Raw genomic sequence first — 144,179 nt, 5'->3', positions numbered from 1 at the left:
CCATAACACCCAACCGCGTAAGGAACGCAAAATCAAGGAACATAACACCGGTATGACAGAAACTAGGGCGGCAAGAGTGGAACAAAACAGCAGGCATAAGGCCGAGCCTTCCACCCTTTACCAAGTATATAGATGCATTAAAGTAAACAAGATATAATAATGATATCCCAGAAATAAACATGTTCCAACAAGGAACAAACTCCATCTTCACCTGCAACTAGCAACGCTATAAGAGGGGCTGAGCAAAGCGGTAACATAGCCAAACAACGGTTTGCTAGGAAAGGTGGGTTAGAGGCTTGGCATGGCAATATGGGAGGCATGATATAGCAAGTGGTAGGTATCGCGGCATGGCAAAAGAGCGAACAACTAGCAAGCAAAGATAGAAGTGATTTCGAGGGTATGGTCATCTTGCCTGCAAAGTTCTCCGAGTTGACGAAAGCTTAATCCTCGTAAGCGTACTCAACGGGTTCCTCGATCACGCACTCGTCTCCTGGCTCTACCCAAGGCAAGAACACAAGCAAAGGAAAACACAATCAACCACGGTGCAATGCGCAAGCACCATGATGCAAAACATGACATGACATGCGGGATGTGATATGCAATGCATATGCATGCTTCGGAAGGGAAAGATTGAACCAGGCCTCTACTTGGCAAACCAAGTGTGTCGCTAGAAAGATGAGTTGATTTCGGTCAAAATCGATATAAAGATCACTGGAATCGGATGCACGGTTTGCAAATGGCAAGCAAAACAAGAATGGCACAATTCTGCGATTAACAGCATGATGCCATCTAGAATGCAACAATAAACCAAGCTACTGCACTCCAACATAGCAACAAAGCACATGGCAGTGATCTACTCAAGATGCTTGACAAAAGATGAACACTGAGCTACGGCTAAATCACATAATAGCAGGTTCAAACAAGCATGGCAAAAGTGCAAAAGATATCAGCATCACAGACTTAGTGAAAATAACAACATGCCAGGAATTAACATCAGGAAGCAATGTTTAGAGCAAGATAACAACATGCTACAGGAACAGAACATAGCAAAACAAGGCATGGCATGAATCTACTCAAAGCATAGAACAAAAGTCCCTTACTGACCATAAGCCAAAAGGACACAGAAAATATGATGGCACCCATGTAAACATAGCAAGTTTCGTTAACAGATTCAGACTTAGCAGAAAACTGGACATGGCAAAAAACAGAATTATGAAGGCCCCTTTGCGAGCTCTATTCACTCATCACAAAACATTGCATGACAATATAAGCATAGTATCAGCAATATGGCATGTTCAAGAAGCTAACAAAGGCAAGAACAAGTTTATAGCATGCATGGATCAACTACAACATCCTTGGCAAAATTGATTAACACGTAAACAATCTGCCAGGAACATTTTATAGCAAAAGTAGAGCAAGATTTAAACATGCTAGGGCACTCCATAATTGCAAACAGGGGTGTGGGAGTCCTGGATTAGGGGGTCTCCGGACAGCCGGACTATCTCCATTGGCCGGACTGTTAGACTATGAAGATACAGGATTGAAGACTTCATCTCGTGTCCGGATGGGACTCTACTTGGCGTGGAAGGCAAGCTAGGCAATACGGATATGTATATCTCATCCTTTGTAACCGACCTTGTGTAACCCTAGCCCCTCCAGTGTCTATATAAACCGGAGGGTTTTAGTCCGTAGGACAACATACAATCATACCATAGGCTAGCTTCTAGGGTTTAGCCTCTCCGATCTCGTGGTAGATCTACTCTTGTACTACCCATATCATAAATATTAATCAAGCATGACGTAGGGTTTTACCTCCATCAAGAGGGCCCGAACCTGGGTAAAACATTGTGTCCCCTGCCTCCTGTTACCATCCGCCTTAGACGCACAGTTCGGGACCCCCTACTCAAGATCCGCCGGTTTTGACACCGACAAGGGGCATGGATGGATAGAGCATAACCATATGTAAAAAACATATTTACTGAAGATACTCAAAACAAGCATGGATCACTCTGTAGCATCATGAACACATGGCATAAAAATATCAGCAGAGCAATGACTTGGTGAAAATTCTAAGTCCCTGAAATCAGCAATATCACGAGAGCTACTTTGCATGCTTGTTCTAGTCACCACATTGATCACAAAAATAGATGGCATACACCCATGTAAATATGGCATGACATAGCCCGAAATACATGTAGAGCTCATGCCCATATGCAGCACACAACAAATGTAGCAAAAATGACAAAAGCTCATACTCTGCTAAGAATCAGCACCTAACATTTTATAGCACTCTTGCATCAACGATTTGGGCATCAAGATGGACTCAAACAAGCATGGCACAATGGAACAAAATGAAGAGCCCAACCTGATGAACATTTTGATATATTGCATGCACAAAACGGAGCATCACACAAGAAGTTATGGCATGATGAAGAGGGGCTAAAAATATAGCAGAAAAGGACTTAGTGGGAAAATGAGGACAACTCTAGGGTTTCCAGATCTGGGGTGGCGCGGTTCCCGAGGATCGCCGGAGTTTGACACCGCGGTGGCCGGAGTTGCGCCAGAGGAGAGGAAGATGTCGGGGCAACGAGGGAGGAGGCGGATCCAGGCGAAGGCGGCGATGGAGCTTGCCGGAGATGCTGCGGTCCTTGGGGGCGGCCTCCGGTGCTCGCCGGCGAGGGCGGCGCGGTCGGCGGCCAGAGTCGCGGTGGGGCGGCCGCGACCGGTGTGAGTCCGGGCGGCGGCGGGCGCCAAGCACCAGGCGACGGGGTTGGTCGATGCGGCCGGCGAGGGGACGGGCCGCGGGGGCCGGCTGCGGGCTCGTGGGCCGCGCGGCGACCGGGCAGGTGCGGTGCCACGTGGCGCAGGCTGAGTGGCTCGAGGCGGCGGCGCGATTTCGTCCGGTGGCGGTCGGACGTGTCCGGTGACGGCGGGGGCAAAAATTAGGGTTTGGACCCAAAATTTGGAGAGGGGGTCACATATATATACATAGGAGGAGTTTGGAGTGTCCAAATGGAGTGCGGTTTTCGGCCACGCGATCGTGATTGAACGGCCGAGAGGATGGAGGGGTTATTGGGCCACTTTGGAGGGGTGTTGGGCTGCAACACACATGAGGCCTTTACGGTTCCCCGGTTAACTGTTGGAGTATCAAACGGACTCCAAATGGCACGAAACTTGACAGGCAGTCTACTGGTGGTGTACTAAGGCCGCTTGGCAAATCTCGGTCCATTCCGAGAATGTTTAACACCCACAGATGAAAAGAGACAAAAGGGGGCGTCGGAGGACGTAGGAGTGTCGGATTACAAAACGGACAATGGGGAAAATGCTCGGATGCATGAGACGAACACGTATGCAAATGAGGTGCACATAATGACATGATATGAAATGCATGACATGAACAAAATACAAAACGAAGACAAAACCCAACCATAGGGAAATCTCATAACTTAGAGTTGGAAATGGCAAGAGTTGGAGTACAAATATGGCAAGTTACATTCGGGGTGTTACACCTGCGGTGTCCCTCCCCACCAGATCAACATCCCCTGCTACAGAATGTCGCAGCCTAAGCTCGACCACGTATCTCGGGGAGCCCGACAAGTGTTCATCCAAGAAGAGGTTTATCATGGCCTCTCCAGCGGATGTTGGCGAGGTGGCCATCGTTCACCCCGACATGTCGATCCTGGAGCAACACGTCGCCGTGGGAAGTCGGCGAAGACGTTGACTACGTTGCCATGTCGAAGGCTTCATGTCAGCGGGCTAGCGTATTATTGTATCTCGGGAAAGCTGGCTACGACATCAAGCTTGTCCACAGGGACGGCTTCACGCGGGCCATGTCACAGGTTAAGTGGTCCATCCCCAACCCCTCTGGTTCAACCATCGTCGATCTCTTCGACGGCCCTTTCGCTGATCTCCTCCGCCAAGCGGTCAAGGATTTGCGAGCTTTATACGCCATCGAGCCCATTTTGTCATTTTTGAAGGACACGTTCTACGACGGCGGCTTGGGATCCTCAATTGCCAAGTCAGATCTCATCGACCACGACCACGAGGAGGGCATTGATACGTCTCCATCGTATCTACTTTTTCAAACACTTTTGACCTTGTTTTAGACTCTCACTTGCATAATTTGAATGGAACTAACCCTGACACTGTTTTCAGCAGAATTGCCATGGTATTATTTTTGTGCAGAAATAAAAGTTCTCGGAATGACCTGAAACTTCATGGAGAATATTTTTGGAATTTATAAAAAATACTGGCGAAAGAATCAAGACCAGGGGGCACACCCTGTCCACAAGGGTGTGGGGTGCGCCCACCCCCTGGGGCGCGCCCCCTATATCGTGGGCCCCCTGAGGCTCCACCGACCTCAACTCCAACTCTATATATTCACGTTCAGGGAGAAACAAAATCAGAGAGAAGGATTCATCGCGTTTTATGATACGGAGCCGCTGCTAAGCCCTAATCTCTCTCGGGAGGGCTGATTTGGAGTCCGTTCGGGGCTCGGGAGAGGGGAATCCACCGCCATCGTCATCATCAACCTTTCTCCATCACCAATTTCATGATGCTCACTCTTGATAACCCACAAGTATAGGGGATCAATTGTAGCCTCTTTCGATAAGTAAGAGTGTCGAACCCAACGAGGAGCTAAAGGTAGAACAAATATTCCCTCAAGTTCTATCGACCACCGATACAACTCTACACACACTTAACGTTCGCTTTACCTAGAACAAGTACGAAAGTAGAAGTACTTTGTAGGTGTGATAGGATAGGTTTGCAAGATAATAAAGAGCATGTAATAAAAGCTAGGGGATGTTTAGATAAAGACACAACTAAGTTAGTTTTAGTAGAGAGCTTGTTGTCATGAGAAAGTTATTTGTCCCTAGGCAATCTATAACTAGACCGGTAATCATTATTGCAATTTTATTTGAGGGAGAGGCATAAGCTAACATACTTTCTCTTCTTGGATCATATGCACTTATGATTGGAACTCTAGCAAGCATCCGCAACTACTAAAGATCATTAATGTAAAACCCAACCATAGCATTATAAGGTGTCAAGTCCTCTTTACTCCCATACGCAAACAACATCCTTACTCGGGTCTGTGCTTCTGTCACTCACGCCACCCACCATAAGCAAATCATGAACATATTGCAAACCCTACAGCAGGGATCCCTCACACTTGCGCGACACAGAGAGCACCATAGGACATCACCAATAATAAAACATGCAACTCAAACCAATCACGATCATCAATTAACCCATAGGACAAAACTGATCTACTCAAACATCATAGGATAGCCATACATCATTGGGAAATAATATATAGCATTGAGCACCATGTTTAAGTAGATATTACAGCGGGTAAAAGAGGGGTTACACCGCTGCATAGAGGGGGAAGAGTTGATGATGACGGTGGTGAAGTTGTTGGTGTAGATCGTTGTCGCGGTCATGGCCCCGGCGGCGTTCCGGTGCCACCGGGAGAGAGGGGGAGAGAGCCCCCCTTCTTCTTCTTATTCTTCCTTGACCTTCCCCCTAGATGGGAGAAGGGTTTCCCCTCTGGTCCATGGCCTCCATGGCGGCAGAGGGGTGATAGCCCCTCCGAGATTGGATCTGTTTCTGCACTCCCAGATCTGGCCTTTCACCATTTCCTATATTCCTGGAGATCCGTAACTCCGATTGGATTGAAATTTGAACATGATTTTTATCCAGATATTAGCTTTCTTGCAGCGAAAGAAGGGCAACAACCACCTTACAGGGTGTCCACGAGGGTCAGGGGCACGCCTGCCCCCCTAGGGCGCGCCCCCTGCCTCGTGGGCCCCTCGAGCATCGTCTCGCATTGATTCCACTTCCCAAAATTCACATATATTCCAAAAAAATCTCTATCAGTTTTTATCCTGTTTGGACTCCGTTTGATATGGATTTTCTGCGAAACAACAAACATGCAACAAACAGGAACTGGCACTGGGCACTGGATCAATATGTTAGTCCCAAAAATAGTATAAAAAGTTGCCAAAAGTATATGAAAGTTGTATAATATTGGCATGGAACAATAAAAAACTACAGATACGACGAAGACGTATCAGCATTCCCAAGCTTAATTTCTGCTCGTCCTCGAGTAGGTAAATGATTAAAAAGATAATTTTTGATGTGGAATGCTACCTAGCATAATCTTAATCATGTAATCTAATCATGGCATGAATATTAAGACACGAGTGATTCAAAGCAATAGTCTATCATTTGACATTAAGACAATAATACTTCAAGCATAATAATAAAGCAATCATGTCTTTTCAAAATAACATAGATAGTTGGAGACGTATCAAGCATCCCCAAGCTTAATTCCTGCTCGTCCTCGAGTAGGTAAATGATAAAAACAGAATTTTTGATGTGGAATGCTACCTAACATAATTATCAACGTAATTTTCTTTATTGTGGCATGAATGTTCATATCCGAAAGATTCGAGACAAAAGTTTAATATTGACATAAAAATAATATTATTTCAAGCATACTAACAAAGTAATTATGTCTTCTCAAAATAACATGGCCAAAGAAAGTCCATCCCTACAAAATCATATAGTTTGGTTATGCTGCATCTTCGTCACACAAAATATTCAAATCGTGCACAACCCCGATGACAAGCCAAGCAATTGTTTCATACTTTAGTATTCTCAAACTTTTTCATCTTTCACGCAATACATGAGCATGAGCCATGGACATAGCACTATAGGTGGAATAGAGTGGTGGTTGTGGAGAAGACAAAAAGGAGGAAGGTGGTCTCACATCAACTAGGCGTATCAATGGGCTATGGAGATGCCCATCAATAGATATCAATGCGAGTGAGTAGGGATTGCCATGCAACGGATGCACTAGAGCTATAAATGTATGAAAGCTCAACAAAAGGAACTAAGTGGGTGTGCATCTAACTTGCTTGCTCACGAAGACCTAGGGTACTTGAGGAAGCCCATCGTTGGAATATACAAGCCAAGTTCTATAATGAAAATTTCCCACTAGTATATGAAAGTGACAAAATAAGAGACTCTCTATTATGAAGATCATGGTGCTACTTTGAAGCACAAGTGTGGAAAAAGGATAGTAGCATTGTCCCTTCTCTGTTTTTCTCTCTCTCTCTCTATTGTTTGGCTTCTTTGGCCTCTCTCTTTTTTGTTTCTTCACATGGGATAATGCTCTAATAATGATGATCATCACACTTCTATTTATTTACAACTCGATACTTAGAACAAAAATATGACTCTATATGCATGCCTCCGGTGGTGTACCAGGATATGCAATGAATCAAGAGTGGCATGTATGAAAAAATTATGAATGGTGGCTTTGCCACAAATACGATGTCAACTACATGATCATGCAAGGCAATATGACAATGATGGAGCATGTCATAATAAACGGAACAGTGGAAGGTTGCATGGCAATATATCTCGGAATGGCTATGGAAATGCCATAATAGGTAGGTATGGTGGCTGTTTTGAGGAAGGTAAATGGTGGGTTTATGGTATCGGCGAAAGTTGTGCGGTACTAGAGAGGCCAGCAACGGCGGAAGGGTGAGAGTGCGTATAATTCATGGACTCAAATTAGTCATAAAGAACTCACATACTTATTGTAAAAATATACAAGTCATCAAAAACCAAGCACTACGTGCATGCTCCTAGGGGGATAGATTGTCAGGAAAAGACCATCGCTCGTCCCCGACTGCCACTCACAAGGAAGACCATCAAATAAATACCTCATGCTTCAAATTTGTTACACAATGGTTACCATACGTGCATGTTATGAGACTTGCAAACCTCAACACAAGTATTTCTCAAATTCACAACTACTCAACTAGCATGATTCTAATATCACCATCCTCATGTTTCAAAACAATCATCAAGCATCAAACTTCTCGTAGTATTCAACGCACTTTATATGAAAGTTTTTATTATACCCATCTTGGATGCCCATCATATTAGGACTAATTTTATAGCCAAAGCAAATTACCATGCTGTTATAAAAGACTCTCAAAATAATATAAGTGAAGCACGAGAGATCAATAATTTCTATAAAATAAAACCACAACCGTGCTCTAAAAAGATATAAGTGAAGCACTAGAGAAAAATTATCTAGCTCGAAAGATATAAGTGAAGCACATAGAGTATTCTAATAAATTCCAATTCATGCATGTCTCACCCAAAAGGTGTGTACATCAATGATGATTGTGGTAAACTGAAAAGAAAAGACTCAAATCATACAAGACGCTCCAAGCAAAACACATATCATGTGGTGAATAAAAATATAGCCTCAAGTAAAGTTACCGATAGACGAAGAAGAAAGAGGGGATGCCTTCCGGGGCATCCCCAAGCTTAGGCTTTTGGCTGTCCTTGAATTTTACGTTGGGGTGCCTTGGGAATCCCCAAGCTTAGGCTATTTCCACTCCTTGTTCCAAAATCCATCAAATCTTTACCCAAAAACATGAAAACTTCACAACACAAAACTCAACAGAAAATCTCATGAGCCCTGTTAGAATAAGAAAATAAACCACCACTTTAAGGTACTATAATGAACTCATTCTTTATTTATATTGGTGTTAAACCTACTATATTCCAACTTCTCTATGGTTCATACCCCCCGATACTAGCCATGGATGCATCAAAATAAGCAAACAACACGCAAAAAACAGAATCTGTCAAAAACAGAACAGTCTGTAGCAATCTGGATGTTTCGAATACTTCTGTAACTCCAAAAATTCTTAAACATCAGGAAGACCAGGAAAATTTGTATATTGATCTACTGCAGTTGGAATTGGTATTTTATTGCTCTCTGGTAAAAAATTGAAAATTATTTTCATGAGGGCATACTTTTTGTTTTTATCAGCAAGATCGAACAATAATCACCCAAGAAGATCCTAAAGGCTTTACTTGTCACAAACACTAATTAAAACATAAAAAACAATCATAATAGAGGCTATATAAATTATTTATTACTAAACAGGAACCAAAAGTAAAGAACAAAAATAAAATTGGGTTGCCTCCCAACAAGCGCTATCGTTTAACGCCCCTAGCTAGGCATAAAAGCAAGAATAGATCTAGGTATTGTCATCTTTGGTATGCAATCCATAAGTTACTCTCATAATAGATTCATAAGGCAATTTAATTTTCTTCCTAGGAAAGTGTTACATGCCTTTTCTTAACGGGAATTGGAATCTAATATTTCCTTCTTTCATGTCAATAATTGCACCAATCGTTCTAAGGAAAGGTCTACCAAGAATAATAGGACATGTAGGATTGCAATCTATATCAATAACAATGAAATCTACGGGCACATAATTCCTATCAGCAACAATAAGAACATCATTAATCCTTCCCATAGGTTTCTTAATGGTGGAATCCGCAAGATGCAAATTTAAAGAACAATCATCAAATTCACGGAAACCTAGCACATCACACAAAGTTTTTGGAATCATGGAAACACTAGCACCCAAATCACATAAAGCATAGCATTCATAATATTTAATCTTAATTTTAATAGTAGGTTCCCACTCATCATAAAGTTTTCTAGGGATACAAACTTCTAGTTCAAGCTTTTCTTCATGGGATTGCATTAAAGCATCAACGATATGTTTAGTAAAAGCTTTATTTTGATTATAAGCATGAGGAGAATTTAACACAGATTGCAACAGGGAAATACAATCTATCAAGGAGCAATTGTCATAATTAAATTCCTTGAAATCCAAAATAGTGGGTTCATTGCTATGTAAAGTTTTGACCTCTTCAATCCCACTTTTATTAATATTTGCATCAAGATCTAAAAACTCCGAATCATTGGGACTCCTTTTAACTAAAGCTAACTCATCTCCAGTCCCATCTTTATCAATATTCATATTGGAAAACAAGAATTTAATAGGATTCACATCAATCACTTTTAGATCTTCATCATTATTATCATGAAAATTAGAAGAACACGCTTTTACAAAGCAATCTTTTCTAGCACGCATCCTAGCGGTTCTTCCTTTGCACTCATCAATGGAAATTATCATGGCTTTGAGAGACTCATTGATGTCATGCTTAGGTGGAATAGATATAAGTTTCAAAGAATCAACATCAAGAGAAATTATATCCACGTTCCTAGCCAATTCATCAACCTTAAGCAATTTCTCTTCAACCAAAGCATTGAAATTCTTTTGCAAACTCATAAATTCTTTAACACTAGTCTCAAAATCAGAGGGCATCTTATTAAAATTTCCATAAGAGTTGTTGTAGGAATTACCATAATTATTAGAGGAATTACTAGGGAACGGCCTAGAATTAAAATTTCCTCTATACGCGTTGTTACCAAAATTGTTCCTACCAACAAAATTCACATCCATAGATTCATTATTATTATCAATCAAAGTGGACAAAGGCATATCAATAGGATCTGAAGAAACACTTTTATTAGCAAACAATTTCATAAGTTCATCTGTCTTTCCACTCAAAACATTAATCTCTTCAATCGCATGAACTTTTTTACTAGTGGATCTTTCGGTGTGCCATTTCTAGGAGTTTAGTAGCTTCTCCTAAAGTGATTTCCATAAAAGTGCCTCCCGCGGCCGAATCTAAAAGATTTCTAGAAGAAAAATTCAATCCGGCAATTTTTTTTGTATAATCATCCACGAATTCAAACCATGCGTAGGGCAATTACGTATCATTAATTTCATCCTCTCCCAAGCTTGTGCAACATGCTCATGATCAAGTTTATTAAAATTCATAATATCATTCCTAAGAGAGATGATCTTAGCGGGAGGAAAATACTTAGAGATAAAAGCATCTTTGCACTTATTCCATGAATCAATACTATTTTTAGGCAAAGAAGAGAACCAAGTTTTAGCACGATCTCTAAGCGAAAATGGAAATAGCTTAAATTTAACAATATCATTATCCACATAATTTTTCTTTTGCATATAACACAAATCAACAAAGTTGTTTAGATGGGTAGCGACATCTTCACTAGGAAGGCCAGGAAATTGATCTTTCATAAGAAGATTCAACAAAGTGGTATTAATTTCACAAGATTCAGCATCGGTAGTAGGAGCAATTGGAGTGCTAATAAAATCATTGTTGTTGGTATTGGAAAAGTCACACAATTTAGTATTATCTTGAGCCATCGTGACAAACAATCAATCCAACACACAAACACCCAAGAAGCAAGCAAAAAGAGACGAACAGAAAAGGGGCGAATAAAAGGCAAAGGTTTTCGAAAATCGTTTTAGAAATGGGGAGAGGAAAACGAGAGGCGAATGGCAAATAATGTAATGCGAGGGAGAAGAGTTTATGATGGGTACTTGGTATGTCTTGACTTGGCGTAGATCTCCCCGCCAATGGCGCCAGAAATCCTTCTTGCTACCTCTTGAGCATGCGTTGGTTTTCCCTTGAAGAGGAAAGGGTGATTGTCGGTGTCAAAACCGGCGGATCTCGGGTAGGGGGTCCCGAACTGTGCGTCTAGGCCGGATGGTAACAGGAGACAGGGGACACTTTGTTTTACCCAGGTTCGGGCCCTCTCGATGGAGGTAATACGCTACTCCTGCTTGATTAATATTGATGATATGGGTAGTACAAGAGTATATCTACCACGAGATCAAGGAGGCTAAACCCTAGAATCTAGCCTATGGTATGATTGTTGTGTATGGAGTTGGTTGCCTACGGACTACAACCCTCCGGTTTATATAGACACCGGATAGGGTTAGGGTTACACAGAGTCGCTTACAATGGCAGGAGATCTCGAATATCCGCATCACCAAGCTTGCCTTCCACGCCAAGGAAAGTCCCATCCGGACACGGGACGAAGTCTTCAATCTTGTATCTTCATAGTCCAGGAGTCCGGCCGAAGGTATAGTCCGGCTACCTGAACACCCCCTAATCCAGGACTCCCTCAGTAGCCCCTGAACCAGGCTTCAATGACGACGAGTCTGGTGCGCAGATTGTCTTCGGCATTGCAAGGCGGGTTCCTCCTCCAAGTCCTTCGTAGAAGATTGTAAACACCAAGAGTAGTGTCTGGCTCTGTAAAATAAGTTTCCACATATTGCCATAGAGAGAATAATAATATTAACACAAATCGAATCTGCTGACGTATTCTGCAATGCGCTATCACACTACAGCCAAGTCTTTTACTCGAATCGTTTTTACTTTTCCACCTCAGCATGTTTTGTGAGGCGGTTTCCTTGGCACGTCTTGTCAAAGCAGAGATCGTGTCCCCCTTACTTACGGGATTCTCATCAATACGTACGTGGGTAACCCAATCATGCCCGTTAGCATGTTTTCTCGATTAAAGGCGAGTGCCAAACGGTTACGGGGAGGGCTCCTGGTATTCAACCTCTTATAAAGAGACCAAGGCCTCACTCTTTTTTTTCAATCTCAAACGAGTTCGCCCGTCGCCTCGAGTTCCAGCACCCTAGGCTTTAGATTCCAGGCGCTTCGGACCTTCGACAATGTCCGGTTCCGATCTTCAAGGCCGATGGATGCCACGGAGGATGATGTGCTAAAGTTGAGAGAGGCTAAGTTCTTGACCGCTGAAATTCCGCATAGGTTGCCTGCTCAAGGGCAGGCTATTCCCAATCCCTAGCCCGGTGAGAGCGTAGTGTTCATGTCTCACTTCCTTCGGGGGTTAGGCTTCCCGATGGATCCCTTCGTGAGGGGGCTGCTGTTTTACTACGGGCTGGAATTTCATGACTTAGCTCCGGAGTCCATCCTCCACATTTTCTCATTCATCATTGTGTGCGAAGCATTCCTCCGTGTTACTCCTCACTTCGGATTATGGCTCAAGACTGTTGGATTGGAGCCGAAGATGATCGAGGGGCGGCACGCAGAGTGCGGAGGCGCTGTCATAAGTAAGAATGTTGATGCTCCATGGCCCGAGGGCTCCTTTCAAGAAGAGCTCGGCTTGTGGCAACGAGAATGGTTCTATATCACTGCTCCCAGGAGCGCCAAGTGGGCGGCGCCTCCCTGTAACGCCTCGAGACCGATATGCCAGGTGTCATCCAGTTATTCGCTGTTGTTGCCATGTCATTGCTTGCATGTCATGCATTGCATATCATGTCATCATGTGCATTTCATTTGCATACATGTTCGTCTCATGCATCCGAGCATTTTCCCCGTTGTCCGTTTTGCATTCCGGCGCTTCGTTCTCCTCCGGTGGTCATCTCTACCTTTCTCTCGTGCGGGGGTATTAAACATTTCCGGATTGGACCGAGACTTGCCAAGCGGCCTTGGTTTACTACCGGTAGACCGCCTGTCAATGTTCGTACCATTTGGACTTCGTTTGATGCTCCAACGGTTAACCGAGGGACCGAAAAGGCCTCGTGTGTGTTGCAGCCCAACACCCTTCCATTTTGGCCCAAAACCCACCCAAACCTGCTCCATCATCTCGGTCGTTCGATCACGATCGCGTGGCCAAAAACCGCACCTCATTTGGACTCTCCTAGCTCCCTCTACCTATAAATATGTGGCCTCCCCGAAAATTTCTCGGATGAAACCCTAAAACTCCTCCTCTCGCGCCGCCGGACGCGTCCACGCCGCGCCGGACATATCCACCACCCGCCGCCACGTCGCCCGGCCAATGGGAGCGTGCCACCTCAGCACCGCCGCCTCCCTCCACCTATCCTGCGCCGCCACGTCACGCGCCCCGCCTCCTCTCTCTCCCCGCACCGCTGCGGCCCTGCGGGCCTGAGGCAGGCCCGCCGGGCCCGATCTTCTCCGCCGCCGCCTGCGCGAGCCCCGCGCCCGCTGCTCCCCGCCGCCAGGCAACGCCGCCGCGCCGCCCTGGCTCCGGTCGCCGAACCTCGCCGCGCCCGAGGCGCTCGCCCCGGAATCCGCGCTCCACCGCCGCCCTGTCCGCCGGCGCGACCCGCGCCGCCCCGAACCTCGCCGGCCCCGGATGCGCTGCCCCGCCCCTCTCCGGCCATCTTCTTCCACTCCGGCCGCCGTCCCCGCCGTCTCCGGCGAGATCCGCCGTCCTCGTCATCCGCGCCAATCGGGACCAGATCCACCACTCCCTCCATCCAAACACAGCCCCGCGCCGCCTGGATCTCCTCGTCCCGGATATCCTCATCCGCCCGTTGACTTTTCCGGAGGTATAAATTCCACTAAGTCCCCGAAATTCCCAGATCCATATGCCCTTGTTCATCGTGCCGTAACTTTGCATCCGTTACTCCGATTTGAGCATATAGCATATCAAAATGTTCGTCTCAGAGAGTACATCATTTCATCTCTTTGCATCATTTTCATTTGAGTTCATCTTGATGCCCGAAATACTGTTAGAAGAGGGCTACTTGAGTTAATTGTCAGATCTGCTACTCCATTTAGGTTTTTGTCATTTTTTGCCATGATTATTGTGTGCATGTTATGCCCTGATGCTCTACATATGTTTTGTTAAGAGTTTTGTCATCTTTCCAGAGGTCCAACCCATGTATTTTTGTGATGTGTGTGGTGACTAGTGCAAGCTTGCAAAGTGGTGCACTTGCTAATTTTGTTTTCAGGGACTTAGCATTTCCACTAAGTCCTTGAGCTGTTTATCTCATGATGCCATATGTTCATGTTGTTTCCTAGTGATCCGTGCCTCTTTTGAGGATGATCAGTAAGGATGTTTTGTTAATTTTGTAGTGCTCTATCCATCCACGTCTTTGTTTGCAATTATGGAGTACCCTAGCTTGAGTCAATCGAGCTCTACTTTTGCTACTTTGTGAATCTGGGCAGATTGTCAACTTGTTTGCAATTTTGCCGATGATGTTGTAGTTGATCCGTGTATGCTATGCTATTGTTCTTGCCATGCCTAGCTTGCATTTTGTGCCTTCTTGATGGGTGTATGCTTGTCTTGCCATGACTTTCACCGTAGTGAGTGCATCGAGCTCGTTAACATGCCTACTTGAGTTATGTTTCAGCATGTGTCAGTTTTCACCAAGTCTGAGAACTGATTATGTTTTTGCTATGTTCACATGCTTGCAATTGTATTTTCTGATCCCTTTTGGCTCAAGGTCACTAAGGGACTTTTGTTAAGCTCTTTGAGTAGCTCCATGCCATGCTTTACTTTCCCATGTTTAGGTCCTATAGCATGTAGTTTTGTTGCTCCGAAGAGTGCTATCTGATCTGAAATTCCAGACAAGTGTTAATTTCACTAAGTCTGAGATTTGTTTACCATATGCATTTTTGCCATGCTTGTTTGAACCTGTTAATGGATGAATTGGCCGTAGCTCAGTGCTATACTTTTGTTAAGCATCATGAATGGATCCCTGCCATGTATTTTGTTGCCATGTTTGGGTGCTGTAGCATGTTCATCTCATTGCATTTAGATGGCTACTTGTTGTATATCGCCGACAGGTGCCATATTTGAATTGCTTGTCATTTCCAAACCGTAACTCCGATTCCGGTGATCTTTATATCGTTTTCAAGCGATTTCATCCCATATTTACAGTGGCACACTTGGATTTCCAAGTTGAGGCCAGGTTCAATCATTCCTTGTCAAATCATGCATATGCATCGCATACCGCATCCCGCATATCATATCATGTTCATGTGTTGGTTGTTTACTATGTTGTGTGCTTCTTTCCGGTGTTTGCTTCTTCGGGTTGGTTCCGGTAACGTCGCGTTTGTGAGGACCCGTTCGTCTACATCCATTTGTCTTCTTCATGGACTCATTCTTCTTCCTTGCGAGATTTCAGGCAAGATGATCATACCCTCGAAATCACTTCTATCTTTGCTTGCTAGATGCTCGCTCTTTTGCTATGCCTATGCCGCGATACCTACCACTTGCTTATCATGCCTCCTATATTGTTGAACCAAGCCTCTAACCCACCTTGTCCTAGCAAACTGTTGTTTGGCTATGTTACCGCTTTGCTCAGCCCCTCTTATAGCGTTGTTAGTTGCAGGTGAAGATTGAAGTTTGTTCCTTGTTGGAACATGGAGATGTTGTTCCTTGTTGGAACATGTTTACTTGTTGGGATATCACAATATATCTTATTTAATTAATGCATCTATATACTTGGTAAAGGGTGGAAGGATCGGCCTTATGCCTGGTGTTTTGTTCCACTCTTGCCGCCCTAGTTTCCGTCATATCGGTGTTATGTTCCCGGATTTTGCGTTCCTTACGAGGTTGGGTAATAATGGGAACCCCTTGACAGTTCGTCTTGAATAAAACTCCTCCAGCAATGTCCAACATTGGTTTTACCATTTGCACTAACAACCTACCACCTTCCCTTGGGTTCTGCAGACTCAAGGGTCATCTTTATTCTAACCCCCCCCCCCCGGGCCAGTGCTCCTCTGAGTGTTGGTCCGAACTGAGCTGCCTGCAGGGCCACCTCGGGGAAACTTGAGGGTTGGTTTTACTCGTAGCTAGTCTCATTTGAGTGTGCCCTGAGAACGAGATATGTGCAGCTCCTATCGGGATTTGTCGGCACATTCGGGCGGTGTTGCTGGTCTTGTTTTAACCTGTCAAAATGTCTTGAAGAACCGAGATACCGAGTCTGATCGGAACGTCTTGGGAGGAGGTCTATTCCTTCGTTGACTGTGAGAGCTTGTCATGGGCTAAGTTGGGACTCCCCTGCAGGGATTTGAACTTTCGAAAGTCGTGCCCGCGGTTATGGGCAGATGGGAATTTGTTAATGTCCAGTTGTAGATAACTTGAACCTTAACTTAATTAAAATGAATCAACCGCGTGTGTAACCATGATGGTCTCTTTCCGGCGGAGTCCGGGAAGTGAACACGGTTGTTGGAGTTATGCTTGACGTAGGTTGTTCTAGGATCACTTCTTGATCATAGTTTTCTCGATCGTGCTTTGCCTTCTCTTCTCGCTCTCTTTTGCGTATGTTTAGCCACCATATATGCTAGTCGCTTGCTGCAGCTCCACCTCATACCTTTACCTTACCCATAAGCTTAAATAGTCTTGATCGTGAGGGTGCGAGATTGCTGAGTCCCCGTGGCTCACAGATACTTCCAAACCAGTTTGCAGGTGCCGATGAGTCCTTGCTGATGACGCAACCAAGCTCAGGAGGAGCTCGATGAAGATCTTGTCCTTTATGTTGTCTGGTTCTAGTCGATCAGTAGTGGAGCCCAGTTGGGGTCGATCGGGGATCTTTGTAGCATTTGGGGTAGTCTTCTTTTATTTTGGTTCCGTAGTCGGACCCTGATTGTATATGGATGATGTAATGCTTTATTCATGTATTGTGTGAAGTGGCGATTGTAAGCCAACTATGTATCTTTTTCCCCTATTGTATTACATGGGTTGTGTGAAGATTACCTCACTTGCGACATTGCTTTCAATGCGGTTATGCCTCTAAGTCGTGCTTCGACACGTGGGAGATATAGCCGCATCGAGGGCGTTACATTCCCGCCTTTCGCTTGGGTCCCCCATCACGGCTAGCGTCATGGGTCAACAAAGGATTAGATTGGGGTTTGCCCAAAGACGTGCCCCCGTTACAGGGCCGAATTAAGGATCTCTTGGAAGGAGACCTCAGTTTGGTCAAGGTGACATAGGTTATGCTGATTCGCCGAATATTGCCCGGCAAACGTCGCCCCCTTCGCATGTGGGAGTTTAATCCAGAGGGACCGTGAGTTCTCCAGAATTTTATGGGCGCAACGCCCGCGGAGATGTATAGAATGTTCTTCGGATCACAAGAGATGTGTCCGTATTTAACCGAGGACGCAGGCCTAAGCTGCCATCGCCCGGATACTCAAGTAAGCAACCCTGTGCCCGGACCTTCTATCCGTATAATTGTCATAAACTTGCCCCTAAAAGAGCCTTCCTTTTAAATAGGAGTGGATAGCGAAGGCGAAGCTGATCAGGTGTCCGGCTCCCCTTCCTGAAACCAGGCCGGATCCCGTGTTGGTCAGGATGCTGGAGATAATGCCTTTGGAGGGGGAGGACAAGGAAGCTATGGCCTCCTTGAAGGAGGCTGCTCCGAAGGGAGGAACCGACAATTCCTCTCCTAAGGGGAAGAAGAGAGCCGCCTCTGACGACCCAGAAACCATGGCCTCAAAACGGGGGAGAAAATCCTCGTCAGAGGGTCCGACGCCAGGGAGTTCCTTGGCCGGACTACGCCCTCAAGGGGATCAGCCCTCCAGCGAGCCGTAAGTGGAGAAAAGATTTTCCTTTTGAGGGATGAGAGAAATCCTTGATTTTATATCTGAGAAGATTAACCGAAATTTTACCTTGTAGATCGGACCTCAGCCCTTCGCAGTAGAGCTCGTCTTCGGGAGATCTTCTTCCGGAGATGATGGAGAGCGGAACGCCTCCCCCTGCCATGCCGCCCAGCGAGGCGGGCGACCCTGAGGTGTCATCGCGGAGGGTTTCTCCGAATCCGGCAGGGGCGGAAGATAGCTATGTGGCCCCCCGAGGCTCTCCGTGTCTGGCCTTCAAAAGAGGCCATAGGACAAGTCCGGCACCGTCTGGTGCTCGGCCGGAGGAACTAAAGATTCTGCTGGGGCGAGCTTCTATCTCAGAAGAGCACCATGCATTGATGGACACGGTGATTGAAAGGATTTCATTCGCAGAAAGCGGATTGCATGAGGCCGTCAAAAGTTTACTGACGGGTTTTGAGGTACGTTAGATAATGTACACTTTTGTCAATTGCGCATAAGTAAGATGCGCCCTGTGTAGATAGTAGCCCCTGAGACTCTGCACGGTGTCAAGAAATGACGGCACGCAGAGGATCATAATCCCAGGTCTAAGATGTCGCCTTTGAATGTAGGTGGCGAGGTGTCCGGAATCAAGTCGAACTGATGATGTGGCCGAACTAAAGCGGCAACTAGACGTGGCAGATGCCGACATCGCGCTTGTCAACAAGCGGCTTGGTGAGGCTCAAGGTATTTAATTCTTCGGGCGGCATCAGGTAAGAGGAGCTTCATGCCAGTGTCTTACAATGTGTGTGCTTGACGCAGATGGTACGGCCGCCGTGGAGAATCTTAGGGCAGAACTTGCCCGAGCTAAGGAGCAAGCCAGAAAAAGCGATGCGGGTGCCGAGAAGGCCCTTGAAGAGTTGAGAGCCGAGCAGGCTGCTCACTCCCAAAACAAAGAAGAGATGGCCGAGATGGCCGAGAAGTTAAAGAGCGTTGAAGACCATTGCAAACTTCTTGAGAAAGAAGACCGGGCGAGACAGACAGATTTAGAGAAGGGTGTTGCCGATGCCAAGGATGCTCGCTCTGCGATGAGAGCTGCGAAGGAGGAGCTGCGTCAGGCTGAACAGATTGCGGCTGGAAAGCTCTTTATGCTGCGGAGGAAGTTTTGTGATCTGAAGTTTGCTCCGTTGGACCAGATGTGGAGTGTGGAGGACACCTATCTGGATTTGGCAGCAAGTGCTGCTGATGCGACCGAACACTTTCGAGATCTAAAAGATCGCGAAGTGGAAAAGCTTTTCTGGTCACAGTTCCACAATCCAGAGCATCCACTGGCAGTGGACGATCGCCTGGCTCAATGGGCTGAGCTGAATAGATTGTCCGGACTCGCCATGAAGTACGTCATGGGTCATCTGTGGCCTGGGAGATCGGAGCCGAAGAGTTATTTCAGCTTGGTGCAGCAATTCCTTGACGCGGTGTCGCGTATTAATGCAATGAAGAGGTCAGCATGCATAGAGGGCGCAAGTGTTGGGGAACGTAGCAGAAATTCAAAATTTTCCTACGTGTCACCAAGATCTATCTATGGAGAGACCAGCAACGAGTAGAAAGAGAATGCATCTACATACCCTTGTAGATCGCTAAGCGGAAGCGTTCAAGAGAACGGGGTTGAAGGAGTCGTACTCGTCGTGATCCAAATCACCGGAGATCCTAGTGCCGAACGGACGGCACCTCCGCGTTCAACACACGTACAGCCCGGTGACGTCTCCCATGCCTTGATCCAGCAAGGAGAGAGGGAGAGGTTGAGGAAGACTCCGTCCAGCAGCAGCACAACGGCGTGGTGGTGGTGGAGGAGCGTGGCAATCCTGCAGGGCTTCGCCAAGCACCGCGAGAGAGGAGGAGCACTTGGGAGAGGGAGGGCTGCGCCAGGGGCAAGGGTGAAGCTCCCATGCGCCTCCCCACTATATATAGGCGTGGAGGGGCTGGTTTCTTGCCCTCCAAGTCCATTGGGGCGTTGGCCAAGGTGGGAGGAAAGAAATCCCATCATTTCCTTCCCCACCGATTGTTATCCCCCCTTTTTAGGGATCTTGATCTTATCCCTTTGGGATATGATCTTATTCCTTCTAAGGGGGGATCTTGGTGCGCCTTGACCAGGGGTGTGGGGCCTTGCCCCCACTACCCACGTTCATGTGGGTCCCCCCATGCAGGTGGGCCCCACTCCGGAACCTTCTAGAACCTTCCCGGTACAATACCGAAAAATCCCGAACATTTTTCGGTGGCCAAAATAGGACTTCCCATATATAAATCTTTACCTCCGGACCATTCCGGAACTCCTCGTGACGTCTGGGATCTCATCCGGGACTCCGAACAACATTCGGTAACCACATACAAACTTCCTTTATAACCCTAGCGTCATCGAACCTTAAGTGTGTAGACCCTACGGGTTCGGGAGACATGCAGACATGACCGAGACGTTCTCCGGTCAATAACCAACAGCGGGATCTAGATACCCATGATGGCTCCCACATGTTCCACGATGATCTCATCGGATGAACCACGATGTCAAGGACTTAATCAATCCCGTATTCAATTCCCTTTGTCTATCGGTATGTTACTTGCCCGAGATTCGATCGTCGGTATCCAATACCTTGTTCAATCTCGTTACCGGCAAGTCACTTTACTCGTTCCGTAACACATCATCCCGTGATCAACTCCTTGGTCACATTGCGCATATGATGATGTCCTACCGAGTGGGCCCAGAGATACCTCTCCGTTTACACGGAGTGACAAATCCCAGTCTCGATCCGCATAAAACAATAGATACTTTCGGAGATACCTGTAGTGCACCTTTATAGTCACCCAGTTACGTTGTGACGTTTGATACACCCAAAGCACTCCTACGGTATCCAGGAGTTACACGCTCTCATGGTCGAAGGAAGAGATACTTGACATTGGCAAAGCTCTAGCAAATGAACTACACGATCTTTTGTGCTAGTCTTAGGATTGGGTCTTGTCCATCACATCATTCTCCTAATGATGTGATCCCGTTATCAACGACATCCAATGTCCATAGCCAGGAAACCATGACTATCTGTTGATCACAACGAGCTAGTCAACTAGAGGCTCACTAGGGACATATTGTGGTCTATGTATTCACACGTGTATTACGATTTCCGGATAATACAGTTATAGCATGAATAAAAGACAATTATCATGAACAAGGAAATATAATAATAATACTTTTATTATTGCCTCTAGGGCATATTTCCAACAGTCTCCCACTTGCACTAGAGTCAATAATCTAGTTCACATCGCCATGTGATTAACACTCACAGGTCACATCGCCATGTGACTAATACCCAAGAGTTTACTAGAGTCAGTAGTCTAGTTCACATCACTATGTGATTAACACTCAATGAGTTTTATGTTTGATCATGTTGCTTGTGAGAGAGGTTTTAGTCAACGGGTCTGAACCTTTCAGATCCGTGTGTGCTTTATAAATCTCTATGTCATCTCCTAGATGCAGCTACCACGCTCTATTTGGAGCTATTCCAAATATCTGTTCTACTTGGAGCTATTCTAAATTGTTGCTCCATTATATGTATCCGGTCTCTCTACTCAGAGCTATCCGGATAGGTGTCTAGCTTGTATCGACGTAACCCTTTACGACGAACTCTTTTACCACCTCCATAACCGAGAAAAATTCCTTAGTCCGCTAGTTACTAAGGATAACTTTGACCGCTGTCCTATGATCCATTTTTGGATCACTCTTGTACCCCTTGACTGACTCATGGCAAGGCACACTTCAGGTGCGGTACACAACATAGCATACTGTAGAGCCTATGTCTTAAGCATAGGGGACGACCTTCGTCCTTTCTCTCTTTTCTGCCGAGGTCGAGATTTAAGTCTTAACTTCGTACCTTACAACTCAGGCAAGAACTTCTTCTTTGACTGATCCATCTTGAACACCTTCAAGATCATGTCAAGGTATGTGCTCATTTGAAAGTATTATTAAGCATTTTGATCTATCCTTATAGATCTTGATGCTCAATGTTCAAGCAGGTTAATCCAGGTTTTCTATTGAAAAACACCTTTCAATTAACCCTATATGCTTTCTAGAAATTCTACATCATCTCTGATCATCAATATGTCAACAACATATACTCATCAGAAATTCTATAGTGCTCCCACTCACTTCTTTGGAAATACAAGTTTCTCATAAACTTTGTATAAATCCAAATCTTTGATCATCTCATCAAAGCGTACATTCCAACTCCGAGATGCTTACTCCAGTCCTTAGAAGGATCGCTGGAGCTAGCATACCTTTTAGCATCCTTAGGATCGACAAAACTTTTCTGATTGTATTGCATACAACCTTTCCTTACGAAAACTGGTAAGGAAACTTGTCTTGACATCCATCTGCCAGATTTCATAAATGCAGCTAATGCTAACATGATTCCGACGGACTTTAAGCATCGCTACGAGTGAGAAAATCTCATCGTAGTCAACTCCTTGAACTTGTCGGAAAACACTTCGCCACAAGTCGAGCTTCATAGATGGTGACATTACCATCCACGTCCGTCTTCTTCTTAAAAGATCCATTTATCTCAATGGATTGCCGATCATCGGGCAAGTCCATCAAAGTCCATGATTTGTTCTGATATATGGATACTATCTCGGATTTCATGGCTTCTAACCATTTGTCAGAATTCGGGCCCACCATCGCTTCTCCATAGCTCGTAGGTTCATTGTTGTCTAGCAACATGACCTTCAAGACAGGATTACGTACCACTCTGAAGTAGTATGCATCCTTGTCATCCCACGAGGTTTGGTAGTGACTTGATCCGAAGTTTCATGATCAATATCATAAGCTTCCACTTCAATTGGTGTAGGTGCCACAGGAACAACTTCCTGTGCCCTGCCACACACTAGTTGAAGAGACGGTTCAATAACCTCATCAAGTTTCCACCATCCTCCCACTCAATTCTTTCGAGAGAAACTTTTCCTCGAGAAAGGACCCGATTCAAGAAACAATCCATATTGCTTTTGGATCTGAATTAGGAGGTATACCCAACTGTTTTGGGTTTCCTATGAAGATGCATTTTATCCGCTTTGGGTTCGAGCTTATCAACCTGAAACTTTTTCATATAAGCGTCGCAGCCCCAAACTTTTAAGAAACGACAACTTAGGTTTCTCTAAACCATAATTCATACAGTGTCATCTCAACGGAATTACGTGGTGCCCTATTTAAAGTGAATGTGGTTGTCTCTAATGCCTAACCCATGGACAATAGTGGTAATTCGATAAGAGACATCATGGTACGCACCATATCCAATAGGGTGCAACTATGATGTTCGGACACACCATCACACTATGGTGTTCCAGGCGGTATTAATTGCGAAACAATTTCCACAATGTCTTAATTGTGTGCCAAAACTCGTAACTCAGATATTCATCTCTATGATCATATCATAGACATTTTATCCTCTTGTCACAATGATCTTCTACTTCACTCTGAAATTACTTGAACCATTCAATAATTCAGACTTGTGTTTCATCAAGTAAATATTCTCAACATCTACTCGAATCATCTGTGAAGTAAGATCATAACGATATTCACTGCATGCCTCAGCACTCATTGGATTGGACACATCAAAATGTGTTACTTCCAACAAGTTGCTATCTTGTTCCATCTTACTGAAAATGAGGCTTTTCAGTCATCTTGCCCATGTGATATGATTTGCATATCTCAAGTGATTCAAAATCAAGTGAGTCCAAACGGTCCATTTGCATGGAGTTTCTTCATGCATATACACCAATAGACATGGTTCGCATGTCTCAAACTTTTCAAAAACGAGTGAGTCCAAAGATCCATCAACATGGAGCTTCTTCATGCGTTTTATACCATTATGACTTACATGGCAGTGCCACAAGTAAGTGGTACTATCATTACTATCTTATATCTTTTGGCATGAAAATGTGTATCACTACGATCGAGATTCAATAAACCATTCCTATAGGTGCAAGACCATTGAAGGCATTATTCAAATAAATAGAGTAACCATTATTCTCTTTAAATGAATAACCATATTGCGATAGTCATAATCCAATCATGTCTATGCTCAACGCAAACACCAAATAACAATTATTCAGGTTTTAAAACCAATCTCGATGGTAGAGGGAGCGCGCGATGCTTGATCATATTAATATTGGAAACATTTCCAACACATATCGTCAGCTCACCTTTAGCTAGTCTCCGTTTATTCCGTAGCTTTTATTTTGAGTTACTAACACTTAGCAACCGAACCGGTATCTTAATACCCTGGTGCTACTAGGAGTACTAGTAAAGTACACATTAACATAATGTATATCCAATATACTTCTATCGACCTTGCCAGCCTTCTCATCTACCAAGTATCTAGGGTAATTCTGCTCCAGTGGCTGTTCCCTTTATTATAGAAGCACTTAGTCTCGGGTTTGGGTTCAATCTCGGGTTTCTTCACTGGTGCAGCAGCTGATTTGCCGTTTCATGAAGTATCCCTTCTTGCACTTGCCCTTCTTGAAACTAGTGGTTTCACCAACCATCAACAATTGATGCTCCTTATTGATTTCTACTTTCGCGGTGTCAAACATCGCGAATACCTCAAGGATCATCATATCTATCCCTGATATGTTATAGTTCATCACGAAGCTCTAGCAGCTTGGTGGCAATGACTTTGGGGAAACATCACTATCTCATCTGGAAGATTAACTCCCACTTAATTCAAGTGATTGTTGCACTCAAACAATCTGAGCACAAGCTCAACGATTGAGCTTTTCTCCCTTAGTTTGCAGGCTAAGAAAATCGCCGGAGGTCTCATACCTCTTGATGTGGGCACGAGCCCGAAATCCCAATTTCAGCCCTCAAAACATCTCATATGTTCCGCGATGTTTCGAAAACGTCTTTGGTGCCTCTACTTAAACCATTTAACTGAACTATCACGTAGTTATCAAAACGTGTATGTTCGATGTTCGAAACATCCACAAACGACGTTTGGGGTTCAGCACACTGAGCAGTGCATTAAGGACATAAGCTTTCTACTGTCCGCATAATCGCTACTGTCAACTTTCAACTATATTTTCTCTAGGAACATATCTAAACAGTGGAACTAAAGCGCGAGCTTACGACATAATTTGCAAAAAGGTCTTTTGACTATGTTCAAGATAATTAAGTTCATCTTATGAACTCCCACTCAGATAGACATCCCTCTAGTCATCTAAGTGATTACATGATCCGAGTCAACTAGGCCGTGTCCGATCATCACGTGAGACGGACTAGTCATCATCGGTGAACATCTTCATGTTGATCGTATCTACTATGCGACTCATGCTCGACCTTTCGGTCTCCGTGTTCTGAGGCCATGTCTGCACATGCTAGGCTCGTCAAGTTAACCCTAAGTGTTTTCGCTGTGTAAAACTGTCTTACACCCGTTGTATGTGAACGTAAGAATCCATCACACCCGATCATCACGTGGTGCTTAGAAGCGACGAACTGTAGCAACGGTGCACAGTTAGGGGAGAACACTTCTTGAAATTTTGTAAGGGATCATCTTATTTACTACCGTCGTCCTAAGTAAACAAGATGCATAAACATGATAAACATCACATGCAATCAAATAGTGACATGATATGGCCAATATCATTTTTGCTCCTTTTGATCTTCATCTTCGGGGCTCCATGATCATCATCGTCACCGGCATGACACCATGATCTCCATCATCATGATCTCCATCATCGTGTCTTCATGAAGTTGTCACGCCAACGACTACTTCTACTTCTATGGCTAATGCGTTTAGCAATAAAGTAAAGTAATTTACATGGCGTTGTTAAATGACACGCAGGTCATACAATAAATAAAGACAACTCCTATGGCTCCTGCCGGTTGTCATACTCATCGACATGCAAGTCGTGAATCCTATTACAAGAACATGATCAACCTCATACATCACATATCATTCATCACATTCTTCTTGGCCATATCACATCACAAAGCATACCCTGCAAAAACAAGTTAGACGTCCTCTAATTGTTGTTTGCATGTTTTACGTGGCTGCTATGGGTTTCTAGCAAGAACGTTTCTTACCTACGCAAAACCACAACGTGATATGCCAATTGCTATTTACCCTTCATAAGGACCCTTTTCATCGAATCCGTTCCGACTAAAGTGGGAGAGACTGGCACCCGCTAGCCACCTTATGCACCAAGTGCATGTCAATTGGTGGAACCTGTCTCACGTAAGAGTACGTGTAAGGTCGGTCCGGGCCGCTTCATCCCACAATACCGTCAAAACAAGATTGGACTAGTAACAGTAAGCATATTGTACAACATCAACGCCCACAACTACTTTGTCTTCTACTCGTGTAAAGAATCTACGCAATAGACCTAGCTCATGATGCCACTGTTGGAGAACGTAGCAGAAATTCAAAATTTTCCAACGTGTCACCAAGATCTATCTATGGAGAGACCAGCAACGAGTAGAAAGAGAATGCATCTACATACCCTTGTAGATCGCTAAGCGGAAGCGTTCAAGAGAACGGGGTTGAAGGAGTCGTACTCGTCGTGATCCAAATCACCGGAGATCCTAGTGCCGAACGGACGGCACCTCCGCGTTCAACACACGTACAGCCCGGTGACGTCTCCCATGCCTTGATCCAGCAAGGAGAGAGGGAGAGGTTGAGGAAGACTCCGTCCAGCAGCAGCACAACGGCGTGGTGGTGGTGGAGGAGCGTGGCAATCCTGCAGGGCTTCGCCAAGCACCGCGAGAGAGGAGGAGCACTTGGGAGAGGGAGGGCTGCGCCAGGGGCAAGGGTGAAGCTCCCATGCGCCTCCCCACTATATATAGGCGTGGAGGGGCTGGTTTCTTGCCCTCCAAGTCCATTGGGGCGTTGGCCAAGGTGGGAGGAAAGAAATCCCATCATTTCCTTCCCCACCGATTGTTATCCCCCCTTTTTAGGGATCTTGATCTTATCCCTTTGGGATATGATCTTATTCCTTCTAAGGGGGGATCTTGGTGCGCCTTGACCAGGGGTGTGGGGCCTTGCCCCCACTACCCACGTTCATGTGGGTCCCCCCATGCAGGTGGGCCCCACTCCGGAACCTTCTAGAACCTTCCCGGTACAATACCGAAAAATCCCGAACATTTTCCGGTGGCCAAAATAGGACTTCCCATATATAAATCTTTACCTCCGGACCATTCCGGAACTCCTCGTGACGTCCGGGATCTCATCCGGGACTCCGAACAACATTCGGTAACCACATACAAACTTCCTTTATAACCCTAGCGTCATCGAACCTTAAGTGTGTAGACCCTACGGGTTCGGGAGACATGCAGACATGACCGAGACGTTCTCCGGTCAATAACCAACAGCGGGATCTAGATACCCATGATGGCTCCCACATGTTCCACGATGATCTCATCGGATGAACCACGATGTCAAGGACTTAATCAATCCCGTATTCAATTCCCTTTGTCTATCGGTATGTTACTTGCCCGAGATTCGATCGTCGGTATCCAATACCTTGTTCAATCTCGTTACCGGCAAGTCACTTTACTCGTTCCGTAACACATCATCCCGTGATCAACTCCTTGGTCACATTGCGCATATGATGATGTCCTACCGAGTGGGCCCAGAGATACCTCTCCGTTTACACGGAGTGACAAATCCCAGTCTTGATCCGCATAAAACAATAGATACTTTCGGAGATACCTGTAGTGCACCTTTATAGTCACCCAGTTACGTTGTGACGTTTGATACACCCAAAGCACTCCTACGGTATCCAGGAGTTACACGCTCTCATGGTCGAAGGAAGAGATACTTGACATTGGCAAAGCTCTAGCAAATGAACTACACGATCTTTTGTGCTAGTCTTAGGATTGGGTCTTGTCCATCACATCATTCTCCTAATGATGTGATCCCGTTATCAACGACATCCAATGTCCATAGCCAGGAAACCATGAATATCTGTTGATCACAACGAGCTAGTCAACTAGAGGCTCACTAGGGACATATTGTGGTCTATGTATTCACACGTGTATTATGATTTCCGGATAATACAGTTATAGCATGAATAAAAGACAATTATCATGAACAAGGAAATATAATAATAATACTTTTATTATTGCCTCTAGGGCATATTTCCAACAGCAAGGATGGCTCTTGCCCATGTTAAGACATATTGGGCAGAGATGGAGACCATCGTTGTTGCGTCCCGAGATTCGGACAAAAGCCGAGTACCTTCCGAGCACTATTTTCAGGAAGTCCTTGAAGGCGCTCGTGTAATAGAGACGCAGTGCTCGAAAGATGCTATGTTATGATAGCATATGTAATTGAAAAGTAGTATTTTGATAAACTGTAGTGGCCTTTTTTATACTTGTGCCTTCAAGTATTGTGAACACCTTCTATGCGGCCGTTTTAAGATATATATATATATATATATATATATATATATATATATATATATATATATATATATATATACAGAATCTGAAAGATGGCAGTCGTTGGCTTCAGCCCCCACGCACATAGTGCGGGGTGCTCGCAGAAGATGCATTTTCACACTTAACCCAATGTCTTGGTCCTGCAAAGGAGGTGATAGCGCAGCAGGCCAGGCAACCGGACTATAATGCTTTAACACTTTCACTTAGCCATAGGTGTTTGACAATGAGACTCTTTAGGTAGCTCCTTGGTGGCAACTGCGCTCGTCCGAATTCGGGGCGCGTATGTGCCTGATCGGGAAGCGGCCCTTCATTAAAGCGGAGGAATCCGATAGATTCGGATAGGTCATCGAGTGGCTGACCAGTCTCACGCTACATCATGACAGTCAGTTTTCGGCTTTCTCTACTGAGGTGCTCGCCCTGGCCGAACCGGGGGCACAATCACAGTAGTTCTCCTGGTGCTACCTTAGCCGATAGAGCAGAACGTAAGGTAGCCGAACTCAGGAGCCGGGCAACCCAACATTTGACCAAAGACATGATTTGGAGCTGATGCATATAATGCCAAAACTCGCGACGCCGAACACTCCCTAAGGTGTTCGGTCTTTATGAGTGCGGGCGAAACAACACTCTTTATTAAAAAAGCCCCTAGTGTCCAGGTACGCACAACAATTCTGACGTGGCCACATGCCAAGACGCCAGCCTCCTCCTTGGTTATATTAGAAAGAAAAAACCGGGGGATGTGTAGCAACAAGAGACAGTAAGAAAGGTTTATGCAGGGTCTTAATCTAAAAAGAATCCTTTAGGACGGGTCCCTACTGCACGTCTGCGCCTGTGTCTCCGTTGTGCCGTATCCTGGACGGGCGCCGCACGACGTTCATCTGTAAAAGAGAGGAACTGAGTTGAAAATGGGTCGTGCCGAAAAAAGCTTAAAATAAACAAAGTATAAAGTAAGATATATTATTGTCTCTTATTGTATATGAGTGGAGCCCCTAGTGCGGGGGTGAAAGTGCAACTATCCCTAGGTGGTTTTGGTAATTCATAACAACATATAGCTCACTGAGCTAATACTATTCCAAGATAATTATTTCAGGAAAGCTCAATGATTGGCATGGCATGGATGTGAAAGTGGAACCCTCAAAATGCTAAGGACAATGGATTGGCTCAAGCTCAAAAGCTCAAGACTCTTCATTTTATATTTTAGTGATCCAAGATCACATTGAGTCCATAGGAAAAGCCAATACTATTAAGGAGGGATGAGGTGTTGCTTAATGAGCCTCTTGCTTCATGTGCTTAGTGATATGCTCCAAAAACCCTCAACTACTTTCCCATATCCACATATGACCTAAACTCTAAGCCAAACTCGGTCCTACCGATTCTTCCTATCCGGCCCCACCGAGTTTCACTTGTCATTAGCCACTGCCAAACCCCAGCAATTCGGTTCTACCGATAAGGATCTCGGTCCCACCGAGATGGGGTTGCAAACTCTCTGTTTCCCTTTCGTAACTTTTCGGTCCCACCGAAAGAGCGAATCGGTCCCACCGAGATTGCAATGTAAACTCAGTGTTTCCCCTTTGTAACTTTTCGGTCTCACCGAGTTCCACTCGGTCTCACCGAAAGAGCAAATCGGTCCCACCGAGTTTGCCTGACCAACTCTCTGGTTAGCTAATTACCAAATTCGCTCCCACCGAGTTTGTGTAATCGGTCTCACCGAGATTACGTTATGCCCAAACCATAACCGAATCGGTCCTACCGAGTTGCATGTCAGTCCCACTGAAATTCCTAACGGTCACTAGGTTTACTATTTCGGTCAGACCGAGTTTTCTGATTCGGTCCCACCGAGATTGGTAAATTGTGTGTAACGGTTGGATTTTGTGTGGAGGCTATATATACCCCTCCACCTCTTTCTCATTCCGTGAGAGAGCCATCAAAACACACACACCATTCCAACTCATATGTTCTGAGAGAGAACCACCTACTCATGTGTTGAGACCAAGACATTCCATTCCTACCATATGAATCTTGATCTCTAGCCTTCCCAAGTTGCTTTCCACTCAAATCTTCTTTCCACCAAATCCAAATCCTATGAGAGAGAGTTGAGTGTTGGGGAGACTATCATTTGAAGCACAAGAGCAAGGAGTTCATTACCTACACACCATTTGTTACTTCTTGGAGAGTGGTGTCTCCTAGATTGGCTAGGTGTCACTTGGGAACCTCCGACAAGATTGTGGAGTTAAACCAAGGAGTTTGTAAGGGCAAGGAGATCGCCTACTTCGTGAAGATCTACCGCTCATGAGGCAAGTCCTTCGTGGGCGATGGCCATGGTGGGATAGACAAGGTTGCTTCTTCGTGGACCCTTTGTGGGTGGTTGCTTCTTCGTGGACCCTTCGTGGGTGGAGCCCTTCATGGACTCGCGCAACCGTTGCCCTTGGGTGGAGCCCTGTGTGGACTCGCGCAACCGTTACCCTTCGTGGGTTGAAGTCTCCATCAACGTGGATGTAGGATAGCACCACCTATCCGAACCACGGGAAAAACATCCGTGTCTCCAATAGCGTTTGACTTCTCCAAACCCTTCCCTTTATACTCTTGCAAGTTGCATGCTTTACTTTCCGCTGCCCATAAACTCTTTGCATGCTTGCTTGAATTGTGTGATGATTGCTTGACTTGTCCTAAAATAGCTAAAATCTGCCAAGAACTAAAATTGGGAAAAGGTTAAGTTTTTAATTGGTCAAGTAGTCTAATCACCCCCCCCTCTAGACATACTTCGATCCTACAAGTGGTATCAGAGCCTTGGTCTCCATTTGCTTGATCTCCATAGCTTTTGGTGGTCATAGCCTTGGTTTCACAACCTAGGAGAGTATGGCGTCTAGCGAGGGAAATTATCACCGAAGAGGTCCTTACTTTGATGGTACTAATTTTGCTAGTTGGAAGCATAAAATGAAAATGCATATTCTTGGACATAACCCCGCTGTTTGGGCTATTGTGTGTGTTGGTTTGCAAGGTTACTTCTTTGATGAGAGAGAACCAAACCGTGAAGCTACCGCGGATGAGTTGAAGATGTTGCAATACAATGCTCAAGCTTGTGATATTCTCTTCAACGGATTATGCCCAGAAGAATTCAACAAAATCAGCGCCTTGAGAATGCAAAGGAAATTTGGGACACTTTGATTGATATGCACGAAGGTACCGACTCCGTCAAGGAATCCAAGTTGGATGTGCTTCAAAGCCAACTTGACAAGTTCAAGATGAAGGATGGTGAAGGTGTCGCTGAAATGTACTCTAGGCTTGCTCTCATCACAAATGAGATTGCCGGCTTAGGAAGTGAAGAGATGACCGATAGATTCATCATCAAGAAGATCCTAAGAGCCTTGGATGGAAAATATGATACCGTGTGCACATTGATCCAAATGATGCCCAATTACAAAGATCTCAAGCCAACGGAAGTGATTGGAAGAATTGTTGCTCATGAGATGTCACTTAAGGATAAAGAGGAACTTCACAACAAGTCAAGTGGTGCCTATAAAGCCTCATGTGAAGCCCCTACATCATCAAGTGAGAAACAAGACTTCAATGAAGAATTGAGCTTAATGGTGAAGAACTTCAACAAGTTCTACAAGAGTAGAAGCAAAGATAGAAGCTCCAAGTCAAGGTCCTACAATGACAAAAGATCTTCTAGTCGAGAGAGAAACTGTTACAATTGTGGAAGACCCGGACACTATTCCAACGAGTGTACGGCTCCCTACAAGAAAAGAGAAGATTCTCCAAAAAGAAGAAGCAAAGGATCACCACCAAGAGAGAGAAGGAGTAGAGATGATCGTTATGAACGAAGATACTCACGGAGAAGCAAGGATTCGGAAAGGAAGGAAAAATCATCAAGGAGCTACACAAGACGAAGACATCAAGCTCATGTTGGTGAATGGGTATCCGGCTCCGACTCCGACAGCCACTCTGAGAGAAGTTATCACTCCAACTCCGAAGATACTCAAGATGAAGGTGTTGCCGGTCTAGCACTTGTGTCAACCAACTCCTACGACATATTTGACTCACCAAATGAAGGAATTGGAAGATGCTTCATGGCCAAAGGTCCTAAGGTAACACACCCCGAGTATGTTGATTTCGATAGTGATGAAGATGACTTGTTAGGTGATGATTTGCTTGGTGACAACTCTAGTGATGAATACTATGATGAAAGACCAATTAATCATGCTAATCAAGATAAAACGAATGACAATGATAAGGAGAAGATTGAGGCTCTAACTAAAGAACTAAAAACTCTTAAGTTAGCTCATGACACTATCTTCGAAGATCATCGAGAACTTTTAAGAGCTCATGAGAAGCTACGCTTTGAAAAACTCAATCTTGAGCAAGAGCATGAGTTCTTAAAGGCAATCAATGATGATCTCCGCAAGAAAAGTTCTTCTTACATTGCCAAGCGTTTACTCTTATCCACTTACATGCCTCAAGTCAAATCTAACAAGAAAGATTCTTCCGCTAGTAGTAACAGTGATCATGCTAAATCCAATATTGTTGCTTCTAGTAGTTCTCTTGATTCCACTAATGATTCTCTTAGCCAAGTTACACTTGAGCAAGAAAATAGCTTATTGAAGGGAATTATAGAGAAAGGAGTGTACAAAAGCCTTGCCGGGAGTAAGCAATTCGAGGAAATTGTGCGCAAGCAAGGAATGCACCGGAAGAATCAAGGTATTGGTTTTGAACGAAAGTTCAATGCCAATGGAGTTGAATGGGAAGAAGATCAATACCCCAAGACAAAGTTTGTCCCTCAACAAGAGAAGTTTAAGGGGACACAAGCTCAAGATGATCTTCCACCACAAGACTACGAGCAAAAAGGCAAGAACAAGCTTCAAGAGGAAATTGATGCATTTGAAGAAGCTCCTAAGACCTTAGTCAAGTGGATTCCCAAGACTACTTCAAGTTCCACTTCATCAAGTACAACTACAACTCCAAGGATTCCCATCAAGATGATGTGGATCCAAAAGAAGAAGAACTAGAAAGTTCTTGAGGGTGACTCCGCCAACATACTTCACTCTTATCATTTTGGCAAGAACAAGTGCAATCAACTTCCACATCTTGCACTAGTTCAAGGAGTCACAAACCCTCTTGTTGGTAAGACAAGGGACAAGGTAACCTAAAAGTTTTCATGGACATCATCTTTTGTGTGCATCACTCTATATCTATGGATATCCTTGTTTGTTCCTTGTGGGACTAACCCATGTAGGTATTGAAAGTGCAATTCACTCAAATGGATAGCTCCAAGAGATCTACATCAACATTGAGCATCCACATCTTCAATGTCTACATGAAGTCATCGTCGACAAAACCCAAGGTTAGTTCATCCCTCTTAGGGGGGATATCACATCTAGGGGGAGCTTTACTCTAAGACTGAGCTAAAGCAACTCTAAAGATGTGAACAAAACAATGCTTTATGTAAAAGTGGTAACCCCACTTGAGCTTAAACGATGAGTATGACCTACAATCAAGTGTTCTCACTTGACTCCTAAGTCAATATACTCATATATAGATGACCTAGTCATCGCAAATTGCTTGATAGATGCTAGAATTGGTTGTGCATGCTTTGCCACATATTCCATTTGCTATCTTATTGTGTGAGCATGTTGATTGCATATTTTACTCATTCGAGGACATCCACTTGTTGCTTTGATTGTTCGGCTTTATCTTCTTTTGCCAAGTGGATGGACAAGAATGCCTAAGAACCTCCTCTAGCTATCTATGCTTTTCTCGTCTCAAACTCTATTCATGCTGCATCACAAAATTTGATCAAGTCAGATTCGAACCACTCTGTGTGAGGAGCGCTCTGTCACATCCCTAGCTTTACCCTGGCCATGGACTAGCTTGGTTGCTGCATCATGTTTAAATTCAAATGAAATTTGAACTGAGGAATTCAGAAGCCTCAAAACCCTAATTAAAAGATGGGCAAGCACCCTTTAAATTGCATTCTGTGAATCCAAAATGCCCTAAAAATAGTTTTGTGAATTTTGGCAAGAGTTATATATCAAACCAAAATTCTGGAATATTTTTAAGGAATTATTTTGTCTCTGAATTTAAATCAATAATCTATTTGAATTTGGGGATATATTCATAATATATAATGAATATATTTTCAAATGCTTTGAAATGTTTTATGTACTTTTGGAATAGTCCAGAGAGGTAACATAAAATATTTCAGAATGTTTTGGCACTGTATGAAATTATTTTGGAATTGAAAACAGTGGCAAAAGATATAAATAAAAAGGAAAACAGAACAGAAAAATTAAAAGGGACAGTACTTACCTGGCCTCACCCGTGCAGCCCACCAGAGCCGGCCCAGCTCCTGTGCTGGTCCAGCACTGTGCGGCCCAGCCCACCCCGGTCGCCACCGTCTTCAACCTCCTGCCAGTAGGCAGGAGGGCGTGTGCCCGACGCGCGCGCGCACGCTCCGGCCACCTCCTGCTTACCCGCTCGCCGCTGGAGGCACCCGAGGGCGCCACGCACTCCCCCTCGCCCCCTGCACCTCCCCTCTCTTCCCCTGGACCCCGTTCCCTCCTCTGCTTCCCTCCCGCGCACACCACCGAGCGGAGCTCGCCGTCATCGTCGCCGTACCCATGGCCACCGGCCACCCCTAGCCTCGCCGATGCACCCAGGAGCTCCGCCTCGACCCCCTCTTCCTCCCCACCGTTCCACAGCCCTCCGGAAGCCCTGCATCGCCGCCATCGCCGTCGTCTTCTACCTCGGACCCGCCGGCCATCTTCGTCAAATTCGTCGGCTCCGGTGCGTCTCCGAGCCCACTGAGCCACCCTGCTGCATCCCTGTGAGCTTGCCGTCGTTTCCCCTCACCTCTCTCTCTCTCGCGCACCCTGTAGCCGCCGCCCCACAAGCACCCGAAGCCGCCGTCCGCCATGGCCGGTGAGCTTCGTGCTCCCGGGGTCCTCCACCTGCGCTCGTTGCCTTCGAGTGCTCCTGACGACCCCAGTAATCCGTAGAGACCCTCAGCTGACCTCGCCGTGCCGTGTAACGCCGAACCCGAGCACGCCCGAGCTCCGGCCGCCGCTGCCAAGCTCGGGGCCGTCGTCTCCGGCCGCCCTAGCTGCTGCTGCTTGCTGAAACGGGCGCGGGTGAGCTCCAGCTCCCCGTAGCCGCTCTCCTCCGTCCATTTGGACGCCGGAGGAGCGAACCCGAGCCCTCCGCCGCGCCTGTTGCCACCGGCGACGAACCGCCGGCGTGTTAGGCCCTGTTGACCAGGGGTTTGACCCCCCCTGGGTCATTTACATGTGGGCCCGGGGCCCTGCTAATTTAGTTTAGATGCTAATTAAATTTTAGCTAACCCACTGACTCACTGACAGGTGGGCCCTACCCTTTAATTAACCCGGCTAACCATTTAGTTAAGTTAATTAAACTCTGTTAAATCACTGTGCAGCTGACATGTGGGTCCCATAGGTCAGATTTGACCTGGACAACGCCGTTGACCTTGCTGACGTCACTGTGAAGTCATGCTGACGCAGTAATTCATTTCTGGATTTAATTATTATTCAGAAATTTCAGAAAATAGCTAAAACTTCAATAAATCATAGAAAATTAACCGTAACTCCAAATTAAATAAATTATATATGAAAAATTATCAGAAAAATTCAAGGAATCCATCTGTACCATTTTCATGCATGTTAGAACAACTTATAGCTGCTGTTTAGCACAAATCAATTAAAGGGCATTTAAATAATCACATATGGAGTTTGAATTTGAATCTTGTATTCAAACCAACTTCATTTAATCTGTTGCTAGTTGCATTAGCCCAAAACACATTCATTTTGCCATGTCATGATCATGCATCATATTGTGCATTGCATTGATTGTGTTCCTTCTGTGTTGCCGGTATTTGTCCCCTCTCGATAGACGTGATACCGATGATGTGATCGTTGACACTGATGAAGACTCAATGTTATCTTCAGAAGTGCCAGGCAAGCAAAAACCCCTTGTTCATTCCGATACAATCCTACCCTCTCGCTCCTGCTCTCTTTTACTGCATTAGGACAACACCGATTCAACTGTTACATGCTGCGGTAGTTGAACCCCTTTATCCTTTGCATGACCTGTCATTGCCACAGTAAATAGATGAAACCCACTAGCATGAGTAGGAGTTGTTTGAGCCCTGTTGTGCCTACTCATTCATGCTTGTTTGTCATGCCTGCTACTGCTTAGAGTTGAGTCAGGTCTGATTCATCGGGGATGAATCAGAGGTGTGTGAACATGTCCTACTGTGTGTGAGCTAAGTGTGTGAACACGATTTGGTAAAGGTAGCGGTGAGAGGCCATGTAGGAGTACATGGTGGGTTGTCTCATTGAAGCCGTCCTCAGGAACTGAGTTCTGTGTTTGTGATCCATGATTCAGTTACTACCATACATTGGGCCCTGAAATATGACCCCGCTCGACTTCTTATTCACCCTTGTCCTCTGTCCAGGAGTTGCAAGTAGTTTCTGGTGTTTGTAGTATGCTGGAGGCCGTGGACAGCGCTGACCGTAGGGGTGGGCTGTGATGCGGTAGGCACGTGGCCGGGTATACCGGGCGCCCGTTTGGTGTCACGGAACCCTGTTCACATCGTTTGGGGCTGTGAGCGAAACTCCGGCCGGATCTCCTCATGGATGGAACCCGAATAGGCGATAAACCTGGACTAGAGACTTGAGTGTTTAGGTAGGTCGTGGTCTACACCCACGTCGGCTTTCGCTTGAAGTCTGCCGAGCACATGTCGTGTGCAGACGCTAAGTGGTGGAAACATGTATGAAGAAGTACACCCCTGCAGGGTTAACATCATCTATTCGAATAGCCGTGTCCGCGGAAAAGGACTTCTGGGTTGCTTATATCAGTTCATAGACAAGTGAAAGTGGATACTCTAAAATACGCAAGATAAGCGTGAGTGCTATGGATGGCGTTCTCGTAGGGAGACGGGAGCGGATCCATAGTGGTGTATTGATATGGTGAATATGTGGACTCGTGTGCGCCACCTCAAAAGAGTTACTTGCAGTCGTAGTTTAGGATAGCCACCGAGTCAAAGCTGGCTTGCTGCAGTTAAACCCCACCATCCCCTTTGTTGATAATGATGCATATGTAGATAGTTCTGATGTAAGTCTTGCTGGGTACATTTGTACTCACGTTTGCCTATTTTATGTTTTTGCAGAGAGACTTCAGTCTCACTAGTAGTTCCACGTGGACTTCGACGTTTAGCTTGATACCTCAGCTACGATCTTGTGCCCTCGGCAGGATCTGATAGATAGTCAGGCTTCTCAGCCTTTTTCATTTATAGATGTCTGTACTCAGACATGATAGCTTCCGCTTGTGCTTTGACTTGTATGCTCTGAGTGTTGGGTCATGAGACCCATGTTTGTAATATCTCGCTCCTCGGAGCCTATTGAATAAACTACTTGAGTCGTAGAGTCATTTTGTGATGCCATGTTGTATTGCACATATCGAGCATATTGTGTGTATGTTATTGAAATGCTTGGTATGTGTGGGATCTGACCATCTAGTTGTTTATCTTTAGTAGCCTCTCTTACCGGGAAATGTCTCCTAGTGTTTCCACTGAGCCATGGTAGCTTGCTACTGCTCCGGAACACTTAGGCTGGCCGGCATGTGTCCTTCTTCGTTCTTGTGTCTGTCCCTTCGGGGAAATGTCACGCGATGAATACCGGAGTCCTGTTAGCCCGCTACAGCCCGGTTCACCGGAGTCCTGCTAGCCCAGTGCTACAGCCTGGATTCACTCGCTGATGACCGACACGTTCGATGCTGGGTCATGGATGCCTGTCCCTGTAAGTCTGTGCCGCTTTGGGTTTACGACTAGCCATGTCAGCCCGGGCTCCTTATCATATGGATGCTAGCGACACTGTCATATACGTGTGCCAAAAGGCGCAAACGATCCCGGGCAAAGATAAGGCGACACCCGTGGGAATACCGTGCGTGAGGCCGCAAAGTGATATGAGGTGTTACATGCTAGATCGATGTGGCATTGAGTCGGGGTCCTGACAGCGTTGGTATCAGAGCTTGACTACCTGTAGGATTACCAAGCCAAACTGGTCGAAGTTGAGTCTAGAAATTCTTTAGTTATATAAGGGAATTGATTGTGGGATGGAACGTAAGGCTCTTTTTACTCCTTGTACCTTATGCCTTCTGATCTGAGTCATCTTATCTTTCCTGCGGGGATTAAGAGCTAGGCTATCTCTTCTTTCTATCAGGATCACGTGTTACTAATCCGTAGACTTATAGATTGTTGGATTTAAGTCTCAGTTCGGTTCTTACTACTTCTGTATGTTAACTGTTGATCTCCAAACCTTGATATTGTGCTTCTGAGTGGTTATGCCACCATTTTGTGATTGTCTCAAATCTTTTTGAGCATTTACAGCCGTTATGCTGTCCGAGTCATCCCAGGTCTCTAAACAGTCTGATGCATTTGCAAATCCTTTCCTTCCGTCTCCGATGTCCCTTTTGGTCGGAATAAGCACACTAATCGGTAGGTTGAGGTACTTTGTTACCTCGGCGTAGATGTTGGAGCTATTATTATGACCTTAGGTGTTTAGGAAGTCACCTAGCAATTTAGCAATGCTTTTGTATCCCCAGTGTGATGATTCTGGCCATTATTTTTGAAAGCATCCCGTGATGTTATTAGTTAGTAGGCATTCCATTCCTGGGTTCTTGAACCCGAGATTCACTCTACTTACTTCATGTTGATAGTAATTGCTAGCGCCTTTAGGATATTAGTAACCTTTGCAGTAGTTCTCGAGGTCTGTGGTATATCCTTCTTCCAAATACCATGAACCACTTACGGCAAAAGTTTGTTGGATCAAAAGATCACAACAGGAGTGCTCTCGATGGGTTCTCCATTCATAATTGTGACTCTGCCAGTTCTACCTTTCCGCATGGATTGTCCGAAAGAAATATGTTGAACTCGTTCGACATGCTAATCTATGCATTCACAACTCAGAAAATCATATGTTCCTTTGAGTTGTCCCTCTTTAGTTGTTTTCTGGCCCTCGTCTATCAATTGATAGTCAAGAGTATGTGTGCGTTCGTTTATCGATGCCTATTACTCTTGTGGTCCGTCAAGCCATTCTATCACAGAACGACTAGGAGAAACAAACTCCAGTAGCTCTTCCATATCTAGGATTGGGTCAAAGTAGTTGTATTCCGCAGATCAAATGCCAATCCAGCTTTTGGTTCTGTTCTACCTTGGAGTATTACATATTTTATATCGAGATTGTTATAGGAATTGCACACCATCCTATGAACTCTTGGTACAGTGATACTTCTTGCCATCATTGTTCATTCCTCGGTTCCTGTGTTATTGTAACCGGAATGCCGACAAATGAATCATGGCGTGTGAAATCAATATTGCTAGCAACTCTGTTGCTTGGTAGTTAAAGGACAATAATTTCATTCTTAGTGTGTTGGTTATTGAATCATCATTCTAAGATTGATCGTGCTACCTAGTCCATTCTCCTGGTTCCCTCCTCGAGCGATGAGTTAGGATTATTTCAAATCCTTGCTCTATTGATCATATCGTCTTGCCCTGAAAAGCAAGATTGTTCTCGAGCCTAGTAACATATCGGTGGTTCGTGATTTTCTGAATATCTTCTCAGAAGTATTACCAGGTTGTCACCTGACCGCTATGTTGAGCTCGTGATCAAGTTGGTTTCTTGTGAACCACCTTCTCTCCAAGAATCGGTGTTAGATATCCCTGAGCTAGTTGGTTAAGCTAAACAACAACTTGGAGGGTTGGAAGATAAAAGCTTGCCTGACTTAGTTCGTTCCAAAGGGATATTCTTGTGTAGTGTGTATTGAAGAAAGATGATATCTTCATCGATTGGTCCCTGTGATCAGTTGCTGGACCTATTGTCTTATCAATCCTTTGATTTGAGTGTGGGCTATCGTCAAATCAATCAGAACCAACGATGTTCGTAATGTTGTCTTACTCGTGGTTGATCCCTCGAGCATACACCATTATATCTTTGGGTCTGACCAATGCTATCACCGTGTTCACATGATGGTGGAAGTCCAGTGATATGGAAATTCCGATGAGTTGTTGTTGAGCCCATTGACAACATCCTTATCTCCTCCATGATGTTGTTGAACATTAAGTTAGTGTTGGAAACTTTTGAAAGCATTTTCTTCATGCTAGCTCATGAAGTACTTGTTTGATGAAAGGAGTGACTTCCTTTGATTCACGTGCATTTTGATGTAAGTTGCCGCCATGAATTTGAGAAGGCTTGTTTTGCCTCCTTTGGAATCATCCCAAGTCAGTCATGCACGTGCGAAGAATTCTGTGGTCTGTTAGACTGATCATCTTCATTCCATATGTGTATCCTAGCACACCAAGCCACTGACCGATTTGTTCAAGGAGAAGGAGTATCTTCATAAGAGCTAATCCGGACTTATGAAAGAACTTCGATATCCTCGCTGATGGTTCCCAACCAGAACTCGGTAGTGCTTTATTGTAAGACTACCATGTGATCATGTTTGTCTGAGGCAGCGTGTTCACACATGTGTAGCAGAACCAGCTCATGTTTTGGAGCTTGCTATCGTAGTTCATTTCCCAAGAATCTCGCAACGTCATCTCGTCGATTTGTGTTGCAAACTTTCATTTTCTTCCTAGACTCGATGAGTCTGGAATATCCTAACACCAACCAGAGCTGAATCTCAGGCAGATATGATGGTTGGAACATTTCCCTAAGAACTATAATATTGGTCTCTCGATAACCGGTAAGGTGGATGTCGTGGCCAACACACCCATCCGGTAGACCTATTATTATAGTATCTTGTTTGAGGAAGTTGGCCACCTCCCCATAAGGATTTCGTAGGATTTACCTCCGTAACCGTTCCTATGGATTTCTGTGTTCCGAAGTCCGACCTTTTACTTGATGTTCTAGATATCAAACCATATCTATGGGTGGATTACGCTAGCACATCAAGGAGAACATTAGAAGCGGAGTGCTAAATGTCTCTCGGTCGATCATCCAGATTTTATTTGCTTGGCCTCGCTAAGGTGAAATCTGAGAAAGTGTTATCCTCCTTCGCATCTGCATCGTCCATCGCTATTCATCATGGTAGCAAGTTGTGTTGCCAGGATCCTTGACACGGATGTTGGTAAAACTTTGATGAATGTGGAAATGCTTAAGTTCTTGAGAGCACGCACAAGCGCTACGTCTTATCATCGGCACTAGCTGGGATTGCCCCAGATTCTTCGGTTATGCTATAACCACTCCAACAGTGAATTCACTCTCTATTGTTGGGTTCTTCCCCAGTTACCAGAATCATTCCCAGCATTTGCATTTTGTTCCCAGCTTGCACCGCCAATGTGTCATTCTACCATGGGTCCCTTCCATTTCCGGTGATAAGCAAAAATCATCCATTACGTTGTCTTCAACAAGGTAATCCACATCATCCAAGTTTGAGTATGCCATTCTACCGACCCCCTCCAAACGATCGCTCGAGAATTGTCTTAGGCTGGTTTAAAGAGTTTCAATGATCTCTGAATCAAAAGTAATTCTTTTTGCCACTTAAGGGAATATCTCTACGAGTCACGGTTCCGAAGGTGTCTCGTTGTGGTATCATGGCAACTCAACTCCTCGCTACGTTGACAATTGTTTACCACCTTCTTAAGCGTGAAATTGTTGTCTACCTAGTGAACCCTCGTCATCTGCTTCACTCCTTTTCTTCGGATCTGTGCTTCATCTCTCAGCTCAAGAGATGTTGCTATGTCTCATCCCATGAGTTGATCCTAAGTTGTTCGGTCTTCTCGAAGATCGATTGTTCTAGAGTTTCCTTCCCTCTTCTTGTCATGATTAGCTGGAGTTCTCAGAGCAAGACATCAAGACAAAGATGGTGTTCAAATCAACGTTCAACTGAAGTGCACCCTGGATCGTGAAGGTTATACTAGTCCGTGTTACCCTTCACCTTACCCTACGCTTGAATCTCGAGACGAGATTCTTGTTTAGTGGGGGTGAGTTGTCACATCCCTAGCTTTACCATGGCCATGGACTAGCTTGGTTGCTGCATCATGTTTAAATTCAAATGAAATTTGAACTGAGGAATTCAGAAGCCTCAAAACCCTAATTAAAAGATGGGCAAGCACCCTTTAAATTGCATTCTGTGAATCCAAAATGCCCTAAAAATAGTTTTGTGAATTTTGGCAAGAGTTATATATCAAACCAAAATTCTGGAATATTTTTAAGGAATTATTTGGTCTCTGAATTTAAATCAATAATCTATTTGAATTTGGGGATATATTCATAATATATAATGAATATATTTTCAAATGCTTTGAAATGTTTTATGTACTTTTGGAATAGTCCAGAGAGGTAACATAAAATATTTCAGAATGTTTTGGCACTGTATGAAATTATTTTGGAATTGAAAACAGTGGCAAAAATAAAATAAAAAGGAAAACAGAACAGAAAAATTAAAAGGGACAGTACTTACCTGGCCTCACCCGTGCAGCCCACCAGAGCCGGCCCAGCTCCTGTGCTGGTCCAGCACTGTGCGGCCCAGCCCACCCCGGTCGCCACCGTCTTCAACCTCCTGCCAGTAGGCAGGAGGGCGTGTGCCCGACGCGCGCGCGCACGCTCCGGCCACCTCCTGCTTACCCGCTCGCCGCTGGAGGCACCCGAGGGCGCCACGCACTCCCCCTCGCCCCCTGCACCTCCCCTCTCTTCCCCTGGACCCCGTTCCCTCCTCTGCTTCCCTCCCGCGCACACCACCGAGCGGAGCTCGCCGTCATCGTCGCCGTACCCATGGCCACCGGCCACCCCTAGCCTCGCCGATGCACCCAGGAGCTCCGCCTCGACCCCCTCTTCCTCCCCACCGTTCCACAGCCCTCCGGAAGCCCTGCATCGCCGCCATCGCCGTCGTCTTCTACCTCGGACCCGCCGGCCATCTTCGTCAAATTCGTCGGCTCCGGTGCGTCTCCGAGCCCACTGAGCCACCCTGCTGCATCCCTGTGAGCTTGCCGTCGTTTCCCCTCACCTCTCTCTCTCTCGCGCACCCTGTAGCCGCCGCCCCACAAGCACCCGAAGCCGCCGTCCGCCATGGCCGGTGAGCTTCGTGCTCCCGGGGTCCTCCACCTGCGCTCGTTGCCTTCGAGTGCTCCTGACGACCCCAGTAATCCGTAGAGACCCTCAGCTGACCTCGCCGTGCCGTGTAACGCCGAACCCGAGCACGCCCGAGCTCCGGCCGCCGCTGCCAAGCTCGGGGCCGTCGTCTCCGGCCGCCCTAGCTGCTGCTGCTTGCTGAAACGGGCGCGGGTGAGCTCCAGCTCCCCGTAGCCGCTCTCCTCCGTCCATTTGGACGCCGGAGGAGCGAACCCGAGCCCTCCGCCGCGCCTGTTGCCACCGGCGACGAACCGCCGGCGTGTTAGGCCCTGTTGACCAGGGGTTTGACCCCCCCTGGGTCATTTACATGTGGGCCCGGGGCCCTGCTAATTTAGTTTAGATGCTAATTAAATTTTAGCTAACCCACTGACTCACTGACAGGTGGGCCCTACCCTTTAATTAACCCGGCTAACCATTTAGTTAAGTTAATTAAACTCTGTTAAATCACTGTGCAGCTGACATGTGGGTCCCATAGGTCAGATTTGACCTGGACAACGCCGTTGACTTGCTGACGTCACTGTGAAGTCATGCTGACGCAGTAATTCATTTCTGGATTTATTATTATTCAGAAATTTCAGAAAATAGCTAAAACTTCAATAAATCATAGAAAATTAACCGTAACTCCAAATTAAATAAATTATATATGAAAAATTATCAGAAAAATTCAAGGAATCCATCTGTACCATTTTCATGCATGTTAGAACAACTTATAGCTGCTGTTTAGCACAAATCAATAAAGGGCATTTAAATAATCACATATGGAGTTTGAATTTGAATCTTGTATTCAAACCAACTTCATTTAATCTGTTGCTAGTTGCATTAGCCCAAAACACATTCATTTTGCCATGTCATGATCATGCATCATATTGTGCATTGCATTGATTGTGTTCCTTCTGTGTTGCCGGTATTTGTCCCCTCTCGATAGACGTGATACCGATGATGTGATCGTTGACACTGATGAAGACTCAATGTTATCTTCAGAAGTGCCAGGCAAGCAAAACCCCCTTGTTCATTCCGATACAATCCTACCCTCTCGCTCCTGCTCTCTTTTACTGCATTAGGACAACACCGATTCAACTGTTACATGCTGCGGTAGTTGAACCCCTTTATCCTTTGCATGACCTGTCATTGCCACAGTAAATAGATGAAACCCACTAGCATGAGTAGGAGTTGTTTGAGCCCTGTTGTGCCTACTCATTCATGCTTGTTTGTCATGCCTGCTACTGCTTAGAGTTGAGTCAGGTCTGATTCATCGGGGATGAATCAGAGGCGTGTGAACATGTCCTACTGTGTGTGAGCTAAGTGTGTGAACACGATTTGGTAAAGGTAGCGGTGAGAGGCCATGTAGGAGTACATGGTGGGTTGTCTCATTGCAGCCGTCCTCAGGAACTGAGTTCTGTGTTTGTGATCCATGATTCAGTTACTACCATACATTGGGCCCTGAAATATGACCCCGCTCGACTTCTTATTCACCCTTGTCCTCTGTCCAGGAGTTGCAAGTAGTTTCTGGTGTTTGTAGTATGCTGGAGGCCGTGGACAGCGCTGACCGTAGGGGTGGGCTGTGATGCGGTAGGCACGTGGCCGGTGTACCGGATGCCCGTTTGGTATCTCGGGAACCCTGTTCACATCGTTTGGGGCTGTGAGCGAAACTCCGGCCGGATCTCCTCATGGATGGAACCCGAATAGGCGATAAACCTGGACTAGAGACTTGAGTGTTTAGGTAGGTCGTGGTCTACACCCACGTCGGCTTTCGCTTGAAGTCTGCCGAGCACATGTCGTGTGCAGACGCTAAGTGGTGGAAACATGTATGAAGAAGTACACCCCTGCAGGGTTAACATCATCTATTCGAATAGCCGTGTCCGCGGAAAAGGACTTCTGGGTTGCTTATATCAGTTCATAGACAAGTGAAAGTGGATACTCTAAAATACGCAAGATAAGCGTGAGTGCTATGGATGGCGTTCTCGTAGGGAGACGGGAGCGGATCCATAGTGGTGTATTGATATGGTGAATATGTGGACTCGTGTGCGCCACCTCAAAAGAGTTACTTGCAGTCGTAGTTCAGGATAGCCACCGAGTCAAAGCTGGCTTGCTGCAGTTAAACCCCACCATCCCTTTGTTGATAATGATGCATATGTAGATAGTTCTGATGTAAGTCTTGCTGGGTACATTTGTACTCACGTTTGCCTATTTTATGTTTTTGCAGAGAGACTTCGGTCTCGCTAGTAGTTTCCACGTGGACTTCGACGTTTAGCTTGATACCTCAGCTACGATCTTGTGCCCTCGGCAGGATCTGATAGATAGTCAGGCTTCTCAGCCTTTTTCATTTATAGATGTCTGTACTCAGACATGATAGCTTCCGCTTGTGCTTTGACTTGTATGCTCTGAGTGTTGGGTCATGAGACCCATGTTTGTAATATCTCGCTCCTCGGAGCCTATTGAATAAACTACTTGAGTCGTAGAGTCATTTTGTGATGCCATGTTGTATTGCACATATCGAGCATATTGTGTGTATGTTATTGAAATGCTTGGTATGTGTGGGATCTGACCATCTAGTTGTTTATCTTTAGTAGCCTCTCTTACCGGGAAATGTCTCCTAGTGTTTCCACTGAGCCATGGTAGCTTGCTACTGCTCCGGAACACTTAGGCTGGCCGGCATGTGTCCTTCTTCGTTCCTGTGTCTGTCCCTTCGGGGAAATGTCACGCGATGAATACCGGAGTCCTGTTAGCCCGCTACAGCCCGGTTCACCGGAGTCCTGCTAGCCCAGTGCTACAGCCTGGATTCACTCGCTGATGACCGACACGTTCGATGCTGGGTCATGGATGCCTGTCCCTGTAAGTCTGTGCCGCTTTGGGTTTACGACTAGCCATGTCAGCCCGGGCTCCTTATCATATGGATGCTAGCGACACTGTCATATACGTGTGCCAAAAGGCGCAAACGGTCCCGGGCAAAGGTAAGGCGACACCCGTGGGAATACCGTGCGTGAGGCCGCAAAGTGATATGAGGTGTTACATGCTAGATCGATGTGGCATTGAGTCGGGGTCCTGACACGCTCGGAGTCCCCGATTCGTCATAGACTTAAACTTCCAAAACCTCTTTATGATTCTCGGTCTGACCGATACTCCACTTTCGGTCCTACCGAGATCATTAAGTTGATCTAAGTTTTCAATCTCGGTGCAACCAATTTGAACCTTTCGGTCTCACCGAGTTTCAGTAACTGCACGTAGTTATGAATCTCGGTGCCACCGAGTTGTTCAACTCGGTCACACCGACAGGGTCGGGCTATATATAGTCACGGGCAAAATTTGGAAATTTCTCCGAACCCCTTCGCCCACGCGATAGCCTGCTCTGCCCTTGAGGTCTCCGGATCGTCTTCTCGCCGCCAGCAGCCTCCAGTCGCTGGTCTCCGTCGCCGTCAACGGGATTTCTGCCCAGCCGTTGCCGCCGTAGCAAGTCCACGCCGAACTAGGGTATGGACTTGATCTTTGTGCTATTCCTCAATCTGATTCCTAGCACATTGTGATTATATTGTTTCTGGCCATGTTTGATAAACTTCTATCCAGTCAAAACGCTCATAGATTAGGTTTGATTCGAAAATTCTAGGTTTAGGTTTCCGCCGAAACCATCTCGGACCCACCGAGTTGAAAAACTCGATCCCACCGATTTGGCTTATGCCATTGCACAAGTGAGACTCGGTCTGACCGAGAATTACTTATTGGTGTGACCGATTTTTGAACTCAGTGAAACCCTAGCAGTCTCGGTGCCACCGAACTGTGACTCGGTCCTACCGAGTTCACTAGTTTAGGTTCCAAAACTGCTTCGGTATCACCGAGTTTGAAAATCGGTAGATCCGAGATGATTTCAGTGGGAAACTAAAACTAAGTTTTTGGATCATTCTTTTTGCAAAAATCTCTGCATTTTGTGATGCTCATCCACTCTATCTCTTCTATAATCTATTCACAAGGTCAGCAGTCAGTTTGCAACATGTCAGACCAGAGTGACAGCCAAAACTTGTCAGAGCAGCAAGTGCAGTTGAGTGAGGGCACTAGCCCCTCAAGTTCCTCAGATGAAGGCAGCAGGAGCACTCCTAGTAATTTGCCAAAAGCTGCCACGAGACAAAGGAAGAAGAAAACCTCAGATTCTGAAGATGAGGACTATGTGGCAGAGGAAGAGGCCACCTCCAAGAGAGTTGAGCCAGCTCAAGGCTCAAAGCCAGGCCTGAAAATCAAGAGGCCACCAGGCAGGCAACCCATGTCAAAGGCTAGAGCCTCAACTGAGAAGCCTGCTCCCATTGAGCCCGTTGCAGCTGAGGGCAAGAAGAGGAAAGAAAGAGTGAAGAAGACTGTAGCCAGAGTGCTTGGGAAAGCCTCCATCATGGTAGAAGAGGAGGAGGAAGAAGAGGCAGCTGCACCAGCGCCCAAGGCAGCCAAACTTATGGGAGATGCCATAAGGTCAGGGGGAGCTGCATCCAAGCCCAAGGAAGCACCTAAGGCTGCATCTAAGCCTAAGAGTGCACCAAAGAGGAACACACGGAGCATTCCTGCAGCTGAGAAGAACAAGGCCCCAGTGCCTGAGACTGTTGCTGAGGATGAGGAAGAGAGTGTCCTTCGGAAGCTCAAGCCCAAGATCCCAGACCACAATGATGCTCATCCTGTGGCTGAGGATATGAAGCTCAGGAGAGACTCGGGGCTCAGGAAGTGGAGATCCATATGCTTCTAGGAGAAGGACTGCAGTGGACTACAAATTTCATACCAAGGAGCAGCAAGATTTCTTTGAGACAGTGCTACTTGACAAGAAGCCAATCGTATGTGACATGAGATGGGTCGACTGGACCTATATCAAGGACAATGAAGAGTACTACCCAGGAGTTCAGGACAGCTTCAAGGCGTGTGGAGTAGAGGACTTTGTTGGGCAGAAGCTCACAAAGTGGAATGAGAAATTGATCATGCAATTCTACTCCACAGCACACTTTTATCCGGATGGCAGGATCACATGGATGTCAGAAGGTACAAGGTACAACTCTACTGTTGAGGAATGGGCGAAGCTAATCAATGCCCCAGAGGAGCAAGCAGATGACTTGGACATTTATGCCAAGAAAAAGATGGACCACAACTCCATGTCCAACATGTACAAGGAGATTCCGAATGAAGCACTTGACATGTTCAAGTTTGGCTCAGTGCATTATCTGCTCTCAGGATTGCCTACGATCAACTGGATCCTTAGGCACACCCTTCTGCCCAAGTCTGGAGATCACAAGATGGTCAGAGGTCATGCGATCAATTTGCTTCATGTTTTTGACGTGCCTCAAAAATTCAAAGTTATGAGCCTCATAGTGGAAACGATCAAAAGGACTGCAGCAGATCAGAAGAGGAGCTGTGGATATGCCCCTCAGATTCAGGAGCTCATCAACTCCAAGATGGGCACGGGCGTATATTTGTTGGATAAGGAACACCTGCCCATCCGTCCAGATTTCGAGAACTATGAAGTTGTGATGACAGAGAATGAACCATCATCTGCCCATGCACAAGCTCAGAAGGAGAAGGGAAGAAGGAGAAAGCTGCCAGGATGCCTACTCAAGCGGAGGCATCTGATTACTTCCTGAAAACCAAACAAGAGCAGCTCAGTTACTTGATTGCGTCCACCCTGCGGATTTAGCAGAGTATAGCCACCCTGACTCAGAACCAGGCGAGCTTAGAGAGGATCATGGAACAAAGATTCTATGACTTGGACATCAAGGTGACAGAGATACAGACTGCCGTGGAGCAGCTCCAGGACGACATGAATGAGAGGAGAGGCAGGACCACGACTCATGCTTTTGCGAGGGTGCCACGAGGTCCGAGGTCGTCTGCACTGCCACTTGCTGACACCAGAGCTACAACGTCTGCACCAGCCACAGCCTCCGTTCCACCAGCTCCAGCATCCACTTCAGCCTCGACTCCGACCACGTCTACCGAAGGTTTTGTCCTTGGAGTGCTCCGGACTCCACCACCACCTGAAGATCAAGCCTGAGCGTCGATCTAGTGCTATGCATTTTCTAGGAACTTTTTGGTAACTTGTTGCCAAAGGGGGAGAAGATGAATAGATCATAGGCTTCGAGAGAGAGAGAGAGTTGCTTTTCTCTCTTGCTTTATTTGGTGGTTTTTCGAACCTTGTTTGCTTGTGTGTGAGATACTACGTCCTTATGCTTGTGAGACATCGATGATCATGTGTTTGATCATAAGCTACACTTGATGTTCGCTTAATGCTTGCTTAAATATTACCATTCTATCTATCGTTTGTGATCATTCACTATTCTTGGTGATGAGTGCATGCATTTCAATCTCATCATTTTGAGTGCTCCACCAAGATGTATGTGACATGGAAGAGTAACCCATGACTCTAACTCTTTGTGCATTTGCAGTCCAAAGCAAATTTTAAATATGCACAAATTTAGGGGGAGCTCTTACTTATCACATACTTCTCAAAGCGACGATATATTTCATGCTTATTATCTTTTGTCGAAGCTTTGATCTATATGTTGTCATCAATTACCAAAAAGGGGGAGATTGAAAGTGCAACTATCCCTAGGTGGTTTTGGTAATTCATAACAACATATAGCTCATTGAGCTAATACTATTCCAAGATAATTATTTCAGGAAAGCTCAATGATTGGCATGGCATGGATGTGAAAGTGGAACCCTCAAAATACGTGGATGTAGGATAGCACCACCTATCCGAACCACGGGAAAAACATCCGTGTCTCCAATAGTGTTTGACTTCTCCAAACCCTTCCCTTTATACTCTTGCAAGTTGCATGCTTTACTTTCTGCTGCCCATAAACTCTTTGCATGCTTGCTTGAATTGTGTGATGATTGCTTGACTTGTCCTAAAATAGCTAAAATCTGCCAAGAACTAAAATTGGGAAAAGGTTAAATTTTTAATTGGTCAAGTAGTCTAATCACCCCCCCTCTAGACATACTTTGATCCTACAGGGGGTATATGGCTTCTAGGCCTGCATCAATGATGATTTTGCACCGAACTCATCTATCCATGTTCGTGGTCTTTAATGACCTATTTCGAAGTTTTCTGGCCTGTGAGGCCGTTTTGCTGTGGGGCTGTCAAAGCGGCCGCACAGTCCTCCGCTTGGGGAGGTGCACTTTAGTGCTTCTCCTTCAAAGAGATGATGCCTCGTGGACCGGGCATCTTAAGCGTAAGAGATGCATAATGCGGTATTGAGTTAAAGCGAGCGAAAGCTTCGCGTCCCAGTAGTGCTTGATAGCAACTTGAAAACGGGACGATATGGAAGGTCAGCTTTTCGCGGCGGGGGTTATCGGCAGAGCCGAATGTGACTGTGAGCCGGAGAAAACCCGTACAATGGGTGTCCGGACCAGGTATTACCCCTTGAAAGGAGGTTCTGCTGCGGTGGATTCTTGCTGGGTTTATCCCCATGTGCTGGATTGTGTCCTGATATATCAGGTTTAGTCCACTGCCGCCGTCCATAAGGACATTTGAAAATTGGAGTCCGCCAATTATTGGATCGAGTATCAAGGCAGTCCAGCCAACATTCTTGATATTCCTAGAATAATCTAGCTGATCGAAGATGATCGGTTTTGACAACCAGTGGCGGGACCCTTTGGGGATGGGCCGTGTGGTGCGTACCTTTACGGGTGCCGCACGTTTTGTTATGTGAAGTGAGTTCACTGTTTTTACTTCTTGTGGGAAGTTCTTTTGTTTCCTGGTGCTCTGCTTTTGGGGTTCGTCCTCGTCTTCGCTTGGTGTGTCGAGCCCCTTGTGTTCGGCATTAAGTCTGTCGGATTGTTTGAAAACCCAACAGTCTCTGTGGGTATGGTTCAGGCTTCCGGGGAGTACTGTGTATCTGACATACCTGTCCAGGATTTTATTTAGGTTGGATGGATCGTCCCTGTTATCCTGGGGGGCGATTTTTCCTGATTTTGTTGTGAGCCTTTGAATCCAGCATTGACTCCCGTGCTCTTCGGATTTTTGTCCTTAGTCCAGCGACGGTCCTTGTTGCGTCGCGGTTTTCCGTTTCCATCCCTAGTTTCGGATGTACTTGGGTTGCTGGGGATGCACCTTGCCAACCAGCTGTCCTCCCTTGCACAAAAGCGGGTCATGAGGCTTGTTAGTGCGGCCATTGTTCTTGGCTTTTCTTGGCCGAGGTGTCTGGCGAGCCATTCGTCTCGGACATTATGCCTGAAAGCTGCTAAGGCTTCGGTGTCCGGACAGTCGACTATCTGATTCTTTTTAGTGAGGAATCTATTCCAGAACTGCTGAGCTGATTCTCCGGGTTGTTGAGTTATGTGACTAAGATCGTCTGCATCCGGGGGACGGACATAGGTCCCTTGAAAGTTTTCTCGGAAAGCATCCTCGAGCTCTTCCCAGCTTCCAATTGTGTTTTTTGGAAGGCTTTTAAGCCAATGCCGGGCTGGCCCTTTAAGCTTAAGGGGTAGATATTTTATGGCGTGGAGATCATCTCCTCTAGCCATGTGTATGTGGAGGATATAATCCTTGATCCAGACTCCACGGTCTGTTGTTCCATCATATGCCTCTATGTTTACGGGTTTGAATCCCTCTGAGAATTCATGGTCCAGGACCTCATCGGTGAAACATAGGGGGTGTGCGGCGCCCCTGTATTTGGGTGTGCCGGATTCTGATGATGGCTTCATAGCGTTGCTTATGAGAGCTTGCTTTCTTGGCCCATAAATGGACCTGACTGGGCCGTGATGCGAATCCTTAAGTGGGTCGCATGCCAATTTAGGTGCGGCGCCACTTGCCGCTTTATGGGGTCGTCTATCCGACCGTGTGGCTTTTTCATTTTTTGAATGCGAGGGCTCTAGGGCCTCTTCGTCGAATTCAGGCAGTAGCTTTCTTTTCGGATAGCTTTTAGTGCGGCGACTGTCGCCATACTTATCTGTGGTACTGACTATTTACTCCATCTGATCCGGAGTGCGTCTTCCGCTGTTTTTAGCTTCCGCTTCTGCTTCTTTAGGCTTCGTGCAGTTGCAACGAGCCTCTCGTGGAGATTCTTCTGCTCCGTAGGTTTATTCGGCGTGAGGTCGCTGTTTTCGCCGGAGGAGGGATGTTCGGTTTCTCTATCCGTGTTTCCCTATTCGGACGGTTGCTCTAAGGCTTGCTCGTCGTCTACCGCTCGTCCTGCTCTATGGCTGGGTTTTTGTTGAGGCGGGGCTTGGGTCTGCGTTTACGCCGACGCTTTGATTGCTTTTCGGGGGGTCAATCTCCCGTCCCATCCCCTTTTTCCTCGTTGTCGCTTCCTTTAGGGGTATCCACCATGTACACATCATGGGATGAGGTGGCTGTCCAATGCCCTATGGGCGTTGGTTCATCGGTATCTCCTGCATCGTCATCCATGTTGTCGATGTCTCCGGAGTCGCTGTTGAGCATGTCATTTAAATTGTCGACAGTGGCTACCAAGTGGCTAGTGGGTGGGCTTTGAATTTCTTCATCGTCCGTATCCCATCCTCGCTGACCGTAATCCGGCCAGGGCTCTCCTGATAAAGAGAGAGACTTTAGAGAATTCAGGATGTCGCCGAAGGGCGAGTGCTAAAAGATGTCCGCGGCGGTGAACTCCATTATTGGCACCCAATCGGATTCGATCGGCAGGGACGCGAGGGATTCGGAGTTCGGAGAGGAATCCGGCACCTTGGAGTCATGGGCCATGCGGAGTGCGGGGCTGGAGTTCGGCTCAATTGCCTCTGAGATCGCAGCCCCTGAGGAAGCGTCTAACCGCTGATCCTCGATCAGGCAGTAGGCTCTGAATCAATGGTCGGGACCGATGCGTGTGCGGCCTCCAAGGCGCTGTTCGGTGGCAGAGCTAGATCATGCCCCGAGAGACAGTGCGGCGTGCTTGGCTGTGGCTCGAATCCGTCGAAGATCAAGTCTCCGCGGATGTCAGTCGTATAGTTTAGGCTTCCAAACCTGACTTGATGGCCAGGGGCGTAGCTTTCGATCTGCTCGAGGTGGCCAAGTGAATTGGCCCACAGTGCGAAGCCGCCAAAGACGAAGATCTGTCCGGGGAGAAAAATCTCACCCTGGACCGCATCATCGTTGATGATCAAAGGAGCCATCGGGCCTAAAGGCGACGACACAGAGGAACTCTCAATGAAAGCACCAATTTCGGTGTCAAAACCGGCGGATCTCGGGTAGGGGGTCCCGAACTGTGCGTCTAGGCCGGATGGTAACAGGAGACAGGGGACACTTTGTTTTACCCAGGTTCGGGCCCTCTCGATGGAGGTAATACCCTACTCCTGCTTGATTAATATTGATGATATGGGTAGTAGAAGAGTAGACCTACCACGAGATCAAGGAGGCTAAACCCTAGAAGATAGCCTATGGTATGATTGTTGTGTATGGAGTTGGTTGCCTACGGACTACAACCCTCCGGTTTATATAGACACCGGATAGGGTTAGGGTTACACAGAGTCGGTTACAATGGCAGGAGATCTCGAATATCCGCATCACCAAGCTTGCCTTCCACGCCAAGGAAAGTCCCATCCGGACACGGGACGAAGTCTTCAATCTTGTATCTTCATAGTCCAGGAGTCCGGCCGAAGGTATAGTCCGGCTACCCGAACACCCCCTAATCCAGGACTCCCTCAGTGATGCAGCAAAGTAACGTAAGTATTTCCCTAAGTTTTTGAGAACCAAGGTATCAATCTAGTAGGATACAACACACAAGTCACCTAGTACCTGCACAAACAATCAAGAACCTCACAACCACTGTGATAAAGGGGTTGTCAATCCCTTCACGGTCACCCGCAAAAGTGAGATCTGATAAAGATAGTAAGATAAATATTTTTGGTATTTTTGTTGTATAGATTGGAAAGTAAAGATTGCAAAATAGTAAACGAGATGCGATGTAAATAAAAGAGATGCAATATAATAAGAAAGAGACCTGGGGGCCATAGGTTTCACTAGTGGCTTCTCTCAAGATAGCATGTATTACAGTGGGTGAACAAATTACTGCGGAGCAATTGATAGAAAAGTGCATAGTTATGAAGATATCTAAGGCAATGATCATAAATATAGGCATCACGTCCATGTAAAGTAGACCGAAACGATTCTGCATCTACTACTATTACTCCGCACATCGACCGCTATCCAACATGCATCTAGAGTATTAAGTTCATAAGAATAGAGTAACGCTTTAAGCAAGATGACATGATGTAGAGGGATAAACTCAAGCAATATGATATAAACCCCATCTTTTTATCCTTGATGGTAACAATACAATACGTGCCTTGCTGCCCCTACTGTCATTGGGAAAGGACACCGCAAGATTGAACCCAAAGCTAAGCACTTCTCCCATTGCAAGAAAGATCAATCTAGTAGGCCAAACTAAACCAATAATTTGAAGAGACTTGCAAAGATATCAAATCATGCATATAAGAATTCAAAGAAGAACCAAATAATATTCATAGATAATCAAGTTCATAAATCCACAATTCATCGGATCTCGGCAAACACACTGCAAAAGAGTATTACATCGAATAGATCTCCAAGAACATCGAGGAGAACTTTGTAGTGAAGATCAAAGAGAGAGAAGAAGACATCTAGCTAATAACTATGGACCCGAAGGTCTATGGTAAACTACTCACGCTTCATCGGAGAGGCTATGGTGTTGATGTAGAAGCCCTCCATGATCGATTCCCCTTCCGGCAGATCGCCAGAAAAGGCCCGAAGATGGGATCTCATGGGTACAGAAGGTTGCGGCGGTGGAAAAGTGGTTTTGTGGCTCCCCCTAATGTTTCTAGGGTATAAGAGTATATATAGGCGAAAGAAGTACGTCGATGGAACTTCGTGGGGCCCACGAGGGTAGGGGCGCGCCCTCCTGCCTTGTGGCCGCCTTGCAGAGTTTCAGACTTCCACTCCAAGTCTCCTGGTTTGCTTTCGGTCCAAGAAAGATCATCATGAAGGGTTCATTCCGTTTGGATTCCGTTTGGTATTCCTTTTGTGCGAAACTCTAAAATAGGCAAAAAAACAGAAACTGGCACTGGACCTCCACTTAATAGGTTAGTCCCAAAAATAATATAAAATAGCATATTAAAGCCCATTAAACATCCAAAATAGATAATATAATAGCATGGAACAATCAAAAATTATAGATACGTTGGAGACGTATCAGGCAGATCCTTTTTCGTTTCACCCAATGAGTAACACCATTCCCTACTATATTCTTTTCCTTGCTCTTTTTGACTTTACCATGTCAAGCCGTACCCACAACACAAAAGAATTAAATCGCTCTTCAGAACTCAATGATGCATGATACAAACAAGCAATACTTTGATGTAAGACAACCATATGAGGATGGAATATGTAAGAAAAACAGGACGGCATGACATATTCACAGCTACGATGTGTAAACTAAGCAGGAGGATTTTCAAGAAAAAATAAGTAATGCAAGCTAGACACCATATGAAAGATGCAACCAATATCACTCTACCTAGTTAAAAGTGTCTTGTCATATGTGGCATTTTGAAAAATTAGAAGCAATACAACGTAGAAATCAATGCAAGATGCAACCACTATTAAACTGACATGTTAAAAGCGTCCAATCATGAGTGACTGATGCAGGATAAACTGTTGGAAATATGCCCTAGAGGCAATAATAAAATTATTGTTATATTTCCTTGTTCATGATAATTGTCTATTATTCATGCTATAATTGTATTATCCGGAAATCGTAATACATGTGTGAATACATAGACCACAACACGTCCCTAGTGAGCCTCTAGTTGACTAGCTCGTTGATCAAAGGATAGTCATGGTTTCCTGACTATGGACATTAGATGTCATTGATAACGGGATCACATCATTAGGAGAATGATGTGATGGACAAGACCCAATCCTAAGCTTAGCTCAAAGATCGTGTAGTTCGTTTGCTGTAGCTTTTCTGAATGTCAAGTATCATTTCCTTAGACCATGAGATTGTGCAACTCCCGGATACCGTAGGAGTGCCTTGGGTGTGCCAAATGTCACAACGTAACTGGGTGACTATAAAGGTACTTTACATGTATCTCCAAAAGTGTTTGTTGGGTTGGCACGAATCGAGACTGGAATTTGTCACTCCGTATGACGGAGAGGTATCTCTGGGCCCACTCGGTAATGCATCATCATAATGAGCTCAATGTGACCAAGGGGTTGGTCATGGGATCATGCATTACGGTACGAGTAAAGTGACTTGCCGGTAATGAGATTGAACAAGGTATTGGGATACCGACGATCGAGTCTCGGGCAAGTAACGTACCGATTGACAAAGGGAATTTAATACGGGATTGATTAAGTCCTCGACATTGTGGTTCATCTGATGAGATCATCGAGGAGCATGTAGGAGCCAACATGGGTATCCAGATCCCGCTATTGGTTATTGATCGGAGAGGCGTCTCGGTCATGTCTGCGTGTCTCCCGAACCCGTAGGGTCTACACACTTAAGGTTCGGTGACGCTAGGGTTGTAGAGATATTAGTATGCGGTAACTCGAAAGTTGTTCGGAGTCCCGGATGAGATCCCGGACGTCATGAGGAGTTCTGAAATGGTCCGGAGGTAAAGATTTATATATAGGAAGTCCAGTTTCGGCCAGCGGGAAGGTTTCGGGGGTTACCGGTATTGTACCGGGACCACCGAAAGGGTCCCGGGGGTCCACCAGATGGGGCCACCTATCCCGGAGGGCCCCATGGGCTGAAGTGGCGTGGGAACCAGCCCCTGATAGGCTGGTGCGCCCCACCCAAGGGCCCAAGGCGCCTAGGGTTGGAAACCGTAGGGGGTCGTTGCCCCCCGAGGGGGCATGCGCCCCCTGGTTGGAAACCCTAAGGGGGCCGTTGCCCCCAGGGGCCGCCCCCCCCCCCTTTTAGATGGGATCTCCAAGGGGGAATGCACCCCCCTAGCCCCTATATATAGTGGAAGGGAGGGAGGGCAGCCGCACCTTGCTCTTGGCGCCTCCCTCTCCCTCCGTAACACCTCTCCTCCCCGCGTGTGCTTGGTGAAGCCCTGCCGGGATCCTGCTGCATCCACCACCACGCCGTCGTGCTACTGGATCTTCATCAACCTCTCCTTCCCCCTTGCTGGATCAAGAAGGAGGAGACGTCTTCCCAACCGTATGTGTGTTGAACGCGGAGGTGCTGTCAGTTCGGCACTTGGTCATCGGTGATTTGGATCACGGCGAGTACGACTCCATCATCCCCGTTCACTTGAACGCTTCCGCTCGCGATCTACAAGGGTATGTAGATGCACTCCTATTCCCCTCGTTGCTAGAATACTCCATAGATTGATCTTGGTGATGCGTAGAAATTTTTTAATTTCTGCTACGATCCCCAATAGTGGCATCATGAGCCAGGTTTATGCGTAGTTACTATGCACGAGTAGAACACAAAGTAGTTGTGGGCGTCGATATTGTCAGTTATCTTGCCGTTACTAGTCTTATCTTGATTCGGCAGCATCATGGGATGAAGCGGCCCGGACCAACCTTACACGTACGCTTACGTGAGACCGGTTCCACCGACTGACATGCACTAGTTGCATAAGGTGGCTGGCGGGTGTCTGTCTCTCCCACTTTTAGTCGGATCGGATTCGATGAACAGGGTCCTTATGAAGGGTAAATAGAAATTGGCAATTCACATTGTGGTTTTGGCGTAGGTAAGAAACGTTCTTGCTAGAAACCTATAGCGGCCACATAAAAACTTGCAACAACAATTAGAGGACGTCTAACTTGTTTTTGCAGCAAGTGTTTTGTGATGTGATATGGCCAAAGGTTGTGATGAATGATGAATGATATATGTGATGTATGAGATTGATCATGTTCTTGTAATAGGAATCACGACTTGCATGTCGATGAATATGACAACCGGCAGAAGCCATAGGAGTTGTCTTTATTTATTTATGACCTGCGTGTCAACATAAACGTCATGTAATTACTTTACTTTATTGCTAAAGCGTTAGCCATAGTAGTAGAAGTAATAGATGACGAGAGAACTTCAAGAAGACACGATGATGGAGATCATGATGATGGAGATCATGGTGTCATGCCGATGACAACGATGATCATGGAGCCCCGAAGATGGAGATCAAAGGAGCAAATGATATTGGCCATATCATGTCACTATTTCATTGCATGTGATGTTTATCATGTTTTACACCTTATTTGCTTAGAACGACGGTAGCTTAAATAAGATGATCCCTCATAATAATTTCAAGAAAGTGTTCCCCCTAAGTGTGCACCATTGCGAAGGTTCGTTGTTTCGAAGCACCACGTGATGATCGGGTGTGATAGATTCTAACGTTCGAATACAACGGGTGTAAGACGGATTTACACACGCAATACACTTAGGTTGACTTGACAAGCCTAGCATGTACAAACATGGCCTCGGAACACAGAAGACCGAAAGGTCGAGCATGATTCGTATAGAAGATACGATCAACATGAATATGTTCACCGATGTTGACTAGTCTGTCTCACGTGATGATCGGACACGGCCTAGTTAACTCGGATCATGTCATACTTAGATGACTCGAGGGATGTCTATCTGAGTGGGAGTTCATTTAATAATTTGATTAGACGAACTTAATTATCATGAACTTAGTCTAAAATCTTTACAATATGTCTTGTAGATCAAATGGCCCATGTTGTCCTCAACTTCAACGCGTTCCTAGAGAAAACCAAGCTGAAAGACGATGGCAACAACTATACAGACTGGGTCCGGAACCTGAGGATCATCCTCATAGCTGCCAAGAAAGATTATGTCCTAGAAGCACCGCTAGGTGACGCATCCGTCCCACAGAACCAAGACGTTATGAACGCTTGGCAGACACGTGTTGATGATTACTCACTCGTTCAGTGCGGCATGCTTTACAGCTTAGAACCGGGGCTCCAAAAGCGTTTTGAGAGACACGGAGCATATGAGATGTTCGAAGAGCTGAAAATGGTTTTTCAAGCTCATGCCCGGGTCGAGAGATATGAAGTCTCCGACAAGTTCTTCAGCTGTAAGATGGAGGAAAATAGTTTTGTCAGTGAGCACATACTCAAAATGTCTGGGTTGCATAACCGCTTGACTCAGCTAGGAGTTAATCTCCCGGATGACGCGGTCATTGACAGAATCCTTCAGTCGCTTCCACCAAGCTACAAGAGCTTTGTGATAAACTTCAATATGCAGGGGATGGAAAAGACCATTCCTGAAGTATTTGCAATGCTGAAATCAGCAGAGGTAGAAGTCAAAAAGGAACATCAAGTGTTGATGGTGAATAAAACCACTAAGTTCAAGAAAGGCAAGGGTAAGAAGAACTTCAAGAAGGACGGCAAGGGAGTTGCCGCGCCCGGTAAGCAAGCTGCCGGGAAGAAGCCAAAGAATGGACCCAAGCCCGAGACTGAGTGTTTTTATTGCAAGGGAAGTGGTCACTGGAAGCGGGACTGCCCCAAATACTTAGCAGACAAGAAGGCCGGCATCACGAAAGGTATATGTGATATACATGTAATTGATGTGTACCTTACCAGTACTCGTAGTAGCTCCTGGGTATTTGATACCGGTGCGGTTGCTCACATTTGTAACTCAAAGCAGGAGTTGCGGAATAAGCGGAGACTGGCGAAGTACGAGGTGACGATGCGCGTCAGGAATGGTTCCAAGGTCGATGTGATCACCGTCGGCACGCTACCTCTACATTTACCTACAGGATTAGTTTTAAACCTCAATAATTGTTATTTAGTGCCAGCTTTGAGCATGAACATTGTATCAGGATCTCGTTTAATTCGAGATGGCTACTCATTTAAATCCGAGAATAATGGTTGTTCTATTTATATGAGAGATATGTTTTATGGTCATGCTCCGATGGTGAATGGTTTATTTTTAATGAATCTCGAGCGTAATGCTACACATATTCATAGTGTGAATACCAAAAGATGTAAGGTTGATAATGATAGTCCCACATACTTGTGGCACTGCCGCCTTGGTCACATAGGTGTCAAACGCATGAAGAAGCTCCATGCAGATGGACTTTTAGAGTCTCTTGATTACGAATCATTTGACACGTGCGAACCATGCCTCATGGGTAAAATGACCAACACTCCGTTCTCAGGAACAATGGAGTGAGCAACCAACTTATTGGAAATCATACATACTGATGTGTGCGGTCCAGTGAGTGTTGAGGCTCGCGGTGGCTATCGTTATGTTCTCACCCTCACTGCTGACTTGAGTAGATATGGGTATGTCAACTTAATGAAACACAAGTCTAAGACATTTGAAAAGTTTAAGGAATTTTAGAGTGAGGTTGAGAATCAACGTGACAGGAAAATCAAGTTCTTGCGATCAGATCGTGGGGGAGAATACTTGAGTCACGAATTTGGCACACACTTAAGAAAATGTGGAATAGTTTCACAACTCACGCCGCCTGGAACACCTCAGCTAATGGTGTGTCCGAACGTCGTAATCGCACTCTATTAGATATGGTGCGATCTATGATGTCTCTTACCGATTTACCGCTATCATTTTGGGGCTATGCTTTAGAGACTGCCGCATTCACTTTAAATAGGGCTCCGTCGAAATCCGTTGAGACGACACCGTATAAATTATGGTTTGGGAAGAAACCTAAGCTGTCGTTTCTAAAAGTTTGGGGATGCGATGCTTATGTCAAGAAACTTCAACCTAAAAAGCTCGAACCCAAGTCGGAAAAATGCGTCTTCATAGGATACCCTAAGGAAACCATTGGGTATACCTTCTACCTCAGATCCGAAGGCAAGATCTTCGTTGCCAAGAATGGATCCTTTCTAGAGAAGGAGTTTCTCTTGAAAGAAGTAAGTGGGAGGAAAGTAGAGCTTGATGAAGTACTTCCTCTTGAAGCAGAGAGTAGCACAGCTCAGGAAAATGTTCCTGTGGTGCCTGCACCGATTAGAGAGGAAATTAATGATGATGATCAAGATACTTCGGATCAAGCTCCTACTGAACTTCGTAGGTCCACAAGGACACGTTCCGCACCAGAGTGGTACGGCAACCCTGTCTTGGAAATCATGTTGTTAGACAACGGTGAACCTTCAAACTATGAAGAAGCGATGGCGGGCCCAGATTCCGACAAATGGCTAGAAGCCATGAAATCCGAGATAGAATCCATGTATGAAAACAAAGTATGGACTTTGACTAACTTGCCCGAAGATCGGCGAGCCATAGAAAATAAATGGATCTTTAAGAAGAAGACAGACGCGGATGGTAATGTGACCATCTATAAGGCTCGACTTGTCGCTAAGGGTTATCGACAAGTTCAAGGGGTTGACTACGATGAGACTTTCTCACCCGTAGCGAAGCTGAAGTCCGTCCGAATCATGTTAGCAATTGCCGCATTCTATGATTATGAGATATGGCAAATGGACGTCAAAACGGCATTCCTTAACGGCTTTCTTAAGGAAGAATTGTATATGATGCAGCCGGAAGGTTTTGTCGATCCTAAGAATGCTAACAAGGTGTGCAAGCTCCAACGCTCAATCTATGGGCTGGTGCAAGCATCTCGGAGTTGGAACATTCACTTTGATGAGATGATCAAAGCATTTGGGTTTATGCAGACTTATGGAGAAGCCTGCGTTTACAAGAAAGTGAGTGGGAGCTCTGTAGCATTTCTCATATTATATGTGGATGACATACTGTTGATGGGAAATGATATAGAATTCTTGGAAAGCATAAAGGCCTATTTGAACAAGTGTTTTTCAATGAAGGACCTTGGAGAAGCTGCTTATATATTAGGCATCAAGATCTATAGAGATAGATCGAGACACCTCATCGATCTTTCACAAAGTACGTACCTTGACAAGATATTGAAGAAGTTCAATATGGATCAGTCCAAGAAGGGGTTCTTGCCTGTATTGCAAGGTGTGCGATTGAGCACGGCTCAATGCCCGACCATGGCAGAAGATATAGAAGAGATGAGTGTCATCCCCTATGCCTCAGCCATAGGGTCTATTATGTATGCCATGCTGTGTACCAGACCTGATGTAAACCTTGCCGTAACTTTGGTAGGTAGGTACCAAAGTAATCCCGACAAGGAACACTGGACAACGGTCAAAAACATCCTGAAGTACCTGAAAAGGACCAAGGATATGGTTCTCGTTTATGGGGGTGGCGAAGAGCTCGTCGTAAAGGGTTACGTCGACGCTAGCTTCGACAGAGATCTGGATGACTCTAAGTCACAAACCGGATACGTGTATATTTTGAATGGTGGGGCAGTAATCTGGTGCAGTTGCAAGCAAAGCGTCGTGGCGGGATCTACATGTGAAGCAGAATACATGGCAGCCTCGGAGGCAGCACAAGAAGCAATCTGGGTGAAGGAGTTCATCACTGACCTAGGAGTCATACCCAATGCGTCGGGGCCGATGACTCTCTTCTGTGACAACACTGGAGCTATTGCCCTTGCCAAGGAGCCCAGGTTTCACAGGAAGACCAGGCATATCAAGCGTCGCTTCAACTCCATTCGTGAAAGTGTTCAAAATGGAGACATAGAAAGTTGTAAAGTACATACGGACCTGAATGTAGCAGATCCGTTGACTAAACCTCTCCCTAGAGCAAAACATGATCAACACCAGAATTCCATGGGTGTTCGATTCATCACAATGTAACTAGATGATTGACTCTAGTGCAAGTGGGAGACTGTTGGAAATATGCCGTAGAGGCAATAATAAAATGATTATTATATTTCCTTGTTCATGATAATTGTCTATTATTCATGCTATAATTGTATTATCCGGAAATCGTAATACATGTGTGAATACATAGACCACAACACGTCCCTAGTGAGCCTCTAGTTGACTAGCTCGTTGATCAAAGGATAGTCATGGTTTCCTGACTATGGACATCAGATGTCATTGATAACGGGATCACATCATTAGGAGAATGATGTGATGGACAAGACCCAATCCTAAGCTTAGCTCAAAGATCGTGTAGTTCATTTGCTGTAGCTTTTCTGAATGTCAAGTATCATTTCCTTGGACCATGAGATTGTGCAACTCCCGGATACCGTAGGAGTGCCTTGGGTGTGCCAAACGTCACAACGTAACTGGGTGAATATAAAGGTACTTTACAGGTATCTCCGAAAGTGTGTGTTGGGTTGGCACGAATCGAGACTGGGATTTGTCACTCCATATGACGGAGAGGTATCTCTGGGCCCACTCGGTAATGCATCATCATAATGAGCTCAATGTGACCAAGGGGTTGGTCACGGGATCATGCATTACGGTACGAGTAAAGTGACTTGCCGGTAACGAGATTGAACAAGGTATTGGGATACCGACGATCGAGTCTCGGGCAAGTAACGTACAGATTGACAAAGGGAATTGAATACGGGGTTGATTAAGTCCTCGACATCGTGGTTCATCCGATGAGATCATCGAGGAGCATGTGGGAGCCAACATGGGTATCCAGATCCCGCTGTTGGTTATTGACCGGAGAGGCGTCTCGGTCATGTCTGTGTGTCTCCCGAACCCGTAGGGTCTACACACTTAAGGTTCGGTGACGCTAGGGTTGTAGAGATATTAGTATGCAATAACCCGAAAGTTGTTCGGAGTCCCGGATGAGATCCTGGATGTCACGAGGAGTTCTGGAATGGTCGGTAGGTAAAGATTTATATATAGGAAGTCCAGTTTCGGCCAGCGGGAAGGTTTCAGGGGTTACCGGTATTGTACCGGGACCACCGGAAGGGTCCCGGGGGTCCACCGGATGGGGCCACCTATCCCGGAGGGCCCCATGGGCTAAAGTGGCGTGGGAACCAGACCCTGATGGGCTGGTGCGCCCCACCCAAGGGCCCAAGGCGCCTAGGGTTGGAAACCCTAGGGGGCCGTTGCCCCCCGAGGGGGCATGCGCCCCCATGGTTGGAAACCCTAAGGGGGCCGTTGCCCCCAGGGGCCGCCCCCCCCCCTTTAGATGGGATCTCCAAGGGGGCATGCGCCCCCCCTAGCCCCTATATATAGTGGAAGGGAGGGAGGGCAGCCGCACCTTGCTCTTGGCGCCTCCCTCTCCCTCCGTAACACCTCTCCTCCCCGCTTGTGCTTGGTTAAGCCCTGCCGGGATCCTGCTGCATCCACCACCACGCCGTCGTGCTGCTGGATCTTCATCAACCTCTCCTTCCCCCTTGCTGGATCAAGAAGGACGAGACGTCTTCCCAACCGTACGTGTGTTGAACGTGGAGGTGATGTCAGTTCGGCACTTGGTCATCGGTGATTTGGATCACGGCGAGTATGACTCCATCATCCCCGTTCACTTGAACGCTTCCGCTCGCGATCTACAAGGGTATGTAGATGCACTCCTATTCCCCTCGTTGCTAGAATACTCCATAGATTGATCTTGGTGATGCGTAGAAATTTTTTAATTTCTGCTACGATCCCCAACATACACAACAGCAGTACTTTGATGTAAGAACATGGTATGATAGATAGATGCAGTGTATTCTAGATACAGAAAGGCATGCCATATGCACATGTATAACGTATAAACTCAGCAGGTGCAATTTAATCAAAATAGAAGAAATACAGGCTAGACAACATATGCAACACGAAACCAATTATCACACTGTCAATTCAGGGCAAGCACCTGCGATGGTGGAGTACGGGAGATGAACTCATCATGTAGACTTGGGACTTCAACTTCATTAGCAGTAGCAGTGGCAAATCTAGAGAGTCTCTGTTTGCGTCGGTCCGGAGGACCACCAACATCCCCTAACTTACTCTTTTCCTTCCTATTGTCTGATATTGCCTTACAAGAAGATGAATAAAATTAGCTTTCATAACTGGTTGATGCATGATACAGACAAACACTACTTTGATGTAAGTCAAGCACAGGATAGGAGGATGGAATATATACAAAAAAAGATAGCATTGCATATTCACACGTACGATAGGAGGATGGAATATGTATGAAAAACAGTAAGCAGAAGGCATTTAAACAAAATTAGAAGAAATGAAAGCTAGACACCATATGAACGTGCAACCAATATCACTCTTTCAGGTAAAAAGTTGTGACGCCCCAAGACTGGAGCTTCAGATGCCTTCCAGGGTTTTCGGGTTTCGTCGTGTGATTTATTTGGTTCATTGCATTCATCATTGCATCATGTGCATTGCATCATGTCATCATGCCATCATCTCATAAATCTTCTGCATCTCAACTAAATAAATTGTGTGGATCTTCGATCCATTTAAATTGAGGGAAGAGTGACTTCTCTTTATAACATATCCTCCCAATATTAGGGATCTATATTAAATATCCCATTAACTTGGAATCACCCATCACACAATTGCATTACTCTTCAACTCTTCTTATATCCGACTTAACTTCATATATTTTTTCCTTGTCATCTCTCTCTCAAGCCATACCCATGCATCATCCCTCCCACTTCCTTCGTTTTTCATGTCTTTGCAAGCGACCTTATTCCTCCTCCATTAATGTTCATCTTTTCCCTATAAATCTTGCCTTTTTCCTACACCCTCTCTGTCAGATTTCATCCCATTCGAAGTTGTTTTGGTCAGGTTAAAAAATGATTGAAGTTTGAAAATAATTCAAACTATAATTATTTTTCTACCTTCTAAAAATGCCAGAGCAATTTATTCAAACCCTACATAAATCCAGGGTTCCAGATATATTTTTATATATCTCATATTCCTAACCAAAAACCCCCTGGATTTCCCCCTTTGTTGGTTGTTTATTTATATACACATTAGTTTAAGAAAGGGATGATTTTGGAAAGGAGAGGGAGCTCAGCCCAGCCGCGCAGCCCAGTTGCACCGAGGCCCAGCCGCCCCAGCTATTCCTAACCCTAGGCTAGCGAGGCCCAGCCGCAGTCCCCCCTCTCCTCTCGATCCTTCTCCTCCTCGTTCCCTTCCACCGCCGCCACACATGCATCGCTCAGCAGAGGAGAGACCCACACCCCGATCCCTATCTCCCTTGATCTGTCTCGCACGCTCGCCGCCTCTCCTTCCCCTGCCTCTGCTATTGATGCCTTGCCCGGATCCTCGTCACCTCCCCGCCATGGCGCCCGCGCCGACGACCTCGCAGGTCACTGCCTCACACCATCTTCGTCCTCCCAGAGCCCCAGAGCCCGTTCCCCACCTCTGCCTTCGTCGTCGTTAGCCGGTGCAGCAGCTCCGCCGCAGCTCCGCCCCGACCTCCGCAGCCAGGCGCCTCTGCCTCTCCTCTACTCCCGCCCAGCAGCACCGAGCCCCTCTGCGTTGTGGCGTCCTTGTCATCCTCAAACAGCAGCAGCTCCAGCCTCCACCGGGTCCTCCTCGAGCACCTCGGCTCCCTCCACCGGAGCCGGCCAACTCCGACAACCTCCTTTGCCTCGCACCCAGGGACGAGCGCGTGTGGTCGTTGACCAAGTACCACGATGCTCAGAGTCCTCGGATCCGTCTAGTTCCACTATGAGATGTACAACTACCGTCAACCTCGAAGACCTCGGATTCACCAAGTTCCCACGACGACGAGTGTGTCCCTTCGGATGCGCCAAGTTCGTCTACACAATAATGCCAAGTACCACTAATGTCGGCAAGACCCGCAAGTCAGACCCCGAACGATCGACGTCTCGTGGACCGTGTACCACTACCGTCGCTCCGAAGACGTTGGAGTCATCAAGTACCTCTCCGAACGAACATGTACCACTACCGTCGCCGAGATCGCGAGAACTTCTACCGTCGACCCTAGAGCGTGCGAGAACGACTACTTCCACTACCGCCGTCACGAGAACTGTCCCGCTTGCACGCTTCGAAGGTATAACCTCGAGACGACGTCCGTGAATGAATGCTTGCGATGTTTGAGATGCTCGTGTTTGCACCGTGTCCAAATTTGTCACTCGTTTTCCTTGTCGCCAACTCGTGGGACACCCGGAATCCGGGAGCGCCCCACCATCTTTTGCACGCATCCGCGCACTTCTCCTTTGCATCGGCATCTCAATCGAGTTACCGGAACCGGGACGTTGCCGTGGCACCGTTTCATTATCGTTGTCGTGGCACCCCTTTTCATTTCCGCCACGATGACAAATGCTTCTTAATATGCCCTTGTCAACTTTTCTTAAAATTGCATAAAACTTGCACATGTCATTCGCATCATGATAATAACATTTAAATGTTAAAATTGTTGTTGCACCAAATTGATAATTGCATATGGGGATTTACCGGATTTGTTGTTTGTTATTTCCGGCCTCATTTAAACTTGCCTAAATGTTTAGTTTTCTTATGCTTCCCCTCTTGCCATGCTAACAACATTTAATATTGTTGAGTACCTAAACGATAGAGAACTAAATAACTTGAATGTGGTGTTTCATCAATATGCAACGGAGTTGCATATTGAGGTCCACTTAATTTGTAGGATTGTTTGTGCACTTTGCCATGCCATGCATATTTAAACCGGACATGCACCATACTTGATTGTGCATCATGCCATGATTATGTGTTGGTTGTTTACCATGATTGTGTGCTTCTTTCCGGTGTTTGCTTCTTCGGGTTGGATCCGATAACGTCGTGCTTGTGAGGAACCGTTCGTCTACGTCCGTTTGTCTTCTTCATGGACTCATTCTTCTTCCTTGCGGGATTTCAGGCAAGATGATCATACCCTCGAAATCACTTCTATCTTTGCTTGCTAGATGCTCGCTCTTTTGCTATGCCTATGCTGCGATACCTACCACTTGATTATCATGCCTCCCATATTGTTGAACCAAGCCTCTAACCCACCTTGTCCTAGAAAACCGTTGATTGGCTATGTTACCGCTTTGCTCAGCCCCTCTTATAGCGTTGTTAGTTGCAGGTGAAGATTGAAGTTTGTTCCTTGTTGGAACATGGAGATGTTGTTCCTTGTTGGAACATGTTTACTTGTTGGGATATCACTATATATCTTATTTAATTAATGCATCTATATACTTGGTAAAGGGTGGAAGGCTCGGCCTTATGCCTGGTGTTTTGTTCCACTCTTGCCGCCCTAGTTTCCATCATATCGGTGTTATGTTCCCGGATTTTGCGTTCCTTACGCGGTTGGGTAATAATGGGAACCCCTTGACAGTTCGCTTGAGTAAAACTCTTCCAGCAATGCCCAACATTGGTTTTACCATTCGCCACCCAGCCTTTTCTTTTCCCTTGGGGGTCGCGCGCCCAAGGGTCATCATTATTTTAAACCCCCGGGCCAGTGCTCCTCTGAGTGTTGGTCCAACCTGTCAGCTGCCGGTGACCACCAGGGGCAACTCTGGGCTGGCCTACCCGTACCTAGGACAATCTGAGTGTGCCCTGAGAAAGAGATATGTGCAGCTCCTATCGGGATTTGTCGGCACATTCAGGCGGTGTTGCTGGTTTAGTTTTACCTTGTCGAAATGTCTTGTAACCGGGATTCCGAGTCTGATCGGGTCTTCCCGCTAGAAGGTTTATTCCTTCGTTGACCGTGAGAGCTTGTGATGGGCTAAGTTGGGACACCCCTGCAGGGATTTGAACTTTCGAAAGCCGTGCCCGCGGTTATGGGCAGATGGGAATTTGTTAATGTCCGGTTGTAGAAAACCTGAAGTTGACCTTAATTTAAAATACATCAACCGCGTGTGTAACCGTGATGGTCTCTTTCCGGCGGAGTCCGGGAAGTGAACACAGTGTTGGATTTATGCTTGACATAGGTTGTTTAGGATCACTTCTTAATCATACTTTTATCGACCGTGCTTTGCCTTCTCTTCTCGCTCTCATTTGCGTATGTTAGCCACCATATATGCTAGTCGCTTGCTGCAGCTCCACCTCATACCTTTTACCTTACCCATAAGCTTAAATAGTCTTGATTGCGAGGGTGTGACATTGCTGAGTCCCCGTGGCTCACAGATACTTCCAAAACCAGCTTGCAGGTGCCGATGAGTCCGTGCAGATGACGCAACCAAGCTCAAGGAGGAGCTCTATGAAGATCTTGTCCTTTATGTTGTTTCGTTCTAGTTGATCAGTAGTGGAGCCTAGTTGGGGTCGATCGGGGACCTTTGTCGCATTTGGGGTTCTTCTTTTATTTTGGTTCCGTAGTCGGACCTTGAGTGTATTGGGATGATGTAATGCTTTATTCATCTAATTGTGTGAAGTGGCGATTGTAAGCCAACTATGTATCTTTTCCCCTATTGTATTACATGGGTTGTTTGCGAAGATTAGCTCACTTGCGACATTGCTTTCAATGCGGTTATGCCTCTAAGTCGTGCTTCGACACGTGGGAGATATAGCCGCATCGAGGGTGTGACAAAAGTGTCTCGCCGTAAGTGCCATTTCAAGAAATTAGAAGCAGTACAAGCTAGAAGACAATGCAAGATGCAAGATGCAACCTACATCACACTCCCAAGTTAAATGTGTCTTATGGGTAAGTGGTCGTTGCAGGTATAAGTTGCAAGCTAAGCAGCTGCAATTCAACAAAATCAGAAGCAATACAAACTAGACAGCATACGGAACACACAAGCACATATAACAGTTCCAAGTTAGAGCAAGCACCTATTATGGTGGAGTAGGGGAGATGTGCTCATCATCTACACGTATGTTCTAGAAACAAAAACACGTGTCATATTCACAAGCATTATGTGAAAAGTAAGCAGATGCAGTTCAACAAAGTTAGAAGCAATACAAGCTAGACATCATACGCAACATGCAACCACATATAATAGTGCCAAGTTAGAGCAATCACCTGTGATGGTGGAATAGGGGAGGTGCTCATCATCTACACAGCTACATTGAATGTCTAGCCTTATGTTGTCTTGCGAATCTTGTTGGGAGGATGGCGGAGTAGAATCTGTAGAGACCCTCTGTTTGAGTTGCTCCGAAGGACCACCATCATCCACTATCGGACTAATTTCCTTCAACTGTATTGATTTTGCATTGTGAAGTCAAACTGATAAGAAAAAGGAATAAAATTCGCTCTTCAGAACTCATTCATGCATGATACTGACGAACACTACTCGGATGAAAGGCAAACACATGATACGAGGATGGAATATGTACGAAAAACAGGACAACGTGACATATTCACACCTATGATGTGGTAACTAAGCAGAAGGTGTTTCAACAAATTAGAAGCACTGCAAGCTACACACCATATGAAAGATGCAACCAATATCACTCTGCCAAGTTCAAACTGTCTGGGTTTCAACAAATTAGAAGCAGTACATGCTAGAAATCATATGCAAGACACAACCAATATCATAGTGGCGATTTAAAGGTGCCTTATCATAAGTGACTGATGCGTGATATGCAAGAACAGTAGTCTGATGTAAGAACATGGTGTGATCAGATATAGTATGTTCTAGAAACAGGAACACGTGTCATATTCACAGGCATTATGTGTAAAGTAAGCAGATGTAATTCAACAAAGTTAGAAGCAATACAATCTAGACATCATACGCAACATGCAACCACATATAATAGTGCCAAGTTAGAGCAAGCACATGTGATGCTGGAGTAGGGGAGATGTGCTCATCATCTACACAACTACGTTGACTGTCTAGCCTTGCGTTGTCTTGCGAATCTTGTTGGGAGGATGGCGGACTAGAATCTGTAGAGACCCTCTGTTTCAGTTGCTCGGAAGGACCACCATCATCCAATGCCTTACCAATTTTCTTCCGCTTTATTGATTTTGCATTGTGAGGTCAAACCAACAAGAAAAAGGAATAAAATTCGCTCTTCGGAACTCATTCATGCATGATACTGTTGAACACTACTCTGATGAAAGGCAAAATCATGATACGAGGATGAAATATGTATGAAAAACTGGACGGCTTGACATATTCACACCTATGATGTGGTAACTAAGCAGAAGGCACTTCAACAAATTAGAAGCACTACAAGCTAGACACCATATGGAAGGTGCAATCAATATCACTCTGCCAAGTTAAAACTGTCTCGTCATAGGTGGCGTTCATCAAACTAGAATCACTACATGCTAGAAATCATATTCAAGACGCAAACCAATATCACACTGCCAACTTAAAGGTGTCCCATCATAAGTGACCGATGCATGATACACAAGAAGAGTAGTTTCATGTAAGAACATGGTGTGATAGACAGATATAGTATGTACCAAAAACTGGAAAGCGTGTCATATTCACACGTATCATGTGTAAGCTAAGCAGATGCAGTTTACACTAATTAGGAGCAATACAAGCTAGACATCATATGCAACATGTAACCAGATATCACATTGCCAAGTTAGAGCAAGCACCTTGGATGGTGGAGTAGGCGAGCAGAGACTTGAAACTTTTAATGCACTAGCAGTACAAGGAGAATCCATACAGATGCTCCGTTTATGTTGCTGTAGAAGACCACCATCATCGCCTTCCTTACTCTTTTCCTTCCTCTTTTCTGATTTTGCCTTGTCAAGTCAAACCCACAAGAAAAAGGAATAAAATTTGCTCTTCAGAACTCATTGATGCATGATACTGATGAACACTAATTTCATGTAAGGCAACCGGGATAGGAGGATGGAATATGTATGAAAAACAGGACGACATGACATATTGACATGTATGATGTATAAAGTGTAAACTAAGCACAAGGTGTTTGAACTAGTTAGAAGCAATGCAAGCTAGAAACCATATAAAAGATGAAACCAATATCACTCTGCCAAATTAAAAGGGTGGCCTAACAAATGTATTTGACCAAATTAGAAGCAATACATGGCAACAGGCTAGAAATATTATGCAATATGCAACGAATAAAGGTGTCTCATCATAAGTGATTGATGCAGGATACAAAAGAGAGGTAGTTTCATGTAAGAACACGGTTAACAGATAGATGTACTGTGTACCAAAAATAGGAAGGCATGTCATATTCACAGGTATAATGTGTAAACTAAGCAGATGCAATTTACCCTAATTAGAAGCATTATAAACTAGACACCCTATGCAACATGCAACCACATATCACACTGCGAAGTTAGAGTAAGCACCTGTGATGGTGGTGTAGGGAAGTGCGGTCTTCAAGTACAGAGCTATGTTCAATATCTTCATTTAGGCTTGTTGTTTCTTGAGAATCATGTGAGGAGGATGAAATTACACTCTTTATAAGAGTAGCGCGTCTCATACTAACCCACGGGCGTGACTGTTTCATCATAAGCGATAGATGCAGAATACACAAGAACAATAGTTTGATGTAAGAACATGGTGTGATAGGCAGATGTAGTATGTACCAAAAACAGGAAGGCGTGTCATATTCACATGTATAATGTGTAAGCTAAGGAGATGTAATTTAACAAATTAGGAGCAATACAAGCTAGGCACCATATGCAACATGCAACCAGATATCACACTGCCATGATAGAGCAAGCACCTGGGGTTGTGGAGTATGGGAGATGAGATTTGGAACTTGCACTGCAGTAGGAGTAGCAAGAGAATCTGCAGAGATCATTTGTTTCGGTTGCTCTAGAGGAGCACCATCATTCCGTGCCTCTGTCCTTTTAAATTTTGCCTTGTCAAGTAAACACACAAGAAAAATGAATGAAATTCGCACTTCCAGATTCGTTGATGCATAATACCGACGAACACAATTTCTATGTATGGCAACCACATTGTAGGATGATGGAATATGTATGAAAAATGCTAAGCAAAAGGCATTTCAACAAATTGGAAGCAATGCAATCTAGACACCATATGAAAGATCCAACCAAAATCACTCTACCAAGTTAGATGTGTCTCATTATAAGTGGCACTTCAACAAATTAGAGGCAATACATGTTTGAAATGATATGCAAGATGCAACCAATATTACACTGTCAACTTGAAGGTGTCTCGTCAGAAGTGATTGATGAGGGATACACACGAAAAGTAGTTTGATATAAGAACATGGTTAATAGAAAGACGTAGTATGTACCAAAAACAGAAAGGCGGTCATATTCACAGGTATAATGTGTTAATTAAGCAGAAGCAATTTACCCTAATTAGAAGTATTACAAGGTAGACACCATACGCAACATGCAACCACATATCACACTGTCAAGTAAGAGCAAGCACCTGCGATGGTGGTGTAGGTGAATTGCGGTCATCAACTAGAGAGTTACGTTGACTATCTTTATTTAGCCTTACTATTTCTTGAGAATCATGTGAGGAGGATGACACTGCACTCTTTAAACGAGTAGTGCGTCTCACAGTAACCCATTGGGGTGACTGTCTCATCATAAGTGATTGATGAGGGATACAAAAAAGTATTAGTTTGATGTACAAACATGATTAATAAACATATGTAGTATGTATCAAAAACGGGAAGACATGTCATTATCAAAGGTATAATGTGTAAAGTAAGCAGATGCAATTTAACCAAATTGGAAACAATACAAGCTAGACACCATATGCAACATGCAACCACATTTGACAGCACAAAGTTAAAGCAAGCACCTGGGCTGGTTGTGTGTGGCAATTGAGATCATCAACTACAGAGCTACATTTACTGTCTCCATCTGCTGACACTACACCCTTTAGAGCGCTGAAACGCTTAGTGCTTATCTTCGAATGACACTAGAGCGACTTCTGTCTTTTCTTTTGTGTATTCATCAACACTGCGTCAGAGTCTGAAATACCCATGCATAAAGAAACAATAGCGCGAGTACGGATGAAGTGTGTGCACAAGTAGTACAGTGTAAAAGTAGCAGATAGCAGGTCAGTGAGAAATAAATGACGGGAGACATATGATAGCTCTACAACATGCATGGCACACGAAATTACTAGATTCTAGGATTTTTGAAATATGAGCACAGTAATGACTGGGAAATGCAGATGCTCCTTCAGCACACCACAAGGTGTGGTCCTATCAAAATAACAGTCGACTGGAAATAAATAGGTTAATCTATTTTTTTCTGCGTTGTCCGATGTACAAAGAACGGGCAGATCACCTTCATCTACCTCCAGCCAGTCAGTGTTACAATCTTCCTTGAAACGCCAGCGACCACCGGCCCAGTCCCATGCCTCCGTCCTCCCCTCGACCTCACCGCACCGCCGTGCTTGGCACCGCACCCGGCCATCCCTTCAAACCCCGCTGACCTCCAGATCGGGCGCAAGTAGCTCCTGCGCCCCACATCCCTATGATACACACCGATGCGCCGCTTCCCCGGCGAACGGGCGAGCTAGGTGCTCTGCGCGCCTAAGCGGGTGCTGCTTCTTTTAATTGTGATTCAACTGATCCTGAATTGAAATCCAGGCGGGCTACTGACCTCTAGGCAAGATGAAATAGTAAATGGGAGGAAACCTTATGCATTTAATATCACGAAGAAGATGCAGTAAGAAGCGCTCAACTAGTTGCGGAGGGACGCAAGGAGGTGGTCGCGCGGGGATGGGGGTGGGGGGGGAGGAGGAACCGACGGTTGGGCATTTGAGGGTGGCTGTCAGTTTTACATCTAGGGTGGTCAGCTGATGTTTTTTTGCATCACTTAGTTATGCATTTTACATAATACACATCTTCATCATTCGTTTCATTCATTGGAGAGACGTTTTTAGTCCAAATGATGCATATTTCGGTTATTTATACATCTACATCATCTATCGGCCATGGAACTATGAAGGGATGAAAACCAAAGCTAATGAGTTGACAAAGGAGTTTGTGCTCCCAACCACCGCTCCCCCGCTTGAAGATCATGCACGCATGACTCACACAAACAATCCTCGAGGCGGCAAGAAATGTGCGTTCCTAGCGCCAGCAGTGGTCCGGTTCGTTGATCCTTCGCCACCCTTCTCCTCCCCCCAGCGGCCGCTAGCTAGCCACGGCACACATCACGGCATCTTCTCGCCCACTTTTCCAGTGGACAACTACTGGCACCATCGGCCAAGTCCTTTTCCTATCCTACTCCTACCAGAACAAAAGCCAAAACAAACCACTGCGCACGCGACACACAGAGACGTGGGGCATCACCGGAAGGCGGGCCCACAGGTCATGCATGCCCTCACGCTTCCGTCCGGGACCACCTCCGCCGCGCGGCGCAGGCACCCCGTCCACGTGGGCGAGGATGCGGTCCACCTGTCAGCGTGACGGCGCGGCGGCTTTATCTACCCGTCCCGTCCGGCCCTCACTGTGTGTGCCATCACTCCCCTCTTTTCCTCACTCGCCGTTCCCCGTGAGGTGACTGGCAGATTGCTCCTCCCTCCGCCGGGATCTCTCCGTCCCCATGGCCGCGATGTGTAGGGCCGCCGCGAAGCAGCTCGTCGACCGGGCCGTCGGATCCAGGGCCGCGCATGTAAGTTTTTTCGCTCGGTTTGATTCCTGCAAGTTTCGGTTGCTGAAGAAGTGCTGCGGTTGGCTGACGGGACTCTGAGGAATGCCGTGTTTTGATTTCTGTCTTCCCGTGGCGCAGACGTCCGCGGGCAGCAAGAAGATCGTGGGCGTGTTCTACCAGGCCGGCGAGTACGCCGACAAGAACCCCAACTTCGTCGGCTGCGTTGAGGGCGCCCTCGGCATACGCGACTGGCTCGAGTCCAAGGGGCATCACTACATTGTCACCGACGACAAGGAGGGGTTGAACAGCGGTCGGTACCCAACACCATCCCAATTCTTATCATGTTTTTTAATTTCCTATAATTTATTATTAGTTGTTAACGATTCTGTAATGCAATTCATGTGCTTCTCTGTTCGTGAATATATTGTACTATACATCAGATACAAATCTCAAAACGCTAAACGAAGTGAACTTGGCAGCACTTGGCAGAACCTGTATAGAACTCTTTACTGAACAGATATGTAGTAGTGTTTTACTGAACAGATATATATCAATTCTGAATTATCTGGGTTACTGTGTAGTCTATAATGCTATGAGTAATCCGACTGCTCTGCTTTTTAGCTGATGGTAGCGAAGAGTAATTTTCATCTGTTCCGTGTGAAAGGGGAGATTTGCTCCTTATTTAGCTACGCAGCATGTTTTTATTTATTTATTTTTGGAATAAGCAGCCGTGTTCTGATGAATCGATTGACAGACAATTGATGGTTTTCTTCTAGTTTATCACAATTTCCCAAACTAACTGGAAGTATCCAAATCATGTGAGCTGTGCTGCAGGATCAGTTCAAATGCTTATATACATTCCAATCTAGCTTGTATGTTTGAACCCTGTATAAGTGCTTGTATGTTTGAACCCTGTATAAGATGAAATTACTATGATACATATATTATTAGATGGTTTTATATCTCTGATTATTGTTATCTGACTCTTAACTTGTGAATAAATGATTGCTGTTCTTGTCCCCAGAGCTGGAGAAGCACATTGAAGACATGCATGTTCTGATAACCACCCCATTCCACCCAGCCTATGTTACTGCAGAGAGGATCAAGAAGGCAAAGAACCTTGAGCTGCTTCTCACTGCTGGGATTGGATCGGACCATATTGATTTGCCAGCTGCTGCTGCTGCAGGCTTGACAGTGGCAGAGGTCACTGGAAGTAACACTGTCTCTGTGGCAGAAGATGAGCTCATGCGCATCTTGATTCTGCTCAGGAACTTCTTGCCTGGCTACCAACAGGTCGTTAAAGGTGAATGGAATGTTGCAGGCATTGCCCATAGGGCTTATGATCTTGAGGGGAAGACCGTCGGAACTGTCGGGGCAGGTCGTATTGGCAGGCTCTTACTTCAGCGCCTTAAGCCCTTCAACTGCAACCTGCTCTACCATGACAGACTTCAGATTAACCCAGAGCTTGAGAAAGAAATTGGGGCGAAATTTGAAGAGGACCTGGATGCTATGCTTCCAAAGTGTGATGTCATTGTGATAAACACACCTCTTACTGAGAAAACTAGGTTTCTATTCATCACACTCGGTTCTTTTCCATTATCTTCTAATTTACAGTTCTCTAAATTCTGTTTGGTCCTTTCTTCAGAGGCATGTTCAACAAAGAAAAGATTGCAAAGATGAAGAAAGGTGTAATCATTGTGAATAACGCTCGGGGAGCAATCATGGATACCCAGGCAGTTGCTGATGCTTGCTCCAGCGGTCACATTGCTGGTACAATTCTTTCACTTAATCAGTCTTATTTTAAGCACCAGTATGCTGCAGGATGTGTATCTAACTCTTGCTGTTGGGGTCTATGAAATACATCATTTTATTTAGTCTTTCATGCTTTGCATTTATCTGGGGTAATATGATAAAATTTCGAAATCAATATAACATAATGCAGTAATGTCAAGTACTCAATAATGCCAGTTTGTAGGTAACTACGAGTATCTCTTAGTGTTGACAAAAACAAAGGTTGATCTATGCCTCTGTAAATTCTGTTCAATCCTGTTTCTTGCCATGGCACTTGTTTCTTTGATGGCTGTTATTATTGTGTCCTATTGAATTGTGTCCAAGATTAGGAGAATGATGCAGTACCTTATATTTCTATCTTGGGGATTATTTCCTTTTTCTCAAAGTACATCATTCCTGATTTTCAGGATATGGAGGTGATGTCTGGTTCCCCCAACCCGCACCCAAGGATCACCCATGGCGCTACATGCCTAATCATGCAATGACCCCTCACATCTCTGGGACTACAATTGATGCACAGGTTAGCTTCTGTGCTTTTATCTCAGCATTGGGCTTATGGCGTATCGTCATTTACAGCACTTGGTGTTCTGATACCGGACCGTATGCATTAGCAAAGCTATGGACGAATTCTAGTCAGTAGTCAGTTATTCCGAATGGATTCTGCATATGGTAACTTATGTTTTCCTTTCCTTCATAAGTGGAGAATCAACGAATAATCTACATCAAGAGCAAATACATACAACTAAGACAGTAGGCCAACCTTAACCATCACACATACGCAGCCTAGATCAGTTTATGCCTGTTTATCCATTACCGTGCTTTGCTACTGACTGTCCTGCCGTGTTTCTGATGTGGATGGCAATTGCTGCAGCTGAGGTACGCGGCTGGAGTGAAGGACATGTTGGATAGGTACTTCAAGGGCGAGGACTTCCCCGCGGAGAACTACATCGTCAAGGAAGGCGAGCTCGCCAGCCAGTACAAGTAGTAACCCAACCCTCGGCGCTGCATGGTAACATATCTGAAGCGAGGTGCGAGAGAAGAAACCATTGTGTTGTTGTATGAGTGTTCTCTGAGAATGGAAATAATGGATGTCTGCGTGGGGTTGCGACCATGCCAATGAATAAAAAAGCTTTGGAATCAAGCTATCTGATTGTGATGTGTGTACTGCTAGTTTTTCTTTTTACTCTTAGTTTTGTGTATAGAGCATCTATAACCGGACACCGTATCCGCCCCAAACGGGCTGCCCGGTAACTGACCGGACACAGAATTCTCACCCAACCGGACATGGCAAATCCAGCCCAGACACACGGACTGACCGGCAACTCCCATATCCATCCCATATAGGGATGCCTGGACGCACCCGCCATGTCGGATTTGGTCCACTGTGGCCCATCCGATCCAACATATATTCAACTCTATCCGCACTCCGGGCGAAACCTTAGCTGCACTCCACTCCACATCACTCACTTCCCACAGTATCCAAGCTCCTCTCCGGCGAGTTCCGGCCTAGTCCTTCATGGAGGGCACTGGATCCGGCTCCTAGATATCTGGATCCGAGGACTGGGTTCTCATCCCTTGCAGTCCCGAGGAGTAGATGGTCGTCTGTGCTGCTCTCCAACGCTCCCGTGAGGAGTGTCCTCCTGCGGTCTTCATCAATCTGGAGGGATTTCATTGGGCGCTAGGGTTCCGTTGATGTAGTGTCATGAGCTTAAGCCGCTTAAACCCTTGTTTGCGCTTCAAATGCCAAAGTTCAGAGTTGAAGATGGCAGATAGTCTCCTCAAGGTTGGCGGTGAGGGCGAGTAAAGCTTCGAGAGTGATCTTCGTATCCACAACTATCTTCTTCTCTATCTGCATAAGACGCACACGCAAAAAGTGAGGTGAATAAGCAAAGCATTTGCATGTTGTGCCTCAAGTTTCCTGGCATGTTCTTTAATTTTGCTAGGATGTGCTTTCTGAAAGACATTAGGGTCGGCGAGTACTTTTTGTGTCCACCGTGTTTTTTTTAGCCTGAGAGGTTACCAACGGTGGCGTCTAAAAGTGCACACCATTGTTGGGGGGGGGGGGGGGGTATAAGAGCATGGTTAATAGCACAACTAGCTATAAACCGCCGCTAGGTCACATAAAGCCTTCGCCCACATAGTAGGTTGGCTTTTACATTGGATGAAAGACTGACTCTAATAAATACTTAGACGTTTAATACTTGTATGTGCATATCACCTATGGTGATCCCGTGTAAGCTACATCTGTGTGGCCATTTCAATCAGCATATGTATGCCATTCACGAAACTGATTAATATTCTCTTTTTTTGCGGGGAACTAATTAATATTCAACCAACTGATTAATAAGCAAGCAACAAACAGATGCGCATAGCACCATGACACCACACTTAAACATTACATGCAGTGGCGGAGCTACAACAAATAAGATGGGCGGGCCAAAAAAATTATTGACTCTAAACCATACAATTAAGTAGGCATTAGTAAGTGTGCTAGGGGAGTCGACGGTGTTGGATGGATGCATGCGAAGGAGACATGCACTGCTACTTTGGTTTGGTCTGCTACTGGATTGGTTACATGTACAAAATTCTTATTTCCCTCCGGAGCTGGGCGGGCCATGGCCTGGTTTTGCCCTCACATAGCTCCGCCAGTGATTACATGAGTCTTTCTAATGAAGCATTAACCAAACATAAGACTAAATAAGACGCCCAACAAACAAGATATTAGTTTTGATCTTGATGACGATAATCAACAAGCTGATGGCACATAGCACTATGACATCGACATTTAGACATTACACCGGTCTTTATAAGAAGACAATAACCAAGCATAATATTAGATAAGATCTCTGGCAAACAAGCCATTAGTTTTGATCTTGATGATGATAAGTTGGAACTTCAATAGAAACGAGTGGCTAATCCATCTGCATCAACAATCTCTAGCCACTATATGGAAAAAGGAGATGGTAAATATTTCAACATGGATGCAGTGATGATGAGATGATGATGGCATGCTCATGACAGTAAGTAGTGGCATTATGATTCATTATCGAGTCAGTCGTAGGCTCGTAGCATGCTCAGCTTATTCCTTATGTACACTTCACAGAATCTCACTTCAGGTCATACACATATGGTTGCTCATATGGTTCTTAGCTGGAAGTACATGTAATATTTCCTTTTACTCTGAAGCTTATATAAAACTATAAAAGAATCATATAAGTTGTTCTGCTAGTGTAACAAAGCAAACTTTAATTACTTCCTCAGCTGGATTGGCTACAATTGTCAACTGGGCTGATTTGCTCACACAAGTGTCCTAGTTGTGGTACAGAGGAAGATTTACATGGTATTTAGCTCTATTGCTCCTCCAACCAACAATCATATTCCCCTATTTTAATAATTACTAATGATGCACGCGTTCTTTTGGAGCGCTGACCCATCTGCTTGATTTGATGCCGGCGGCGGTTCTAGGGTTGGTGAGGTGCTGATTTACGGGTGATTTGGAGGCTTTAAAGCTTCAATCTTTTTGGCGCGCGGGAAGTGATTTGGGGGCGAGGCAGTGGAAGATTTGGTGTGTGGGGGGAGGAAGAAGCAGGGAGGCGCACCAGATCGGGAGCGCCGGCTCTAGCGCTCACATCGAGCTGCAAGCAGACGGTTGTTCTTTGAATTTTGCGTTGTAGCCTGGTGATAGACAAAGTGCCGGCTTCCTTCTCTCTCCTCCCTTCTCTTCACTCCAGCTAGGATTTTTCTTACGAGGAACAGCATGCAGCCAACTGACTAGGCTCTATTGTACCTGCCCTAATGTGGCGGGTGGAAGGAAGGGCCCGCCACTGGTATTTGCAGAAGTGGTGGGTTGCATAGAACGCCCACCACTACTCACGTATTACAGGTTGCGGGTTAGCAGTGGCAGGAGCCCTTCACAGCCATGTCCGTCACTGATGGGGCTTTTGCATTGCTAACCTGTTCTCCATTAGTGTATTGTCGTGGTTTTTGTAAGTTATGTCGATGATATGGGCGCTCCTTGCCCATCACTAGTATCTACTACAACCATCGGTGGAGGCAGCACCAATGTCACACTTTTCTTAGCCCTTACCATACCATTCACGGGCACTCGTCTGCTGTACTGATAAAAGGGGTAAGAGAATTTCACTTTTTTTTTTGCGGGTGAAGAGAATTTCACATAATAGGCTTTGGTGCCACTTTGTAACAAAAGCCAAATGGTCAAACAATACAAGGTGATGAGATATGTGGCCTTCTTACACAAGTGATAAAAGAAAGCAGACTGCACAAGCAGAAAACTGCCGACAATGCATTGCTGGACGTCGCTAGCGTGCCACCGAGCAAAAGCACAAGAGTGATAGAACCACAACTAAAAGCGACCAAGGCAACAAACAAAGAACGAACTCACGTCTCCTGGATGAAACCATCAAAATTTGGGGCAACACCCCCACCGAACTGTCGCCGAGAAGGTTCGCTCCTTACTGAGAAGCACCACACCCTGCCGGCGAGTAGAAAGGACCGAGATAGCGGCACAGTCACGTGTATAGGGGAGGAGGCAAGCAATACCGCAAAACACCGAAGCCGCGGATACTTCAAGCCGCGGCCTTCATTTCACCGTAGAATAATTATATTTCTAACTTATTCAGCCGAAAAAAAATATTTCCTTCAACAACAAAAATGGCGAACGTAGTTACAGAGGGGCCTGAAAAGTAAAACTTGGATGCATGACAAGCATTCTACGTCCCTATCCTCGTAAATTTACTTGCACAAGTGGCCACAAGCACCAAATCACATAATCCATGCAACCTTAGCGGCTTGGCCAGTTGCACAAGTGGTCGGTAGCCCCACTGTCATGTTTCATGCATGTGCATACGCCAAATTGATGGGCCTATAAGAAGAGAAGTCTGGGTCTTTCAAGAAGGAAAGTCTACTTTGCTTCACGAGTATGAAGAGGAAGGGAGGAGACGGAGAGGGGACGAACATGGTGTTCGGCATGAACGATGCGCGGAGGAAGGCGAGTGGGAGGATCGAGGTGGAAGATCTATGCTCCAAGCTCACGTCTCTGCTTCCCCAAGACTATCGGCTGGGTGCCTCAGAGGTACGTAAAGGATATATTAGTTCACAAATTTTGTGCAAATTCATAGTTAACTGGCATGCGAGAATACACACACTTGGATTCATAACTGCTAGAAAGTTATGCACGAGTGTGATCGCACCTACTTTTTCTCTCATGGTTCATGTCTTTTTTGGTATATATTTCTAAGCTGTTTTTCTGTTTTCAAGACATGTTGTTGCCTCTCAGTTCAATGATCAAAATATTGTGCTCGACAGATATGTTGCGTTTTGTTCTCTGGCATTAATAACTGTTGTTGAGTTCAAGATTTGCACACGTTATTAATAACTTGCACTATACCATAAATATGTAAGAACAAGTACTCCCTCTGTTTTTAAAGATTTCAATATGAACTACATACAAATGTATATAGATGTAGTTTAGAGTGTAGATTCACTCATTTCGCTTCGTATTTAGTTCATATTAGAATATCTAACAAGAATTATAGCTAGGAAGGGATGGGGTATAAAATAGCATAACTTTCATCCATACAGTTTTTATTTTTGCGGGACATCAACATAGTTAAAGTAGACAAACTATTCTAGATAACTAAGATGACTCGTGCATACATACATAGTTGGATTGCTACTCTCACTTCCTCTCCCGCCGAAAAGGTCTTGCTAAAAATTGAGACATGGAGCTGTTCATGTTTTGTGCTTATGCAAGTGTGGTGTTCATGGGTTGTACTTACTTGAGAAAAGAACATAAGTTAGGCGTCGTGGTACACGACGTACCTGCACGTACGTCCATGCAGGGGTACAGCACATGATAAGCTGCGAATCGGATAGCAAACGGCCATCAGAGGGATCTATCTATCTATCACCCTCGCTGGCGCTATCTATGTCTCACTAGTATACGTACACACGACTGAAGACATTAACGGCTACGTGCCAAGTATATATGCATCGGAAAGCAACTGCACGCTAGGCAGCAAATCCATCAGGTTATAATTGTACGACGCTGCTAAAAATCAGTCGCTTCGCGAAGTCTCAGTCGACTGGCTAGCCGTCCGATCTGTAGCACCTTGTAGATTCGTGCTGGGTCACTTTTGTCCTTTGTTTCGGCCTGTTAAGGCGTGGGCAGGCCCGCTTTTGTTTTTCCCCGTCGAATTGGTGATCCCGGTACGCGAGCGCTGCTGATGGGCTGGGGCTGGGCTGTGTTTTGGTGCGGGTCGTTTTTATTTTCTGTGTTTGTTTTGGGGCTGCATTAAAGAGTGAGGAAGGGGAAGCGGCCACCCCGTGGTGATTAAGCAGAGAAAAACGCCAAGTTAACTGCACTTTTTAGTGTTTAATTTCAGTTAGTTTAGTTCTTTTGCTTCTTATTCTGAAATTATTCTGATATAATTGTAGCGCTGTGTGAGTAAGCAACATGAGGTCTTGTCCTGGGACTGATGCTAATTGCATGTCTGCTGCACCGTAGCAGTTTGTCACTGTGCCCATGTATCCAGTAGAGTAGTTAGGATTTTGTATGTCCATACTCCCCCCTCCCCCCCCCCCCCCCAACGCCTTCTTTTTTGTTTGTGTCAAATATGTGATTAATAGTTTCAAGCAGAGAATCGCCCCCATAGTTTAGACCTTATTTTTTTAGGTTTAATTTTTTGTGCGTTCATGCACAATAGTGTCTCTCGCTCACGCTTGTCTATCGGCAATGTTGGTGTGGTGGATTTTTTGATGATGAAACTTGTTTCTTTGCTTGTAGGTAGATTCACTTATCTCGATAAATAAAGCTCCGCTTTTATGTGCCACTGTCAAGTGTCATTCAGATTTTTTTCCCTTTTATTGCTATTTATTTTGAGGTTCTTTCCAGTAAAGATTGTTTTGCAACTAGTAGTACTAAATTTCTTTTAGTAGGCCAAGAGACTGAAGATGAAGTGTGTTTCTCCATTGAATTGTACAGCAAGTAGTTTTTTATCAACACCTTTTTTTATGTTTATGCGTACTTGTAGATACATTTTTACACCCTCTCTGTACAGAGACTATAGTGCATTTTTTACACCATATGTTCATGAGTAGGTGACAAGACAGACGTGTGTTTAGGGTTTTTGCTAAGTTGACATTCTTTTTTGTCTTTTAGGATATAAACCTCTGCTAGTTATCTATTTTTTGACACATTTTTTTGTTTTTTTAATCTGGTGAGTGCTATCATTTATATTGTTCTTTACTGGGATATTTTTTGGTGTCTCAAGAAGTGCTTCTCTCATATCCCCTCATGCACATTACTAAAGCCATTAGCAAGAGTGATTCAATTCACTTGTTTTGTTTTATTCTAGTCGACATTAGTAGGTCGAAGAATATGATTTTGCTGAAACATTACTTTCGTGAAATCAGATCCATGTTTTTGAAGCTTATCTTTGAACTCAAATCCCCTCAAATGTATTATTGGGCCATAACTAGGATTTGTATAGCCCTTTTGTTTGCTTTACTTGGTTGCAACTCGACTTCCATTTTTGTTGTGCGGGGAGAGGCACCAGTTGCATGTCCCACAATATGCACGCAACTGCATGTCTTATAACTTGGTATCAACTAGGGGATCTTTGTTTAGTCGAAGGGGGCTACGTCGAGAGAGATGGGACCCAGTTGCATGTCCCACACTAGGCATGCAACTACATGTCTTATAACTTATTTGCAATTTGACTTCCATTTTTGTTGTGCGGGGAGAGGCGCCAGTTGCATATGCCACAATGGGAACGCAACTCCATGTCTTCTAACTTGGTATCAACTAGGGGGCCTTTGTTTTGTCGGAGGGGACGACGTAGAGAGAGATGGGGCCCAATTGCATGTCCCACACTAGGTGTGCAACTGCATATCTTCTGACTTGGTCGCAACTGCATGTCTTATAGCGTGGTTGCAACACGACTTCCATTTTTGTTGTGTGGGGAGAGGCGCCAGTTGCATGTCCCACAATGGGCATGCAACTCCATGTCTTCTAACTTGGTCGCAACTGGGAGGACATTTGTTTTGTCAGACCCTTGTTTTTTAGGAGGGGGCGGCGTCGAGAGAGATGGGGCCCAGTTGCATGCCCCACACCAGGCATGCAACTGCATGTCTTCTAACTTGGTCGCAACTGCATATCTTATAACTTGGTTGCAACTCGACTTTCATTTTTGTTGTACGGGGAGAGGCGCCAGGTGTATGTCCCACAACGGGCACGCAACTGCATGTCTTTAAGCATCGTCACAACTCACAACTACATGTCTTATAACTTGGTTGCAACTCAAATTTCATTTTTTTGTACGGGGAGAGGCACCAGTTGCATGTCCCACACTAGGCACACAACCGCATGTCCTATAATTTGGTTGCAACTCGACTTCCATTTTTGTTGTGCGGGGAGAGGCGCCAGTTTGCATGTCCCACAATGGGCACGCAACTCCATGTCTTCTAAATTGGTCGCAACTGGGTGACCTTTGTTTTCTCAAAGGGGACGGCATCAAGAGAGATGGGGCCCAGTTGCATGCCCCACACTAGGCACACAACTGCATGTCTTATGTGACGCCCGGGTAATCAAGCTACAGTAACCCTCTGGTAATGATGCCATGTCACCACGATTACCGTTGTTAATCTCGTGTTAGTTCGAAACCGTTTCAAATTCAAATTCAAAATCTAGTCAAACAGTAAAAGTTTTGAAAAGTCAAATCTAAAATGTTCAAAGTGTAGCAAACAAATCATAGATGATTATGGTGGTGGATCCAAATTAACATACAATGTTTAAGTGCATTAGATAATAGGAACAGTCGCTGAAACAATAATTTAAACGTCTCTTAAATAATTAAATTATTAAAAACTACTTTTTATAACTACAAGAATAATTGTGGCAGTGGTATAAATACTATTAGTGATTTAGGTGCTAATTAAATGTTTTACAAAACTAAAACAATTAGGGTAATAAAATTAAAACAGAAAAAAAGAAGCACCCCCCCCCCGCTGGGCCTACCGGCCCAGCTAGCCCAGCTAGCCAGCCGGCCACTTCGCCTCTGGCCTACGAGGCCACCTCCCCCGAACCCTAACCCTCACCCGATCCCCACTCCCCCCCCACTCTTCCCTCACTCCCTCGATCCAAATCGGGATCGAGGCGACCACGCCCCCGACCCCGACGACATCGCCCCGACGCACGTCGCCGTCCTCGGCGCCCCCCCCACCGGAGCACCACCCCCATCGCCCTGCTGCCTCGCCGTCCCGCTACCCCATCGGGCCCGACGCCGACGCCGCCCCTCCCGCACTCCCCTGCGCCCCACGCCGCCTGGACCGCGTCGGCCACCTCAACCGCACACCGTGCGCCTCGGACCCGCCGTCCCCAGCGCCCGTGGACGGCCCGCCGCCGTCGTTCGACCCGCGGCGCTGCCCGTCGCCACTGCCCGGGGCCACCTCGCCGGACCGCCGCACCATCGCCCCCTGCCTCCTCCCAGGCGCCCCCCCTACTCGACTGGATCGGGGAGGGGCCAGATCCCGCGCCGCCATGAGCCTGCGACGCCGACGCCCATCCCCGGCGCCGCCTCGTCGCTGCTGTGCTCCGCCACCTCGTCGTCGCCGCTCCATCGCCTCTCCCTCGCCGACGCCAACGCGCCCCGTCGCCCCCCTTCCCTGCTCGCAAGTGAGCGCTGCTGTCCCCCTTCGCCCCCTCTCTCCCTGTGTCGCCCCGGTCACCACCATCCCTGCCCGCGGTCGACGCGCTCCAGCCCCGCCCGTTGCACGCTCACCGCGTGCCTCTCCCCGTCGCTCCCGTGCACGGCCTCGCTGGCCCACGGCCGCGGCCACGGTGCTCGACCGCCCTGCTCGTGACCCGTGGCCGCGCCACCATCGCCTCCTCATGCGCCCCCCACTGCGTCGCGGCCTTCACCTGGACGCCGCCCCTCGCTGCCGATTCCCGGCGCCCGCACGCGTGCCGACTGCCTCGGTCGCGCCCGGTGGCCTCACCCCCACACCGCCGCCCCGCAATGCCCGGTCGGGTGCGCCCCTGTTCGGGCTGTGCCCCGACGCCCGCGCCCTCTAGGCCCCTATGGGCCACAGACATGTGGGGCCCGGCCCCAGAACGGTTTTATAAAAAAAAAGAATTAAAAAATATATATATTAAATAAATAAATAATAATTAAATTAATTAATTAATTAAGGAATTAATTAAGTTAATTAATCATAATTAGATTAACCTAATTAACTAATTAGTTTAATTAAATAGTAATTAGATTAGCTAAACATTAATTAGACTAAACAGTCAATGACGAACGGGACCCACCTGTCGGGTTGACCAAGTCAACCCTGTTGACTGCTGACGTCAGCATGACATCATGCTGACGTCATAAATTCATTTTCGAATTAAATAATTAATTAATTAAATTCCAGAAATTTATATAATCTTTAGAAAATCATATCTTTTAATCCGTAACTCGGATTAAAATATTTTCAACATGAAAGTTGCTCAGAACGACGAGACGAATCCGGATACGCAGTCCGTTCGTCCGCCACACACCCCTAACCTATCGAACTCGCAACTTTCCCCCTTCGGCTCCTCTGCCCGAAAACGCGAAACACCGGGAATACTTTCCCGGATGTTTCCCCCCTTAACCGGTACCACCTCATACCACGTTAGGCACACCTAGCACCGCTCATTGTCACGTCACGCATCGTCGTGTTTATGTTTGCATTGTATTCATTGTTTCTTCCCCCTCTTATCTCCGGTAGACTACGAGACCGACGCTGATGCCACCGAGTACGACTACGTCACCAACGACCCCTCCTTGTCTGAGCAACCAGGCAAGCCCCCCCCCCTTGATCACCAGATATCGCCTATTCTCCTCTATACTGCTTGCATTAGAGTAGTGTAGCATGTTACTGCTTTCGTTAATCCTATTCTGATGCATAGCCTGACATTGTCGCTACATCTGTTGATACCTTACCTGCAATCCTAAATGCTTAGTATAGGATGCTAGTTTATCATCATTGGCCCTACATTCTTGTCAGTCTGCCTTGCTATACTATCGGGCCGTGATCACTTGGGAGGTGATCACGGGTATATACTATACATACATACATACTATACAGATGGTGACTAAAGTCGGGTCAGCTCATTGAGTACCCGCAAGTGATTCTGACGAGGGGGCTGAAAGGACAGGTGGCTCCATCCCGGTAGAGGTGGGCCTGGGTTCCCGACGGCCCTCGACTGTTACTTTGCGGCGGAGCGACAGGGCAGGTTGAGACCACCTAGGAGACAGGTGGGCCTGGCCCTGTTCGGCGTTCGCGGATACTTAACACGCTTAACGAGATCTTGGTATTTGATCTGAGTCGGCTACGAGCCTATACGCACTAACCATCTACGTGGGAGTAGTTATGGGTATCCCGACGTCGTGGTATCAGCCGAAGCACTTCAGACGTCAGCGATGGAGCGGCGCGCGCCGAATTGGACTGGAACGCCACTAGGCTAGGTCTGCTTTCGGCCGCGTACGCAACGTGCAGGTGTGCTATGGGTGATGGGCCCAGACCCCTGTGCGCTTAGGTTTAGACCGGCGTGCTGGCCTCTTTGTTGAGCCTAGGTGGGGCTGCGACGTGTTGATCTTCCGAGGCCGGGCATGACCCAGGAAAGTGTGTCCGGCCAAATGGGATCAAGCGTGTTGGGCTATGTGGTGCACCCCTGCAGGGAAGTTAATCTATTCGAATAGCCGTGATCTTCGGTAACAGGACGACTTGGAGTTGTACCTTGACCTTATGACAACTAGAACCGGATACTTAATAAAACACACCCTTCCAAGTTCCACAGACAACCCGGTGATCGCTTTTCTACAGGGCGACGAGGAGAGGATCGCCAGGTAGGATTATGCTATGCGATGCTACTGGAGATGCTACCTGGATATGCTACTTGGAGATGCTACTTGGAGGACTTCAATCTACTCTCTTCTACATGCTGCAAGACAGTGGCTGCGAGAAGCGTAGTCTTCGACAGGATTAGTTATCCCCCTCTTATTCTGGCATTCTGCAGTTCAGTCCACTGATATGTCCTCCTTACACATATACCCATGCATATGTAGTGTAGTTCCTTGCTTGCGAGTACTTTGGATGAGTACTCACGGTTGCTTTCTCCCTCTTTTCCCCTTTCCCTTCTACCTGGTTGTCGCAACCAGATGCTGGAGCCCTGGAGCCAGACGCCACCGTCGACGACGACCCCTACTACACCGGAGGTGCCTACTACTACGTGCAGCCCGCTGGCGACGACCAGGAGTAGTTTAGGAGGATCCCAGGCAGGAGGCCTGCGCCTCTTTCGATCTGTATCCCAGTTTGTGCTAGCCTTCTTAAGGCAAACTTGTTTAACTTATGTCTATACTCAGATATTGTTGCTTCCGCTGACTCGTCTATGATCGAGCACTTGTATTCGAGCCCTCGAGGCCCCTGGCTTGTATTATGATGCTTGTATGACTTATTTTTATTTGTAGAGTTGTGTTGTGATATCTTCCTGTGAGTCCCTGATCTTGATCGTACACCTTTGCGTGCATGATTAGTGTACGATTGAATCGGGGGCGTCACAAGTTGGTATCAGAGCCGACTGCCTGTAGGAATCCCCCTTCCACACTCCTTGGCCGAAGTCGAGTCTAGACATTACAAAAACTTTTACTAACTTGGTTGTGTGCCTTACGGGCCCACGTAGCCATCGGGTGGTACTAGGATCTTTTACTCCTCGATCTTTACTCTGGGACTCTGAACTCTCTTCTATTCGGGTTAAACGATTTTTACTAAAATCTAACTTTAGGTTCTCGCGAGTACCTTCTACCGGGGAGCCACTTGTTACCGATGACCGCCTGCTACACCAGAAGATTCCGAAGATACTCTACGATGTGCTCTCGAGACTATGTGCCATCGCTTTTGCAATTCACTTCCATCGATAAATCCCTTTGGATAACTACTTACACCTATCGTTCATATTGTCATCCCCAGTTGCTCTTGTTATTACAAGATGTCCTGAAATACTCTTCGATATTCCGAGAATTCTTACGCTTACTGCCCTGCAGTTCCTTGCTGCATGAATACCCCTACGGATAATTACTCGTGCTTGCCGAGTATCCGCTCATCCCCAGTTGTTCTTGTGTTTCACAAAAGTCTTCAAAATAATATTCGATCTTCCGAAAATCCTCTGGAGCCTTTTGGCTCTTGAAATTCTTGCTTGCTTGCATTATGGTTAATCCCATAAGTCTCGTAGTCTTAATGACATTCCTTGTCATTATCATTTTGAGTCTGTTGACTCAATATGTTTGCGAATACACGCAATCATCATTGATCCTTATAAATTACTTTTCCGGCTGAGCTTCCATTCTTTTAACTGGAATTGGTTCTCGACCAATCCAATTGTCGTTGATTATACCCTAAGGCTATTCAACTTATCCATCCCTAATCAGAGCATTGCTTCTGATCCCTTGATTTGGAAATCATAATTCCTTTGCATTTGACAATTGAGTTAGTCAGTTGTTTCTATAATCTGATCTCCTTGCATTCTTCTCCCTCTAGTTGAGTACCGATACTCGTATCAGATCCTTTGTGGACCATCAAGTCCTTTGTTGGATTGTTATCCGACAGTGTCCTTCACATTTGATCACTTTATGAGTTCTTCCCCTGATACATAATGCCTTTGTTAAGTTGTATCCTCTGCTTGGCCAACCATGCTCTGCTTTCGGGCTTGTGTTATTTACTCTTGAAACTCGTGGTATATGTTTCTAAGAAGCCCCTATGGGTTGAACATATGCCTTCTCTAAACCGTGTGAACCCGAAAGTTTTCACGAGTCATACTCTTCTGGTGCTGCACCAGATAAAATTTCAACACTGCAACTTCATCGAACGTGAGAAGTGAATGAAAGGTTATGCATTGGAGAAGTGGGAGTCGACCTTGAACTTTGTGTTCATGCCCATGGACGCGATGTATATCCTATCATGGAAGCTTCTTGTAATAATAACTATTTCCTTGATAGCTAACATATGGTATCTGTGAATTGATCCCTTGCAACCGTGGTTCCGTCCATGATTGTTCTTCTTTGATTCCATTTCTCGGACAAGTTAAAACTATTGTCTTCTATGGATCAATACACCAGTCCAACCTTTACTTTGATCTTGTGTTGAGTATTACCCCCCTGGTATCTCGAGATTATCATGGTACTGCATAACTTCTTATGAGTTCTTCATCAAGTGCTACCTTACCACTGATTCCAATTTTTCATGGGCTCTGAGTTATTAAACACTCAAAGACACCGATAACTGAACCGAGTCCGCTCTACGGTTCAACAACTCTTCAGTAAGCTTCTATAAGTATGAGTTTGTACCCGATCACGCCATTCCTAGCCTGTTTGGCTACATCATTGTCGTGATGATTCTAACTGTGCTACCTGGTCCTTATTCTCGGAGCACCAATTTGCGACGATAGCTAAGCTTACGTCGAACTTCCTCGTCATATCATTTCGCCTTGAACAACAAGCTAGATTTCAAGTTTGTGTCGTACCTATGGTTCCAATAACCTCTAGCTTCATCATTCTTTTTGACTTGATGTGATCGCGGATCGATTACATCTTCGTGGAATCTCTCGACAAATGTGTCATGATCACCATCTACATTCTGATGCTCTTCCAGGATATCAATTGAATTAATGATGAGAAATACCATCCTTGCCCTCGATGATTTGTGTTGTCATCGACCCCTTTATTGCGTTCCCTCCAACAAAAAAAACTTGTTTGTGTTTTGTGTTATACCTCGAGTTCCTTGCTACCTAGCATTTGTTCTTCTTTACCATGGAGTATTACCATCTTTTATGTCAAGGAGGTCGTGAGGATTACTCCACCTCTTAAGAATTCTTGGTATGGTGATACTTCTCACCCTCACCATTCTTTCTTGGTACCCGTGTTGTTTCTAACCGGAATACCGACAATTGAACCATGAGGTGTGAATTCAAAACTTCTAGCAACCCTATTGCTTTGAAGTGAATGGGCGATAGTTCATTCTAAGTCCTTCGCTAATTGAATCACCATTCTAACATTGGTCGTGCAACCCAACCCGTACTTCGGGCGCACCCTTCAACCAATGTTTAATTGTGTATGTTTTCCTCGAGCATACTTCCTTATATCAGTTAATCTGACAAATGTTATCTCCTTGTTCACTTAATGGTGGAAATCCATCTTTTGGGAATCTCGGTGAATTGCCGTTGAGTTCACCAGACACCTCCTTGTCCTCTCCCTGGTTTAATGGTGAACTATTGCTTCAGAAACCCGCTCCCATAGTTCATTTCCCGAGAAGCTTGCAATGCCATTTCAACGATTTGTGTTGCGCCTTTTCTTCTCGGACATCCTGAGTCTCAGGTATCCTGACACCAATCGGATCTGAATCTCGGTCAGATATGATGGTTGGGACAACTTTCCAAGAGTTATGACATTGATCCTTTGATGACCCGGTAACCTGATGTCATGCCTAGCACCCCCCCCCCCCCGGCTGGAGGACCTATCATTATAGATTCCTTTTCAGCAAGGTTATCCATTCATCCATGAGGAAATTGTAAGACTTATTCTACAAGTTATTCCTGATGGATCCTTCGTGTTTCCAAAGTCTGATCTTCACCTGAAGACCTTGTCAATGCTATCTCGAAGCATGTCAATGGTACTCCGATTTTCAACAGGAACATTTGAAGCACGATGCTAGATTTTATTTATCATTTATCCTAACACCGTGGTATGGGTAATATCATGAGATTCCTTCCCCCTTTCCTAAATGGTTTTCTACTTTATATCCTGCCATGGATATCTTGCTCTGCTTGTCCTTGGGAAGGATTTACCCCTGAAAGATGTGTTTAAACACATTTTCCTTTTCATTGTTCTGTTTAATCTGATAATCTTATTTTTCTTTCCATTGGTTGGGTTAACCTTTCTTGAGGTCTATATAATCTAAGCAGTATTATTCTCTTGCTTATGTAAACACCTCGGTGTACAACTCTGTCAGTAAGACCCTGTTACTATTGTTGATGACATTTCAGTAACCACCAATGGACGAGAACTTTGCCTATTGGTCCGCCTCGTTTCAACGAGCAGGAAAATGGTTCTCCTTGTCCCTCGCCTTGGTACCGATGTAGTTGCTGACATATAACTGGCAGGCTAACCTCTGACATGCCGTACTTGCATGATCGTGCAAGACATCACCGCCTTCCTACTTTTAACCCACATGGTGGGCCCATAACCCACAGTTCCACAGGATCGAAACCTGACTCTCCTGTACAACCTGATGTCAAAGTTATTCCTCGTGCTTGACTTTGTATATAATTCACGGGCCACTTGCCTGTTGATCTATTCTGGTATCGGACACAATACTTATTCCCATTGCTCTGAACCCCTTTTGCACTCTGCTTCAGGCAATGAATGATTGCCTATCCGCTTGAAACTTCTTATTACACCGTCTTACTTTGCTCTCGATGTGTGTCATTTGTTCAACTCGAGAGATACTCATATGTTCATTCTTGGGATACCCCCAGATGAATTTCCCTTATAACATCCTATCATTGTAGAGCTGCCCCGTACCTATTCGTAAGTACGATGGAGTTCCCCGAAGAAAGGACGACAACTTCATCATGATGCTTTGGAATAAAGAATTGAAGACATCAACGAAAGGGATTAACTTCTTCGAGAAGATCCATTAGAATAACCAGAACTTCCCCCTTACGCCCCTCTTAAATCTCGGGATGAGATTTCTTGTAGTGGAGGAGAATTGTGACGCCCGGGTAATCAAGCTACAGTAACCCTCTGGTAATGATGCCATGTCACCACGATTACCGTTGTTAATCTCGTGTTAGTTCGAAACCGTTTCAAATTCAAATTCAAAATCTAGTCAAACAGAAAAAGTTTTGAAAAGTCAAATCTAAAATGTTCAAAGTGTAGCAAACAAATCATAGATGATTATGGTGGTGGATCCAAATTAACATACAATGTTTAAGTGCATTAGATAATAGGAACAGTCGCTGAAACAATAATTTAAACGTCTCTTAAATAATTAAATTATTAAAAACTACTTTTTATAACTACAAGAATAATTGTGGCAGTGGTATAAATACTATTAGTGATTTAGGTGCTAATTATATGTTTTACAAAACTAAAACAATTAGGGTAATAAAATTAAAACAGAAAAAAAAGAAGCACCCCCCCCGCTGGGCCTACCGGCCCAGCTAGCCCAGCTAGCCAGCCGGCCGGCCCAGCCGGCCACTTCGCCTCTGGCCTACGAGGCCACCTCCCCCGAACCCTAACCCTCACCCGATCCCCACTTCCCCCCCCCCCACTCTTCCCTCACTCCCTCGATCCAAATCGGGATCGAGGCGACCACGCCCCCGACCCCGACGACATCGCCCCGACGCACGTCGCCGTCCTCGGCGCCCCCCCCCCCCACCGGAGCACCACCCCCATCGCCCTGCTGCCTCGCCGTCCCGCTACCCCATCGGGCCCGACGCCGACGCCGCCCCTCCCGCACTCCCCTGCGCCCCACGCCGCCTGGACCGCGCCGGCCACCTCAACCGCACGCCGTGCGCCTCGGACCCGCCGTCCCCAGCGCCCGTGGACGGCCCGCCGCCGTCGTTCGACCCGCGGCGCTGCCCGTCGCCACTGCCCGGGGCCACCTCGCCGGACCGCCGCACCATCGCCCCCTGCCTCCTCCCAGGCGCCCCCCCTACTCGACTGGATCGGGGAGGGGCCAGATCCCGCGCCGCCCTGAGCCTGCGACGCCGGCGCCCATCCCCGGCGCCGCCTCGTCGCTGCTGTGCTCCGCCACCTCGTCGTCGCCGCTCCATCGCCTCTCCCTCGCCGACGCCAACGCGCCCCGTCGCCCCCCTTCCCTGCTCGCAAGTGAGCGCTGCCGTCCCCCTTCGCCCCCTCTCTCCTTGTGTCGCCCCGGTCACCACCATCCCTGCCCGCGGTCGACGCGCTCCGGCCCCGCCCGTTGCACGCTCACCGCGTGCCTCTCCCCGTCGCTCTCGTGCACGGCCTCGCTGGCCCACGGCCGCGGCCACGGCGCTCGACCGCCCTGCTCGTGACCCGTGGCCGCGCCACCATCGCCTCCTCATGCGCCCCCCACTGCGTCGCGGCCTTCACCTGGACGCCGCCCCTCGCTGCCGATTCCCGGCGCCCGCACGCGTGCCGACTGCCTCGGTCGCGCCCGGTGGCCTCACCCCCACACCGCCGCCCCGCAATGCCCGGTCGGGTGCGCCCCTGTTCGGGCTGTGCCCCGACGCCCGCGCCCTCTAGGCCCCTATGGGCCACAGACATGTGGGGCCCAGCCCCAGAACGGTTTTATAAAAAAAAGAATTAAAAAATATATATATTAAATAAATAAATAATAATTAAATTAATTAATTAATTAAGGAATTAATTAAGTTAATTAATCATAATTAGATTAACCTAATTAACTAATTAGTTTAATTAAATAGTAATTAGATTAGCTAAACATTAATTAGACTAAACAGTCAATGATGAACGGGACCCACCTGTCGGGTTGACCAAGTCAACCCTGTTGACTGCTGACGTCAGCATGACATCATGCTGACGTCATAAATTCATTTTCGAATTAAATAATTAATTAATTAAATTCCAGAAATTTATATAATCTTTAGAAAATCATATCTTTTAATCCGTAACTCGGATTAAAATATTTTCAACATGAAAGTTGCTCAGAACGACGAGACGAATCCGGATACGCAGTCCGTTCGTCCGCCACACACCCCTAACCTATCGAACTCGCAACTTTCCCCCTCCGGCTCCTCTGCCCGAAAACGCGAAACACCGGGAATACTTTCCCGGATGTTTCCCCCCTTAACCGGTACCACCTCATACCACGTTAGGGCACACCTAGCACCGCTCATTGTCACGTCACGCATCGTCGTGTTTATGTTTGCATTGTATTCATTGTTTCTTCCCCCTCTTATCTCCGGTAGACTACGAGACCGACGCTGATGCCACCGAGTACGACTACGTCACCAACGACCCCTCCTTGTCTGAGCAACCAGGCAAGCCCCCCCCCCCCCCTTGATCACCAGATATCGCCTATTCTCCTCTATACTGCTTGCATTAGAGTAGTGTAGCATGTTACTGCTTTCGTTAATCCTATTCTGATGCATAGCCTGACATTGTCGCTACATCTGTTGATACCTTACCTGCAATCCTAAATGCTTAGTATAGGATGCTAGTTTATCATCATTGGCCCTACATTCTTGTCAGTCTGCCTTGCTATACTATCGGGCCGTGATCACTTGGGAGGTGATCACGGGTATATACTATACATACATACATACTATACAGATGGTGACTAAAGTCGGGTCAGCTCATTGAGTACCCGCAAGTGATTCTGACGAGGGGGCTGAAAGGACAGGTGGCTCCATCCCGGTAGAGGTGGGCCTGGGTTCCCGACGGCCCTTGACTGTTACTTTGCGGCGGAGCGACAGGGCAGGTTGAGACCACCTAGGAGACAGGTGGGCCTGGCCCTGTTCGGCGTTCGCGGATACTTAACACGCTTAACGAGATCTTGGTATTTGATCTGAGTCGGCTACGAGCCTATACGCACTAACCATCTACGTGGGAGTAGTTATGGGTATCCCGACGTCGTGGTATCAGCCGAAGCACTTCAGACGTCAGCGACGGAGCGGCGCGCGCCGAATTGGACTGGAACGCCACTAGGCTAGGTCTGCTTTCGGCCGCGTACGCAACGTGCAGGTGTGCTATGGGTGATGGGCCCAGACCCCTGTGCGCTTAGGTTTAGACCGGCGTGCTGGCCTCTCTGTTGAGCCTAGGTGGGGCTGCGACGTGTTGATCTTCCGAGGCCGGGCATGACCCAGGAAAGTGTGTCCGGCCAAATGGGATCAAGCGTGTTGGGCTATGTGGTGCACCCCTGCAGGGAAGTTAATCTATTCGAATAGCCGTGATCTTCGGTAACAGGACGACTTGGAGTTGTACCTTGACCTTATGACAACTAGAACCGGATACTTAATAAAACACACCCTTCCAAGTTCCACAGACAACCCGGTGATCGCTTTTCTACAGGGCGACGAGGAGAGGATCGCCGGGTAGGATTATGCTATGCGATGCTACTGGAGATGCTACCTGGATATGCTACTTGGAGATGCTACTTGGAGGACTTCAATCTACTCTCTTCTACATGCTGCAAGACGGTGGCTGCGAGAAGCGTAGTCTTCGACAGGATTAGTTATCCCCCTCTTATTCTGGCATTCTGCAGTTCAGTCCACTGATATGGCCTCCTTACACATATACCCATGCATATGTAGTGTAGTTCCTTGATTGCGAGTACTTTGGATGAGTACTCACGGTTGCTTTCTCCCTCTTTTCCCCTTTCCCTTCTACCTGGTTGTCGCAACCAGATGCTGGAGCCCTGGAGCCAGACGCCACCGTTGACGACGACCCCTACTACACCGGAGGTGCCTACTACTACGTGCAGCCCGCTGGCGACGACCAGGAGTAGTTTAGGAGGATCCCAGGCAGGAGGTCTGCGCCTCTTTCGATCTGTATCCCAGTTTGTGCTAGCCTTCTTAAGGCAAACTTGTTTAACTTATGTCTGTACTCAGATATTGTTGCTTCCGCTGACTCGTCTATGATCGAGCACTTGTATTCGAGCCCTCGAGGCCCCTGGCTTGTATTATGATGCTTGTATGACTTATTTTTATTTGTAGAGTTGTGTTGTGATATCTTCCCATGAGTCCCTGATCTTGATCGTACACCTTTGCGTGCATGATTAGTGTACGATTGAATCGGGGGCGTCACATCTTATAACTTGGTTGCAACTCAACTTTCATTTTTTGCTGTACGGGGAGAGGCACCAGTTGCATGTCCCACACTAGGCACGCAACTACATGTCTTAGACCATGGTCGCAACTGGGATGGACTCTTGTTTGGTCGGAGGGGACGCCGTCGAGAGAGATGGGGCCAGTTGCATGTCCCACAATGGGCATGCAACTGCATGTCTTGTAACTTGGTCGCAACTCAGGGGGGCCCTTATTTCGTCGGAGGGGGCGGCAGCGAGAGAGAGGTGTCCAGCTGCATGTCCAACTATACTCATGCAACCGCATGTCTTCTAGCATGGTCGTAACTTAGTGTCTTCTAACTTAGCTGCAACTAGGTGCCTTTGTTTTGTCGAAGGGGCGGCGGCAAGAGAGAGGAGGACAACTAGTCATGCAATTGCAATCGCTTTCCCCTGGAGTATAACTACATGTCTTTTTACAAACATTTTTCGCAACTAGACTTTTTTGCTTGGTTGGAGGGGAGGGGGGGGGAGCTCCCCCGTGAATCCCCTACCCTCACTATGTGTCACACGAGCACCATAACACCCACGTTTTCTGCCATGCCTGCAAACACAAATCAAGCACCCGGTCTCACAACCAGTTTGTGTTTTTTTCTTATTTTTTGAAATCATACAATTTTTTTCCTTTTCTTCTTTTGCATTTTTTTGTTTTTCCAAGGATGAAGAAAGAAAAAATATATTTTTTTTGTGTCTGATTCTGACAACGGCGCTCATTTTCTCATAAAAAGGATCATATTAAAGGAGAGAAGAGTTACTTGTCCAGATCCTCGGACACATTTTTAATGTTGTTGTGAAGGGGGTATGCTAGTAGGCACACAACTGCAAGCTTCGTCCCGACTGCAAGTGCATGTCTTCCAATAGTTATGCAATTGCATATGCGTCTCCTGATTGCAACTCCAACTTAGTACCGTTTTGTCCGGATGAAGGAAGGCAATTGCAGTTGCTACTATGCACGCAAGTGCAAGCATCGCCAGACTATAATTGCATCTCTTCAAAGAGAGTGCAACTCTTTGTTCTTTTGTGAGGGATGAGGGAAGATTCAAATCCGTATTTTAAATATTTACCATCAAACTTAATTGTTTTTCTTTTTTCAATATTTGCCATTAGGTGGCACACACGTCGGCCACATGAGTTGCTTTCTTCGTCTACCTAGTTGCACACATGTCAGCCACATGCAATTGCATGTCCTTGATCGAACACAATTACATATCGCACACAATTGCATGTCATTCGCATGCAAATTACTTTTTCCCCTTCCAAAATAATATTGATACCCATTTGCACACTAGTCGGACGCATATAGTTATTCGTAGGTCACAGACAATTAAGTTGTGCTCTTCTTTTTATTTTGTTTGTTTTTATTTTTTTTCTTTGTTCCATTAAATATTCCTTTATCATTTAAAAATACAAAAAAATGAAAAAAAAACAGGATGACAAAAAAAGAAGGAACAGAGCATTAGCAATGCTAGGGTGAAAAATAAGAGCTACATTGTGTTGTGTAGCAATACACCAACGGGACAATGTTCTACCAATTCCAGTAAAAAGCACAAATAAATAAAAAATTAAAAAACAAACACAGGCACAATGAAGAGACAATGTCAATACAGCCCAACAGCAGCCCACGTGGTGAGCCAACGCAGGCCAACACAAAACGAACAGGGAAACTGACTCCAGGCATGCGAACGAATTTAAACGAGCGATCAATTTATTTATGACGTCAGTTGACTTAGACTTCGCGAAGTCTAAGTCGACTGAGATCTAGACAGACCCATAATTATATGGACATGGTGCGGGCAGAACGTGTGTGTGGGAACTGGCAGAAAACGATCCTTGGTCCCAGCCAGATCATCGAGCACGACCCAGCTATAACTCAAACGCGGAGTATTGTAAGAATAGTCATTTTTTTGAAAAAAAATGGGTATGGTGCTACACCCTTTGCCCCATGTGATAACATATTATATTATGAGATGGAGGGAGTAATTCACAGTCAGTCCGTGTTTCACGGTGCTTGTATATTTCTCCTGGCAGAAGGATGGTTGGGTTAATCATGTCAGTCAAGTACGTGAAGATTTTACAGAACTCTTCTTTGCGTGGCCAGGGTCCTCCGGACATTCCCAGCCAGCTGATGCAGGCCACCGCCTACATCGAAGACCTATACGAGAGAGTCGAAAGGCTGAGGCAGATGAGAGATGACAAAACCCAAAGCCGAAGGATGGCCGGGCGCAGCTGCAGCGGCAGCGTCCTAGACACAGGAGGGGCGGGACCATCGGGTCCTGGGGACGTAACGGTGCAGCTCGGCGGGGCGGCGCATTTCGACGTGAGCTTCACGACGGGCTCCGCGGAGAGAGTCGAGATGCACAGGGTGATCCGCCTGATCGAGCAGGATGGACGCATGGAGGTCGTCGAGGCGAGCTGGTGCTTCGTCGATGGTGGCAAGGTTTTCTACACGATCAAGTGCATGGTAATATTATGGTCCACCCCAGCTTCGGCATGCATGCTTGCTTGCTTTCTGTTCGGTTGATGATCAAATCTTGTTCCTGCAAATGACACTGTCTTCACTGTGCGTGTGTGAATGTGATATGCAGGCAATGAGCTCTGAGGCTGTCTTGGATGCGTCCATGGCGGCGACAAGGCTCAGGAGGTTGCTGACGGACTCACTTGGTGGCCATGGTGTCTAAGTAAACTAATTGGTCAAGTATTAAGCTCGGCTGGAAGATCTGCAGAAGACCAAGGGGATGGCTGGCTGCGTCTTTGTTCTTCTTAACATAAACTTAAATTGTCACCCACAAAAAAAAAACTTAAATTGTACCTTGGTACATTGTAATATCATACAGTATGCATGCATAAACACTTTTAATTTTTAAACTACATCCCTTTGCAAGTTGAACCATTGTTCTTGCATAAACATTTTAAATACCAAGGTTTGCATCACCCTCTTTAAGGTTGGCAATCCGAGCGCATCGTCGTATTAATGTCCGGAGAAGGAAGAACCATATTCACCGAATCAAACTCACGAATGGATGGGTTACTGACCATGGCGGGAAAAAAAATCATCCATGACCACTTCTCTATGGTCATAGGGAAGGGAGACACGAGCAATCTTGACTTCAATTGGAAGGAGTGTTGGAATTATGTGTCCTGCAACTATATTCAAATTACTTAGAATTGTTAATATTCCGAATACCTCGTATGGAATTATACATGTATTTATACATGGAATTGCTTTACATGTTTAGCATGGAGTTGTTACTTGTTGGAATGTACTTAAGCAATATATGCTTAAGGAAGCTGTCGATTATCAGTGAAATACAATACTATTTATATTGGAAAGACTATCCGGGTACACTGATGATTGGAAGGGGCTAGATCGTACAGTTAGATTACAGTCCTAATGTTGATCTATGTAATTAGAGAAATTTACACTCTGTTATGGCGCGCTGCTCACAAGCGCGTGCTCCGGGGACACAACGGCTAGAATCCGTTAACAGACAAATTTGATCGTAGTTGATAATTTGATCTGGACTCTATCCGGAAAACTAGTTGGAAAGACTAGGAATCTTATCTGTATAAGAGATGGACTCTTTGGAAAGGCAGTATAAGAAGGTCCCTACCCCCTAGCCTCAGATATGCAAATTATGAGCGACACCACGGATAAGCGCAGAGGAATTAAGGGGTAGACGGCAAACCCTAAATTTCTAACATTGGTGTCAGAGCAAGGTTCGGTGCGTGGTCTAACCCTGGTACGTCGGGACCTCTGCCGCCGGTGTCCGCGATTGATTCGGCTGTCGTGCAATCACTTCTGCCCGCGTCCGTACTATTTGTTCGCGAGATCAAGTCCCTGGTAAACTTTAGTTGTGCCGGCTGAGGAAGGTAATCGGGCTCCTGTTCACGCTATGATTCACGTGCGTAGCGCGGAAGGAAGGAACTAATTGATCAAGGAATATTGCTCTTTGCTGGCTCGGTGATTCTTCTGCCAACCATTAAGCAAGTTCAGGCCGATTGAGGAATTGAGGTATTGGGGTCTACTAATCGATCTTGCTTGTACAATTTTTGCATGGCTGCAGGAAGAAAGTTTCAAATCCTGCGTACGCGTATGGGATTAGCAGTGCTGGACTTGTTTTTTCTATGCGTACGGACCAATCAACAATCGAAGCATCCAGTTGTGCAGATTGTTTGTCCTCTGTGCACGGATCGAGGGAACATGCTTGGAACACAAAATTTTCTTTGCTAACTTGGTCAGATTCGTGCATGTCCAAGTGTATTAAGGACCGGAAATCAAGCCCAGCGTTGCTACGTATTGTGTGCATTGTACAGGAATAAATCAGGCTAGTTTTTTACATGGACCTCGCTGTTGGTGCCTGCTTCGTTTGTTCGTGTACTCGCCAAATCCTCCACCCTGATGACTTTGATGCTACTCCAAAATCTGCACTCGACGACATGTCGAGCCGGACGAGCTAGCTGCTCGGAAACTGCAGGCACGCTACCGCTGCTACCTAATTATAGGGAGATTGGATCAAAACGACTTCCGCGATTCTAATTTCTGCACTGGAACTTGATGACGTATTCTGGAAACCGACATAATACATGGAAACTTTTGGCTCCTCGGAGTAATTCTACATGATTCTGCGCACCTGGACATGCATGCTGTCAGGAAAGGAATATTGAACTCATATGCTACCTAGCGTTTTTAATTGTTTTATTAGATTATTGATTAATTTCTTAACTTGTTTGATTGCTAATCTACTGCATGCAAGTCACAACAAGGAAAATATGTCTACTCCTTGAAAGAAATTTAGGAGGACTCCGGACCAAAAATGTGTGGATGAACTGCACCAAGCAAAATGATTACACACTGAAAAGTTGCTATGGTGGAAATATTGTGCGGAACATTATGCATAACTTGCAAAGGGATTTCAAAGAAGTGTTATTATTGAGCATCACTTATTTATGGAGGAAGATAGGAGTCACTCCAAGGACATGGAAATTTGCTCTTCATTTGCCGCGACTTCATTGGCACGCAACAATTTCAATGGAAATGATGTACTTTGAATTGGAAATTATGCCATAAAACTCCTGCGTTGAGGAAAACTATTATTGTTATAGTACATATTATTTAACTTCGATGAGAAGGGATTAAATTTATTTCTCCCTCTTGGAATTTATGGAATATGGCATACTATTTGGAAAAGGAAGAGTGGAAATATTGCTCAATGGTTAAAATTAGTGCACTATGGAATTTTGTACAATGGCATCTTCTTTTTTGATGGTCCAATGAATGTTGGCAACCCGAACTGTTTATTTGGGGAAGATAACTCCTTATGGAGGAATACCTACAATGGGAATACATGCTTGTAATCTCAATATTTACGCCATGTACGAATTGGACACATATCTTGGAATATGATTAAGTGGTTCATTAATTCTGGAATTCTAAATTTTTAGTGGGGGGACTATCGTACCGATGAAGCATATATAATGGTTATTTCTGGTTTACACGCCTTCTCATAAGGTGGAAGGAGATAAAAAGTTTCACATCATTTTTTTCCTCTGATATACTTATGGTATTTTCTTTGCACTCCCACTAGAGGCCAGGCTATTTATTTTATCTCAGCATTGATGATTGCACTTGATATGTTATGTTTATACTATTTGAAAATACAAGTCGGAATGTTTTATTGTGCTGGTCACATGTTATACTGAAGTGGAAAATCAGTTGATTAAATAATATCATAGTTTTAACAACTGATTGGTGGGGGAAGTACACTTCAGGAATATATCGTTTGTATGTAAAGAGCATGGAACTATTCACCATTGTAATATACTGTACACTCCACAATTGAATGGAGGAATTGAGTGTCTTGTATACTCCCTTTGTTTCTTTGGGAAAAAGCATTGCATACTGTCATTTGTTGATATCATTCTACATCTAGTACAGTCACTTGACTGGAAGGAAATCTTCTATTTTGGCATGCAATTCTCAATTATTACAAAACACACACCAGGAATTTTTCATGGTTATTCTAGTGGATCAAAGGGTATTTCCTTAGTTATCTGAAAAAAAGAATACTGGTGGAAAATAGGAATACAATCATTTTTATGATCAAGGCTGGAACTACTGACAATCATACTGAAATATAGTCTTGACCCAAGGAAACTACAAGTGACACTCCCAACATGACATGCCTAGAATAAGTGGGAGGAATTAGCTTGCAATATCATGTCTAGATAATTGTTATGTGTTGTTGGGGGATGTCACTCTAAATTTTAGAGGAATCACTAAATTCTCTTAAAGTTTTTTTTAATGTCAACTATGGGTGGAATAATTGCGGGAAGGAATAAACTCAAATGAGGAAGAGCATAGTTTGGGAACTTAATATCATACCAAATAACCGCAAGCCTATTGTCTAGAAGTGATTTTTTTTTCTTGTAAGGACAATTGGCTCACTGAATATTATAATGTCACTCTTGTTATTCAATTATTCACACAGAGGGAATTATACTTTGTGGAAACTCTCTCTCCTGGAATTTTGGGAAAGAGGAACTAAAGACATGCTTTGCTAATTGAGTATATTAATGTATGGTCTTATAACAAGCTTCACATCAATGGAATAGCAGGTCATATGGTTTTCTAAATGAAACAAGGTGGTCATCTACAAATGTAAGTGTAAAGTATTTTGCATTATTATTGTATATGTTAACATTGTTTTGTTGTTTGCAATGATAAAGTCACATTGATGGAAGTGAAAGCTTGGTCATTTTTTAATTTTCATATGAAAGGAACATTTGAAACATCCTATGTTTTACAAGTGGAAATACATAGATAATATTTTTGAAGTGTTTCTCTATGGAAAATTGCAAATCTGTTAAAATACCTTTGATAAAGGGAATCATACTCAGTGAGGAATTATATATGAACTTCTGAGGAAAATGGAATAATAAATGATACTGGAATTCGTATGTATCTTCATTATATTATCATACCTTAGCTTTCAGAATTTATGCTGCATTCAAGTAGTGGAAGGAATGATGAGCAGCTAAGGGAATCTCACACAACATATAAGATTGTGGAAAATGCATCGCAACCTGTCACTTGTTCCGGAATTCACATTAAAGGTAAACACATTGAGGAAGGTATTACTATATCTGCGAGATGAGAAATAAGTCAAGGTATGCATATTCAATTATAATTTTCAGTACTAATATGGTGCAGGTTCACTGACTGAAGTCAGGAATTTCTTTCAAAATATGATTACTAATGGAACTTCATTTACTGATTGGAATGATATTTATGTGGTTTTCAAAACTTTATTCAACATGGTTGTCATATATTTTGACTCAATGTAGAATTATTCAATTATTGATATATGTAACTGGAAATAATTGATGCAGAATTTCACTTGAGGAAACAAAATACTCAAGGTGCCTATAAAGATGGAATTACACTCGAGGAAATAATACTTGAGGCGCAGAGGACAGCTATGCTGGAATTATTAGGCGGAAAATAAAGGTCTCTAGAGATCTTGGGTGTCACAACAAGCAAACATATTGAGGGAAGGTTTATTTCTTTGGATTTTCTACCTAGTATTAATATGGTTGCTAGTCCCCTGACTAAGCTTCTTACTGAGGAGGTTTTTGGTAAGCATGTTAAGGCTACGGGTTTACGAATATTTGAATGATTGTTTTGGACAAGTGGGAGATGTTGGAATTATGTGTCCTGCAACTATATTCAAATTACTTAGAATTGTTAATATTCGGAATACCTCGTATGGAATTACACATGTATTTATACATGGAATTGCTTTACATGTTTAGCATGGAGTTGTTACTTGTTGGAATGTACTTAAGCAATATATGCTTAAGGAAGCTGGTCGATTATCAGTGGAATACAATATACTATTTATATTGGAAAGACTATCCGGGTACACTGATGATTGGAAGGAGCTAGATCGTACAGTTAGATTACAGCCCTAATGTTGATCTACGTAATTAGAGGAATTTACACTCTGTTATGGCGCGTTGCTCACAAGCGCGTGCTCCGGGGACACAATGGGTAGAATCCGTTAACAGACAAATTTGATCGTGGTTGGTAATTTGATCTGGACTCTATCCGGAAAATTAGTTGGAAAGACTAGGAATCTTATCTATATAAGAGATGGACTCTTTGGAAAGGCAGTATAAGAAGGTCCCTACCCCCTAGTCTCAGATATGCGAATTGCGAGCGGCACCATGGATAAGCGCAGAGGAATTAGGGGATAGACCGCAAACCCTAAATTTCTAACAAGGAGCTCAACGTGCAGCCGGTCGATCTACACACCCTAGATGACACTATTTCCAAAGAGGAGGTTTGGGAGGCCATTAAGGTGATGCCAAGTGACAAGGCGCCCGGCTCGGACGGCTTCACGGGCATCTTTTTCAAGAAATGTTGGGACGTTGTCAAGCACGATGTCATGAGAGTCATCCATCGTTTTGACTCCCTCCACACATCCAACCTTCAATGGTTGAACTCCGCCAATGTTGTGCTCTTGCCCAAAAAAGACGGTGCAGAGGGCATCTCTAACTATAGGCCCATAAGCCTCATTCATGCCATCGCCAAAATCATTACTAAGGTGCTCTCTTTGCGGCTCGCCCCTCATATGGATGCCCTCGTCTCCAACGCCCAAAGCACCTTCATTAAAAAGAGAAGTATTCATGACAACTTCATGTATGTGCGGAACTTTGCTCGACGCCTTCACAAACGCAAGACCCCCCCCCCCCCACCACCACCCTTCTTTTCAAGCTGGACATAAGAAAAGCCTTCGACTCTGTCAAATGGGAATTCATCCTCGACCTCTTGCAACGAAAGGGCTTCCCCTGCAAATTCCGTGATTGGATTGCCGCTCTACTTTGCACCTTTTCCTCACGTTTCCTGCTCAATGGTCTGCCCGGACCTCCCATCAAACATGGTCGCGGTTTTCGACAAGGGGACTCGATCTCTCCGTTGCTTTTCATCCTCGCAATTGATCCTCTTCACCAAATACTTGACTTGGCAATGAGGAAGGGCCTCCTTCATAAGATTCGGGGACGAGGTGCTATGATGAGAACCTCCTTATATGCGGATGACGCGGCCATTTTTATGGCCCCTTTCAAGAGTGACATCGACAACCTCTCCACCATTTTGAAGGGCTTTGGTGATGTCACGAGTCTATGCACCAACTTTCATAAAAGCTCGGTTGTGCCCATCCGGTGCTCCAATGTTGACTTGGATCATGTCCTCGGTGGCGTACCGGTGTCCAAAGCCACCTTCCCGATGAAATACATGGGACTCCCACTCTCGGTCTGGCAGCTCAAATCTGTAGATTTCCAATACCTTGAGGACAAGGCGGCCGACAAACTTGTCACCTGGGACGGGCAAAACATCACCACCATCGGTCCTCGGTGGCGTACCGGTGTCCAGAGCCACCTTCCCGATGAAATACCTGGGAATCCCACTCTCGGTCTGGCAGCTCAAATCTGTAGACTTCCAATACCTTGAGGACAAGGCGGCCGGCAAACTTGTCACCTGGGACGGACAAAACATCACCACCATCGGGCGCATGACACTTGTCAAATCAGTCATTGCCTCCCAGGCAGTGTATGCCATCACGCCCCTCATCGTGCCACCGCGCTCTCTTCACAACATCAACAAATTGGAGAGGGCCTTTCTCTGGTCTGGTTCAGATAAGACGACCGGTGCCAAATGTAAAGTGAATTGGAAGGTGGTCTGTCGCCCCAAGGAGTACGGAGGCCTTGGGGTTCTAGACACTGACAAGTTTGCTCGGGCCTTACGTCTTAGATGGCCTTGGCATGAATGGAAGGCGCCGAACAAGCTTTGGGTAGGGCTTGGGAACCCCTACATGGAGGACGACATGGACTTCTTCTATGCCTCAACGGCCATCATTTTGGGTAATGGAGCCAAAACACCTTTTTGGGACTCCCCATGGCTTCTTGGGCGGAAACCAAAGGACATTTGCTCCTTTAATATACGATGCCTCCACGCATAAGAATTGGAAAGTGCGTGAAGCCCTCGATGGAAATGCTTGGATTCTTAAGATCAGCCACAACATCGTTGTTTCCGCTGCCCACATCCGTCAACTCTTCACGTTATGGATGTTGATGCATGATCTACACCTGGACACACAAGCTGACGATGACATTATTTGGAAACATGCCAATAATGGGATCTACTCGGCGGCCACTGCATACAAGGCACAGTTCCTCGGCTTGACGCTCTCGCCTATGGACTTCATGATATGGAAGGCTTGGGCCCCTCCCAAGATCAAATTCTTTGCTTGGTTGGCTATCCAAGACCGGATTTGGACTGCCGACAGATTAGAGCGGCGCGGATGGGAAAACTGTGGACTTTGTCCGCTCTGCAGGACTGAAGGCGAGACGGGTGCGCACCTCTTCTTCAAGTGCCGCTACTCTATTTGGCTATGGAACTCGGTCATCCTTGAATTCGGTCTTGCTCACATGGACACCTCTTCTTGGCACTTGGATGGATCCGTTTTGGAATGGTGGGACAAGGGTACCAGCTTGCAAAACCCAGATCGACGAGTCTTGGTCTCCCTTACAATGTTGGTTTCTTGGGCAATCTGGAACGAGCGTAACGTTCGGGTCTTCCGTCGCAAGAGTGCACCACCCCTGGTCCTCCTTCGGACTATCATCGACGACGCCAAGCTTTGGGTTCTCACGGGTGCTAAAAAACTGGGGTCCATTATTTTATGCAAGTAGTTGCCATGCCGTGTGTGTGGTCACTTGTAACACCCTAAAACTCTTCTCTCTTATTTAATGAATGAAGCAAATATTTTGCCTCCGTTTCGAAAAAAATAATACCAAGGTCATTTAAAAAAACACCAAGGTCTTTATCTGTATGTTAGATTGAAATGTCAAGTTTTTTTGTGCGAAAAAGATTGAACTTCTAAGTTGATGAAAATGGTACAAATAATGGGCATGCACCAGCAGTAAATCGAGCATAAATAAATTTAGTTGCAGGCGTTCCAGAAATCCAGAAGTATGATGTCCACAACTCCACATCATGTCTGGACAGGTCGGCCCTAGCCCATGGCAAGAAGTGTGGCAGTCTGGGGCTCATCTCAAATAAGGGTGTAAGGGCATCTCCAGCCGCGCCCCCAACAGGGCCCCCCAGGCCACTTTTTTGGTGTCGGCGCCGAAAAAACGGCCCAGTCGCGCCCCCGGGACGCCAAAAATCGCCGGTTCGGACCTTTTTTCCACCCGGCGGTCACAGGCCAAGCCCGGCGCGCTGGGGAGCAGTTGGGGGCTCCGACGCTAGGGAAAAGCACGCCTGACCCACACCGACAGGGGAAAAGTCAAGGTTTTCTTCCCCCAACTCGCCTCGCACCCCCCGCGCCCTCGGCCACCACTAGCTATATCCCGGCGACGGCCGCCGCCCTACTCCGCTAGATAGCCATTCCCCGCCGGAAAATAGCAGCGCTTCGCCGCGGCAGCCCCTCCCACAGCAGCTAGGCGTTTCTGGCCGCCGTTTCCGGCCGCGGAGGCGCGGTTTAACGGCGAGTACACGCCCACCGAGCGCAAGGTGTTCGGCGTTTTGCCTGCCTCGGCGATGGACTCGGATGAGGAGGAAGAGCTCGCCGCGCTGCTGGAGGAGGAAGCCGCGGCCGACGTCCAGGAAGAAGAGCATCTCATGGTGCTCGCCGCCCTCGCCCAGCTGCTGGCGAGCAATGAAAAGCCGCGTCGAGGTGGCTCGGCGCCGGGGCGGGTGAAAGCAAAGAACCGGCATCGTCTCCAAGGCTACTGCATGCTCTACTCCGACTACTTCGCCGATGCTCCACTTTATGGCGAGAGAACATTTCGGCGCCGTTATCGGATGAGCCGAAAGCTCTTCCTCGGGATTGTGAATTCCATCCGGGAGTTCGACAACTACTTCAAGTGCAAGATGGATTGCACTAGCGCTCTTGGATTCACCTCCATCCAGAAGTGCACGACAGCGATGAGGATGCTTGCATATGGAGCTCCCAGTGATTCACTCGACGACTATGGGCGCATGGCCGAGTCCACCAACATAGAGTGTTTCTACAAGTTCTGTCGGGCAGTGGTGGCAGTGTTTGGGCCACAATACTTGAGAACACCCAATGCGGAAGACACTTCTCGGATCCTAGCCCAGAATGCAGCAAGAAGATTTCCTGGGATGCTTGGAAGCATCGACTGCATGCATTGGAAATGGAAGAATTGCCCATTTGGTTGGCAGGGGATGTACAAAGGAGCCAAAGGCGGTTGCAGTGTGGTGCTTGAGGCGGTAGCCACACAGGACCTCTGGATTTGGCACTCCTTCTTTGGTATGCCAGGAACTCACAATGACATCAACGTGCTGCAGTGCTCTCCTGTTTTTGCCAAGCTCGTTGAGGGCCATTCTCCTCCGGTGAACTTCGAGATCAATGGGCACCAATACAACAAGGAGTACTATCTAGCTGACGGCCTCTATCCGAGATGGTCGGCATTTGTGAAGACGATCTCAAACCCTGTGGCAGGAGGCAAGAACGCCTGGTTTGCGAAGCTTCAGGAGGCTTGCAGGAAGGATGTCGAGCGGGCATTTGGTGTGCTCCAATCTCGATTTGTTGTTGTTCGATACCCCGCTCAGACCTGGTCCAAAGATCAAATGTGGGAGATTATGACTTGCTGTGTCATCTTGCACAACATGATCATCAAGAGCGAGCACGAAGACCCAGTGTTTGACACTGAACCATACTACAGGCAGAGTCCTCTAGCCGAAGTTGATCACCAGCTACCGGCAACTTGGACTGCCTATCTCAGTATGCGTCAGGAGATCCGAGACCCACAGGTGCATCATCAACTGCAGAAAGATCTGATTAAGCACCTATGGAGGCTCAAGGGGGACGCCGTGTGATGAAATACGAGTTTTTTTTGTTGAACTATATAATTTGTATTGAACTATTTGTTGTTGTACTATTTTGTTGAAGTATTTGTTTTTTCTGTGATGAAATATGTGATAAGAAATAATTGTGTTGATAATTGAACGCCGAGACACGGCGAAACCACGCCAAATATGGGCCTATTCTCGTCCATATGGGCCATTTATTCGCCGAAATTGGGCTGCAAAGTGGGCCAATTTCGGCGCCTGGGGGCGAGCTGGGTGCGATGACTGGGCGCAAAACCACCCTCAGCGCCGATTGTATCGCCGGCTCGCCCCCAGGGGGCGATTTTTATGCGTCCTGGGGAGGCCAACGGCTGGAGATGCCCTAATACACCTATACACATGCATATTAAAATATGTCTAACTATTATTTTTTTACTAAAACATGGTTTGCAGAACGTAGCACCAACACTAATACAAATAAAAACGACCAACCCTTTTTTTTGCGGGGAAAAAAAGAGCAACCCTGAATTGACATGAATGCCTAAGAAACAACCGGTTAAGTTACTACCCTCAACTTTCAACCCCGACTCTTCTCAAACCGATTTCTGGCCTTTTTGATTGGCTTTGACCAGTTGACCCATCCAGTCAGCATCCACATCAGCTGCCACATCACCAGCCCACTTTTTTGTCCAAAAAAAGTGCCCTGAAAAATAAAAAAACTTGTGTAAAATGAACACTACCACGCTGTTCATTTTGTGAAAAAAAAAAATTTTGTCAAGCAGATTAAAAATAGAAGGAAAATGCAATTCAAGACCTTTTTGATCAAATTTTGACCCAAAAAATGAAAGTGCCCAGGAAAAATTGAGAAGATTCTCTAGAGTGAACACTACCATGCTGATCATTCTGGGAAAGTTTAAAACTTTTTTCAAACAGATTAAAAACTACAGGAAAAATACATATTCATGACTTTTTTTGGTCAAATTTTTAGAAAAAATGAAAGTGTCCACAAAAGATGCAGTGCATTTCTGATAAGAGGAGAAACCAACCTTTCTCAGGGCATCCTCCTTGCATTCAAAATAATTATCATAAGCCACAACCCCCCTCCCGGATACGATTGAACACATGTCTAGCCGTCCAGAAGTGGCACCGGAATAGGTTATCTTTGAAGAGTGGGTCAGCGGACTCGAAGTAATCTTTCCAGAGTAGGCAATGGCCGCTCTTTCTGTTGCAATTCAACGCCGGAGTATGCCCCGGGATCGACCCCCTAAACATCAGTCGCTGCCTACTAATGTGGTCATGGACGACCAAAGACGCAACCACAATGTCCTCATCGTCGGACGACGAATCATCCAAATCGCAAATGAAGTTGTTGAAAAAGTACTCATCGTCACTATCATTTGTACCGTGCGGGCGAAACGTCGAACACCTTGCGAGCGTGGAGCTAGAAGCCGACCGGTGAAGAGCTCAGCGTCTCTCCCAAACGAGCCAGCAGGCCCGTCGGCTTGGAGGCGACCGGTGAGCGAGGACGCCGAACTTGCAGTGTTGCGACGGCGGTGGAGGTGGCGTGGTCATGGGGGTACCATGACAGCGGCAAAAACAGACCACCAACACTGGCAAGAGCAGTCGTCGGGTGCGGCGAGCTGTTGGGGAGGTTGGTAGGTGCGGGCCGCGGCCTACGTAGCGTCCAACCGCCACTATGGACAATAGCGCGCGCGGGAGAGGGGGGAATTTGGGTCTAAAATGGGTTGCTCGCGGATAAAAGGCAAACGTTCATCTGTTTGGGTTGACGCGTTGGACGGTGATTTGTGCCCATTAGAACCCAAGAGTGAGCTTATGTAGCAGTCGGCATGTGGCTGATCTCGTATGCTATTTTCCCCAATTCAGCCCGATCTCAGAACAATAATCCTAGACCTACGGGCCTGTTACAGGCAAGTTACGAGAAGCCCTTCGCTACTTCTCTTCGCCCCCCCTATTTTCACCGGGGTGGCCCCGCTTCCTGCCCTTCTTGCCAATCAAACCATGCCATGTCAGCGTGTAATTAGTCTCAGCCTGTAAATGTCCGTACGTGTAGCATTACTGATCTCAGAACACTCATATACCAAACCCGTATATATCTGGCCTCTTGATTCGGCAGTTTCTCCGGGGGGTCGAACCTCGGACCTGTACCAAACCCCGCTGCCTCACACGCACTCGTTAACCAATCCATCCGAGGAAATATACCACCAGATGCTGAGCCAGAAATGGAGAGTGCTTATAGGAACCAATAATGGAGAGTGCTTATAGAGATTTTTGGTCCCTCTCTGAATTCTTGCTCTAGGAACCAAAAATCACCTCATGTCTGAAAATTTGATAACTTAAGACTGAAATCCGTTGATATGAAATGATTGAACTAACTGAGCGGAGGTCGGGTTTTCTTCATTGAAGCTGCTCGAAACAATGGAATCATCGATTTTCTATATCCCTACAGATTACAAACCGATATTAAAATCCCCAAATCTGAGGAGTGAATTCTTATGCCACAAATTTGTGTGCGTGCGTGGCCACTGATTAAAATCCCCAAATCCAATTAACCTCAACTCACCTCGCCACAGCAGTCGGCACGAATGGCTGGGAGGAGGCGAATCGCCGGTGTATTCTTGGTCGTGTTGGATCAAACTGGTTGAGGGAGGAGACGAGCAGGCGAGCGTGTTGCCTTGTAACTAGTCCTACTGCAGCCATGGACTAGGAGCAACCGTGTAGATCAACTCTTTTAAGGCTTCAGGAGGCAACTCGCCAACCGGCTTGTGCAACATCGTCTAATCAAAGCCTGAGATTTTATTGACCTCTTCCAGCCTAGCCTATAAATAACTAAAGAACAGATGAAGTCCACCCTGAGCGACTCGTACACCCACCAGTTCTCCTACTGATATTTTATATACACGGAAGTTCCCGCGGATACATTAACTGCAACGTTCAGTCATGCAACACCACCCCTCCCTCAAAGTCGCCTACAGATGCAGGCTACAACACCTTCCCATCTATAATACAATTCCGAGCCGGTTTCGGTTTCTACGGGTAACGTAAGTTACTCCAAAGGTGGTAACATCAATCAGCTGCATTCCAAAGGGTGCTCAAAACTAGTTGGTCGGGTCGAAGTACCTTCCAAAGGTTTCTGCGACGTAATCTCGGCCGAACTGCCCACCATGGGATGTTCTTGTGTTGGTTCCATCTCGGCCGAACTGCGCACCAAAGGATGTTCTTGCGTTGGTGCCATCTCAGCCGAACTGCCCACAAAGGTATGTTCTTGCGTTGGTGCCATCTCAGCCGAACTGCCCACCAAAGGCTTTGGTTCCATCTCAGCCGAATTGCCCACCAAAGGATGTTCTTGTGTTGGTTCCATCTCAGCCAAACTGCCCACCAAAGGATGTTCTTGCGCTGGTACCATCTCACCAGAACTGCCCACCAAAGGATGTTCTTGCGTTGGTGACATCTCAGCAGAACTGACTTGCAAAGGGTGTTCAGACATTGGTGTCATCTCAGCAGAACCGACTTCCAGCAGGTGTTCCGACGTTGGTATCACCTCAGCTGAACTGACTTCCAAAGGGTGTTCTGACGTTGCCAGCTCCATCACGTTGTTTGCAGGCTTAACTTCCAAAAGCGACTGACACGCTGTCTGCTCCGATGTACTGTCGTTACTGGGATCCGCTTCCTCAAACAACTGATGAAGCAGGGTCTTCATTTTCTTTCGCAATGCAGAAGCCTCTTCAGGTTGAAACCATGTTTTGCCAAACTAACAGAAATTAGAGAAAAAATGAGCAAGGAATATCCGCATGCAGTTCAGTGTTCTGAAAGCAGTCAAACACACCGAACATAGAATGGTCAACACACTAACAGATAGTGGCTCACCATAGAAAGGTCTTTCTTGTGAAGCCTTTCAGGTGCCTCCTCGATGAACCGCTGCATATAGTACAGAACAAAGAGGCCACAGTCAAATTCATTTTCCTGCTGGGGAACCTGGAAAAAAAATTAAGAGTGTAAGAGCTACAAGATCACAGCATGGAGAGACAAATACACCATCTATAGTGCAGACGATATAACAGCGTCATATGTAATCAACCATGGGCGTCCAACAACAACAACAACAACAACAAAGCCTTTAGTCCCAAACAAGTTGGGGTAGGCTAGAGGTGAAACCCATAAGATCTCGCAACCAACTCATGGCTCTGGCACATGGATAGCAAGCTTCCACGCACCCCTGTCCATAGCTAGCTCTTTGTCGATACTCCAATCCTTCAGGTCTCTCTTAACGGACTCCTCCCATGTCAAAATCGGTCGACCCCGCCCTCTCTTGACATTCTCCGCACGCTTTAGCCGTCCGCTATGCACTGGAGCTTCTGGAGGCCTGCGCTGAATATGCCCAAACCATCTCAAACGATGTTGGACAAGCTTCTCCTCAATTGGTGCTACCCCAACTCTATCTCGTATATCATCATTCCGGACTCGATCCTTCCTCGTGTGGCCACACATCCATCTCAACATACGCATCTCCGCCACACCTAACTGTTGAACATGTCGCCTTTTAGTCGGCCAACACTCCGCGCCATACAACATTGCGGGTCGAACCGCCGTCCTGTAGAACTTGCCTTTTAGCTTTTGTGGCACTCTCTTGTCACAGAGAATGCCAGAAGCTTGGCGCCACTTCATCCATCCGGCTTTGATTCGATGGTTCACATCTTCATCAATACCCCCATCCTCCTGCAACAGACCCCAAATACCGAAAGGTGTCCTTCCGAGGTACCACCTGGCCATCAAGGCTAACCTCCTCCTCCTCACAGCTAGTAGTACTGAAACCGCACATCATGTACTCGGTTTTAGTTCTACTAAGCCTAAACCCTTTCGATTCCAAGGTTTGTCTCCATAACTCTAACTTCCTTTACCCCCATCCGACTATCGTCAACTAGCACCACATCATCCGCAAAGAGCATACACCATGGGATATCTCCTTGTATACCCCTTGTGACCTCATCCATCACCAATGCAAAAAGATAAGGGCTCAAAGCTGACCCCTGATGCAGTCCTATCTTAATCGGGAAGTCATCGGTGTCGACATCACTTGTTCGAACACTTGTCACAACATTATTGTACATGTCCTTGATGAGGGTAATGTACTTTGCTGGGACTTTGTGTTTCTCCAAGGCCCACCACATGACATTCCGCGGTATCTTATCATAGGCCTTCTCCAAGTCAATGAACACCATATGCAAGTCCTTCTTATGCTCCCTATATCTCTCCATAAGTTGTCGTACCAAGAAAATGGCTTCCATGGTCGACCTCCCAGGCATGAAACCAAACTGATTTTTGGTCACGCTTGTCATTCTTCTTAAGCGGTGCTCAATGACTCTCTCCCATAGCTTCATTGTATGGCTCATCAGCTTAATTCCACGGTAATTAGTACAACTCTGAACATCCCCCTTGTTCTTGAAGATTGGTACTAATATACTCCGTCTCCATTCTTCTGGCATCTTGTTTGCCCGAAAAATGAGGTTGAAAAGCTTGGTTAGCCATACTATCGCTACGTCCCCGAGACCTTTCCACACCTCAATGGGGATACAATCAGGGCCCATCGCCTTGCCTCCTTTCATCCTTTTTAAAGCCTCCTTCACCTCAGACTCCTGGATGCGCCGCACAAAACGCATGCTGGTCTCATCAAAGGAGTCATTCAGTTCAATGGTAGAACTCTCATTCTCCCCATTGAACAGCTTGTCGAAGTACTCCCGCCATCTATGCTTAATCTCTTCGTCCTTCACCAAGAGTTGGCCTGCTCCGTCCTTGATGCATTTGACTTGGCCAATATCCCTCGTCTTCCTCTCCCGGATCTTAGCCATCTTATAGATGTCCCTTTCACCTTCCTTCGTGCCTAACCGTTGGTAGAGGTCCTCATATGCCCGACCCCTTGCTTCACCAACAGCTCGCTTTGCGGCCTTCTTCGCCATCTTGTACTTCTCTATGTTGTCTGCACTCCTATCCAGGTATAGGCGTCTGAAGCAATCTTTCTTCTCTTTAAGCGCCTTCTGGACATCATCATTCCACCACCAGGTATCGTTATCTTCGCTTCTCCTTCCCCTGGACACTCCAAACTCCTCCGAGGCCACCTTACGAATGCAAGTCGCCATCTTCATCCACACATTGTCCGCATCCCCTCCTTCCTCCCAAGGGCCCTCCTTAAATACCCTCTCCTTGAACACCTGAGCTACCTCCCCCTTGAGCTTCCACCACTTCGTTCTAGCGACCTTGGCACGCTTATCCCGCTGGACACGAATCCGAAAGCGGAAGTCAGCAACCACCAGCTTATGCTGGGGTACAACACTCTCCCCAGGTATCACCTTACAGTCTAGGCACGCACGCCTATCTTCTCTTCTCGAGAGGATGAAATCAATCTGGCTAGAGTGTTGGCCACTACTAAAAGTCACCAGATGTGATTCTCTCTTTCTAAAGAGGGTGTTAGCTACAATCATGTTGTAGGCTAGAGCAAAGCTTAAGACATCTTCTCCTTCTTGATTCCTGATGCCATAGCCAAAGCCCCCATGCGCCCCTTCAAAACCTGTGTTAGATGTACCCACGTGGCCATTGAGGTCTCCTCCTATGAAGAGCTTCTCACCAATCGGTACACTCCTAACCATGTCTTCCAAGCCTTCCCAGAACTCCCTCTTGGTGTTCTCATTGTGGCCTACTTGCGGGGCATATGCGCTGATAACATTGAGAACCAAGTCCTCAGCTACCAGCTTGACCAGGATAATCCGGTCCCCACGTCTCCTGACGTCTACCACTCCATACTTGAGGCTCTTGTTGATCAAGATGCCTACGCCATTTCTGTTTGCAGCCGTCCCCGTGTACCACAGCTTGAAGCCGGTATCCTCCACCTCCTTCGCCTTCTGTCCTCTCCATTTGGTTTCTTGGACGCAAAGGATATCAACACCTCTCCTCACTGCTGCATCAACTAGCTCCCGAAGCTTCCCTGTCAGAGACCCTACGTTCCAGCTACCTAAGCGAATCCTCCTAGGCTCGGCTAGCTTCCTTACCCTTCGCACTCGTCGAGTCAAATGCGAAGACCCTTGCTCATTTTCCACTACATCCGGGCGCCGATGTAGCGCGCCACTAAGGATGCGACGACCCGATCCTCGCTCACTTGCCACCGTATCCGGATCAAGATACGGCGCGCCACTTGGGGGGTGACGGCCCGGCCCTTGCCCATTTTCCACCACACCCGGGTTCCGATGTGGCGCGTCGCTGAGAGGGTTACGCCCCAACGAAAATCTGTTTGCAGCCGTCCCCGTGTTACGCCCCAACTATGGGCGTCCACTTATAAGAAATCTGGATGCCCACCCATAATTTCGTTTTGACAATATCCTGAACTCACAAGCATACATGCACTTAGCAATTTACAGCCTGTATTTGACAATATCTTAGGGGATGCACAATGGGACGATGTCGGCATGCTGAGTTGGAAGAGAGAGAAATTAAAGGAAGAGTGTGCCTTCTCTTATCTAAGAGATGATATTTTCATGCCTATGATGCTTTTCTCCATTGTATCCAGATGTCATCTAGTAGTCGCATGCTTTTTACTGAATATTAATCACCACATAATTATAGAGGCATGCAAATACTCCCTCCGTTTCTTTTTAGTCTGCAAATAAGATTTGGTCAAAGTCAAACTTTGTAAAGTTTGACTAAGTTTATAGAAAAAAATATCAACATCTACAATACAAAAGTTATATGTTATGAAAATTAATTTCATCATGCATCTAATAATATTGATTTGATAGTGTGAATGTTGATATCTTTTCCTACAAAGCTAGTCAAACTTTACAAAGTTTGACTTTGACCAAATCTTATATGCAAACTAAAAAGAAACGGAGGGAGTAATAATTGGAAGAGATAATACTAAGAGGTAAATTCTATAGCATGCTTTTATTGCCATCTCTAGTCTCTAGATGACGTGGAGGCTTAAGAAAGGAATGCCAAAATAATACCTTCTCAACCACAATACATGCTATTAAAAAATTACTCAGTAGTATGAACTGTAACGAGAATTCCAAGAGGTTGTCAATACGCAAATGAAAAGCACAGGTGGGTCCGATGCTATTTTCCTGAGTGACTGAATCTAATAACGGTTTTGTTATTCAGATTCGAAATGGACATAGTGATGCACAAACTGTTGGATGCTGCAATAGGTACATTCTATCAGCTAAAGCTAACCTCAAAGCACACATCTCAGTACATGCATTTCATAAAAAGATCTTAAGTTACCGCAATTGGTTTCTTCTCAATTTTACGAGGAAGTTTCTTCCACACTGTTTCTCGTATAGGACATTCTGCTAAAGACCCATTTTCCTTCAGGTAATTCCATTCTTGTTTTAAGAATCTGCAAATGAACATACATCATTTTAAACTAGAATGAAAATAATACAGCAGAACACTGAGGATATCATGAAATTTTGACACCTAGACAAGAAAAATAATGGTATGCCAAAATAATAGTGTCTACGTTCCAGAAGATGTACTTCTAAATGCAAAAATGTACGAAATAAATGAGACTTTAATAGAAGGGCAGCCCGGCATGTAGCTCCCGCTTACGCAGGGTCCGGGGAAGAGGCCGACCACTTTGGGTCTATTGCATGAAAAGAATAGAGGAAACAAAGTAGAAGCATGTATCCCATTTGTGTCGTTATGTTGCAGAAATAAAAGCCAAACGCCAAAACTAAGCAGTACAACTCATCAACTTTTTTTACTTTCAAGATTATTTACCTCTCAACAACACTGAAAATCAATCTGCTGTTATGGAAATTCAGTGAATCCAAATGAAGTATAATGGGGCCTGATTGATCTTCCTTTGCTGGCATGCATATAATCACCAGGCTCCAATGAGTACTGAACATTTGGAACAAAAACAAAACATCCTGAGCCTTTTAACAGAATATTGAAGTAACGCATAAGTCTAGCATATGTGGTAAAAATATGCATCAATGATCGGGTCATGTTGCAGTAAAGTTTTGAATCCAGTCAGGCAACATAGGAGTTACCTTTTACAGACAGCTCCCTCCTAGTATTTACAACAAATATATATCCCCTCTATTCCGATGAATAAGGCGCGCACGCATCCCAAAATCCAACTTAAAAATATATTATGTCGTGACTTAAAAATTATATCACTGAAAACTTCTTCCGAATACGAATTCAACGAGATAATTTTTGTACATACTCAGATTTGGTTGGTCTAATTTATGGTCAAAGTTTAATTTTGAAATACGTGTGCACCTTATTCTCTATAAACATCCACTCTTAAGTCTGCAAGTATCAACTGAAACTAAAAAAAAAGCATGGATGAGCTCTTGGCCCGGTGGTTGGAGCGCAGTGGTCTCCACGCCGGCGCGGGTTCGAACCCATGAGTTCAAATGTATGTCTCGCACCCTTTTCTTAATTAAAAAGGCGGAGGGGCTCCTCCCCCTGTTGGCCTCGTTTTTATACTAAAAAACAAGCACAATAGCATCTACTCCCTCCATCCGAAAATACTTGTCATCAAAACGGATAAAAAGGGATGTATCTAGAACTAATATACGTCTAGATACATCCCCTTCCATTCATTTTGATGACAAGTATTTCCGGACGGAGGGAGTACTTCGTTATGACCAGGGTTCCAGTAGTCCCCACAATTTTGCTAGAAACGGAAACAAGCCAGCTCCCAGATTTCCTCATAAAGATATGACTTGGTAAATATCACCAGTAATCTTGCGGAATTGCTCAATCTCCGAGCACAATATGTTATACTCCCTCCGATCCATATTAATTGTGACAGCTTTAGTACAACTTTGGTACAAAGTTGTACTAAAGCTGCGACAATTAATTTGAATCAGAGGGAGTAGCTAATTATGATATAAGCTAAAACTGACATTAATCCATTGTCAAATCTGCAAATACACCATATCCAGCATTTGGTTTGTTATACAGGAACCAGATTTTATCAGTTTTTATAACTCTGCCTCAGAATCTCTGAGAAATAATATCCTGGTTTGTCATGGACAGAGAATCACCAGCCAGGAATGTATTTTCAAAATGCTAACTGGTAGCGACGGTTGCTGAGATACAACGAAATATCCGTAGAAATCATCCTTACGGTAAAAAAAATGTGGAAACCATGAGTAGAAGTTATAGGAATCTCAAAAGATACAATCTATACAATGTTCTATAAACATGTAAATTTCCACCTTCAAACTCAATTGCATTTTATCAAAAATACACATGCGGTGAAGTTCTATAAAACATGTATAACCCTACAAGTAAATAGCAATATCAATATAAAGTAATGTATCTTAGGAAAAGAGACGACAAAATTGCTTACTCTGCATGCACAGGAAATAATATATATGGCTTTTGAAATATATCTATGCCTTTCCACCATCTTCTCAGGTTTAAGAAGTAAGAAGGCTTGTCTGCCTTCACAATAAGAAAGCAAAATGAGTTGAAAATATAAGACATGACCACATGTTTATAGCTGAGATAAACATCAAATCTTCAATTTACTATGAAAAAGGTACTTACAAACGCACATCCTCAGTGTATTTACCCAACGGATAAAAGATTAATAGTAAAACCCAAATGCAAAAAAAAAAATTACCCTTTTTATATTTCATGTACCTTCCGCTGTGTAGGTACATGCCTTGTGAAAATTCATGTACCTTCCGCTGTGTGGATACATGCCTTGTAAATTTAAGCACCAACCAGGTCACACTAGTTTTCCTAAATCTACCAAGTTGCTACTCATGCTGATACGACATGCGGCTTATGGCCATATGCTACGCAAAGGCCTAAGCAACCATCCAGTCAGATAAAATGGCATTGTTAACTTTCAGCTTGCAGTTTACCAATTTAGATAATAAGACCAACTGGTTGTTTAATTAGATATGTTTCTTAGCACCACCAGTTCCTGTTTCCATCAGCCACTGCAAACAAGCCACGTCTCTGGTCGATGGTGTTCAGTCAGATAAAATGGCATTGTTAACTTTCAGCTTGCAGTTTATTGGTTTAGATAATAAGACCAATTGGCTGTTTAATTAGATATGCTTGTTGCTGCCGCCAGTTCCTTTTTTCATCAGCCCCTGCCAACGAGCCACATCTTTGGTCGATGCTGTCCGCATGCTGGTCTGGGCCACTTTCTGGATGCATTCCTGTTTCCTTGGGACTACGCATGATGTTGACTATTTGCATGTCGCTGGTTTGCTGTTTGGTTGAGAAGAGGATGCCCGAGATTGTTTCCTTGCTGCTCTGCCGTTAGGAGAAGCGAGATGTTCTGATTTGTGCTACTGCTGATGTGTGCACATGATAGCTGCTGCTGCTGCTGCTCCCCTCCCTCACTCTACAGAGTCTACACTTCTTGGGCTGAGGTTTATGTATGTGCTTTCATCCTTGTAAAGTTGTACTATATATTTGCACGGACAGTACAGTCCAAAAAGCTCTGTTCATGACATGCTGCACTCAGACAAGGGGCAACAAAGAACCTAATACTTAATAAGCCTTAAAATAAGACAAAGATTTTTCATATTCTTAGACATCACAGCCTTTCCTGTGCCTAAATGGGCAGTGAATAAGAATGAAAAAATTGGATCTTTTGTGTGGCACTGCACGGATGAGAAGCATTATTTCCTTGATCAAATGCACAGCAGTCTGCCATTTCCATAAGAAAATTATTTCTTATTCTACAACATATCACACTTGTCCAAGAGAAGCATCAAGCATATTCGTTGTTCTAGCCTTCTAGGTGCTCAGCTTGCAAACCCAGTATGGGTTATTGTCACGCCAGCCATGGCCTACCCCTTCGTAACCTAGGTCGTGACAGTTATGTACTAGAATAGAACATAGCAACTGTAGCAATCAAAGTATAGAATACTGAGCCAGTAAAGACAATCCAATTTAGAAATTACTGCAGAGTTACCTTTGATTTTAGGGCTTCAAGTTTCTTGAAGAAGTATGTATTGAAAATGTGATACTTGCCTCTTTGTGTACTAATCGACGACATTGGTCCTTGCAGGTACCTACAAGATGTATAGTTATGACTTCAACTGTTACGAGAAAGGAAATAAATGAGGAATCTAGAAACTAAAGAACGATACTTACATAATGTAGAAGTTCATTATAGTTGAGGAAAGTAACGATTCAGGCTCAAGGCATTTTATGTCATCATGAGAAAGCTCAATAGAATTTGAGTGTTCGCTGCCGGCAAGGCAAAAAGAAAATAATCATCAACTATGCACAAAAACATTAAGCTCGGTGGGTTTTAAAGAATTCAAATGCTAACCTTGAAGGATAATATATCTTCATTGCATCCCTAATGAAGTATCAGAATTGAGTTAATAATCTCAAAAACTTTAAATATACATAATATTATTATATTTCATATAGCAAGTCTCAGGTTGACCACACAAATTGCGCTGTCCCCAGGATCGGAGCACACATGGGAAATTGACAAATTATTACCGTTTAGTGGTTGGCTTCTCTGCAGATTCTGAATGGTGTGCATCTGCATCGAGTAGAACCACCTCTTGAGCCTGAACGGGTGCAAAAATCAGACCAAACTTGTCAGAAGAGTTACCTCGTCATAGTTGCAAGCAAATCATAACTTGCTTAGTTTACTCTTTGTAGAAGCTGACACGGACAGATATTTACTAATGGTTAGCTGGTTACAGTATGATTCACTAAGAAAATAATCAAGAATAACCCCAAAAAGAGAAGTAAAAGCACTTAAATTGTATTAGGTTGTTGTAATCACTACTGCCAAAAAGAAAGTTGTTGTAATTGCAGGATAGCAGACCTAACATCTAACTGAAGACCAATCCTAATCATTTGCTAGTACTGAAAACAGTCGCTCTTTCTTTCTTATTTTCTGGCACTCCCCCGAAAATCATGATCCTCTCATTAACAACTGCCACGCACATCATGGTTCAAAATTATGACTTCCTAGTTCCTCCTAGCTACTACGCATACCCAGATACTACCATCACTCCAGAAGGAAAGTATGTTTTTTATTAGGCATGGCCCTATGACACACAGCTTTCCCTGCGTCTTGTCAGCAATAGTAGGAGACAATAGCTCACATGCTGGGATTGATATCTAATTCATCTAGTTTCTTCTTGCAGCTCCCTTTTTACATTTTTCTTTCAGATGGCCGCAAGAAAGCTACCAGGTTAATTTTTAGAGATGATTTCTCTCCATATTTTTAAATTTTTTTCTTTGATAAAGGTGATCTGTGATTTGACTTTGCTTGTTCCTGTAGATCAGTATTTTTTTTATTTTCTACTGGCGGCATCAAATGGAGATGGCCACCGTCTGGTGACGGTTATCTTCATTTGATCCCCTCGCTTAATCGTGCCATGGTCCATGCCTGTTGCCCCAACATATACATGTAGACATTGCACACTACTGCCTCTAGAACCTTCAGAAAAATTCATGGATGTACCAGATGAGTGTAGTACACCATCCGCAAAAGTGCAACAAAATCCAGCTTACACTTAGAACTGCATACTGCAGCTGTCACACCAATTCGCTTTGTCCTTGGAAGATTGAACTTCTTTCGAAAAGATTATAGATGTAGTACAGTGCACCAAGTAATTACCTTATTTTAATCTTACAGGCACAACAACAACAACAACAACAAAGTCTTTAGTCCCAAACAAGTTGGGGTAGGCTAGAGGTGAAACCCATAAGATCTCGCGACCAACTCATGGCTCTGGCACATGGATAGCAAGCTTCCATGCACCCCTGTCCATAGCTAGTTCTTTGGTGATACTCCAATCCTTCAGGTCTCTCTTAACGTACTCCTCCCATGTCAAATTCGGTCCACCCCTCCCTCTCTTGACATTCTCCGCACGCTTTAGCCGTCCGCTATGCACTGGAGCTTCTAGAGGCCTGCGCTGAATATGCCCAAACCATCTCAGATGATGTTGGACAAGCTTCTCTTCAATTGGTGCTACCCCAACTCTATCTCGTATATCATCATTCCGGACTCGATCCTTCCACGTGTGGCCACACATCCATCTCAACATACGCATCTCCGCCGCACCTAACTGTTGAACATGTCGCCTTTTAGTCAGCCAAAACTCAGCGCCATACAACATTGCGGGTCGAACCGCCGTCCTGTAGAACTTGCCTTTTAGCTTTTGTGGCACTCTCTTGTCACAGAGAATGCCAGAAGCTTGGCGCCACTTCATCCATCAGGCTTTGATTCGATGGTTCACATCTTCATCAATACCCCCATCCTCCTGCAGCATTGACCCCAAATATCGAAAGGTGTCCTTCTGAGGTACCACCTGCCCATCAAGGCTAACCTCCTCCTCACACCTAGTAGTACTGAAACCGCACATCATGTACTCAGTTTTAGTTCTACTAAGCCTAAACCCTTTCGATTCCAGGGTTTGTCTCCATAACTCTAACTTCCTATTTACCCCGTCCGACTATCATCAACTAGCACCACATCATCCGCAAAGAGCATACACCATGGGATATCTCCTTGTATATCCCTTGTGACCTCATTCATCACCAAGGCAAAAAGATAAGGGCTCAAAGCTGACCCCTGATGCAGTCCTATCTTAATCCGGAAGTCATCAATGTCGACATCACTTGTTCGAACACTTGTCACAACATTATCGTACATGTCCTTGATGAGGCTAATGTACTTTGCTAGGACTTTGTGTTTCTCCAAGGCCCACCACATGACATTCCACGGTATCTTATCATAGGCCTTCTCCAAGTCAATGAACACCATATGCAAGTCCTTCTTTTGCTCCCTGTATCTCTCCATAAGTTGTCGTGCCAAGAAAATGGCTTCCATGGTCGACCTCCCAGGCATGAAACCAAACTGATTTTTGATCACGCTTGTCATTCTTCTTAAGCGGTGCTCAATGACTCTCTCCCATAGCTTCATTGTATGGCTCATCAGCTTAATTCCACGGTAATTAGTACAACTCTGAACATCCCCCTTGTTCTTGAAGATTGGTACTAATATACTCCGTCTCCATTCTTCTGGCATCTCGTTTGCCCCAAAAATGAGGTTGAAAAGCTTGGTTAGCCATACTATCGCTATGTCCCCGAGGCCTTTCCACACCTCAATGGGGATACAATCAGGGCCCATCGCCTTAACTATGTACAGGCGCAATCTGGTAAAATACATTCAGATGTCGGGTTTTCCCACTCCTATCCTATATCTGCTCCCGAATTAAATGTCACAAAGTGGCCATGGACATCTTCTCTTTTTTTGTCTTCCATACTTCTTTTTCATCTTAAGAATTAAGATCCTGAATGGCTACTTGAGCATGTGTTTGCATTATCGTGCATTACACTGTATTGTGTCTGTCCTTTCCACTCATATGATCTGTAGAAAATCAGAATTAATAATTTCGCAAACCCAATTACGGTTTCAGTAACTGAAGATGTATAGCCCCAAACAAATTTTATTTTTAGGAAGTGGTGCATCACGACCAGAGAAACTGCAGCCCAGATCCAGACAAACCACAAAGCTAGTAATTATGACCCGATACATTTGCCACCCTACAACTACAGGTGAATTCTCTACCAAAAATCTGTAAGTGTGCACCGCGTTAATGGAGGTGTCACTCATTTGGATTAAGTAGCATAAACTTTGAAAAAAAAATCTCCATCGGCACTTACGCGCCTGAACGCCACCCAGGAACAGAGACTAAGCAAGTGGCAAAGAAAAACTGGATAATATGACAACACAATGCCTATACTGAGCCATATGGTACAGAGGAAAAATGTAGCAGAACTGATGAAGGCAGCCATTGTGTTTACATAGGTAGCACACAGCAGTCAATTTTGTCTTACGTTTACGTAATTTTGTGCACAAGTATGACTACGTAATTTTTTTCTGATCAAACTAAATTAGCTACTACCTCCATTCACAAATAAATATTGCTTTAGAAACCATTGCCAAAAGTAGATACATTGACCAGAAATAGTATAGAATCGTCACAGAAAGATACTTCCATACACTTGAGTATTATGATTGGACAGCCAAAGCTGTATCGCGAAGACCATGACAATGTATTTGGGAATGGGGGAAGTATATAAACTAATGGTCATGCCGACAGTTTGACCAGCGTGCTCTTAGAAACGACATTGGGTATTTGCATTGGACCAGAGGATAATATGCAGCTGAACCTCAACAACATGGTTGTCGGTCTAAAGTGCTTGATACAACGAGACTCAACCCCATCAGAAAGGTCACATGTTGATGTTATGATACTTATAAATATCTGTAGAGGGCCACAGGTTGAAGGTCCAATATTGGCCCATGAGAAAAAAGGTGACGCTAGCATTACACTCAATGATTTTCCTCAGAATATTAAGTTCTAGTAATATTTCCGTATTATTAACCAGTATGAGAGTCATTTTAAAACAAAACCCCTTTTCTAGTATCTACTGCCAAAATCATGAGCAGCTGGGGCTCTGTCAATCCTAATACTTCAATAATAATCATCATAAAAAGAGCACACTGACGGTCATGATGGTAAAATTCATAGAAACTAAAAAGTATTTACAAACCTTTCTTGGTCTCAATCGCATTGAGAAGTTAACTGAGTCATCTCCTTTCCTGGCACAGGTAGGTTGCATGATTCAGTACAATGATGAAAAGTTCACATAATAGATAATAAAAATTAGCACAGCCATGCATGCATGAGATGTGGTCATATATACAGCGGTCTACCAATTGATCAGCAAAATACAATTGAACAAGGACAGCGGTATAATCACAGTCGGATATGTTACACAACAGATGAAGTAACTGGGGAATGCATAGGGACATGACTGATGAATACTGGAAATATCCTTGCAGAAGTTAAATCAGAGTATTTGAAGAATCGCATGTTCTCTTGTTAATTTGCTGTGTATCCCTTTTCATTCCATGTCAGTTTGCCCTTGTACTTTTGAGTAATATGTATTGTATTTGAATTTGACAATGATGGACAAAACAACATTCAAACAATGAATTGATTGATCAGAAAATAATAACAAAGCTGAGAACAAGAGAGCAATAATCTGCCTTCCTTGAACCAATAGCATGCATTGACCACTCAAGCACACTGCCTAGCTTTCCTTGGGCAGATGTTATGTAAACATTAAACAAGTTTGACTCCTCTGTACTCCTAAAAACTACACCGAGAGCCCTTGTAGTTCAAATCATAAATTTTGTATTTCCTGGTAGTAGTATCTTCAAGTCGGTGTGTTTGGTATTCACTAAAAGTAGTAAGTTATCTAACAGAACCTTTTACATCTACCATGGAAGCTATCACTATCCCATATGAAGAATAAGAATTTTGATAGGTTTATGCACCATGTGCAGCAAGCCATGACTATTTAAAGTTAGTTAACAACACATCATTACCAATTAAAACAAATGGACGTGCAGGTTAACACAGTGAAACAGAAGAGCATGTACATACTAACCTTTTCCGAGAAGGTGTGGAAGCATTTTCACGTATCCTAATATCGTCGTTATCCTTGAAGTCATCGTCAGAAGACATATTTTCCACGTCGATTGAGTTGTCGATACATAATACTTTGGGAGGCATTGGTTGTGCATTGGTTTTGCAAGATTCACTCACTTCATACGACTTCCCTTTATTTTCTACTGGCGTTTTAGTCTTGCCAGGGCATATACTTGTTATCTCCACATCGATGCCTGCCTAACGTACAGAAAATTCAACACTTGCACAAAATACACAGATTTAAGTACCATAGGACACAGGCCCAGTGCTAGAAGCTCCCACACCAGGTGGAGTCTGGGGAAGGATTATACGAGGCAAGCCTAACCCACGGAACTCATTAATTACCATGCAACACATTAATTACCTCATCATCCACCTCAAATGCGGAAAGGAAATCAGATTTGGTTACTCCATGATTTTCATTGCATTTACTAGACAAACCTACAAGTCGTAAAGAAAATTAAAATTTTGAACAGCAAATTAATTAATAACGAGTATAACAGAAATTCATGTTGGAAAAATGGTCAACATGTTATGAGTTTATTAGGAAATGTGATATGACGACTAGTCAGACCTTCTAGTGTTCAATCTTTTAATCAAGTCGGACAGTAGCTTACCTAATTATACATAGTGAAACCAATATAAAGTCTGAGTAAATTCAAAACGCATTCATTTCGGTTTTTGATATAGCTGTGGGCACAACACATTTTGACAATAGTAGCTCCAGCTTTGGGCACATTTTCTTTACCTAGAGTATTTATTGATTTCATCAATTTCAATAGCAAAATACAAAAATTGCATGGCACTGAGGTGACTAACTTAGATCATTATTCATGTGCATTTGATCAATATGGCACATGGTTTAGGTTGTACTAGATGGCTTATTAAGTACAGCACGTAACTTGCAATTTTCTTAAGAGGACAAACGAAAAAGACCCAAAAGAAGTTATACCAACATGGTAAAATAACATTGTAGCACTGCAGTAAGCAATAATATTAGATGGAGCATTTAAAAAATATAAGCAGGCAGGGATTTTAGGTCCACGATATCTATTTAGAATTATTACCCAACTACAAAAATTGATGTAATGAAAACAAGTATTCCAAAAATGGATTTTCCATGAGATGGTAGTGTGCAGAAAGTTTCAAATGTGATACATTGTCAAAACAGTAAATCAATCACATACCAGACGGTTCTGCACAACTTGACTGGATCATCCGTTCACCTCTATTGCCATCCTGCGAGGGAGCATTCCATGATTAGGCTTAGAGTGCTATACAGCTCAGAACGCTTACTGTGCATATTCACAACCATAGCAAGGTGGCGACGGCCGATCGACACGCAAAGGCCCATCCAACGACACCAGTGGTCACTGGCGAACCAGCAACCACCATAGCCGAAGAAGAATATCACTTCTATACTTGTGGAAATTTTATTCAGTTGGCATATCACAAAAACCAACTTTCAAATGCATTAAAATTTAAAAAAATGGATTAAAAATAAAAGAACACAAATATACCCCTCTATGGTTAGCCCGCTTTACATATCACATGAGGCAATTCTTGTTAAATTTTTACAGATTCTCCTTAATCAGAGACAGGCCATGATTCGCTGATTGACTCTAGGGAAAGTTTAAACATATGGAAAGAAAGACGGAAAGCTGCTGCTATTTTGTCACCAAAGTAACAGATTAAAAGATTAACGCTGTCTGTGGTAAAAAGAAAGAGAAAACGGATGGTAGGAGAGGTTTTAATTTCAATTTCAGGTAGAAAATACAGGAACTATCATTGTCCACAGAAATGAAATAAAAACTTGCTGTTTTCAATAACTACCGCCATACACAAGCAAGATGATAACATGGAATTCTACCACTGGTGAACACAGAAGCATACCACCGCTTCAGCACGCGGAGCAGGTGCATAAATTCGTGTATCACTAATCTTTTCCATGTCGTTGCCCGCTCCGTTTTCCCACGCAAAATCACTTGGAGGTGGACGGCTGATGAGATTTACTCCTCTCGCTCAGCATATAGGGTGAAGTTCAAAGGGTCCTTCAACTCCCATCAACCAGGATGCGGTTTGGAGGGCTGACGGAAAAGTCGAAACATAAGTGCATCATACTTGAGGCTCTTGTTGATCAAGATGCCTACGCCATTTCTGTTTGCAGCCGTCCCCGTGTACCACAGCTTGAAGCCGGTATCCTCCACCTCCTTCGCCTTCTGTCCCCTCCATTTGGTTTCTTGGACACAAGGGATATCAACACCTCTCCTCACCGCTGCATCAACTAGCTCCCGAAGCTCAAGGGGGAGGTAGCTCAGGCGTTAAAGGAGAGGGTCATTAAGGAGGGCCCTTGGGAGGAAGGAGGGGATGTGGACAATGTGTGGATGAAGATGGCGACTTGCATTCGTAAGGTGGCCTCGGAGGAGTTTGGAGTGTCCAGGGGAAGGAGAAGCGAAGATAAGGATACCTGGTGGTGGAATGATGATGTCCAGAAGGCGATTAAAGAGAAGAAAGATTGCTTCAGACGCCTATACCTGGATAGGAGTGCAGACAACATAGAGAAGTACAAGATGGCGAAGAAGGCCGCAAAGCAAGCTGTCAGTGAAGCAAGGGGTCGGGCATATGAGGACCTCTACCAACGGTTAGGCACGAAGGAAGGCGAAAGGGACATCTATAAGATGGCCAAGATCCGAGAGAGGAAGACGAGGGACATTGGCCAAGTCAAATGCATCAAGGACGGAGCAGGCCAACTCTTGGTGAAGGATGAGGAGATTAAGCATAGATGGCGGGAGTACTTCGACAAGCTGTTCAATGGGGAGAATGAGAGTTCTACCATTGAACTGGACGACTCCTTTGATGAGACCAGCATGCGTTTTTGTGCAGCGAATCCAGGAGTCTGAGGTCAAGGAGGCTTTAAAAAGGATGAAAGGAGGCAAGGCAATGGGCCCTGATTGTATCCCCATTGAGGTGTGGAAAGGCCTCGGGGACACAGCGATAGTATGGCTAACCAAGCTTTTCAACCTCATTTTTCAGGCAAACAAGATGCCAGAAGAATGGAGTATATTAGTACCAATCTTCAAGAACAAGGGGGATGTTCAAAGTTGTACTAATTATCGTGGAATTAAGCTGATGAGCCATACAATGAAGCTATGGGAGAGTCATTGAGCACCGCTTAAGAAGAATGACAAGCGTGACCTAAAATCAGTTTGGTTTCATGCCTGGGAGGTCGACCATGGAAGCCATTTTCTTGGTATGACAACTTATGGAGAGATACATCATTGACTTGGAGAAGGCCTATGATAAGATACCATGGAATGTCATGTGGTGGGCCTTGGAGAAACACAAAGTCCCAACAAAGTACATTACCCTCATCAAGGACATGTACGATAATGTTGTGACAAGTGTTCGAACAAGTGAGTGTTCGAACAAGTGATGGCGACACTGATGACTTCCCGATTAAGATAGGACTACATCATGGGTCAACTTTGAGCCTTTATCTTTTTGCCTTGGTGATGGATGAGGTCACAAGGGATATACAAGATATCCCATGGTGCATGCTCTTTGCGGCGGATGATGTGGTGCTAGTTGACGATAATCGGACGGGGGTAAATAGGAAGTTAGAGTTATGGAGACAAACCTTGGAATCGAAAGGGTTTAGGCTTAGTAGAACTAAAACCGAGTACATGATGTGCGGTTTCGGTACTACTAGGTGTGAGGAGGAGGAGGTTAGCCTTGATGGGCAGGTGGTACCTCACAAGGACACCTTTCGATATTTGGGGTCAATGCTGCAGGAGGATGGGGGTATTGATGAAGATGTGAACCATCGAATCAAAGTCGGATGGATGAAGTGGCGCCAAGCTTCTGGCATTCTCTGTGACAAGAGAGTGCCACAAAAGCTAAAAGGCAAGTTCTACAGGATGGCGGTGCGACCCGCAATTTTGTATGACGCTGAGCGCTGGCCGACTAAAAGGCGACATGTTCAACAGTTAGGTGTGGCAGAGATGCGCATGTGAGATGGATGTGTGGCCACATGAGGAAGGATCGAGTCCGGAATGATGATATCGAGATAGAGTTGGGGTAGCACCAATTGAAGAGAAGCTTGTCCAACATCGTCTGGGATGGTTTGGGCATATTCAGCGCAGGCCTCCAGAAGCTCCAGTGCATAGCGGACGGCTAAAGCATGCAGAGAATGTCAAGAGAGGGCGGGGTAGACCGAATTTGACATGGGAGGAGTTCGTTAAGAGAGACCTGAAGGATTGGAGTATCACCAAAGAACTAGCTATGGACAGGGGTGCGTGGAAGCTTGCTATCCATGTGCCAGAGCCATGAGTTAGTCGCAAGATCTTATGGGTTTCACCTCTAGCCTACCCCAACTTGTTTGGGACTAAAGGCTTTGTTGCTGTTGTATAAGTGCAGATTTATCACTTGGCTGCCCTTCCAGAAGCAAATCTTCACCTCTGATCAGCTGTTTGCTCAAGGTTGGTCACCTTATGCGGCTCTCATGGAGTCATGGTAATATGCTTCGGCCATTAGGTGCCCTCTCTATTGGACTTTCCGCTAAAAATCAGACTTCGCTCGTGCCACAGCCGCGGAACCACCGCATTCAGGATTGGTGGGACAAGGCCCATGCATATGTTACTGAGAAGGAGCGAATAGCTTTAGATGAAATCAAACTTTCACCCTTTGGAACATTTGGAAGGAAAGGAATGCTCAAAGTTTTTAACTCTGCTTATGCCTCGATACAAGTTGTTTCCTATGCCAAGTAGGAAGATACTACGACCTGGTGCTTTGATATGGCAAGGGTGGCCCTTTGGTGACCATGGCTAGTAGGTTTTGGCTGTGCCTTTTCTCCTGCTTATAGAATTTGGCAGTGCCCCTACCGTTCCTTAGAAAAAAGCACAAATGCCTATGGCTTGCAGGCATTTTATGGAACGGGAGTTTGAGAACCCTAAAGCTTTACCCCACCTCTCCAATCTACCCCAAGGCAGACCCATCCCAAATCCCAAATTCGGAGGAACCAAGGCAAAGATCAAAATATTAATCCACGCGGCCGCGCACCAAGAGAATAAATACAGAACTGGAAAATAGTTTTACCGGCTCGCCTAGGCGGCCTTGCGGACGCGGTGGCCGCGGCCGTGGCCGGAGAGAGGCCGAGTCCGAGGCCAAGCGAGTGCGGCGGTCGAGCTCGCCGCGGACGGCGCGGAGCGAGCGGCGGTACTTCTTCCCACCGTCCGGGAGGACGCCGGGGAATTTGTTGAGCCCGTCCTGTAGGCGTTTGAACCTCTCCTTCAGCGCCTGGTCCGACATGCCGCGAAGGTCGTCATCGATCCTCGCCCCCGCATCCTCGTCCCCCTCCTCGCCGCTGGGGAGCGGCTCCGACGAAGCCGTGGCCATCGCATTCACCGCGGCGCGGCGCGGCTCGCCGAGGGGGCGGGGTCGAGGGGAAGTTGGGGTTGGGGAAGAGAAAGAGGAGGCGGCGGAGAAGTCGACGGGGCTGGCAGCCGGGGCCTCTGGCATATTGGAGGAGGGCCTTCTCGCAAAAAGAAACGGAGGACGGCCTCGGAGCATGTAGCATATATCCCAGTAATGGCCTTTTGATGCGCTGGATTGTAAAAACGCAGAATAGGAACATTAGAAGGTGTTTTGAATATTTTAGTGAGTGTACAAATAAGATAAAATGTGTCTCTACAAAAGTGTACAGACTCAAATAAGTGTATAAATACACTAAATGTGTCTGCATACATCTCATTTAGAAGAAAAGTTAAAACATCTTTAATAGTGAACGGAGAGAGTAGAATTTTGAAAACTCATGCTTACCTCAATCTACTTGTTTGTTTGATCGCATTATAGTAAAACCAAAGGATTTTTTTATAGAATGTAGTACAAGTGAATCCTTAGTACAAGTTTCTATAGGATCAATTCTATGAATCAAACAACCAACAAGCAACATAGGAAATATCCCTAAGGATTGTAATCCTACAAAATTCCTATGAAACCAATTTGATTCAAAGGAGCCCAATATTGTCTCTATAACGTTTTTTATATTATTAGGCTGCTTCTATAACACTTTTTGGATTACTGATGAGATATTTTTAGCAAATCCCAAATATTGTCTTTATTCTTATATGTTGGACACGATTGGTTTTTAGGTCCTCGACGTGATTAGCGTAACAAACATCAAATAAAGTTCTTAAGCATATATATTTTAGCATATTATACATGTTAGACCTAGAAATTTGTGATCAGACTCATAAGCCCGGATGGAGGGAGTAATACAATCCTCATTATATACCTAACATGCGGGGCCAACATATCGGCAGGCTAATTATTTTTATTTCATTACATCCATTTTTTATTTATTTTTCCCATCTATCTTCTTTCTAATCTTTCTCTGTCTTGTGTAGCTTTGCGAAGCTCAGAGACGGGGAGGCGGAATTTGGGGCCCGAGGTCGGTACTTGAGAAAGGAGGTAGTGCCTGATGCTTGGGACATATTGGGCTGCGTGCTTGGTGCAAGGTGGACCACGCGGAGCGTGAGCGGGCGTGGACCACGTCGTCGTGTGGAGTTGTGCGGAATGGTGAGGTTAGGGCCAAGCCGCGAGGCCCACGCGGTGGTGCAGACGACATAGGCGGGTGTGAAAAGGCATGGTAAGTGGGGGTCCCTACGATGGTCATCGGAGCGCTTCAGTGGTCCAGTGGCGCAAGGCGGTGGTGGTCGGGGCAAGCTAGCGACGACGAGTACTTGGTTGTGGTTAAAAAATCAAGTGGTTCATGTGTGCCACAAATATTGGACAGGTTACAACTCCCCTTCTGTGTGGGAGTTAGGATGCTTTTAAGAGGGGATTAAAAAAGGGATATATTGCATGTTTTTTGCTTAACTTCCTTAACAGTGACAGCTTATGAGGGGAAGAATGTCTATTGGAGTTGCTCTCATAGACTAAACTAATGGCATGTGGGACTATGTTTTAGCTGGCGATAAGACAGTCTTTTGGCTTTGGAAAGTATTTGCTATAAAAATTGTTAAGAAACATAGTTGCAAGCATGACAAGGAATGAATCACTTTAAATATAGACGTTAAAGACTCAATTACAATTTACAGTCGTCACATTTATAATGTTTTAAGAGGTGGTATCACATCCAACTATCAAATGCACAAACATAGACTTTTTCACGGTGGGTAATAGCTTAGAGTAACTCTAGCAGAGTAATCATATTGGTCTGATCGCCATAATGGTTGTCATTATGGTGATTTTGGCCCAAAAACGCACTCTAGCAGAGTTGTCGTCCGGCCCTTGAGCGCCATATTTTTTTTGGAGTGCGCTCCAAATCCAACCAGTGGGCCTCCATATTTGCCATGTGTGGGGGTGGAGTATGTAGAGCGCGCTCCATTCGAAAAACGACTTGGCGCAAATGGCATTTTCCCCTTCCACTACTCTCCCTTCCGCACCGTTGCCTCCCCTCCCTTGGTGTAGCAGTGTCTTTCATCGCTTTCGGCAATCCACTGTCCCTCTAATTGCATGGACTGCCCGCGTCGTATTCCATCGTTTTGGGGCGTGTCTCATGCCTCTGAGACTCCCGCGCCATCTGCGACCCCTGTGGATGACACTTCTCATGTGCCTCAGATGGACGGTTGCCACTACTGCTACTTGTGAACTGTGCTAGGATTTTTTCCGAAGAGGAGGAGAGATGCAGTATAGTAGAGATAAGTATTTCCCTCAGTGAGAACCATGGTTTATCGAACCAACAGGAGAATCACGCAAAGTCTCGTGACACAGCACCTGCGCACACAAAAGCAAATACTTGCACCCAATGCGGGCAAGAGGGTTGTCAATCCCCTTGAACTCGTTACTTGCAAGGATCAAATCTTGTATAGGTAGATAGATAAATTGCAAAACAAAATAAAAGTAAATAAATTGTAGCAAGGTATTTTTTTAATTTTATAATATGACATAAATAGACCTGGGGCCATAGTTTTCACTAGGGCTTCTCTCTTGAACACATAGCATACAGTGGGTGAACAAACTACTATCGGGCAATTGATAAAAAACTGATAGTTATGACATATTCATGGCAATGAACATGTATATAGGCATCACGTCCGAGACAAGTAGACTGACTCATGTCTTCATCTACTACTATTAATACACCAATCAACCGCTATCCAGTATGCATCCATGATATTAAGTTCATGAAAAATGGAGTAACGCCTTAAGCAAGATGACATGATGTAGACAAAGTAAATTCAACCAATATGAATAAACCCCGTCGTTTTACCCTTAATGGCAACAATACAAATACGTGTCTTGTCCCCTTCTGTCACTGGGATATAGAGCACCGCAAGATTGAATCCATTACAAAGCACCTCTCACACTGAAGATAAATCAATCTAGGTGTTCAACCAAATGGATACATCAGAGAGAAATACAAAGCTATATCAATCATGCATAATAAAGTTTAGAAAAAACCTAATTACTTTAAATGAATAATCTGATCATAAACTCACGATTCATCAGATCTCAACAAGCAGACCACAAAATAAGATTACATCAGATAGAACTCCAAGGAGATCGAGGAGAACATTGTATTGAAGATCAACAGGAGAGAAGAAACCATCTAGCTACTAGCTATGGACCCGTAGGTATGTGGTAAACTACTCACACATCATCGGAAGGCAACAAGGATGATGTAGAAGCCCTCCATGGTCGACCTTCCCCCCTCGGCAGAGTAACGGAAAAGGCCTCCAGATGGGATCGCGGAAGAACAGAAGCTTGTGGCGGCGAAAAAAGTGTTTCGGGTGGCTCTCAGTTGGTTTGGGAATTTATAGAGGTGGAATTAGGTCAAACAAAGTTGCATGGGGGTCACGGGTCACGCCCTACCCCCCCCAGGGCACGCCTGGTAAGCTCGTGGCTCTCCCATAAGGCTTCTGGCCTCCTCCTGAACCTTCTAGGGTCCCTTCTGGTCTAGAAAAAAAACACTGTGAAGTTTCATCGTGTTTGGACTTTGTTTGGTACTGTTTTTCTGAAAAGTAAAAAAACAAGCAAAAAACATGAACTAACACTGGGAACTGAGTTAATAGGTTAGTCCCCAAAAATGATATAAAATAGCATATAAATGTGTATAAAGCATCCAAGATTGATGATATAATAGCATGAAACAATAAAAAATCATAGATATGTTGGAGACATATCAACTTCCTAGGCTAACACCTCGTTCATGCTGCCACCTAGCCCGACACAGAGATGGCAAAGCAGATGACATCACGTGAAGGTGGCGACCTTCCCCCATCGGTGCTGACGGGATATAAGAAGACGGGAAACTAGGTGCCCGCGCCCCTCCCCCACCTTGCTTTGCCTCGACGGTGGGGCGAATATGGGGTGGCTTCCCAGTCATACGCTAGATCTGCAACAACAATGAGGCAAAAAGGCCATCATATACCTTGTATACGTTTTTTGTTCAATTGAATGTGTGATGATCAATGTGTTTTGATTTAGTGATGGTGATTTTTTTCTAATTTTTGGGGGGATGGAGCCTCAATGATGAAACATTTCTCAATACTGTGGTGGTAATTCTGAGACAAATGATGCTGATCTCAAGGGTGCATCATTGTCGCTTTTTAAACATGACTCCATCCAAGATATAAAATTGAAGGAAATATGCCCTAGAGGCAATAATAAAGTTGTTATTTATAGTTCTTTATATCATGATAAATTTTTATTATTCATGCTAGAATTGTATTAACCGGAAACTTAGTACATGTGTGAATACATAGACAAACAGAGTGTCCCTAGTGTGCCTCTACTTGACTAGCTCGTTAATCAAAGATGGTTAAGTTTCCTGACCATAGACATGTGTTGTCATTTGATGAACGGGATCACATCATTAGAGAATGATGTGATGGAAAAGACCCATCTGTTAGCTTAGCATAATGATCGTTTAGTTTTATTGCTATTGCTTTCTTCATGACTTATACATGTTCCTCAGACTATGAGATTATGCAACTCCCGAATACCGGAGGAACACCTTATGTGCTATCAAACATCACAACGTAACTGGGTGATTATAAAGATGCTCTACAGGTGTCTCCGATGGTGTTTGTTGAGTTGTCATGGATCAAGATTAGGATTTGTCACTCCGTGTATCACAGAGGTATCTCTGGGCCCTCTCGGTAATGCTCATCACTATAAGCCTTGCAAGCAATGTGACTAATGAGTTAGTTGCGGGGTGAAGTATTACGGGACGAGTAAAGAGACTTGCCGGTAATGAGATTGAACTAGGTATGATGATACCGACGATCGAATCTCGAGCAAGTAACATACCGATGACAAAGGGAATAACGTATGTTGTTATGCGGTTTGACCGATAAAGATCTTCGTAGAATATGTAGGAGCCAATATGAGCATCCAGGTTCCGCTATTGGTTATTGACCGAAGATGTGTCTCAGTCATGTCTACATAGTTCTCGAACCCGTATGCATCTCCTAGATAGATCTTTCATGATCGCAGGTAAATTTTTTGAAATACTACGTTCCCCAACAAAAATATGACCAATTCGAGGCCTCTGGCTCATCGAAGAAGAAGCCATTTTTGGAAAGCAACTTAAGCCCGATGAGGATGTTGTGCTTTTATTGGTATGGCAAGACATCGCCTTGGGCAGAGACCGGAACGTAGCCTCGAATCTCTCACAAATTGATGGGGTGCGATTCAAGAGATGTGCAACAGTTGGGCGGGTTGTAAGAAACAAGTGAAGCACGCTCCTCTTAGCGGTGTCACTATTGATCAATATGTAAGCAATCTTCTTCTTTTTTTATTGCCACATTTTGCATTGCTTTGAGCATTCTCATCAAATTGTGCATTTGTTTGTTTTAGCGTGACATAGCCCAAGAGAGGCACAAATAAATGTTCAAGTCGAAGGGCAACATGTTTGGCCTCCAAATTGTTGGGATTTGTTGGAAGGGCGCGAGAAGTGAAAGAAGAGGAATGATGACATCAATCCAAAGTCTAGGAAGGGCGCCAATTCATCTCCAGATATGGACGTGACATAGATGATGTTGATGGACAGGAAAGGGCAAAGGTGCCAAGAAGTAACACTCCGATATCAAGCATGGGTCGTTCTGGAGGGAGGAATCCGAAGGGTTGAGGCTGAAGAGAGAAGGAGAGGTGGATGCGATGAAAAAATATCAATGATTTCATGAGGGCAAGAAACTAGTATGTCAAGAACAGGAAGCAATAAAAGCTAGAGATGCAAGAGAAGAAGAACAAAGATAGGAGGGTGGGATGGGATGCTATGCAAGAGAGTAGACGACATCAGGAATGGATGCACGTGTGTAGGCTCCAAATGTAGCAGGAGATGGAGGCATGTAGGGTCCAACTTAAGGAGGTTCGTGCGGGAGATCATCGCATAACCGAGCAGAATCGGTTCATCGTGTTGAATCCGAACCTAACGGATCCAATGACTCTAGATTTTTGGTCGATGCAACGAGGTTTGACCATACGATCCAGGAAGCTCAAAGGAAGGGACGACAAGAATATGTGATTTGTACATTTCATCGATAAAATGTTTTTTCTCATGTAACTTGTCAAAAACTATTTGTATGTTTCCTTGATGTGCTAAATGTTTAAATTAGGAGGGAATCGAATTATTTGAATGTGGAAATGGATTTTTTTTATGGAGGATGATACATGATTACTCTAGGTTTGTGCGTCGTGTGCCCAACCTCCATATCCATATGTGGCACCCTCCATGTGAAAGATGAGGGTTGCCGATATGGCGGCTCTACTAGAATTGCAAATATACTAGTGCCATGCACATGATACAATTTATGATATCGCATTCTCAATGCATGGTATCATCATGGGTGTATTTTAGACAATATCATTTATTATTTTATATCGGAGCCCCCTTCATTTGGTGCCACACCACTGCCGCCCGGACCGCCATGATTTGGCTCCGGTCTCCTCCGCCGAGCCGTTCCCGATACTCCCATGCTTCGTGGGAGCCCCACACCTTCTTTCTGCCATCACCCCTTCCGCCGCCTCCCAGAGGTAAATTTCCCCAACCTTCTCTCATAGATTTGATTTAGCGGCATAGATTCATGTACATAAGATTCGCAGTATGTGAAGATGGTTTGACGATGAAGATTATATTTTTGGATGATTCATCCTCGAATTCGAGATCCAATTCTGAGAGGGAAATGTTGGATGCGGAAGAAGATGTGGTTATTAATAGTGTACTACATCGAGGGTGGCTCATCCACAGGAGCCCGGTAGCAGGCCTGCCCAAGGGCCTAGGAGGCCCACTGTCGGTGTCGAAGCCGGCGGATCTCGGGTAGGGGGTCCCGAGTTGTGGATCTTGGATCAATGGGGAACAGGGGACGAAGGAGACGATGTTTATCCATGTTTAGGCCCTCTCGAAGAGGTAAAACCCTATGTCATGCTTGATTATATTGAAGTGTATATGATGATTACAGAGTCGATCTACCACGAGATCAGATGAACTAAACCCTAGGTGAGTAGGATGATGGTTCTTCTTCTAGCCTCTCCGGACTAAACCCCTTGGTTTATACAGACACGAGGGGTACTAGGGTTACACATGGTCGGTTACAATAAGGAGATAAACATGCCAATTTCCCTATCTTGACTTGGACGACACACCAAGGCTTCAAAGGTTTCCTGTCCGGACACGGAGCCGCCTTATAGCCCGGCCTTCTGATAGTTGTAGAGCAGTCTACCTGTCCGGCCCATGAGAGATAGGTCGGCATCCCGAGGGCCCCTTAGTCTAGGACTCCATAAGATATAGGTCGGCATCCCGAGGACCCTTAGTCTAGGACTCCCTCAGTAGCCCCTGAACTAGTCTTCGAAGCCAAGTTACGTGTGGGAGCCATCGACTTTGTAGACCAGTTCCTTTCCTCCCTAGTGTTCACGCCAGGCGAGCAATCCCCCTTAACCAAATCTTCAAGGGTTGCTTATCCAAGTTCGGCCATGTGTTATCCGGATTATGTCCTGATTCCGAATTGTAAATGTTACTTAGCCTCGAAGGCCAGTCGATCATGTGTGAATAGTGCCCTCATCTAACAACTTTTGGCGAAAGGTCACAGCCGACCACCAACACCGAACCATTGTGACAACTTGATTTGCGGTTCGAGGTAGTTCCCCCATTGGCACGTCCCTTCAATATGGAGATCGTGCCCCATGTTTTAAGGGATATGATCAATGATTTTGGTTACCCACTCATGCATAATGGCACGATTATATCAGGAAGTGGTGAAGTCTGCGGCACAGTAAGGGAACTCTTGGTATTAAGACAACCTATAAAAGGAAAACATCCACTATTTCTACTGCACGCTTCCCCCTCCTCTCTCGCCATTGCTTTCCCAATCTATTGAGCTCCAGCACCCTAACCCATCCTCCCTCAAGAATCCCCTCCTAGCCACCCCCTCAATCCGGCCATGGTTGGATCTGGTTCGAAAGGCAAGTGGGAGGCCTTCAGCGTCACCAACGATGACATTGAGTAGCTGAAGGGCGCCGACTACCTCCCGGCCAATGTCATTCACCGGGCTCCGAAGGAGAGCCAGGTCGTCCCCACGCCCCAGCCAGGTGAGAGGGTGGTATTCGTCCCCCACTTCATCCGGGGGCTGGGCTTCCCGCTCTACCCCTTTGTCAAAGGGCTAATGTTCTTCTACATGTTGGATTTCCACGATCTCGCCCCAATCTCCTTCTTGCATATTTCAGCCTTCATTGTTATCTATGAGGCCTTTCTGTAGGTCCGGTCACACTTCAGCTTGTGGCTAAAGGTCTTCAATGTCAAGCCGAAGATAGTCGACGGCCAGCAGGTGGACTGTGGGGGCGATGATCAGCAAGCTTCCCCGTGTTGAGTAGTCGGAGGGTACCTTTACTGATACCATCAAGATCTAGCAAAAAGAGTGGTTCTATATCACCGAACCACGCGCTGCAGGCTGGGCGGCGACCCCCGAACTTAGATCCAGACCTCCCATGAGGCTAACCTCGTGCACCAAGAAGGGCCTCGGCTAGGGATCAACCAAGGAGGCGGAGTCGTTGTAGAAACGCATCTTCGGGATGATAAAGGCGAAGGCCGAGCTAACCAACATGGTTCAGGTGATGCTCCGCCGCTGCCTTCTTCCTTGCCAGCACCGGGCCGCCCCAATGTGGTCCTACAAGTCCGAAGGCCCCGCCACCATGCTCCGCTTCTATGACACCACCCACGACAAGATGTGGAAGGTGTTGTTCAAGCCCCAAAAGGACTGGCGGACAAGGAATAAGACATCGGCCTTGACGTCGCACACCCTCCTCGGGAGGTAACTGACTCCAACGTATCTATAATTTTTGCTTGTTCCATGCTGTTATATTATCATTCTTGGATGTTTTACAATCATTTTATAGCAACTTTATATCATTTTATGGGACTAACCTATTGACATAGTGCCCACTGCCAGTTCCTATTTTTTGCTTGTTTTTTACTTCGGAGAATATCCCTACCAAACAGAGTCCAATCCAGCAAAACTTTTTGGAGATTTTTTTTACCAGAAGACAACTTGGGGGCCAAGAAAGGACCAGAGGGAAGGCCCCTGGGGACCACAAGACACCAGGGCGCGCCCAGGAGCCCAGGCACGCCCTGGTGGGTTGTGGGGCCCATGGGGGTCTCCTGCACTACCTCTTCATCCTATAAATTCCCAAATATTCCAAAAACCCTAGGGAGTCGACGAAACACAATTCCAGCCGCCGCAAGTTCCAAAACGACGAGATCCAATCTAACACCACCACGCGAGGGGTTCATCATCCTCACTGGTGCCTCTCCGATGATGCGTGAGTAGTCCACCATAGACCTATAGGTCCGTAGGCAGTAGCTAGATGGCTTCTTCTCTCTTTTTGATTCTCAATACAATGGTCTCTTGGAGATCTATTTGATGTAATGACTTTTTGCGGTGTGTTTGTTGGGATCCAATGAAGTTCGAGTTTATGATCAAATTTTTATCCATGAATATTATTTGAGTCTTATTTTATCTCTTATATGCATGATTATTTATAGCCTCATATTTCTTCTTAGAATCTTTGGTTTAGTTTGAAGGAAATATGCCCTAGAGGCAATAATAATGTTATTATTTTATTTCCTTATATCATGATAAATGTTCATTATTCATGCTAGAATTGTATTATCCGGAAACATAATACTTGTGTGAATACATAGACAAACTAAACGTCACTAGTATGCCTCTACTTGACTAGCTCGTTAATCAGAGATGGTTATGTTTCCTAACCATA

The 144,179-nt window shown here is 45.5% G+C and overlaps 3 protein-coding genes across 4 annotated transcripts; 2 read left to right on the top strand and 1 right to left on the bottom strand.

The window, feature by feature from the left end:
* Positions 1-75,651: 75,651 nt before the first annotated feature.
* On the top strand, positions 75,652-78,750 carry LOC123150759 (formate dehydrogenase, mitochondrial). The gene is made up of 6 exons (XM_044570589.1): positions 75,652-75,839; positions 75,957-76,128; positions 76,843-77,383; positions 77,464-77,588; positions 78,017-78,129; positions 78,481-78,750. The coding sequence occupies exons 1-6, from the start codon at positions 75,771-75,773 to the stop codon at positions 78,592-78,594; spliced, it is 1,134 nt and encodes a 377-aa protein (XP_044426524.1). The 5' UTR covers positions 75,652-75,770; the 3' UTR covers positions 78,595-78,750.
* Positions 78,751-82,547: 3,797 nt separating this feature from the next.
* Positions 82,548-101,341, top strand: LOC123151363 (uncharacterized). The gene is made up of 3 exons (XM_044571094.1): positions 82,548-82,701; positions 100,603-100,965; positions 101,090-101,341. The coding sequence occupies exons 1-3, from the start codon at positions 82,549-82,551 to the stop codon at positions 101,180-101,182; spliced, it is 609 nt and encodes a 202-aa protein (XP_044427029.1). The 5' UTR covers position 82,548; the 3' UTR covers positions 101,183-101,341.
* A 12,830-nt stretch (positions 101,342-114,171) lies between these two features.
* On the bottom strand, positions 114,172-134,455 carry LOC123150756 (ubiquitin-like-specific protease 1D). 2 transcript variants are annotated; one of them, XM_044570587.1, is made up of 14 exons: positions 134,001-134,455; positions 130,094-130,145; positions 129,271-129,347; positions 128,866-129,104; positions 127,963-128,011; positions 123,883-123,953; positions 123,704-123,733; positions 123,523-123,618; positions 123,341-123,440; positions 121,751-121,845; positions 120,160-120,282; positions 119,662-119,776; positions 115,261-115,368; positions 114,172-115,144 (listed from the first exon to the last, which is right to left on the bottom strand). In XM_044570587.1, the coding sequence occupies exons 1-14, from the start codon at positions 134,421-134,423 to the stop codon at positions 114,464-114,466; spliced, it is 2,259 nt and encodes a 752-aa protein (XP_044426522.1). In that variant the 5' UTR covers positions 134,424-134,455; the 3' UTR covers positions 114,172-114,463. The 2 variants fall into 2 exon arrangements, with proteins under 2 accessions (XP_044426522.1, XP_044426523.1); XM_044570588.1 differs by lacking the exon at positions 129,271-129,347 and having other exon boundaries at positions 128,866-129,100.
* Positions 134,456-144,179: the final 9,724 nt, after the last annotated feature.

This window comes from Triticum aestivum, chromosome 7A (genome assembly GCF_018294505.1).
Source record: "Triticum aestivum cultivar Chinese Spring chromosome 7A, IWGSC CS RefSeq v2.1, whole genome shotgun sequence".
NCBI lineage: Eukaryota > Viridiplantae > Streptophyta > Magnoliopsida > Poales > Poaceae > Triticum > Triticum aestivum.
The sequence above is the reverse complement of the archived record's forward strand: the minus strand, read 5'-3'. Positions and strand labels throughout refer to the sequence as shown.

Bases quoted from the DNA above. Each gene is read 5' to 3' on its own strand.
- LOC123150759 (XM_044570589.1), top strand. From the start codon at position 75,771: ATGGCCGCGATGTGTAGGGCCGCCGCGAAGCAGCTCGTCGACCGGGCC. The intron at 75,840-75,956 runs GTAAGTTTTTTC...CCCGTGGCGCAG, and splicing joins TCGGATCCAGGGCCGCGCAT to ACGTCCGCGGGCAGCAAGAA. The intron at 76,129-76,842 runs GTCGGTACCCAA...TCTTGTCCCCAG, and splicing joins CAAGGAGGGGTTGAACAGCG to AGCTGGAGAAGCACATTGAA.
- LOC123151363 (XM_044571094.1), top strand. From the start codon at position 82,549: ATGAAGAGGAAGGGAGGAGACGGAGAGGGGACGAACATGGTGTTCGGC. The intron at 82,702-100,602 runs GTACGTAAAGGA...TTGCGTGGCCAG, and splicing joins ATCGGCTGGGTGCCTCAGAG to GGTCCTCCGGACATTCCCAG. The intron at 100,966-101,089 runs GTAATATTATGG...TGTGATATGCAG, and splicing joins TCTACACGATCAAGTGCATG to GCAATGAGCTCTGAGGCTGT.
- LOC123150756 (XM_044570587.1), bottom strand. From the start codon at position 134,423: ATGCCAGAGGCCCCGGCTGCCAGCCCCGTCGACTTCTCCGCCGCCTCC. The intron at 123,619-123,703 runs GTTAGCATTTGA...CCTTGCCGGCAG, and splicing joins AAGATATATTATCCTTCAAG to CGAACACTCAAATTCTATTG. The intron at 115,369-119,661 runs GTAACTTAAGAT...TTTTTTTTCCAG, and splicing joins TTGAGAAGAAACCAATTGCG to GTTCCCCAGCAGGAAAATGA.